The 140,211-nt window shown below is 37.6% G+C and overlaps 1 pseudogene across 1 annotated transcript; it reads left to right on the forward strand.

Annotated features, from left to right (window-relative positions):
* The first annotated feature begins 1,446 nt into the window (after window positions 1-1,446).
* On the forward strand, window positions 1,447-81,374 carry LOC309630899 (large ribosomal subunit protein eL8 pseudogene; annotated as a pseudogene). The gene is made up of 3 exons: window positions 1,447-1,543; window positions 79,920-79,956; window positions 80,619-81,374. The product of its transcript is annotated as a large ribosomal subunit protein eL8 pseudogene (transcript).
* Window positions 81,375-140,211: the final 58,837 nt, after the last annotated feature.

Consider the following 140,211-nt stretch of genomic DNA (forward strand, 5'->3'; position numbering starts at 1 on the left):
AAATGGAGTGTGTGTGGTGGTGGGGGGGATATATATCATGGTTCAACACTGGGAAAAACACTAAAGTGGTAGAAAAAACAAGGACTCTCGAGTCAGATAAATCTTGTGGACAAACTCCATTTTCTAGCTGTGACATTCTGCAAGCGTCAACTGAAAAAAATGCACAACCTAAAAGTTGAGAATTATGTTTTACTTGGCGGACAAAACTGAGGACTTAAGCCCAGGACACAGCATCTCAGATAGCTCTGGGGGACTGCTCTGAAGAGGCAAGGGGGAATCCAGGATATATACAGGAGTTTTTGCAACAAAGATCAGGTAGACAGAACATCAAAAGATTACTGTTAATTAAAGAAAACCAGACATCTCAAGTTAAGGAATTCAGAGCTTTTCTATGTATGGGAAGATGCAAGAGTCTGGGCTCACTGAAATCATGCCTTTGATATGCACCCTAGCCATCCGGGGCCAGTATCCTCTTCTTTCCCATCCTGAGTTTCCTCAGGGGTGGCTGCAATCTGCTGATTCTATGGTGGGCATTACGTTTCCATTCTGAGTTCTCTCAGGGGTCACTGTGCCAGGAGGGAGGGAGGTAGCTGTAATGGCTGATGGCTGCAACATCCCTTGTTTAGTAATATGACAGGTGGCCTTTTTAGTTCACACAAGTAACTTAAATGAACTGGGCTCAGTTATTTGTAAATTGAGACACAATTAAATTTTTCCTCCTCCTAAGGTTGATGTGAGAAGGGATTGAGATAATATCCATGCCATTATTAATGCAGCGACTGGCACCTAGTGTGGGCTGCTATTGAGAGGGGACCATCTCCATCCATTTGTTTATCTATTCATTTGTTTATCCATTCAGCTGATCATCGGTTCACTTGTTTACTCGTGAACTCATATCCGTAAATCTTTTAGCACCTATTCTGTACATAAATGCTTTGTCAGCGTAATGAGCACTAACACAATTCATTATCAGTGTCAATAGTGTCCAAGTCCACAGCTGGACGACACTAAAAGCATTTGGCGGTACAGGGGAAAAAAGTAAAAGTCTTAAATATGTCGCTGTTATTGGTATTAGTTATAGAAATTAATAGATAGGAGAGAATGAAAGATTTGAAGGTATTTTCAGAAATATCAATAAATATATAATGTTTTAGAAAATTATTTTTTGACAAATATTTTATGTAATAAAAATAATTTCATATTTTTTATTATATTCAAATGTAATTATTATTACATAGTTGCATTATACAAATATATAATTCTTTATTACATTTAACAATATACTACAATGTTTTAATATAGTAAAATTGATATATCATATTTTTTGGAACACAAGCCCTTTAGTTTTAGTCTGAATTCTTCACAGATTTCATACAAATTAGATTCTTCAAGTTCTAGAAGGATTATCATGAATTGGAAAAAGTATAAATTAACTGTCACGAAGGGATGCCGTCTATTGAACCTCGGCACACGGCACGGTCCCAGCGATTGAAGACAGCAGAAGCCAAGGAAGGTGGACCATCAATCCCAGAAGGCACTGGGGGTGGGTGGGGCAAGGTTTGAGCAACACAGCGTTGGGGGCACTGTAGCAATGAAAGCAGGTATGCCCTAAGCTCTCAGACGCACTCATTTAATGCCTTTGCAAAGATGCATTAAACAGAGTAATTAAATGAGTAGGACTCTGTGAACTGTAGATAGCTCAGGCAGGAGGGGTGGAAGAGGGATCCACTGGCGTTGGCAGGGATGACATATAGCTTCAGGAGATGAAGGCTGGCACGTGATGTTCCTTCCTTGTGTGTCTACCAGGCTGTTACAGATCCAGCTGAGGTTGCATCATTTTATTCTGAGTAAATTATTCAATAGTTTAATTCTTCCTTTCACGTCCTGCACTTAAAACACAGACTAGGGCATTATGTGGCCTTAGGAAAATTGCCTCGTCTAGTTTTAATGATCCAGACTTGAAGGGACTGATCAGGTTTGGTCTGACCTACCTTTCATGGTGCTAGCAACTAGATGAGGGTTGGGGAATCCTATTGAGATCCCGCTCCTGGGACTTCCCTGATGGCGCAGTGGTTAAGAATCCACCTGCCAATGCCGGGGTCACCGGTTTGTTCCCTGGTCTGGGAAGATCCCACATGCTGCGGAGCAACTAAACTCGTGAGCCACAACTACTGAGCCCACTTGCCACAACTACTGAAGCCTGCGCACCTAGAGCCCATGCTCCACAACAAGAGAAGCCACCGCAATGAGAAGCCACCGCACCGCAACGAAGAGTAGCCTCTGCTCGCTGCAACTAGAGAAAGACCGCGTGCAGCACCAGAGACCCAACACAGCCAAAAAAAGAAAAAAGAAAGAAAGGAAAACAAAAGATCCTGCTCTCTACAAGAACTTGGTTTCTGTGACCTCTTCTGGCATGTTTCATAGTCAGATGGTCCTTATTTAAGCGGGACCATGTGAGGCGATTGGCAAAAGGGAAACAGACTCTCAGATAATAAACACTGAGGGGAGGAACCGCATGGGCTCTCCAGGGACAAGCTCCTTGTTTTAGCAGCTCTGAGGATTCATGGACGGGCTCTGAGGACTGTGGTGGGCAGACTTCTGGAGCATTCTTCCAGCAAGTACAATGACTCAAGTTTTGTGTGATGACTGACTGAGATGAGAAAAATAGACTCGGAGGCTTTAGGGAGGAGTAGCTTTATGCTGGCCCAGAGTGATTACTAACAGTATCAGAAATAGGAGCAGGTGTGGTGGATTGTACTGAAGAGACGGGCTGTGCTGGAGTGACAAATGGTCTTGTCCCGATAGTGGCATTCGCTGTGCCCTTGCCCTGTACCTGCACGGGCCATGCCTCCTGTGCTTTAGCTCACTTAGATCTCACAACCACTCTTTGAGGTAGGTAGTAGTCGTACGGCATTTTCTTCAGAAAAGGAAAATGAGACATGGGTTCATGTAATGCAATGAATAAAAGGCAAAGTCAGAATTTCAACGCTGATCTAATGAATGCTGGAGAGCCCATCAAGCTATTTCTCTACGTTCCTGTGAATATTATAGGAATTTGTTTGTGGAACACGGGTGTAGAATAGCTGGAAAATTCTCACCCTTGTGCAATGAGGTAATGACTCCTGACTTTCTAGAAAGAGGTCAAAGTTTTGATAGCATTCAGGGAGGCAAACTTGTATAACAGAGAACAAGAAGGAATCACAGCTCTGAAAATGACTAGCTGTCTGAGATCGTGCAGTTGTAAAGGAGATAATAAAATAATTTTCTTCATATGTTAAAGATTAATTTATATATTAAATGCTTAGATTCGTGTGCACTGAAATTTTCATATCACAACAGAATAAAGAGTGAAAATGAGAGTGGTTTAGAGTAAAAGCTATTTCTCTGTAATTATTAGTATTAATTCCATATGTATTAGTTAATATTTACTTCTAATTTCAAGTGATAGAAGCTCAACTCAAACTCGCTTAAGTAAAATTCAAAATGACCATGGGCTTCAGGTAAGGCCAGAATCCAAAGGTCAAATAATGCCACTCATTTCTCTTTCTCCTACTCTTCTTTGGTTTTCTCTTGGTTGACTTTATTCTCAGGCAGACTTTTGACACACAGTCCCAGATTAAAATGAGCAGACCTTTCTCAGTTGATCTAATGAAAGTCATAAGAAAGACCTAACTGGGTCATGGACCTACCCTGTGATGAGAGCCTGACCATGGGACTTGGAGAGAAGGAAATTCCCCAAAGGAAAAGATTCCAGGCAAAGACTAATACACTAATACACTTGAGCCTTATATTTGGCATTTATGCAGGATAAGAGCCTTATACCACCTAGTCTTTGCTTTCTATAAATAAGTTTGGTATTGGATATGTGATAAATGGTGTAAATGAAGACGTTTCAGATATACCACCATTTGGGGAATGTTTGGGGCAAGATCATCTTCCTGCATGAGATACTTTATTTGCTTCATATCAGTCAATAGCCAACAAGTCTTTATCAAGCAATTCCCATAACCTAAGAATCCTGTCCATACACAGTACAAATCAAATCATGGCACAGTCAATACCACGATAATGGAAATCTCTCCAGACAAGTAAAGCCCAGGCCCCTGCTGCAAGCACACAGTTTCGAGTGATATTCAATAACACCATTTCAGAGCTGTCCCAGAGCATGGGTTGTCTTTGTAATCAGCGGATGGCAGGTAATCTGTGTGGGGCAGATCTTAAGATGCTTTGTTTTTGTTTCTTTTTCCTTAGTGTCCTTCATTTGGGTGATTTCACTATTTATTAACAGTCAATGAGATTTTCAGTTGAGAAAGAACATTCTGGCAATAAATGAGGAATACATTGGAGGAAAGCAAGAACTTTTACTCTATCCAGAGTACATGCCAGGGGTCTGAAAGTAGAAAATATAAAGTGGCAGTGAGCATCGTGATGGTAGATAAAGTTCAGAGTTCATCTGTGGACCAGGAGAGCTGGGGAAAGTGTGGATGGAGGTCTAGATTGGAGAAGGGCTGTCATGATGGCATGCAGGATTTCATTAACAGTGGGCAGACTTGTCCTGCCATCACCTCCCCCTCCTTCTCCTGTGACCACGGCCCCTGGGTTTTAGCAGATCTGCCCCAGAAGTTGGGCCACCACCCAGAGTTTCAGTTCTCTTGATGTCCGTGTTTGGAAGATGTGCTTGCATTCGTTTTTGCTCATGGGTGTGTCTGGTCTGAGGATTTGCAATAGACAAGGCCATGATGCCACGCTGAGGCGACTTTGAAGAGGAGGAAGGAGAAAGCCATGCATTCTGTGTTTTCATTGCAGGAGTCACCTGGCCATGCAGCACTAGTCCCGAACCTCCTTCTTTTTCTTTTTTTTTTTTAACATCTTTATTGGAGTATAATTGCTTTGCAATGTTGTGTTAGTTTCTGCTGTATAACAAAGTGAATCAGTTATACATATACATATATCCCCATATCTCTTCCCTCTTGCATCTCCCTCCCTCCCACCCTCCCTATCTTACCCCTCTAGGTGGTCACAAAGCACCGAGCTGATCTCTGTGCTATGCAGCTGCTTCCCACTAGCTATCTATTTTACATTTGGTAGTGCATATATGTCAGTGCTACTCTCTCACTTCGTCCCAGCTTACCCTTCCCCCTTTCCGTGTCCTCAAGTCCATTCTCTACGTCTGAGTCTTTATTCTTGTCCTGTCCCTAGGTTCATCAGAACCATTTTTTTTTTTTAGATACCATATATACATGTTAGCATATGGTATTTGTTTTCCTCTTTTAAAGCTCCCTATTTTAAAAACACTTTTTTATACCATTCCTTTACTCTCTTGAATTAAAATAATAGATTGTGTAACCTACCTACACACAAACATAATTTCAAACATTAATGCCCTAACTCTACTTTGAAGTAGGCATAATTGGAAATTGACTCACAGTATTATATATTTCAACATATAACTGCTTAAGAATGACTATACTTGATGATAAAAAGAAAAAAAAAAAGAACAAACTATCACAGCTTTATAAAATGCTCCCAAGGGGTCCGTACTGCTTCCCAGCTGAGAGCCACTGGGCCAGTCCCAATGCTTCCTTTTAGACATGAGACAACTGTATTGGGGGGGGGGGGTGGAGTCATTTCCCCAGGACACATCGGGAGGCAGAACCAGAGCTCAAGTCCCGCAGCTCAGGGCCGTGGCCCAGCATCAGCCCCCCCTTCCCCTGAAACTGACTCCCTGGAGTAGAAGCCCCAGAGACAAGCTTGGCCCATATTGAATAGTCTTCAGAGCAGGAAGAAATAGTATGGGCTTCAGAATTTCTGTTTATATCCATTGAGGTAGGAGAAGGGGCACAAAGAGGGAGGCAGAGAAGTCAGCAAGGCTGTAATCAGGCATATTCCAATGACCTTGAGAGTTCACTTCCTTATGTGTTCATTCATTCATTCACTCACTCATTCATTCATTCACCCTGGACTTTCAGGACCATCTCTGCTCCTGTGGAGTTTGTATCCCAGTTTAGTATATAATAAGTCAGGAGTTGATAAGTGCAATGAATAAAAGGGGTACTTGTGATAATTACAATTAGGATAATTAGGGAAGAGCTTTCTGTTCAGGGGACATTTAGCTGAATCTTAATAACGTGATGGAACCAGTTAAGCTAACATCTGCATTCCAGGCAGGGAGACCAACAAGTTATAAAGGCACTGAGCTAGGACAGAACTTGTCACTGATAAGGGCTAGAGTAAAGGCGGTGGATACCATTGTCTGTTGTTTTTCCTACCAGCATTCCAGAACTATCTCCTCTCCCTGCTCCTCCCCCAAGGTTGAGCATATAACCCAATTTTGGCCATTTACATCCTCTTCCTACAGACTTTGAAACTAAGACCTCTGGGCCACCCTGGGTAGCACCTGCTTTCCCAGAACTAGTTGTACAACTTTCTATTTAACTAAATGAGTACCTCGAGAGCCTTCCAATAACTTATTTTTGTGTGTAAGTTAGCTAGTGCTGACTTCTGTCTTTTTTACAACAGAATTGCTAAAAAAATAATCACCTGCTATACTTAGGTCACCTTTCATGGAGATGCCTGTAGATAACTGAGATTTAGCTTCGTCCATTAATAAATAGAAAAGAGTAGTTGCACACCATATTATTAGGCAAGATGGAAGGGGTTGGTTCAGCACAACAGATATTAGCAAAATCATTACAGTCATTACCAAATAACAATTTAAAGCTAACAATAACCAATTTTCTAGATTTGCTACCACTTTACCATAATGTGGGCACTTTGTAAGCATTGTTTCTGTCAGCTTACTCTATATTAAGTGGCAAGAATTTTTTTAGAACTGGGTCATCTCTGCACTAGACTTGTTTTCTGTGAAAATGCCAGCCAAATAATCAAAGGCAAATTGAATCAATTAAGTGTATAATAGGCCAAATTTATCCTAGGAGGCCTGTCGTGCTCAAGAGACGATTTGTTTGCATTTTACTTAGCAAAAAATAAATGTTAAGACCATACAATAAAATGTCAGCTGGCTCTCCTTTGGAAGATAACCAGAGGCCCAGTGCCCACTGGAGATGCATGTGGCAGCTAGGTGTGTGGGCAAAGTCTTCCACGGTCTCTGGACACGCTTGGAGTACTTTCAAAGAGAATCACCAGATAAGTACTAAGAGCTTTTTAAAAAGCAAATTTCTAAATCATTATTTAAAGTAATATTTTAACCTACCACATATGCTTTGGGAAGCAGTCATTTGCATACCCATAATTATCACTCCAATTTTGTCTTTTTTTATGGTTTCCTGACTTAACACCTTTCTCTTTTCTACTTCTGTATAGTCTTTTCAAAGCTAAGAACCTCTTTTTCTTTTATTTTCTTAATTTCCTTCTTCTTTGCTGGTTCCCTGGGTTTATGGTTGCTCTGGGGTATTTTACTGTAAGCGATAGAACAAAGCCTGTTAACTTGGTAACACTTGATTTCCAGTTTCCTTTAATTTTTGAATCTCCAGTAGCATGAATATTTCTCTTGCTAATTTTTAAAGTGGTTTAAATCTTTCTCTGAAAATAAATGTATATTTCCTGAAATGGGTTTTTACTTTATACTTAATTTTATGCCTCAATCAGCCGGTTGTCTTAAGGCTTCCTGCTTTTTCCCTTTCCCCTAAACTTTGCCCTGGTTTCTATCCATTTCTTATTCATCATCATTCTCTCTGTCTCTCTGTTTCTGTCTGTCTCTGTCTCTGTCTCTGTCTCTCTCTCTATATATATAAAATCCCCTTTTCTGACCAATAAGGCAAAAGGAGCCAGCTGTTCTCAAGTTTTTTCTCTTTACAACACAAAGTTGTTGTGGCAGCAGAGACAGATGTTTCATTAGAGAAGTATTTTGCTCTTGGCATCACCCAGGGCAATGAAGTTTATGTCAATGAGTTCAGTGAATGTAGTTTGGACAAGTGTAGTGCTAAAAACAATTCAAATCACTTTCTTATATTTTAACATATATAGTCTCCAGAAAAACCAATGAACTAGGTGCTTTTATATCTATTTCAGAGTGTTTAACTGTAACGCCTAAAAGGTCACTTTTGGTCAAGGTGTCTCAAGTGAGTGATCAAGATTCTGGCCTAGAACTCAGGCCTCTCAAATTGTATTTCTCAAATTGTATTTCAAGGCCTCCTGCTGGGGGCCTTGGACAACATTTGACAGCTTTGTGGTTACATCGTGGCTTGACCACTCATTTAGTTTTGTGTATTTGGGTAAGTTTAGCGACTTATTTTCTGCATCTTAATACTTTCCTGAGGAACTGTTGAATTAGACATGATGTCAATGGAATGCACATAGTATGTGCTTTAAAAATCATGGTTATTTTTATTGTTAGTACCAATGTTAGCTTTAGGATAATGTTTCCCATCACTTGGGGTTACCCAATGCTCTTGTTTAGCAATAGGAGTACAACCTAAGTTAATTGTTTCCTTGCTCCTGAGGAAGTTTAAATATCGTTAAAGATATTTTGAACCACAATTTCTGGTTAGAAAGTTAGAGACAGAAAAAAAAGAGTGGCCAGAATGGCTGGTACAAAGGGAGTGAAAAAATAGAAGAGGCCAGAGAAGGGGCAGGCAGCTGGACCATGTGTCCTGGTATGTTTTAGCAAAGATATGGCTTTTGCTCTGTATAAAATCAGAGTATCGTACATTTTTGAGAAGAGGCACACTATGATACGAGTCATGCTTTTGAAAGGATATCCTTGGTCTCCCATCGCCTTTCCTGTGAAAAGGTAAAATATGGTAAGGCTCAATGTTATTCAATATCAGCCTACTCAATATCTCTACTTGGATCTCTAAAGAGCATATGGAGCTCAACATGCCCTAAACTAAATTCCTTGTTTCTGCCCCCCTCACACCTGCTCCACCCATGTCCTTCCTCACAAGGTTGCTGGTACTTCCATCCTGCCAGTTGCCAAGGCGAAAAGCTTTGGAGTCATCCTTGAATTCTCTCTTTCTGTCATGCCTCATATAAAATCCATCAGCACATCCTATGGGTTCTACCTTCTCACCTGGATTATTTCATACCTCCCAACAGTTTTCTCTGCTTCTATCCTTGGCCTCCCAAATCCAAGGGAAAGGCCTCTGCTATACTATCCTCAGGAAAGACCGTGGGAGATCAAGGATATCCTTTCATAAGCATGACATTTTATGGCACGCCTCTTCTCAGAAATGTACAATGTTCCCATTTTATCCAGAGTAAAAGCCATATCTTTGCTAAAACATACCAGGCCACGTGGCCCAGCTCCCTGCGCCTTCTCTGGCCTCTTCTATTTTTTCACTCCCTTTGCACTAGCCATGCTGGCCACTCCTTGTTTTTCTGCCTCTAACTTAGATCTTTGCTCTAGCAGTCCAGTCTGCCTAAAATGCACTCTTGTCATCTCAAATATCCAACTAGTTGGTTCTTTTATGTGAGTGTGTGTGTGCACACATGTGTGCATATATATGTGTGTGCATAGATATATGTGCATATATGTATACACAAAGTAGCTTTATTGAGATATGTAATTCACATACCATACAATTCACTCATCTACAGTGTACATTTCAATGGCTTTATGTTCACAAAGTTGTGCAACCATCACAAAAAAAGACTTCTCATAATCATTAGTAGTCACTCCCTATTCCCTTCCACCTCCAACCCTAGGGAACTACCAATCTATATTTATGGATTTGCCTATTATGGGCATTTCATACAAGTAGAATCATGTAATATGTGGCTTTCTATGACTGGTTTCTTTCACTCAGCATAATGTTTATCAGTACTTTTCATTACTGAATAATATGCCACCATACTTTATTCATCCACTCATCAGTCGATGAACATTTGTGTTGTTTCCACTTATTGGCTATTATAGACAATGCGGCTATGAATTCTCATGTACAAGTTGTTCTGTGGACCTATGTTTTCATTTATCCTGGGTTTTCACTTCTCTAAGAGCAAAATTGATCAGGCATATGGTATCTATGTTTAACTTTTAAGTAACTGCCAAACTGTTTTCCAAAGCAGCTGCACCATTTTACATTTTCACCAGTAGTGAATGAAGGTTCCAATCTCTCCCCATCCTTGCCAACACTTGTTATTTTCTGTCTTTTCATTATAGCCATCCTAGTAGGTATGAAGGAGTATCTTACCTGGTTTCGATTTACATTTCCCTGATGACTACTGATGTTGACCATCTTTTCATGCGCACTTGCCGACTCTTTGGAATCTTTGTTCTAATTACACCTTCTCAAGGAGGTCTATCATGAACACCCTGTTAAAAACTTCTACTAGGCGCCAACCCCTACATTTTCAAATACCTTTTTTACATAGCCTTTGTCATCATCTTAAATACCACATGATTTATCTATTATATATGTTTATTGTATGACTTCCTCACTTTACTCTGATCCAACTGTGAATACTCAGCAAGAGCAGGAATCTTTGCTTTGATCATTGATTATATCCTAAGTGCCTAGAAAAGTGTCTGAGAAATAGAAGGCACTCAATAAATATTTATAAAACTAATGAGTGAATGGAGAGAAAAATCAGACCCAGAAGAGACAAGGCAATAATTATGGAGACTGGGTAGAATAACCATTGCTTTTGCCTCATTTTCATAGGTGATGTGCCAAGAGCTTTGCCACTCTTTGGGCTTGTCCACTTTTTAAATTGGTGTTTCTGGACTGCCTTATCAAAAGTATTTAAGGACATGTCTAGAACACATAAGCACCCTGATAATAATTTTAAAAAGATTTTCTGGAAGTTTCTCTTTCGTATCTTTGATTCTTTGTACCTGTGACTTGGCTACAAGATGGTTTGTAACTGACAAGAATTTTTCATTTCCATTGAAACCATACCAAGACTGACAACCTTGAACCACCATTTTTACCTTAGATGTGAGGCATTTTATTGATACAGCTAAAATATTCATTAGAGGCTATGTTTTAGTAAGGGCAAAAATGGAGATGGAGTTGGGGAGGACGGCACTTATAAACTGGCTATGAATACTAGAACTTAGAATAAAATGCTGTTCACTGACCAGTACCTCTATCTGTACGGACTTACAGACCTAGTAGCACATGTGCTCAGATGGTGTGGCCTTGATAGCAGCTATGGGTTTCAGTACATTCTTCTACTGCCTTTTGCTTTTTCAAATGAACCTACTCCAGTGAACATTGGTGTTTATATGGAAACGCATGCATCCTAAAAATAGTGATGAGTACCATCTGAATAACCGTCTTCTTAATAAAATTCTTAATGACTGTTTAATGCTATTAGGAGCAAAATATTTCTTTCCCTCATAACAGAGAAAAGATTATGTATAATTAGTTTATTAGTGAGGATACCTTTCATCTTCTATACACATTTATGAGGATAATAGCTTTTTGGGGAGTCCTGTATAGTTTTTTAAACAACTTCTTTGGCATAATCATGCTTAAGTGCTACTTGAACTGTGAACTCAGCTAATTTATCTATCTAGCATACTTTGCTAGGCTCTTTTGTAAGCATTTCAGTTTTGGCATCAGAATAAAACAAACAAACAAACAAAAAAACACAGTTGTAATCTCAGAGATGTAATGGAAAAAGAAACAGAGTATTATGGCAAGCAATGTCTTTGGAATTCTTGTTTTATAAATAAATATCCACAAAAACATACAATTTCAGATTCCTATGTTAAATCCTCATTCACCTGTGGTCTTGCTCTGATTATCACCATCAACTGTTCAGTATAAACAGTAGAGCGAGAGCTATACTGCAGGATAACCAGTGGAGAAATAGTTACTGATGGGAAGTACTGACCAAGTGGACATGAAAGTGAATGGTAGAGTTATTAAGCACAAAACTCAAGGAAGGAAAGACTCGTCAAGTTTCCTTCCTCAGATATAATGTGGGTCTAGATTTAGAGGAACCATCTCACCTCAGTGGTGTAATCCAGCTTTTATCCTTTGTGTCCAATGGAAACACCAAGTTGGAAAACTTTGAATAAACAATTGAATAATTAAGTAAGCACTACAGTTACAAAAGGCACATTGAGGCAAACTTCTCCTATCCTGGGAATATTTTGCTTTTTCCACTATACTCATTTGCCATCTGGATAGCTTCCTTAAAGCTTTTAAGAGCACCAACTAGGAAGACATTATAAGCAATGTTTAATCTAAATATCTATGTGTTCACATACTTTGTGATTTGAGTGTTGCTATGATTGACGATCAATTCCAGCACTTCCCCAATCCCGACCACTGAATAGTCTTGTCTTTATTCCATAGCGTCTTGATCAGACCCATGCCTGATCAACCAAATTTATTTTTCTTTCTTCCAAGGACTTCATCCTGGTCTTACTTGCTTCTTGAACTGTGACCTGCCTTTTGAATGGAGGATAAACCAGTCTCCTCTTATCATACCAACAGCAGGAGAGAAAACAGAGAGTTGCCTCACTCCAGTTCAATTTATATTTCCTTATCTCTTGCTGAAGGCAAAATACGTCTAGTCCTGTGGGGAGTAAGGTATCAAACATTATCCTGTAGTGGCCCTAGTATGTTATTTTACCTTTTTCTCTAAGGATGGAATTTCGTGGCAAGATATAGGGGCTGTGATTCTCCAAAAATTCTAAGCTTCTTTTTAGTTTCTGTTGTCACTTGTCTTCTCTTCATAAGCTTACGGCATTTCTTCTCTTCGTAAGAAAAGTAACTGTGGCTTCACAGTTACTTTTCTCATATTTTCCTCCTTATTCAGTAGTTTAATTCAATGGTCTATGACATATTTCCAAAGAAGGTCTAATAATAGCTCCATCTGACCTCCTCTTTGGTGATGTGAGCTTCCTGCTTTCACATTAATGAGTGGACTCTAAATCCTTTCCACTTGAAACTGGGCTGAACTCAGAGACTCACTTCGAATTCTATTTACAGAAAAAATATCAACAAAATATATGAGATCTAAGATTACAATGAGTAATAGGATATGGTGGAAGTAAGACTGTATGATTCTTAAGACTAGGTCAGAAAAGTCTTAGGGCTTCCATTTGGGTCTTTTGAAATGTTTCCTCTCTTAATGTTTCTTCTTGAAACCTAGATTTCTGTTTCAAGAAGGCCCAGATACATGGAGAGAACATGTATAGGTGTTCTGGTAAACAATCCCAACTGAGGCCAGGCTTCTGGTCACCCCTGCATAGTGTCAGACATCTAATCGAAGTAACCTTCAAATAATTCTTGTACCTGGCCGTTTGAGTCATGCCTAGTCAATTGAATATTCTCAGCTGTGGCCCAAACATCATGAGAGGTGAAGAGCCATCCCTTCTGCACCCTTCCTGAATTCATGACCACAGAATCTGTGAGCATATCAAATGGTTGTTGCTTTACACCACAATGTTTTATGAGTGCGTTTAATGCAGCAGTAGATAATTGTAACAGAATTCACCCAAGAACAGAGTGTTCCCATAACAAAAACTTAAAACTTGTCACTGTCTTTGAGATTAGGTTGCAAATGGAAAACGAAAGGGTTTTGAGGCTTCTGCTGAGAAAAATTGGAAGGACGTCAAAGAAGGTATTAATAAAAGCTAGAAGATCAGTAAAATTATTATGGGAAATTGGAAAAAAGTTTGACAACACAGTTGAGTATTCAAATTATCATGTGGTGATATAGAAAATAGAAAATAAGCCTAATAAATTTGTGGGTTTCCTAATGAAATTTCCAAGCAGAATATTCAAACTACCAACTTGCTTCTCTTAGTCATGCATCATAAGATGTAGAAAAAGAGAGAGATAAGGTAAAAAAGGAAATATTTAGTTTTCAAGCAAAATTTACTAGACAGATAAATAAAACCATGACTTTCTGGGTTGGAAAATTTAATTGATTTTAATTCCAAGCCTCTCCAGATGGCAAAAGATTTTCAAAGTAAGGAAATAACTCATGGCAAAGATCAAATTCAGAGCATTATCAGGAAAATAGTCTTGGAGTAAGGATGAAGCTAATGGTGTGACTGTAGAACCTTTTGTAAACTATAGAAAGGATTTAAGATAGTGCCTCAGGGGTCCTTTCTAATGGCAAAGGACTCCTAACCATCTAAAGGATATACCATGCAGACACTCTCTGTTAAACAATCTACGGGAATTATCCCACTGCAGCTTCACAAAGGGCCCTGGATGAAGAAAGTCTATCTCAAAGAGATTAGTGAATGTTAAGTTTTTTGAATGGCTTGAGCAACAAAAGATAATTCATAGAAACCCCACAATGTTTTAAAGAAATTATACTGGCAGAAACACCATTAATGCGGGCTAAAAGTGATATAGAGACAGTACAAAATGAGAAGTTCTTGACATCTGTACTTCCACAGGCAGGAAAGACTATAAAAATAAAAACTACTCCGTCAAATACAGGCTATTATTTAAGGCAAAGGCAGGATGATCTACAGCCTGGAACCAAGATCCTAGAGGACAGAGCCAAGAGACACAGGAATAGAGACAGAACAATGAGTGGTCTTGTTGAGGAAGTTTCCAGTTCATAGACCAGGCAGGCTCCCTTTTAAGTGGCTGTGAAGGACCTAGGACTGCAGAAGGAACATGTGTACTGGCTCAGAGGATTCACCATTTCAGAGTCTGGATCTTACTCCTTTCCGGAGGCTCACAAATTGGACTCTGTGGCCTTGCAGAGAATAGTTTCATTTTCCAGGGGCAGGCATAACATTAGCCAAACACGTTCTATTGATTCATAAAATCAGAATTCTGATTCATCCGTTTATAGTGAGAAATCACTGTCACTGGAATTTGAATATTTAAAGACTACAATGGTCAGAAAATTCCCTCTCTATTGGCAAAATCTTTCCCACAGTAATATAGGGCATCATTTGAAGTCTCCTCAGTATGCCGAAATCAGGGAAAAAAACTGTGTATGGCTGATTGGAATTAATTAGATGGGCTGAATACACAGTGACTTCAGGCTTCATCTCATCTTATAATCTCATAATAGAGGTGGTTTTACACTGTCCCCTGGGCTATAGCTCCTTGTCGTTGTCTCAATATTGGCAATGCCTGCCTAAAGGACTTGAACATGGAAACTACAGGGTTAAACATTCCTTCTCTCTATGCTGTGCTTGAGTGGAAGCTGCTACTTTCATTTACTCTGCTTCCAAGGCTCATCATATTCCCCTAATGATTAAAACATTCTTCTTTTAGACATGTCAATAAAATCAGTCAGGCTACACTGAAGATTTTCATATCTGGGGACTATTCTGTATTCTTAAAGTGTATTTGCACTTTTATTTTTCTTTCTGTTTTGTGTACTTCACTAATACCTCAGAAGCTTTCATTCTCTGCCTGTCCATAAAGTTATACCACACTAGGGAATGATTCATATATCTATGATCCATTGTGTCTATGAAGTATTCTGCACTTCTTAACTATTAATTCAGATGTGATGTCATAAAACTTTTTCCTAGTAGCCTGGCATTCTGTCATTTTTCTTACAAGCCTATACCCGCAAATTACTACTTATTTCTTCCTTAATCAAGTCAACCATTGGTACAGTTATGATACTGGCGTGTCTTACTCTTTGAAGTTGCCTCATTTCATTGTGATTTTGTAATATCTGTAGTGAAGTTTTATTTTCCAAATCCCTTCGTTTACAAGCATTGGAAATCCACTTTCCAGTAGATATTAAAAAGAGGAGTTTACTGTTTTTGTAACAGAAAGCTTGATCCTGGGCCTCAGATTCTGTCACTGCAATGCTGGATAGTTCTGTTCTTTTATTTCATTGATCTCATTTGCTGATACTATAGATGACTTCATTCATGTAGCTTTGGAAGATGATTCTAATGAGTCTCACATTACATCATCTTTATGGCCTCATATTTTAGAGGAGGAACAAAGTTATCTCTCCATGTATGCATACATAATCCAAGTTTTGTAACTTGCTCTTATCTTTGAGCTAATTTTTCTTTGACTAGCAGAATGGAATGCTTTAACTGGCCTGTGTAGGCTGCTCATGGATTATTGGAAGGCAAACTATGAAAGCCACACCAGAATCCATGTAATTTGAAGGAGTGGTTTCCCGAAGACAGATTGGACTTTTACTAGATAAATGGTGAATGACACTCTGAGAATGATATTAACAGACAGCCACATATTTATATACATATGCTCTGCCCTGTCATGATTACAAAGGCACTTATGATTTCAGCTTTTGCCCTATGTATATGTAATATGTATAAAGTAATTGTGAAATTATCTGAAAGCATAATATGTGACCAAAACAATGTTCTATTATAGGGATTGGCAAACTATAGCTCCTGGGCCAAATCTGACCTCTGCCTGCTTTCGTAAGCAAAGTCATATTGGAACACAGCTATGCCCTTTACTTTATTGTCTGTGGCTGCTTTCACTCTACAACAGATTGAGTAGTTGTGACAGAGACCACTTAGTCTGCAAAACTGAAAATATTTACTCTCTGGTCCTTTACAGAAAAAGTTTTCTGACTGCTCTTCTATTAGAAAGATTTCCTTGTTCAACTGAGTATAGTAAATCCCCTACATACGAACCTTCAAGTTGAGAACTTTCAAAAGGGCGAACGTGTGTTTGCATGTCCAATCACGTAAGTTAGTTCACGTGTCTAGTGTACATTTTCAAGTGCATGCATCCTCTAGTGGTTGTGCTTTTGTGTACTTTACTGTACAGTACTATTGCTGTGCAACATGAGGAGCTTACTAATGAAGACCTGATGGAATTGGAGGCCCAGAGAAAGGACGAAGAGAGACAAGAGAAAGCAGTAACTGAAGAACTGAAGAGATTCATGATACTGGAAATAGCAAGGGGATTTTCTTTATTTGAGGAGGAACTGTTAGTTTTTGAGGCACAGAACCCAAAAGTAGAATATTACAAGAAGTTTGCAGCAGCTGTTCAGAATGTGATCCAGTGCTGCCGTGTCATCTATGAGGAGAAAAAAAGAGCATCACTGGATCGTTTTTTTAAGGGAGGTAGATAGAATTGAATCCAGCCATCAGTGGAACCAGAACCTGTGCCATCAACATCAGGCATGAGTGAAATTACATCTTGCCCTCTGTCTCCTATTGCTGACGATCCTTCAGCTCTACCATCACCCACCTCCTCTCCCTCCTCCAGTCAGTAACTCTTCTTGCCTATTTGTTCGATGCCAGCTCCTGTATGCCAGCTGTTGTATTGTATTACTGTACTTTTCAAAGTACTGTACTGTAAGATTAAAAATGTTTACTTTTTGTATTTGTTTGCTTTTTATGTATTACCTGTGTGAAAAGTATTATAAAGCTATTACAGTACAGTACTATATAGCCGATTGTGTTAGTTGGGTACCTAGGCTAACTTTGTTGGACTTATGAACAAATTGGACTCACCAACGCACTCTGGGAATGGAACTTGTTCATATGCTGGGGACTTACTGTAATCTCTAGCTAGTAAATAAGACCAGGAAGAGGCAGTTGATTAGTTTAATCATCTGAGTCAACAGAGGTAATTGATACTGGAATGTATCTTACAGCGAATCTATCTTTAGATTCGTCTGGGTAAACTGAGATTAATTCGTTGAGGTGAATATTTGTTCTTCCTCTCTCATCTTAGAAACGAAGTCTGTTCTGAGACATTTCCAGAAGTAGGGACCAATGGATGGGGAGTAGACATTTCCTGAATATTGTCACGTGCAGAGGATGTAGAGATACTTCCATTGGGTTTCAGATGATATCTTCAATAAAATCATCTGGGGATGTATCAGAACGGAAATGGCATCTGGAATTTGTCAATTCATTAAATTCCACTTCACCAGTTAATTTCATATCTTAGTCAGCTTGGGCTGCCATAACAGAATACCATCGGATGGTTAGTTTAAACAACAAAAATTTATTGTTATGGTTCTGGAGGCCAGAAGTCCAAGATCAAGGTGCCAGAAAGATAGGTTTCACTTTGAGGCCTCTTCCTCTTTCCTGTAGGTAGCCATCATCATGTTCCTGTGCTCACATGACCTCTTCTTTATGTGTGGGCAGAAAGAGAGGGAACAAGCTCTCTGGTGTCTCTTATATAAGGACACTAATCCCATTATGAGGGCCCCATTCTCATGAGTTCATCTAACCCTTATTATCTCCTAAAATCCCCATCCCCAAATACCATCACATAGGGGCTTAAATCTCCAACATATGAATTGTCAGGTTGGGGGAACACAAGCATTCAGTCCATAACATTTCCAGTGTCAAAATTTTGTATGTGCATGTATGTAACTGGTGATGATCCATGGTCAGAAAAATGGAGAGAAAATTACTGTAATCATTCAATAAATATTTATCAAACTCATTAGATTTTTTAGTTTTTATCCTTCACTTATATACCTTTCTTGACCTCAAAGGTCCACAGTGAAACTCAGAATTTTTTCAACCCAATTTGGTGCACGTAGAGAATGATATATTCATTCCATAATAAAAACTAGAAACTTAGAAGTCAACCTTAATACCTCCTTCTCACATCTGCCAAGACTCGTCAATTTTACATCCAAAGTATATCTCAAATCCATCCATGTTTGACTATCTCCATCACCAGCACCCGAGTCAAGGAAACCAGGAAACCATCTCTTGTCTTTGCTATTTGAAATAGTCTCCAGACTACTCTCCCTTCTCTCATTCTTATGATTTCCATTTGTTTATCTGTTGGGCAGTCAGAGTGAGTTTTCAAAGCATGTCAAAAATATCTGATTACATTACCTAACTACTGCAAACACTACTTTGGTTGTTCATTGTTCTTCAGGGCTGAGCATGGCCTTCTAGGCCCTGCTTTGTCTGCCTCCACCTGCCCTTGAATCCTCTTCTCATCCTCACTCTCCAGGCACACTGACTAACTTCTTTTTTTTTTTTTTTCTAAATAAAGCCATTTCTTTAGTTTTAATTTATTTATTTATGGCTGTGTTGGGTCTTCGTTTCTGTGCGAGGGCTTTCTCTAGTTGTGGCAAGCGGTGGACACTCTTCATCGCGGTGCGCGGGCCTCTCACTATCATGGCCTCTCTTGTTGTGGAGCACAGGCTCCAGATGTGCAGGCTCAGTAGTTGTGGCTCACGGGCCTAGTTGCTCCGCGGCATGTGGGATCTTCCCAGACCAGGGCTCGAACCCGTGTCGCCTGCATTGGCAGGCAGATTCTCAACCACTGCACCACCAGGGAAGCCCCCTGGCTAACTTCTTATTCCTTATCTCCCTCCACTTTCTTCCTTTCCCTACTGTCTTAGTCCATTCAGGCTGCTATAACAAAATGCCACAAACTAGGTGTTTTAGAAGCTATGGAAATTTATTTCTCATAGTTCTAGAAGTTGGGAAATTGACAAGACCAAGTTGCTGGCAGGTTCAGTGCCTGGTGAGGCTGAGCTTCGTCACTGACAGTGTCTTTTCACTGTAACCTTACATGGTGGAAGATGCGAGAGAGCTCTCTGAAACCTCTTTTATAAGGACACAATCCCATTCATGACCTGTTTACCTCCCAAAGGCCCCACCTCAAAGTGTCATCACACTGGGGATTGTTTTCAACACATGAATTGTGGGAGGACACAAACATTCAATCTGTATCATGTAACCACTTCTACCTACATTGGAAATTATTTTCCAAGCTCATTCTCAACTCAAGGTCTTTGCCCTTGCAGTTCTTTCTGCCTGGAATACCCATATCTTCACATGGTGGACTTGTTCTTGACATTCCAATCTTGGATCAAATGTCATTATCTTAAAGGTGTCTTCCACAACTAAACAATCGCTCTTTATAATTCCGGTTCATTTTCCTGGTAGCATATATCTCTTCTTTGTTTTCTTGCTTATTTGTTTTTTTTATTTCTTGTCTGTCTCCCTCACTAGAGATAACATGATTGTGTATCCTCAGTGGCTGGCATAATGCAAAACTGAGTAAATGAATGAAAATATTAAAATGAAAACATGATATAGCATTGTCTCACTCACTTGGTTTTAAAGAAAAAAAAATCACACTTTATGGGAAGTCAATATAATTGAGTAATTTATATTCTGAAACAAGTAGCTTGAGTTGAAATCCCAGCTCTGCCATTTACTAGTTACACCATCTTAGATTCATCCTTGAACCTTTATTTCCTCATATTTTTAAAAAATGGATATAATATCTACCTTGTATTGTTGTTATGAGAATCACATGAGTTATCGTAAGTAACGAACTGAGAATACTGCCTGGTACATGGCCAGCTCTCAGTATTTATCATTAGTCAGAGAGTATATTAAATTAACATTCATTAATTAATAATATTTTATTACTGAATGTATATTAAAATGAATCTAACAAAAGTTTACTGGCAAAATGGCTGAGCGTTGTTTGTAATTTTATACTTAAGCAAACTGGAAAAAAACAGAAAGAATCTTTTAAAAATTATTTCAAAATAAGATACAGAGAAAGACCTAAATTGTAACTAAAATATTAAAGCCTAACATTTGTATGGTACTATACTATTTACAAATCATGTGCCCTATGGCAAGTCGCATCATACTCCCAACATCCTCATAAGTAAATATTATCACTTGTTTAGGGATTGGAAAATAGAGGTAACATGAAGTTCATTGCCTTGCCCGAGGTCCCTACCTCTTGACCCATAGAGTCAAACCTTGAACACAGGTCTCTGGACTGCATATTTAGAACTTTTTCAACACGCTGGGTCTCACACCATTTGTTGTAATATCCATCATGCAGCCTATGCGCATGTTTGGGGCAGCAGCAAAGCAGGAATCCCCCATAAATGAGAAAAATCTTTGGAAATAGATAATTTAAAAATGTTTCAGCTTTGTATTTTGTTAAATTTCCTGTACTTTCATGGTTTTATCTGTTTTCATTTCAATTGATATGTGTGTGCGTGACACCGTAAAATTTTTCCGTCCTTAGACTCTCAAAAGATCCAGAGATACAATCATCTGACCTTTCATGTACCAACACGCTGGCTTGGCAGAAGTAAGTTCTTGGGACTTACATATCAATGATAACTGTTGACACTAGTTTTCTTGGCCTTGAAGATATCTCTGAAATATAGGACCACACATGGAACAAAAATAATGATTTAGTCTTTATATCAACCCATTTCTTGGCTTTTGGTGCTGCTGAGGGCAGTGGGAGGTGGATGTGAGGGGATGAGTGATGAAGGGTTGAAACTAATGACATTTGACTCACATGGCCCTGCACCCCTACATGGAGACTGATCAATTCCCCTAATCTCTCTCATCCTAGCAGGCAGACGCCATCTGATAATAACTCAGAATTCTTTCTCATTGGAGCCAATTCTGAACTGGTGGTCTGGAGAGAAACTCTGTATTGAATTACCAAGTAGTTCCAATGGAATCATTTCCAACAGTAATTAGGGCTGATGGAATGCCCATTTTTAAAAAACAGTATCAAATTCCAGATTTTCCCAAAAAGAAAAATTAGAGCTCAGCTCGCTTGCTTGCATTCCTCTTTTTAAGAGTGTGGAAAGACCTTTTTGCAAGAAAGTAAAGAATGCCTTTATGTTCATCGAGGATGCGTCCATATTCTCTTCATTTCTGTTACCACAAACCTCCCACGGTATTCAGGTTGTAATGGGGAAAACCGAGACATTGAGAGGTTGACAGAGGGTCTCTCTAGCTTAATATATAAAATGGCATCTTGGCTGTGTAGTTCAATGGTGGCTGCATATATCAAAGTTTTGTGAATTTGAATCAAACTCTTTTTAATGGAGAATTACCTCAATTGATAGAGTGAAAAGACTAAGTTATCTGTTGGATAACTCATTCTCATCAAAGGAAGAGATGACATTCTGTTTAGGACGAGGATGAGGTAATGACAGTTGTTTGCAATGAGAAGACCCATTCTTAACTCTTAGTGTATGGCTGGGAAATGTTCTGAGGCATTGGCTTGGTTTGATAATGGTTTAATAATCCTTGATGGAAGCCTAGAAAGTTATATCAAAAGGAGAGGTAATGTGTCACTTAAAAAAAATGACCAGAATCCTTTCTTCTTGGGTTTATCATCTTTTTACTTTTTGTAACTCTAGGATGCTTAACAGTAGCAACTGGATATACTTTACCCAATAAAGACCAGCTGGGGCTGGTAACGCAAGCTGAAAACACATGTATTTGAGAAGCTGATACTAAGATTATAAGCCATTTCTGTTGGCTTGAAAAGAGAGGACCACAATTATCATGTTTTTGAGCCAATTCTCCCATTAAGAAATTTCTTGAAGAAACTGGATCCTTGCTATTTTACTAGGTAAGTTCCAAGTGAACATCCCGTCCCAGATCCTTAAATGCTGTTATCATATAGCTCATTTAAATAAGGCTCTCTAAGGTTCAAATTTTCTTATCCCAGGAGTAAAAGAACTACTTGAGTTAATATTTTCTGTCACTCAACACTGGCATTTTCCTTTCTTTTTTCATGCTCTATTGGTGCTGGGTAAGACAGAAGGGCTGAGGATTAATTGCAATTATCATATTCAAGGCAGAAATGCCACCTTACGAAGAACTAATGAGGGTTTATAAGCTGTATTGCAGATGCATGTGCAAGCATTATATCATGTGAGAGGGAATGAAAACTTGAAATCTTGCTAGATTATACAAATCAGAAGTTTATCCATAACTCTTCTGAGCCCACGGTCCATCTGTACACTGATTTGCACTTTGTGCAGCTCTGAAAGGTGATACATCCTGACTTGCATTGAAGGGGAAGGGGCTGCCAATGCACCCAAATCATGAAAGATTTTTTTTTTAACATCTTTATTGGAGTATAATTGCTTTACAGTGGTGTGTTAGTTTCTGCTTTATAACAAAGTGAATCAGCTATACATATATATATATCCCCATATCGCTTCCCTCTTCAAATCATGAAAGATTAATGAAGAGCACACAAGACTAGTCAGGAGGTGATTTGGCAACACAGGCTTTGGTGTTGCATACTTGGACTTGATTCCAGGCTCCATCTCTTCACAGCTGTGTGACTTCAACAACTTCCTTAACTTCTCTGGTCCTCACTTTACTTGCATTAGAGACAGAATAATAGAGGACTCATGATCGCTGGAGCTAGAACCCATACCCCGCCTTCAAAGCCTGGCTCTGCCATGTACTATGGCCAACTGTGGCACCGTGGGCAGATTGTTTCATTGAGACTCCCTGGCCCTAAGTTTCCTCATCTGTAATGTTCAGATAAAAATAATGCTTATCTTATAGGGTCTTTGTGAGGATTATGTTTATTAGTCAATACTCTTTATAAATGCTTAACACAGTGCCTTAGACTTAGTAAATGAGCCATGCTTGGAAGCTAATCCAGATATTCAACCTAATAGACTCTGTTTTAGCAAGAAAGATAATAAGGTGACAGTCTGTTCATGTTGGCAGAATCCTTCTTCTTTTAAATGACCATAATATACAAGGTTTTAGGCATCCTGGAGGGCAGATTTTATCAAACTGTCTTTCCAGTGAGCTGGTCTAGAAGGTCTGAGTAACAGTTTTGAATGGCAACTGACCTGAGGATTTCATACTCTATTTTCTTATGAAAACTGTAAGGTTCTGGGAGGGAAAGTAGCAACTCCCATAAATGCTTGAGTGGTGATCCCATTGTGCAACAGATTAACTGGGCCATTCATTAATAATATATTGGTAATTGACATGAATTGAGTAAAGATCTTTTTGATTCCAGGCTGAATCGCTTTCCCTCTGTCACTTAATCTTCAACATCCCTTGGAAATTGCATCCCTCTGTTTTTGGGGATGAAGGATAAATTCCATAACTCAGTCTACACAGCCTGTGTGGTTTGATTTCTGCAGGCTTCAGTGAAGTTACTGTCTCCTTTTCCACACACTCTTTTCTTTCTTTCATTCATTCATCCATTAGCCTTTCATTCATTCATTCTGCACATATGTACCAAGCACACAGGTGATGCTCCAGCAGTGAATATATTAAGTCCATGTTCCATTGGTCCTTATGTTCTAGTGGAGGAAACAGGCAACAAAAATAAATGTATAATGCTATAGAGAAAACTAATTCAGAATTCAGGAAACAGAAAGATTTGGGCATAAATTGAAGAAAATATGGGGGTGAAGCATGAGGCTCTCTAGGTGATGAACATTCTATGCTGTAGGGAATAAAAGCACAACAGCCCTGAGACAGGGGTGGTTGGCATGTTCAGGAGTGGGTGACAGCGGAGGAGGTCCCTGGTACCAGTGTCATCCCCGCTTTACAGTCTAGAAAACCAACTATTAGAGAGGCTGTCCAAGTCAGCCAAGGTCACACAGCTAGAAAATAGAGCCGCACACCTCTGGGGTCTGTGCTCCTAACTTCTGTGATGTTCTGCTGCTCAAAAGTGTTCCACTTCTTTGACATTTAGGGCTCTCCGTGCTGCAGGACAGGGCACTCCTTCCTTTCCCCCTCAATTCTTCAATCAGTTAACAAAGGCATCTAATTTATTTAAATGCTTCTCAACCTCTTCTTTTAGGTTGCTTTATGTGATTTCTCCTCTGTATTCTTCTTCATTTTTATGATTTTAAACAGGCTTTCCAAATCAACTTGTGGCTGAGGATGGAAGTTACGTGCAGATGCATTGTTGTGGCTTTTTTTCCTTTTTTGCCTATGCAAGAGTGATTTGTTCACTAAAAAAATAGTTCTGCCCTCCATGACCTCATTTGATGGCAACAGTAGTTCCTGTGATAATGCAGAGCTGCTTCTCATGTCTCTTCCATGGATAGATATGAAATATATGAATTTTTTGTGCTATGATACAGCAAACAAAAGACAGGTTTTTTTCCCCTTGTTGCTCCCCCTCCTACAGTTATATCGCTTGATCTATCCATGACTATTGTCAGGTTAAAAATGTCAGATGAAATCAGCCCAACCCACACATAGGGATACATACATATTTTCCAAAAAATTGCAGCCTTCACTTTGGCTAGGTAAGTCAAGCGGGGTGTTTCTCTTTTTGCAGTACCACTGATTGAGTGTGCATGCATCTTGAGCTTCTTCCTTAAGTTATGAGAAAATAAATCCAGTAGATAAAGGGGAACAGAGGATATTTTAAAAAGGGAGAGATTTATTAAGAGTATACTTACTTCATTTAAAAAGTTTAAAACAGATAAAACACTTGTGCAAATGATTAGAGCACAAAGTGGCATATTGATATTCTTTGATGTCTGGGACTGAGGTTTTTCTTACAGTTTTCTTATAAATGGCCCCCTAATGAGTCAGCTAAGCAGATCAATAAATATATCCACTAACTGTTCCTTCTGTAATCCCTGAAAGAGCAATTGAAGATACAAAAATATTACTCATTTTGACTGAAATATGGACATTACTAGTACTACAGGATAGACTATATCTACTGTGCTGAGGTACAGCAGTTCCACTGGTGTAAGATTTTAGTTGCAATAGTCTTTCTCTTGTCAACAATCTTGTTTTATTTATTCGGCACCACCTGGCATAAACCATGTGTCCAACTACTGTACTAGCATGAAAAGCTCTGCTATATTCTTATGCCATAAAATATCGCTGCTCCCAAATCCCAGCAGATCTGTGGTCTGTAACATTCTTTGCAAAGGCTGTGAATGGTTCATATTTTAAAATTGTTCTTTATGTGAGATTCTATTGAAAATCCAAAGATCCTTGCCAAAAAAGTAGTAGTAGGAGACGTAGCAGACACACATGTAATGAGCAAAGCATTTCAATCCTTTTCTAAGAGTATTTACACATTCCAGAGGTAATTAAAAGATACACGAGTATAAAGTCCTTAGCAATAGATATTGATTTTTCAGGAACAGATCCTTAAAGTAATGGAGAAGATCATGGTTTATTTTCTTGCAGACCAGTTAGAGTCATTTTGATGCAGGAAGGTGGAAATGATGTGTCTGCTATTTTGCTGATTTGACTAGATCTATTCAGGTATTGATTCTGAACTCTGTGTAGAGAGTAGACAGTGAGAGAAGCTGGAGGAAGATAATGGGTGAGGGTGTAAGCTTCCTTCAGCTTTCCCACAATGAGCTCTTGAGTTACAAAGAGAAAGTAGCCACTTCTTAAAGGAAAATGTCAATTAATACAATATAAGCTCACGAACTTATAGTCAGTTGAAATTCAAAAGACATTCCCAATTATTTGCTTCTAGATATAGCCACTAAGTCAAATACAGACTACCATAGTTCTAAAGCAGTATATTTTGAATAGATTGACTTATTAATAGAGCATCAATTATTTATATATGAAGCATTTGAAAGCAATGTGTTTTCCCACAGATTTTAAATGTAATTTCCACATATGGTTGCATCATAAAGTTATTTATTAAAATGATTCCTGATCCATAGGGAATGAGAAACACCAGGATAAGTACTGTCTATTCATCAAATTCTCTATTTATAGGCCAAATAAATGAGGTTTTACTATATTGAAAATGACATTAAGCCATTATTCTACTTTCTCTAAGACTATGTAATTGCTCCTCTTTGTAACTGAAGAAGGTATCATCCTCTTGGTAAAAATAGGAGAGAAAAAATATATCCATCACTCTAGATTCTGTCTGTGTGGCTACCGACAAAGTCATTTAAAACTACTTATGTAAAGATATGGTACAGAGTGGGATGAAAAGATGTGACAACATTTTCCTAGCCCTGTTATAAATCTGCATCTTATTTGAAGAAGGAATAAAACCCAAGGAGGGCTCAAATTTTGCTCCAAAAATATGCGGCCTCTTCACAAGTATATCTCTGAAGAATGTCTTGTTTCATGAAAAAAAAAACCAATATTGGAGAGATACTTCCCATACATTAAGCTATATTTTAAATGACACCCTGGATTCTTCATCAGGGAATAGGCCTCAGATACTGAGCTTCAGATTCTTCCTGAATAAAGTGGGAAAAGTAAAGTCTTTACAGTGCCTGCTTACAGAGAAATTCTGAAGGGAAATAAGATGGTCTGTAGATGTCTTTTTAATTTCCTGGAAGAAAAGCATGTTCATCTAAAATTGATTTTATGGATGCTTTTTAAAAGCTAGTGAATCCAGTAAATTCTATTTCACCTGCAAAATTGGCATTGGGCCTCCACACACTTACCTGGGCCATCCTTCTTTTTTGACTTTCAACAACACTCGGCTGAGCATGAACATCAGCTTACAGAAAACTCACCTAAATTCCAGGGAAACCAAACAAAACAGGAAGACTAGAATCAATGTCTTCACATTTTCCTCTAGATTTCCATTGAGTTTGTCTAATTTATTTCAAGACAATAGCATCACAGAGTGTTAATATTTGATCATCTAGAATTGTAGTAAGTTCTGCTAGCCACAGAAAAATTGGTGTGTAAAATATAAGTTGGGAGAAAGTTCTAGTTTCTGCCACATAGTGAATGGGTTAACAGGAACCTATCTCCCACTACATACATATAGAAAAGCTAGATAAATTATAACAAAAAATATATGCAAATATCATCTCAAGGGAAGAAATGGCCAGGCCGATATTCCACAGGTTAGGAGAGAAGGCAAAGCCAGAGTGATAGAGACGAAGTATGTCTGATGGTTAGGGACACAGACTCTGAGCCAGAAAACTTGGGTCCAAATCCTGATTGCCACTTACTGGTTCACTCTGATATTAACAGCAAGAACAAATCAAACTTTCAATGATTTATTGGTCAAAGTAGATATCATAATGGAAGTTGGAACATACTATACTTAGAAATGAATATAAGTGTAAACACCACATACCAAATAGAGCAGGATACAACTGAAGTGATATGCAGGCAGAAATTTCTAATCTGTGCATTAGAAACAAAGATTAACAGTTAATAATTTAAGGATTTAAGTCAAAAAATAACAGCAAAACTCTGGAGAAAAGAAAAAAGTAATAATAAAAATAAGAACAAAAATTAGTGAAATAGAAACAAAGAAACAAGAGAAGATCAACAAAGCTCAAAGTGAGTGCATTAAAATATGGATAAAATATACACATGTATGACAAGATTGAGCTATAAAGAAGAAAATAAGAATATTAGGAATAGAATGAACATTACAAGGGGTAATGGGGAAACGTTTTACTATTTTGAGTATATACTTAAACATTCTATGCCAACACATTTGGAATTTGGAAGAAATCAATATTTTTCTTAAAAATTATTGAAACATATATTACCACGAGTGATTCAGGATAACATAGAAAATCAAATGGTCTCATAATCCTTTAAAAAATCAAATTAATATTCAAAGCAGCACCTATTCCTCCTCCTGCAAAATGTATGCACAAAAATACACACATTAACTAATACAGCAAGCAAAAGAAACACCAGCCCCAGACAGTAAGCCAAGTTACAGCAGATGTTCAAGGAATAAGCAATTCAAATTTGATACAAACTCTTCAAAAAAATAAAGCAAGTGAGAGTGTTTTTTCCATCTCCTTTTATGGCGCTATTATGTCTTTGGAATATTGACAGTATAAAAAGAGAAATTATAGGGCAATCTTACTATGGAATAAGATTCAAATGTCTAAATAAATTTTGACCAACCTTAATTTTGGATGATATAAAGTAAATAAAACACATCAAGATCAGATAGGGTGTGTTCTGAGATGCAAGAATGGTTTAACATTAGGAAACCTACAAAAGTAAATCAACACATGTCGAGATGCCTTTGACTTCAAGTAAGAAAGAAGCCTACAAAAAAGTAGCAAGTATTATTCCACAAAACAAGAGGCCCAGAGGTTGGGCAGTTTCAGGATTAATTCTGGAGCACCATTGTGTTATCAAGAAACCAGGTTCCACTCATCTTTTCTCTCTGCAGTGTTCAATGTGTAGATGATTCTCTGCATAGTTGCAAGATGGTAGTGGAAATACTAAAAATATTCAAAAAAAGGATGAGCCCCTGCCATACCCTTTTGCCAGTTCTCCAAGCAGAATACATTTTATGTGTCATTGGCTACAGTCACGTCACTCCACCATGTTTAAACCAACCACCGGGAGAGATAATAGAAGTACTATAGCTTGTTTAGACTAATCAAAATTCACTGTAGGAGCTGGGGAGCCATCCAGACCATGAACTACATAAGCTCCCTATACCTGAACAAAATCAGTTTTCTTTTAGTAAGGTAGACCTGGAATAATAGCTTGGGCATAGCCTGCAGTGTTTACACATAAAGAGGAAAATATGAAATCAATTTAGTAGTTATAGCAAAAACAGTGAATGAAATTCAACACTAAGTCCTGAGTAAGAGGAACAACAGTGAAAACCACTTTTAAAAATGGAAAGGGGAAAGGAAATTAACATGATGAATTCAATCCTCCAAAACTCTTAGTATCTTACAATGTATTTCTTTACATCCAGGAACTAATCAAGAATGCCAATCAGTTCTTTTCACTTGTATTAAATATTTTAATGGATATTCTCATCATATATCTGAAATGAAATGGAAAGAACCTGAAATGAAATGTAAGGATTGGCTAGAAAGAGACATTTTTTTTTTTTTTTTTGTGATACATGATCATTTGCGTGAAAAATGTTAAGAGGATATATTGCCAAATTAATATAATGCATAAACTGGCTTAAAGAGTTTCTGGATATAAGATCAGTATACATATGTGGGACACATATATGCCTTTTGTTACATAGCTAAATTAAAAATGTAACTAATGTACAAAAAGATCTAAGTTACAATAGCAATAGTGAAGTATCTAGCAATTAATCCTTACAAATCTTCATGGAGAGAATTATAGAACTTTATTGTTGAAATTGAAGTTCTATTTTCTCAAATTCTTAGGTAGAAAGGAAATAAATATATTAATTTTATAGGATTGTTTTAAGGATTAAATGAAGTAATGTATAAAAATTATTTAACACTGTTTCTTGCCTAACAATTACTCAGAAATAGAAGGTTTTAAATAAATTTTATAGAAATATATTATTATTTTAAGAACCTATAAAATCTCTAAGAGCCCTGGAGTTCCTCGGAGCAATTTGAAAACCACAGGATGGCATTTATATTTTTCAGCTAATCTAAACCAAATCCCACATCCCTTTTCTGACCTAAGCAAAAACTGGACATTTCCCTTGGCTAGGAATTCTCTCAACCTTTATGTACACAGTGTGTCCCATTACCACTTGTCAGCTTGTGTTTTTCTTCTTTTATTTTTATACTTATAGGAATGCTTTGTCCCCTGCAAAAAGAGAAAAAATTCTCCAATTTTATGGATAGTCCTTTCTCCTTTTCTATCTCACAAAACATCTTGTCTTCATTCATTTATTACACAAACATTTTTAAGTGACTGTGTCAGGCACAATCCAGGTTCATGCGGTAAATCAATAAACAAAATCTACAAAATCTCTTGCCCTCATGGAGATTAAGGGGAACAAATATTGAACAATATACCTAAAAAATTAGCTAGCTGTGGCAGAAATTGCTAGCTGTCCACCAGAACTCTATTGCAATATTTTCTGTCTTTCCTGAGTACCAAGGTGCTCTTGCAATTAAGTGTGCTCACTTGGCTAAGTTTTGCCCACATGATACACATGATACGAAGTGATGTGTGCCATTTCCTGGCCAAAGCTGATATGGCCCTCCATATCCTCTTATATTTTGTTTTCTATTGATTGGATACATAAAAATTGCAGTTCCCTAGGGGATGATGGTGCCACAGAATAGAAAGAGCCAATCACTGAATCACAACCGAAAAAAAAACTTCCCTCTTATAAGGAATACTGCTTTGGTCTGTTTCATGTGTGACACAAAATGTATTGTGTTTAGCTCTTAGATACTTTTGGCATAGATACTTCTGGCTTTACACGCTGCAGTCCAGTATGTCCTGAGTAAAATAAATATACAGTATGTTTGAAATTATTAGTTACAAAGAGAAAAATAAATAAGCCAACTAACTGAAAAACAGAGCAAGCTCAATGGGCATGGGATGCCAAAGTGTAGGGTTGTTGCAGTTTTAATAGAGTGGTTAGAGTAGTCTTCATTGAGAAGGTGATATTTCAGTTTTGAAAGAGGTGAGGGAATTATTCAGGTAGACATCTTGAAGAAGAACATTCCACTAACTGCAGCATAATGGTTTTAAGTCGGAGTGTACTGGGAATGTTCAAGTCACACCTGATAGACCACTGTTGGTAGAGTTTTTATTCTAAGTAAAATCAAAGCCAATGTAGGGTTACGAGCAGAGGAGTGAGATTGATTTGAAAGGATCATTCTGGCTGTTTTGATGAGAACAGCTGTAAGGATAGACATAGGGAGACTAGTTGTGAGGCTATCACAATAAACTAGGTGAGAGTTGATAAGGATTCAGTCTGTTTTGTTTTTTTGGTCTTTTGTTTTTTTTGGCCATGTTGCGTGGCTTGAGGGTTCTTAGCTCCCCGGACCAGGGATTGAACCTGTGCCCTTGGCAGTAAAAGTGCAGAGTCCTAACCACTGGACCACCAGGGAATTCCCTATAAGGGCTCAGTCTGGACTAATGCTGGAGATAATGATAAATGACAAGATTTTGCATACATTTTGAGAGCAGGACCAACGGTATTTGCTTACAAATTAAAGTCAGGGTATAGACAAAGAGAAGAGGTGAGGAAACTTGGAGGGTTTTGGCCTGATTAACCAAAGTTGTGAATGCACCATCAAACTGAGGTGGGGATTCATTCAAAGATGATGGGGAGGAATTCTGTTGTGAAATTGTTAACATTGAGAGGCCTATTCGTTTTCTATTAGTGTTGAACCATATGTAATTGCTGACATTCAACCTGTATAACTGTAAAAATGACAATTTTGTATCATTTGACCTGATACAAGTCTGGAGTTCGGAAGAAAGGTCTGGAAATCATCTGTATAAAGGTAGTATTTCAAGCTATGTGACTAGATTAGAGCGCTGTATAGGCCAGGGCTCAATCGGGAACCAGAAACCACATCAAAGATCTTAACTATAGGATGTAACATAAAGAGGATGGTAGCCAGGTATTAGAAAACTGAAAAAGCAGGAAGAAGACACAACTTCAGGAAGCAGTCACCATTCCTTTGCTGGGGAAGCAAAGGGAAGAGGTTGGGATTAATGAAATGTAGTCTTAGAAGAGGGGTCCATGGGACTCAGACCTCTGAGGAGGTGGCATTATTTGCTTGGTGCTTCAGAGAGGACTGATTCCGGCAATATGTGGGGGGGGAACCCTACAAACTGGGATAAATCACTGCTACTGGAATCAGCTGTCTCTTCCAGGGTCTGTCTGTCTCTCTTCCACTACCATTTAAGTTTCTTCTCCCTCTTCTCATCTTCCAATTTATCTCTTGCCCTCATTGGCAGAACCTAAATGGGACCAGCTGGCAAAGGAGAATGTGGTGTGCAGAATCCCAAGCTCAGTATTACAAAGCCCAGTATAAAAGAATAGCCTGAAGGTGAGACTCAGGAACTAAATAATCAGCACCGTCACCAAAGAGTGAGTCTAGAGAGCACCCCATGCCCTGGACACTCCATGTGAGAGGTTAGGGAGAATGGGGGCAAAGGAATCATAGAAGGAACAATCAATGGGGTAGGAGGAAAACTAAACGTATGTGCATTCTTGATATCCCAGTAAATAAAGTGCTTTCAAGAAGAGCTGTTTATCAACTGTGTAAAATGTAAAAGATCAAGTAGGCTGTGAACTAAGAATTAGTTGAATTTGTGATATGTCATTGGTGACCTTGGCCAAAGGTGTTTTAATGAGTTATGAGGACAATAAAGAGGGAATGGGAATAGCAAAGTTAGATATTTAAGTATATACAACAGTTTGGGGCGACTGCAAAAGGGAGCAGAGAAATGGGGCGATATTTAGGAAGAGAAGTCCAGTGGAAGGATTTCTTTTTTAATAATGAAAAAAACCGGTAGCATGTTTGTATACTAATGGAATGATCCAGTAGAGAAGTAAACATAGATACCATAGAAAAGTAAGGGAATTACTTCTGAAACAACATGCTTGGGATGGAAAGAAGGGATGGAATCAAGTGCATGAATGGGGGGATTTGCTTTAAGTAGGCATATGGGTAGTTCATCTCTAACAACAGAAGGGATGGTGAGTTTATGAGGACAGATGCTAAAAAGCCTGCAGATGTAGTGGTGGAATCTGTCGACATTCTTTCCTAATTGCTTAAATGATTGCTTAAATTGTTGATGTTATCAACCAAGAGTGAAGATGGCAGAGAACACGTGTAATACTGAAGAGCAACAGAGTCCTTGGATGAGGACAGGGCTTTAGATGCTAATTCCTAGAGCCTCAGTTTCTTCATCTGAAAAATGCAGTTAAATAATAATGCCTGTGTAAAATAAGAGCTATTAAATCCCCTTGCAAAATTAAAACTACAATACAGATGTCAAACATTATTAATGAAGAAATCTATACAAAATATAATTGAAATACTTTCTTAGTAAAAAATAGCCATGGATATGTATAGCTTGGAATTTTCCAGAAAACACAATAACAAGAAAAATTATTTATCACTTTCCAATAACACACATTTTAAATCGATCTATTATACACACACTCTCTAGGAATATTTTCTAGCAATGTTTGGGTTAAAACTTAAATCATTAAATTGAAAAATCCTTGAAGTCAGAGCTATCTTGTTAAGTTTTCAGTATTAAATGACAGCACCTCACATATAGGAGGAGTGCAGTAAATATTTTGGAGTAATTACTATAATAATGCTGGTCTGTCAAATACTACTTATGAGAGAGAGGGAGGGAGAAAATTAGAGGAGGAGGAAGAGATAGATAGAGATAGAGATGGAGATAGAGATAGAGATGGAGATAGAGAGAGAGAAGGAGATGGAGAGAGATAGCGATAGAGGTAGAGAGAGAGAGAGATGGAGATAGAGATAGAGACAGAGATGGAGAGAGAGATATAGACAGAGATAGAGAGAGGGAGATGGAGATAGAGACAGAGATGGAGATAGAGATAGAGATAGACAGAGATAGAGATAGAGTGAGAGAGAGAGAATTTATGAGATAAAGCCACATCCTAGGTAGTATTAACACTTCTTTTCTGATGTGATGAAATGTATCCTTATGTCCCTGAAGTTATTTCTAACTCTAGTAACAAAATGCCTGACAACTAAATATATATGAACGTTCTCTCTTCTTTGAGCCATCACTGGATTTAAATTAGATTTAAATTATGGGAACCCAGGTGATCCTGAATAATTACTAATGGGATGAGTTAATACTTCAGGTTTAATTTTTCCATTTAAAATGTCCTCATGGAACGGACAGATTCTTTGTACAGGTGAGTCTTAAATGAGATGCTGAAGGAGATGGCAGCTGAGATGAATGAACAAATAATAGTCACTGTTCAAGAACTAACCTGGGAGGACAGCATGACCGTTTTTATGTTTGGACCATGTTAAGCTGTCTTTTCTGCTAATTGAGCTGTCTGTAAACTACATGCTCAATTTTGAGGCAAAGGGACTTTTCACATTTAGTTTGTAATTCTTGCTCTTTTTCTTGTTTGATGTTCCAGACCATGACTATATCAGATCATCCTTTGGAATAAAAAAGTTTTTCTTCTGGTGATTTTGAGGATTGGATGAAGGAATTGAAAAATTATTTGTAAGTCTTCTGACTTATTGCATGGCATTGAAGAAAAATAATGTCAAATATCTTTTATTTTTAACAACGTCATTAAAGTACAATTTATATACCATAAAACTCACTCACTTTAAGTGTAGAAGTCAAAGAATTTTAGTAACTTTATAGAGTTGTGCAACCATCATTACAATCAATTTTCACAAATACATGTTATCCCAGAAAGACCACAGCTCCATTTGCAGTCAATCCCCATTCCCAGCCCCAACCCCAGGTAACCACTAAATCTACTCTCTTTCTCTATAGATTTGCCTTTCTAGACATTTCATATAAATGAATGATATACTATGCAGGCTATTGTGTCAGGCTTCTTTCACTTAGCATAATGTTTTTGAGGTTAGTCCATTCTTTAGAGGACTTTCCACATATACTTGAGATTCTTTACAGGTCTCTTCATAAAGACTTCATAGCACTTAGTGACCAGTCCCTCCCATCAAGAAACTTGCACAAGCCTCTTAGATAGCCTCATCCACCAGAGGGCAGACAGCAGAAGCAAGAAGAACTACAATCCTGCAGCCTGTGGAACAAAAACCACATTCACAGAAAGAGAGACAAGATGAAACGGCAGAGGGCTTTGTATCAGATGAAAGAACAAGATAAAACCCCAGAAAAACAACTAAAAATGAAATGAAAATAAATATGAAATGAAATAAAAAAATGAAATGGAGATAGGCAATCTTCCAGAAAAAGGATTCAGAATAATGATAGTGAAGATGATCCAGGACCTCGGAAAAAGAATGGAGGCAAAGATCAAGAAGATGCAAGAAATGTTTAACAAAGATCTAGAAGAATTAAAGAACAAACAAACAGAGATGAACAATACAATAACTGAAATGAAAAATACACTAGAAGGAATCAATAGCAGAATAACCGAGGGAGAAGAATGGATAAGTGACCTGGAAGACAGAATGGTGGAATTCGCTGCTGTGGAACAGAATAAAGAAAAAGGAATGAAAAGAAATGAAGACAGCCTAAGAGACCTCTGGGACAACATTAAACACAACAACATTCGCATTATAGGGGTCCCAGAAGGAGAAGAGAGAGAGAAAGGACCTGAGAAAATATTTGAAGAGAGTATAGTCGAAAACTTCCCTAACATGGGAAGGGAAATAGCCACCCAAGTCCAGGAAGTGCAGAGAGTCCCATACAGGATAAACCCAAGGAGAAACACACCGAGACACATAGTAATCAAATTGGCAAAAATTAAAGACAAAGAAAAATTATTGAAAGCAGCAAGGGAAAAACGACAAATAACATACAAGGGAACTCCCATAAGGTTAACAGCTGATTTCTCAGCAGAAACTCTACAAGCCAGAAGGGAGTGGCATGATATACTTAAAGTGATGAAAGGGAAGAACCTACAACCAAGATTACTCTACCCGGCAAGGATCTCATTCAGATTCGATGGAGAAATCAAAAGGTTTACAGATAAGCAAAAGCTAAGAGAATTCAGCACCACCAAACCAGCTCTAAAACAAATGCTAAAGGAACTTCTCTAAGTGGGAAACACAAGAGAAGGAAAGGACCTACAAAAATAAACCCAAAACAATTAAGAAAATGGTCATAGGAACATACATATTGATAATTATCTTAAACGTGAATGGATTAAATGCTCCAACCAAAAGACACAGGCTTGATGAATGGATATAAAAACAAGACCCATATACATGCTGTCTACAAGAGACCCACTTCAGACCTAGGGACACATACAGACTGAAAGTGAGGGGATGGAAAAAGATATTCCATGCAAATGGAAATCAAAAGAAAGCTGGAGTAGTAATATTCATATCAGATAAAATAGACTTTAAAATAAAGAATGTTACAAGAGATAAGGAAGGACACTACATAATGATCAAGGGATCAAGCCAAGAAGAAGATATAACAATTATAAATATATATGCACCCAACATAGGAGCACCTCAATACATAAGGCAACTGCTAACAGCTATAAAGAGGAAATCCACAGTAACATGATAATAGTGGGGGATTTTAACACCTCACTTACACCACTGGACAGATCATCCAAACAGAAAATTAATAAGGAAACACAAGCTTTAAATGACACAATAGACCAGATAGATTTAATTGATATTTATAGGACATTCCATCCCAAAACAGCAGATTACACTTTCTTCTCAAGTGCACACAGAAGATTCTCCAGGATAGATCACATCTTGGGTCACAAATCAAGCCTCAGTAAATTTAAGAAAATTGAAATCATATCAAGCATCTTTTCTGACCACAATGCTATTGGATTAGAAATTAATTACAGGGAAAAAACGTAAAAAACACAAACACATGGAGGCTAAACAATACGTTCCTAAATAACCAAGAGATCACTGAAGAAATCAAAGAGGAAATCAAAAAATACCTAGAGACAAATGACAATGAAAACACGATGATCCAAAACCTATGGGATGCAGCAAAAGCAGTTCTAAGAAGGAAGTTTATAGCTATACAAGCCTACCTCAAGAAACAAGAAAAACTCAAATAATCTAACTTTACACCTAAAGGAACTAGAGAAAGAAGAACAAAAAAAACCCAAAGTTAGCAGAAGGAAAGAAATCATAAAGATCAGAGCAGAAATAAGCGAAATAGAAACAAAGAAAACAACAGCAAAGATCAATAAAACTAAAAGCTGGTTCTTTGAGAAGATAAACAAAATTGATAAACCATTAGCCAGACTCATCAAGGAAAAGAGGGAGAGGACTCAAATCAATAAAATTAGAAATGAAAAAGGAGAAGTTACAAGAGACACCACAGAAATACAAAGCATCCTAAGAGACTACTACAAGCAACTCTATGACAATAAAATGGACAACCTGGAAGAAATGGACAAATTCTTAGAAAGGTATACCCTTCCAAGACTGAACCAGGAAGAAACAGAAAATATGAACAGACCAATCACAAGTAATGAAATTGAAACTGTGATTAAAAATCTTCCAACAGAAAAAGTCCAGGACCAGACGGCTTCACAGGTGAATTCTATCAAATATTTACAGAAGACCTAACACCCATCCTTCTCAAACTCTTCCAAAAAACTGCCGAGGAAGGAACACTCCCAAACTCATTCTTTGAGGCCACCGTCACCCTGACACCAAAACCAGGCAAAGATACTACAAAAAAAGAAAATTACAGACCAATATCACTGATGAATATAGATGCAAAAATCCTCAACAAAATACTAGCAAACAGAATCCAACAACACATTAAAAGGATCATACACCATGATGAAGTGGGATTTATCCCAGGGATGCAAGGATTCTTCAATATACGCAAATCAATCAATGTGATACACCATTTCAACAAATTGAAGAAGAAAAACCATATGATCATCTCAGTAGATGCAGAAAAAGATTTTGACAAAATTCGACACCCATTTATGATAAAAACTCTCCAGAAAGTGGGCACAGAGGGAACCTACTTCAACATAATAAAGGCCATATACGACAAACCCACAGCAAACATCATTCTCAATGGTGAAAAACTGAAAGCATTTCCTCTACGATCAGGAACAAGACAAAGATGTCCACTCTCACCACTATAATTCAACATAGTTTTGGAAGTCCTAGCCACAGCAATCAGAGAAAAATAAATTAAAAGAATACAAATTGGAAAAGAAGAAGTAAAACTGTCAGTGTTTGCAGATGACATGATACTATGCATAGAGAATCCTAAAGAGGCCACCAGAAAACTACTAGAGGTAATCAATGAATTTGGTAAAGTTGCAGGATACAAGATTAATGCGTAGAAATCTCTTGCATTCCTATATACTAATGATGAAAAATCTGAAAGAGAAATTAAGGAAACACTCCCATTTACCATTGCAACAAAAAGAATAAAATACCTAGGAATAAGCCTACCTAGGGAGACAAAAGATCTGTATGCAGAAAACTATAAGACACTGATGAAACAAATTAAAGATGATACAAACAGATGGAGAGATATACCATGTTCTTGGATTGGAAGAATCAATATTGTGAAAATGACTATACTACCCAAAGCAATCTATAGATTCAATGAAATCCCTACCAAATTACCAATGGCATTTTTTACAGAACTAGAACAAAAAACCTTAAAATTTGAATAGAGACACAAAAGAGCCCGAATAGCCAAAGCAGTCTTGAGGGAAAAAAATGGAGCTGGAGGAATCAGACTCCCTGACTTCAGACTATACTACAAAGCTACAGTCATCAAGACAATATGGTACTGGCACAAAAACAGAAATATAGATCAATGGAACAGGATAGAAAGCCCAGAGATAAACCCACGCAACTATGGTCAACTAATCTATGACAAAGGAGGCAAGGATATACAATGGAGAAAAGACAGTCTCTTCAATAAGTGGTGCTGGGAAAGGTGGACAGCTACATGTAAAAGAACGAAATTAGAACATTCCCTAACACCATACACAAAAATAAACTCAAAATGGATTCGAGACCTAAATGTAAGACCGGACACTATAAAATTCTTAGAGGAAAACATAGGAAGAACACTCTTTGACATAAATCACAGCAAGATATTTTTTGATCCATCTCCTAGAGTAAAGGAAATAAAAACAAAAATAAACAAATGGGACCTAATGAAACTTCAAAGCTTTTGCACAGCAAAGGAAACCATAAACAAGACGAAAAGACAACCCTCAGAATGGGAGAAAATATTTGCAAATGAATCATTGGTCAAAGGATTAATCTCCAAAATATATAAACAGCTCATGCAGCTCAATATTAAAAAAAACAAACAACCCAATCCAAAAATGGGGAGAAGATCTAAATAGACATTTCTCCAAAGAAGACATACAGATGGCCAAGAAGCACATGAAAAGCTGCTCAACATCACTAATTATTAGAGAAATGCAAATCAAAACTACAATGAGGTATCACCTCACACCAGTTAGAATGGGCATCATCAGAAGCTCTACAAACAGCAAATGCTGGAGAGGGTGTGGAGAAAAGGGAACCCTCTTGCACTGTTTGGTGGGAATGTAGATTGATACAACCACTATGGTGAACAGTATGGAGGTTCCTTAAAGAACTAAAAATAGAATTACCATATGACCCAGCAATCCCACTCCTGGGCATATACCCAGAGAAAACCATAATTCCAAAAGACACATGCACCCCAATGTTCATTGCAGCACTATTTACAATAGCCAGGTCATGGAAGCAACCTAAATGCCCATCGACAGACGAATGGATAAAGAAGAAGTGGTACATATATACAATGTAATACTACTCAGCCATAAAAAGGAACAAAATTCGGTCATTTGTAGAGATGTGGATGCATCTAGAGACTGTCATACAGAGTGAAGTAAGTCAGGAAGTGAAAAACAAGTAGAGTGTAACGCATATATGTGGAACCTAGAAAATGGTACAGATGAACCAGTTTGCAGAGCAGAAATTGAGACACAGAAGTAGAGAAAAAAACGTATGGTCACCAAGGGGGGAAAGCAGTGGGGGGCGGGGGTGGTGGTGGGATGAATTGGGAGATTGGGATTGACATGTATACACTGAGGTGTATAAAATGGATGACTAATAAGAAAAATAAATAAATAAACATAAAAAAAAAGATTTCATAGCACTTATTTTATTGTGACTCACAGTTTTCATTGCAATTCAGTCATCCTCATTGGATTGTGAAGTCGTTGGGGCAGGGACTTTATTTCATTCTTTGCAAACAATCGCAATCTAATTTGCTATATAATTGGCACTCAATTAGTGCTTGTTGAGTTACTGAATGAATGATGGAAAAGTTGATTTTTCACTTCTGCCGTTTGCTCCTTGTTGCAGATCGTTTGCTTGGGAAGCACATTAGGAGACGGAATTTATTGTGCAGATGTTTATTAGGGAGTATCCTTGGAAGGGAGGAGGAGGAAGTGGGATTAGGCCCAGAGAGAGTTGAGCTGTAATATATACTCTGTGATAACTTTAGCCAAACCTGCAGGGAGCTCTGAACCTGAAATGGCCTGTCAGGGTTGTCCCATGTTAGGTTGAAATGGCCCAGCCTTTATAATTCCTTTCCATTAGTCGGTCACTGGACCTGGGCCAGCATGTGAAGGGTATGGCCTGGGCCCAGTGGCTTTCTGCAGAGGTGACAGGACATCCTTCATTGTAGGGGACCTGAGCTGTGCAACTCTGTGTTTATTGAGTTTCTACAATTTTTTCTTACCCAAATCTTAGTTAAGGCAATGTCATAATCATATTCTTCTAAGTGGTCCAGATTTTCTATTTTTGTTACAAAAGATCACTGTAATATATGTTAAATTCTGCTGTGCTGCTAAAATAGTATTTTTGTGTATAACAAATATTTTTTAAAGCTACATCAAGTCCTTGTCAGAAATGTTCAATAATTTTAGTTTAAAATTAAGAACAAACGAGGCTTTAAAGACAAACGGATTTTCTAATCATTTTAGAAATATCTTAAAATTTTTCTGTTTCATCTTTTTTGCTAGATAGTTCTTCCGCTGTCAACATATGTGGGAGAAGTTGTTTTGAGATTATTCAAACTCTTGGATGAATAATTTATCAAATTGTCAGCAGCTGTTTTTCTAACAACAGATTTTAATGCATCAGTCGTCTTTCATTTCTTAAACTTTAAAAATTTTTAAAAATTTGCCAAAAACATATTCATGGGCCTTTTCCACAACTTATCCTGCAATATCAAATTTGGCAGTGGTCTTTTTAGTCTCCCTAAGAACAGTATCAGCACTAAAAGAATTTTTGTCAATATTTAATATTTTATTTTCAAAAAATAAAATTTCCATTTCCTGGCAGCCTACTGACCCTTTGGCTCTCTTTTCAGCATTCACCACTATTAGCTGTAAAGTATTTGTAAGCCAAGAAGGGTTGGGCCCCTTTGTTTGGATTCACATTGTGTGTCATCTGGGGATTACTGGAGGATCTCTCGTTGCTGCTGCTGTTCTCATTCAAAGGACTAATAGTAACGATAGAGTGCTTTCCACATCCTGGTCCTTTACTAGGTATTTTCCAGGAGGTGTAGTTAACCAACAAAGAGAAATTTTCTTCTCGGTGCCATCTCAGTGGCGATGCTGGCCATTTCCTATTTATTCCAAAAGCTCCATAAATTCTACCAACTTGAGGGACTTGTATATATAGGAAGTTTCATGTGCATTATCTTATCTTAATTCTCAAGTCAGCTTTATAAAGACAAGTACTTCATTTACTCTTTCAATAAGAAAAACATGAGATTCACAGAAAGGTCAAGTAATTTATCGAGGGTCCTATAATAAAGAAATAGCAGCCTTCATACACTAAATCTGAGGCCAACTCTCTAGTTATCATGTTAACAAAATTTGAGTTGAGGCAGTCGAGTTCCATTTAAGAAAGGTATAAGTAGTGTACTTGTCACAAGCAGAGTGTACATGGAAGAACTAGCACTGGCTAATCCACTGACTGACTTTGAATTGTATTTTAGAGGGTTGTAACGATTATAAAAATAAAAATAAATAAGTGCATTTTATTACTTAACTCAGTCCTCAATTCCCATAAGATCAATTCTCTTGTAAAATGCTATGATAGGGAGTTATACTTAAATAGGACGGATTGAATGCATACCTTTTTTCCCCCCTGAAAAGTCCACTACAAAGAGAGTAAAGAAACCAAAGGTATTAACTGCACTGGCCAAAAAGACTGGGATGGCATCCAGATCTGCTGTATCCATTACAAGTTCTATTACATCTGCTGGGTCATACAGTGCAAATGGCTGGGCAGCTTGCACAATAGTGTGGATCTGTCATAAGACTTATCTTACTCTGGGCCCCACTGAAACATTCTAAACTAGCCACCTTACAGAGTACCTGGTAAATGATTTGCTTCTTATTCAATATATATGAGTGTATGTTGCTTCCAGAATTCAAACAGTCCTTTAGACATTGTGCCTCCTTCTTAGTGGAAGAAGATACTAGATGCAATAACTTGGCATCTAGTACCCAACTTTGGAGGATGTATCTCAACTTGCCTCAGACCTCTCAAGCCCCAGAAGTTTCACTGAGGTGGTGGGCTGCTTAAATGTTGCTGGATTTATTTCCTACTCTCTGGTTTGCATGTATTTTGCCAGGATATTTGTACTTCCTCCTCGGCACATTCAATCAGCATGCTATCATCAATATGATGAATTAGCATCATCTCTTGTGCAATGTAAGATGATAAAGTGTCTCTGGACTGGATTATAATATAGAGCTATAGATTTGACGTATCCCCGGAGTAGTACAGTGAAAGGGTATTACTGTCTTTGTCAGGTGAAGGCAAACTACTCGTTGTAGTATATATTAATATAGAGGAGAAAAGCACTCATTAAACCAATAGCTGCATACTTGGGAATAGAGACTGGGTTGATTTGCTCCAGCAAAGAAACTACATCCAGAACATCATATTCAGTTTAAGTTGGCCGTCTGATTAATTTTTTTTTTTTTTTTTTTTATTGGTTGGGCCTTTGACTACTCTTCGTTGTGGTGCACATGCTTCTCATTGCGGTGGCTTCTCTTGTTGCAGAGCATGGGCTAGGCACACACGCTTCAGTAGTTGTGGTGTGTGGGCTCAGTCGTTGTGGCTCACAGGCTCTAGAGCGCAGGCTCAGTAGTTGTAGTGCATGGGCTTAGTTGCTCCGCGGTATGTGGGATCTTCTGGGACCAGGGATTGAACCCGCGTGCCCTGCATTGGCAGGCGGATTCTTAACCACTGCGCCACCAGGGAAGTCCTGATTACATTTTCAATAATCCACTTCATTCCTCTTACACATAGGCTAACTAGGATAATTGAATGGGGATGTGGTTGGGATCTCTGCAATCTTCCAGAAAGGCAGTTTTGATTTTGATTTACTATTTTGACAGGCAGAGGCAGTTCTAGAGGTTTCCACTTGGCTTTTCCTACTACAATAGCCCTCACTTTGTATGTCAGGAAAACAATATGGGGAATCTGCCAGTTGCTGAGTATGTCTTTTGCAATAATGCTTTCCAGGACTAGAAAAATAACCATGCAGTGGGTTTAGCAACCCAAGAGACCCATTGTGAGCTGCATCAAAGGCAAACTCCATCATCACCTGGATTTCGTAGGCCCCTACTCTGGACTTTAATGGACCTTAATCTTATTTGGCCTTAATCTTATGTGAGTCCCTGGAATTAGCATCAGTTAAGCCTCATAATTAAGCATAGTCTAGTCAGTTAAGTCAGTGTCTAGTAATCTACCCCCCACTCCACAATTTCCTGAGTATTTTCGTTTATTCAATTTACTGCCCTGTTAAGTTTTTCTGGGTCCCATTGGAGAAGACTAAGAAGAAAATATATGCAAAGTTTTGGCATTGTATCAGGAGATTTCTTTAAGGGAAACCAGGCTTCCATTCAGTGGACTCTGAGTTAGTGAACTGGGTCATGTCTGGAAACTGGCTAAGGCATCTTGATTCTTTTGTGGTGATTCAAGTCAGATTTCTGTTCACAAGGCTGAGAGTTCATCACCTGTAGAAGTCAAGTTAAGACTTCCATAGACTGCCCATATATTTCTGTCCCAGGGACCCCACCAATAACTTTGCAAGTCAAACCATTCTGATTACAGCTTCAGTCCTGGTACCCATTACAGGAACCAGGCCCACTTTGTCTCTATAGGTTAAGCCCCATCCCTTGGCTCCTGCCATTCTGGAATCCCATCAATCCCATGGGATTCACAAACCTCATTTTTACAGCAACATCTCACTCTTGTTCCTAGCTTAAAGATATCATCCACTAGAAAGCTTTTCATGGATTCCGGTGCTCCCCTCACAAATGTATTTCTTAAAACTCTGTGAAGTGGGGTAACTTCTGGAATATCCTGGGACCATGGTCAAAATTTAAATAAGTAGGTGATGATAATAATATTACTCCAACATTCTTATTTCCCTAAGCTTTTAGATAGCTTCCTAAATCCTTAGATCCTTTCTTCTTGAGTATACCAAGGAATTTTTGGTATTGCAATTTCATTTAACATAGGCCACTATTGTCTTCAAGAGAACTATTAGAGCCACACCCTGCCAGACTATCTCATTGAATCTAGACTATCTGGATTGTGTACCAAATCAATACATTCAACCCAATCCAATATTTTCAATTTTCCATCATAGTCTATCTTTAGGATACATTCTCATATACCTTATTCAGGTTTCTTCCAACATAAATTGTGAAAAGTTTAAATTGTTTTCATGTTTATGCGACCTCCAGCTAGCTCATATATTTTTCCTGTTGTATTGGAGCTTGCTGGGATATGAGTCTGGTTTAAGTCTTGAAACGAGTGGTGGTAAGGTTAAGTCTTAAGGATCATTACTCTCCCTGCAGGTCAGCTACATTAGGACAGTTTAATATGAGTTTTTAAGACAAGAGGGGCTAATGTCCTCAGATAAGAAAGGAAGGGCTGCTCCTCCCATCAACGGTGGCCTGGTGGATTTGAGTGTTCAAGGTATGTCTTCATATAATCTCATTGTAATTTTCATGTATCTCATTTTAATTTTCAGAATCTCATCCCTTTCTGATCAAAGCCCTAACCTCACCACAAGAGGCTCCGCAAAATTCTGAATTTAATTTGTCCACCAGTAGGATCATATTTTGAATTTGTTTTTCAGAAATTGTGGGCCTATAGCTAGAGAAGATAAGGAATTTGTTCAGGCAAGTTATAGGATCACTCTGGCTCTTTATCTGAACCATGGCCTGGAAATTTTCAGTACTGAGCTCATCTTTTTTTCTTATGCTCCATTTACTGGCTCACTCAGAAGCAATCAACCAACCTCACAGTTTTATACTCTAATTACTACTATAATATTCTATTAAGTTAGCAATTTCATCTTTTAAGGATGAAAGCCTTCTAATTGGCTTTTCATTCCTGGTGACTAGAGGTGATAATTTAACAGTCATTTTGCCTCTGCAGATCATATGACTTCCCATTTGCTACAAGACATAGGTCATTGTTACTTTTATTTTAGATTCTAGTCCCATCAGAGAACCACATCCAGATTCTCATCCTTAAGGCTCTATTTCCCTGGAATCAACTCCATTACCAACAACTGTATCAGTCAGTGTTCAGGCAGGAAAACAGAAACCTCTCTCTGAATTCTGGACGTAGAATGTTTGTATAGAATCAGGAGGTTGTGGTACTGAAGGAAGAGCTGGAGGGGGTGGGAGAGAGCTATCATCAATAAATCTGCTACAAAAATTCAGGGGGCAGCTGCAGAAGGGTGGGGGTGTGGCAGTTAAGATATGTCTGAAGCAGTTGAGTGACACCTGACACTTTTTATACACATGGCAGGAACCAGTCTAAAGCTCATGTCTGCACACACATCTGACCATTCCACCTTCCCAGAATTATCAATTCTGGTACATTTCTTACTTTTATTTATTTATTTTTAAATCTAAGTATAGTTAATTTACAATGTTGTGTTCATTTCAGGTGTACAGCAAAGTGATTCAATTATACATATACATATATTCATTCTTTTTCAGATTCTTTTCCCTTATAGGTTATTACAATATATTGAGCATAGTTCCCTGTGCTATACAGTAGGTCCTTGTTGGTTATCTATTTTATATATAGTAGTGTGCATATGTTAATCTCAAACTCCTAATTTATCCCCCCGCCCCCCTTTCCCTTTTGGAAACCATAAGTTAGTTTTCTATGTCTGTGGGTCGTGTGATGGCAAGCTCTAACCTGGACCACACAGGATATGTGACTTTGGAGAACATAGCTCTTGACCTTAAATGAGAATGGTAGTGGTGGTGTGAGCTGACAGCAGAAAATCCTGTATAATGTCTAAAAACAAACAAACAAAAAATAGTTGGGATATGAAAATGTTATTTGAAAGAGACAGCAGGATGCTGTGTATGATTTCCTTAATAGAGTGCAAAATGGAGGTAGAATGGAATCTGATAAGATACTGCTGTTCCTTTTATAAGCCTATTAATACCATTTGGTTTTTTAAAGAATGTGCAAATATTACTTTAAAAAGAAATCTAGGGCAATAGTGTTAAAGGAATATCATTTTTCAGGTAAATTAGAAAATTTTACTGTGCAGATTAAAACATTCCTATATAGATTTAAAATAATTTTATAACTTTCAAAAGAAATGGAGCATTCTGGTTGGTTGCACTACTATATTTGGTCAAACTTGTCATCCTCAGACCTGGAAGAAACATAATGTGCTCTGATGGCCCACATACTAACTTGGTATATATTGCATATCAAGGATGTTAGTTTCTTTTGGTGAGGCCATGGCCGCAGTAGGCAGCTCTTTGTGGTAAAAGTCAGGTGTCAGTTTTGCCTCAAACATGATCTTGGCTGGCTGTTCATAGGGCTGGGTAGAGAAGGGTGATTTCTTCTGTCCATGGCAAATTCTGGATCTGGCAGGGCCAACATTATTTAGATGGAGATTAAGTGCTAAATGTAACTGTCAGCTTGATATTTTGTTGGAAATCACAGCAAGGAGAGCTTGGCTTTGTATGCAGAGGATATAGAAAGAACTGTATGTGAACATATTTAGATCCTTAAATGATAACTGTCAAAGATTGGAAAATCTTTTTCTTAAACATTCTTTTCGAAGAAGTGATGTTTGGAATGGAATTTATTGAGTTTTATTGTTGTTGAAGGTTTGTTCCTACATATTAACCAAAAGCAGTCCATCCCAGAAATTAGAAGTCTTCCAGAGAAGCAGAATTGCATAATGTATTAAACATGCACGCTTTAGAAGCAGATTCTTCTGGTTCAGGTCCTTGTTCTGCCTTTTGCTAGCTAAATTTCTCCTGAATCGTTCCATTTTAGTATTCGTTTCTCTTTTTTAAAATGAAGTTGATACTCCCTACCTCACCATTTAGGAGGATTCAAAGAACTGATAATGCATATAAATTGCTTAACAAAGTTTCCAGTACATAAAATATTAGCTATCATTTTCATGAATAGGTTTAGGTGATTTTTTCAAAATACACCACACAAAAGCATGTTTCTAGAATGTAAGGGAGTATGTATGTGTGTACAGTTGAGAACATAGGAAATATCAAATCATAGCATGACAATATTCAGACTTTTAACTCTTGGTGTTCTTTGAAGGGTAGATGATTAGAAACACTGTACAGCTGTTGAAAGGCATACATAAAATTATGTAAATAAAGTCTCTTTATTTCTGCAGAGACGCTAACAATGTAAACAGATGTTGTAGAGTTGCAGCCTAAGAGAGCTGTAAGGGGCAATGGTTTCAGCATCCTTGTGTCCCAAGGCACTGAGAGAAGAATGCTATGCTCATAGAATGCTTCAAACAAATGTTACTCTTATTATTATCATTATCATCATTATAGGACAAAACAAAACAAGAGCAAGAATAAATATCAGAGTTCTCTTAGCCCAAATTTTTAATTTTACTGATAAGCATATCAGACTTGCTCAAGGTCACAAAAGTGGCATTCCCTGAGTCTGTAATGGAAAGAAGGACTCTCTATTTCCAGTTTTTCCCTCTACTCCGTTGATGATAACCTACTTTATTAGTTTGTTAGGGATGCCATAATAGAATGCCATAGAGTGGGGGGCATAAACAACAGAAATTTATTTTCTCACGGTTCTGGAGGCTGAAAGTCCAAGATCAAGGTGGTGGTAGGGTTGGTTTCTCCTGCAACTTCTAGTTTTGGCTTGTAAATGGTCCCACTGTCTCCTCACATGGTCTTTCCTCAATGCATACACATCCATGATATCTCTTCCTCTTCCTATAAGACCACTGGTCATATTAGATTAGGGCCCCACCCAATGACCTAGTTTAACCTTAATTATCTCTTTAAAGACCCAAGTATAGTTACATTGGCATTAAGGCTTTGACATATGGATTTGGAAGAGGGGGACATAAATCAGTCCATAATGCCTACCCATGAAAATATTATTTTTCTAATATTGTTCTAATGTTCTTCTCCTAAGTTGAAACCTTGCTGGATATGTCTGTGTCCAGATCTATATTTATAGACATGTATGTTAAATGTTAAACCTAATCATCCTATCCTGGTACTCAGAATTCAGGGATCAGGTCAATCTGCCAAACAGAATAAACAAAACCCACATTTTCAGAACAATTCAACATTTTAATTTCAATTGTAAATTATCAGCAACTTTGTTATATTTAAGCGAGTAGGAAATGCATTTCAGGTTAAATGGGAAAAGTTGTTATTTATATTTCTCATCAAGGTTTTATCTTGAAACTAGTTTAACAGTAGTGACAAATGCTTCTCCATAAGTGTTTTTTGCACTCTTAAAGTTTAGTTTTCCAGGTTGAGTCTTTTTTTTCAATTTATTTATTTTGTTTATTTGGCTATGTTGGGTCTTAGTTGCGGCAGCTGGGCTTTTCGTTGGGCACGCAGGCTTCTCTCTAGTTGTGGAGCGTGGGCTCCAGAGTGCACAGGCTTGGTAGTTGTGGCATGTGGGTTTAGTTGCCCCGCGGCATGTGGGATCTTAGTTCCCCGACCAGTGATCAAACCCGTGTCCCCTGCATTGGAAGATGGCTTTTTAACCACTGGACCACCAGGGAAGTTCCCCCCAGGTAGAGTCTTTATCAGAAAAGAGAAAATCTGGATGGGAGCATGATCTGCATGCTTCAAGGAAGTATAGCTGTAGATGGAGACAGAGGTTACAGAGATAGAGATGGAGGTGGGGGTAAGGTTAGAGATAGGGATGGAGATGGACATGGATATTTCATAGATATTTCTGTGTAGGGTTACACATTTTGTTGTACGAGAAAACATTTTATTCCTATCCATGAACCTATATGAAGGCAAATCCATCTCTTTTCACAAACTTATGCCCCCAGTGTAAGACAACCTATTTACAGAGCCTACTGAGGGCACAGAAATTTCAGGCTCACTTAAAAGGAAATACATGTAAATGGTTTAACTGCTGGGAACCACTTTTTTGCATGAAAGAACACAGCAAGTATTTTCCATAAATGTAATAATTATTTTATATTATAGTTGAAAAGCATAGTGTTTTGATGACTTGATCAGAGCTGACGCTTGGGGACAGATGTGCCCAGGAACCAGACTGGGGCCCTGTCTCTACAGTTAGGCAGAGCTGCTTCTCCTACAATGCTTGGCTCCATTTTGTAGAACAGGAAACTGAAGCCCAGAGAGATGAGTGGTTTTTAAAAATTCAGCTGATGAGGAAGTGGTAGAGATGAAATGGAAGCCAGGGAGCTTGATTCTCACTGAATGAGACAGAATACAGACTGCTCAATGTTCAGCATTGCTATTTTTGTTAGCTACCAGGGAAAAAAAAACAACAAGATATATTGTGATAAATTAAACATTACTTGGATTTACGCACTCAACATCTCCACAGGCTTGCGGCCGTCCTTTGGAGAGTAAGAATGTCTAAGGGCACCCTAGAGGTTTGGAAACAGCTGGGAGAGTTTAGTGGACCAATGTGGCTCTGGTGAAGACCACACCAAAAGGTTTGATCTGGGGATCCATTGTCTTGGGAATAGAAACTGTAAAGGTAGCTAGTGTACATGGGGTAGCCAGCAAGCAAGTGGTCACCCAGTTACGAGAGAGACCATACTTGACCATGGCGCATAATGGGGATCTTCATATTGGCTCAGAGTCCCACCTAAGCTATAAATTACCACTTATCTCTCACATAATCTAAATTCATCCCATTGAAAATAAACTTCTGAGAAGGTAACTCTGAATCTGGAAATTCTTTGTTTGGCTATGTTGAAAACCTTGGACATTTTCTCGTACAGAGCTGTCAGGTGGTACAGAGGTTCGAGTCTCTCCTTGTTCATCACATGCCACTAAAATATAAAATCAAAACCAAATTCTTGGGAATTCCTCGGGAGCCCAATGGTTAGGACTCTGTTCTTCCACTGCAGGGGGCACGGGTTCGATCCTCGGTAGTGGAACTAAGATCTCACAAGCTACGTGGCATGGCCAAAAAAAACAAAAACAAAACAAGTTCTTAGTATCTTTTCCTGAAATATGATCCAATTAAGTGCCATTGATGCTGATTTTTTAAGTCATAGAAGACAGATCTTTATTGCCTAGGTGAACAATGAGAGGAAAAAAGAACAATGGAGAATCTGTGACCACCTAAAGATACATTTTAGCCCTTGGATTTAACCTTCTACAGTAAAACATTACTCAGAAAGGCAGTTTTTCACAAAGAACATTAACTGTTTTTTTTTGCCGTTGTTTGTTTTTCCTTTTATTTTCCCTCTGAGCCACTTACCCTCTGGTGGAGATGCTGGAGAATAATGAGATTGTCACAAGACAGTTTAACGATTGGAAGAAGAGTTCTAGATGAACTGTAGATGGGGAAAAACGAGCATCCATAGAGTAACTGGTCAGCTGAACTTGGATGTGATTTTACACACTCTGCTGTTTGCTCCTCTGCACAAGTCATGTAGTGTTTAAATGCTAATGGGATGTCAGCATTTTCTTTAGTATTTAGACAACAGAAATCCTAAAGAGATATTTCTAAGTCTGCACACGAGTTTCCATAGCAATCTTTGGCTTGGAATAAAATTAGGATAAAGAACTCAACATAACTTTAAAATCTCAACTAACCCACAGCAACAGGTTTTACCACAAGACAGACATTTCTATTGGGAATACTGATCTGATTAAGTGTCCACAACCGAGAACTTTATTTAGCGGTACCATCTGCAGCCATAATTAGTCTGAACTTGTGAAAATGAAGAGTTTGACAGGAGATAGGACATTCATTTCTGAGAAAGGAGAACTGCCTTATTTTGCATGGATGAAAGCACAGAAATGTAATGAAAATGTATTCACCGAGATGCTACAGGAACTCGTTAGGAGCTTTTAAACAGAGAGAGGGAGAAAACTGGAAAATTACTTGGGGCTGGAAGTTGAGTTAGTAGACAGCTGACTTAACACTTCTTACTACAAGCATAGCTTCTTTTCTGGTTGGAGCCACAGTGGATGACTTTCATGCAAACCCAGAAGCTAGAACTGCCCAAGGATGTAGAGATGCTAACCAATTGTTTAAGCCTCCATGGGCACCTGGACGCCCAAGATGCAGACACCTGGGCAGTGCTTCAGAGAAACAACTGATAGAGACCCCCTGGCTCCCCAGGTCTTCTTGATTTTTAACGTGCACCCCTATCGCCTGGGAATCTTGTGAAAATGCAGATTCTGATTGATCTGGGATGAGATGGGGTTGAAGTCTGTTTTTCTAACAAGGCGATGCTGGTCCCTACCTTGAGAAACAATCTAGACCATAGGAAATAGGAGAACACGGAGGCTCATCCACAGCCATTCTTTCCCAGCCCTCACCCCAATCACAAAGTAGGCAAAAGAACGCTTTTGTCTTTTATCAGCCTCTTACTCTCTTTCTGGCTTTCTTACCCTACCTCATTTGATATTTTTGCCATTTTGAGGTTTTCTGGAAACCCAGGGGATGGAAGTGACAAGAGAGTATGAACAGATTGTAAATGGTCATTTGCCCAAGACCTAAAAGAACCCTCTCTAGGGATACTCACAACCCATTTCTTATCCCTTACCTGTGTCTGGGGACATAAATTTTTGTCCTTGGCTTTAATCCCACATGACAGATTTCACCAGGATAACACTCTTGACCACTCCCGGTAGAAAGAAATTCTAGCTTTTCCTTCAATATGGAACACTAAATTTAATATATTGTATGCATTAAATCTAGTGTTTGTCTTTAAGATAAACCACTACTTTAAGAAAGACATTCTTTTTCCTTTTAAAATAATGGCTGAACCTGTTATCTAAGACCCTTATGTATTAAATAGATAATCTAATTGACCTTCTACTGGATTGGAATTCAGAAGATCTGACTTTTGTTCCTTGCTCCATCTATCAGTTATTCTGTGACCTGAGGGCAAAAGATTTAACTTTTCTGGGTCTCTGTTTCCCTATTTTATAAGGTGGAAGTTTGATGAGGTGATTACTGAAGTGTCCTCTGAAGCTATAATTCTAGAGTCCTAGTAAATAAAGTAATTGAGTTCATATACTGCAAGAGTAAATTTTACTTTTGTCACCATCGTATATTTTGGAAAATTGTTTAATTTTTGTCCCCTTTAGATTCCACATCCACGTTGAGGGCTTAATTAGCAGCATATGTAGCTCAGTGAGAGATCAGTTCATTCTGGTCTTATTACTTGACCATTTCTTTCTTAGTATGTTAGAAATCTTCCGTTTTGGGGGAGAAATATGCCAGGATAGGAATCATATAGTGCAATAATCTCTGTTAAGAACATTTACTTTAAAAAAATGGCAGCTTTATTGAGATATAATTTACATACCATATAATCCTATAATTTACCCTTATAAAGTGTACAATTGAGTGGTTTTAAGTATATTCACAGAGTTGTGTAACCATTACCACACTCAATTTTAGAACATATCATCATCCCACGAAGAAAGTGCATACCCATTAACAATCACTCTCATTTCTCCTCAAATCGCCCCATCCCCACCTTTAGGCAACCACTAATCTCCTTTTGTGTCCCTGGATTTGTGTATTTTAGACATTTCATATAAATGGCATCATACAATAGGTGGTCTTTGTGACTGGCTGATTTCATTTAGCATGATGTTTTCAAGGTTCATGCATATTATAGCATGAATCAGTACTTTATTTTTTTTTATTGCCAAATAAAATTCAATTATATGGATGTACCACATTTCCATTATCCATTTATCCATTGATGCTCATTAGGATTATTTTCATTTCTGGTTATTATGAATAATACTGTTATGAACATACACACCTGTGTTTTTATGTGGACATGTTTTTATTTCTCTTAGATGCCTAGGAGTGAAACTGATAAGTCATGTCATAACTCTATGTTTAACTTTTTTTTTTTTTGGCCATGCCACATGGCATGTGGGATCTTAGTTCCCCGACCAGGGATCGAACCCTGAACCGGTGTCCCCTGCATTGGAAGTGCAGAGTATTAACCACCAGACCACCAGGGAAGTCCCTTTTATGGTTAACATTTTTAGGAATGACTAGACTATTTCCAAAGAGGCTGCCCCTTTTTACATTCCCACCAGCAGTGTGCAGGGTTCCAAATTCTCCACTTCTTTGACAACACTTGTTATTGTCTGACTTTTTGACAATAGTCATCCTAGTGAGTGTAAAGTGACATCTCATTGTGGTTTTGATTTGTATTTCCCTAATGCAAATGCAAATAATATTGAGAATATTTTCATGTGGTTATTAGCCATTTGTATATCTACTTTAGAGAAATGTCTATTCAGATTCTTTATTCATTTTCAAATGGGGTTGTCTTTTTATTACTGAGTTGTAAGTGTTCTTTATATATTTGATGTACAAGCTCCTCATCAGATGCATAATTTGAAAATATTTTCTCTTAGACTGAAGGCTGTCTTTTCACTTTGGTAATGATGTACTTGGAATAACAAAAAATGTTTAATTTTGATGAAGTTTTTATTTATTTTTCCTTTTGTTGCTTGTCCTTTTGATGTCATATCTAAGAAACCATTGTTCAAAGTCTTCCACCTATTGAGAACTCCTACTCTTGGATAGAAACATTAAAAAATATATCTAAAATAATTCAGAGTTCCAAAAACTTATATACTAAACACACAAGTTGATAAACAATTTAAAGAAGTTTTGACAGAAGGACAGCTGGCCACTTGGGAAATTTTCATATCCATAGGCCATATGACACTTTGACCATTTCCTCGGTCACATCATTAGGTCAGATTGCAAAAACACATTAAAGATGCTTAATTATTTGGGGAACAACTTATCTCCTAAGGAATATAAGCCAGTTGGAAAACATGCTGAGCTCAAAATTCATAAAGCAGGCATCATGTGTCTTATTTGCCTGTGACTGGTTCATACTGAGACTCTTTATAACAGTATCTAACACTTATTGAATATTTTAAAGAACTCAATTAACTGATGAACAGCTGGATGCTCATTTAATCCTGTCCCTTCTCTCGAAATCTCTTAGACATCTGTAAAGTGATAACCTATTAATTCAAATTACCAGCATTATATCTCATGGTGCTTTATGTTACCTAGACCAAATGAAATACTTTGAATAAAAACCAAATTTGCTTTCTATTTTTCAAGTATTGAAAGCTTTTCTTCCTAGTTGCAAATGTATGCTTTGATACCCTAAAAGCCAAAAATGGGTTTTCTTTACTCTAAAAATGTTATTATAACATTCAAGAGACAACTAAGCATTTCCTTACAGTACCGTCTGAATGAAAGTTTCCTTTGGCACATGCTCTTCCACTCTTTGCTTCATACCTGTATACTTTACTCATTATAACCACAGTGAACATATTATTTTCAAACAGCATTTTAGGATATTGTCTTTCTAGTACACCGGAGCAAGGAGAGCCTGATATCTACATGGTTAAGAGGGTCACAGATTTGCTAAGTGACTTTGCTCAAGGCGGTGATGTCCTATTTTTAGAGATAGATTCAAAGTGAGAGCAGTGTCTGATGACCTCATTTGTCCTCTGCTTTGCATGATCTTTACACACCTTTAGGCTACACTTCCTATTCGTGCTGAATTTTCTGCCCTCCTACCCTTTCACAAACAGGAAAAGTTATGGCTGTATTCTTTCCTTGGGCTGTGCAATTCAGCCCCTGGCCACGTCTCAGATTTCTTCCCACACTGCTTCCCCCGTAGCTGGCTCTGCTCCAGACACCAAGGCCAAGAGCTTTCTTTCTTCAGAGCTTTTTCACTTGCTGTCCCTTCCACTGGGAACACTGTGTGCCTGGATCTTGAGCGTTTGGCTCCTTCTTAACCTTAGTCTCAGCTGAACATTACCTCAGGGAGAACTGGTCATCCTAATCGGAGGTTCCTCTCCCTCTCCTTTCCCCCCACTTCACATCACTCTGTCTTATTTTCTTCACGGTGCTTATTTTTGTCTATGAGAATCTATCATCTAAAATCTGACATGTATGTGGACTTATTTGTTTATCGTCCGTTCCCCCTCTGCTGACAAATGAATAGTTCACAAGGCGGGAATCCTGTCTGTCTTTTTCCCGGGTATAAACCGGTACTTATTACCACACTTGGCATAGTAAGTCCTCCATAAATATTTACTGCATGAATAAATGAGTAAAAGTGTATACTTAAGCAAAGCTTTTTTTTTTTTTTTTTCCATTCTAGTGTCCTTTCTTCTTACTTTCCCTTCTGAACTGAGTGAAAGCAGGTTACTTTGGTTTTCATATTTTGTAATAGGTGTGAAAAAACAACCAAGAAGGAAAGCATTCAAAAAGACATGGATGGTGGCATGTGAGGTTAACGAGTATCATAATGTCTTTGAGGAGAAGCTCTGGTGTTACTCGTGACCCAAAAGCATTCCCTTGAGACACATTTTTCAATACCTTTAGTCAGGCAAAACTACAGTGTAATAGCAACTTTCCTGATAGGTGGATGATTTGCTTCCATTCTGCTTGTGGTATAATATTCTGTTTTGACATCATTTGGTGCATCTTCTGCCTGTGTTTGAGCCTGGAAACATTGCCCGATGATAAAAAGAAAGAAGAAAGTGTTCTAGTACTTTGATTGTGGATTTGATGTCAAAAATAAAGACCAGTTGTGACTGGGTTAAAAAGGGATTGAAGCACTAAGAGAAAGTAGATTGCTCATGCCATTTTATTCTGAGGTTGGATCTCATGAACAATTGAATTGTCACTTCTGCACCAATCCGAACCTCAAACTATATCGTTGAATGTGTTGTCATCCTAGATCAACCGGATCTCTCAGAAAACAAGTTACATAAATAAAAAATGGAATAAAGTTGGCCTGGCCAAATAAAATGAAAAGAGACTCCAAAAGTAAAATCTTTTTTCTTCGAAGAACTAGTTTTCCTTGCTTTCCCTGGGGGCACGACTCACTGCCCTTTGAACAAAACAATCATCTTGGCATTCACCTCAGGAGCTCCTCCTAGCACTGAATATTATTTCCCTATCATCCTGTAAGCCTTTTCTGCTGTCCTATTCAGTCTCTTCACCAGGATGAGGGACCAGCTGTAAGAGAATTCTGCAGGGGTCTATTTCATTTCAAAGTGGGAAATGCTTGGCACCAGGGAGCACCATGCTGAGATTGAAAAATAAAATGGCAAGTTATAGGTCTACGTGCTAGGCTCTGGGGTTCTGTTTTTGTCAAGGTGGCAGCTGGAGATCAGGGAACAATTTACCTGTGGGCGGGAGGGGTGGAGGGAGAAAGGATGTTGTATCAAGAAGCAGCATGTAAGAGTTTCAGACTTAAGCCATTTATTATGTTCTTGACCACATAGATTTTTTTTTAACATCTTTATTGGAGTATAATTGCTTTACAATGTCATGTTAGTTTCTGCTTTATAACAAAGTGCATCAGCTATACGTATACATATATCACCATATCCCCTCCCTCTTGCATCTCCCTCCCACCCTCCCTATCCCGCCCCTCTAGGTGGTCACAAAGCACCGAGCTGATCTCCCTGTGCTATGTGGCTGCTTCCCACTAGCTATCTATTTTACATTTGGTAGTGTATATATGTCCATGCCACTCTCTCACTTCGTTCCAGCTTACCCTTCCCATTCCCCGTGTCCTCAAGTCCATTCTGTAGGTCGGCATCTTTATTCCTGTCCTGCCCCTAGGTTGTTCAGAACCTTTTTTTTTTTTTTTTTTTTTTAGATTCCATATATATGTGTTAATGTACGGTATTTGTTTTTCTCTTTCTGACTTACTTCACTCTGCATGACAGTCTCTAGGTCCATCCACCTCACTACAAATACCTCAATTTTGTTTCTTTTAATGGCTGAGTAATGTTCTACTGTATATATTTGCCACATCTTCCCTATCCATTCACCTGTCGATGGACACTTAGGTTGCTTCCATGTCCTGGCTATTGTAAATACAGCTGCAATGACCATTGTGATACATGACTCTTTTTGAATTATGGTTTTCTCAGGGTATATGCCCAGTAGTGGGATCGCTGGGTCATATGGTAGTTCTATTTTTGATTTTTAAGGAAGCTTCATACTGTTCTCCATAGTGGCTGTATCAATTTACATTCCCACCGACAGTGCAAGAGGGTTCCCTTTTCTCCACACCCTCTCCAGCATTTATTGTTTGTAGAAGTTCTGATGATGTTCATTCTGAGCGGGGTGAGGTGATACCTCATTGTAGTTTTGATTTGCATTTCTCTAATGATTAGTGATGTTGAGCATCCTTTCATGTGTTTGTTGGCAATCTGTATACCTTCTTTGGAGAAATGTCTATTTAGGTCTTCTGCCCATTTTTGGATTGGGTTGTTTGTTTTTTGGATATTAAACTACATGAGCTGCTTGTAAATTTTGGAGATTAATCCTTTGTCAGTTGCTCCATTTGCAAATATTTTATCCCATTCTGAGAGTTGGCTTTTCATCTTGTTTATGGTTTCCTTTGTTGTGCAAAAGCTTTTAAGTTTCATTAGGTCCCATTTGTTTTTGTTTTTATTTCCATTTCTCTAGGAGGTGGGTCAAAAAGGATCTTGCTGTGATTTATGTCATAGAGTGCTATGCCTATGTTTTCCTTTAAGAGTTTTCTACTCTCTGGCCTTACATTTAGGTCTTTAATCCATTTTGAGTTTATTTTTGTATATGGTGTTAGGGAGTGTTCTAATTTCATTCTTTTACATGTAGCTGTCCAGTTTTCCCAGCACCATTTATTGAAGAGGCTGTATTTTCTCCATTGTATGTTCTTGCCTCCTTTGTCATAAATTAGGTGACCATATGTGCATGGGTTTATCTCTGGGCTTTCTATCCTATTCCATTGATCTATATTTCTGTTTTTGTGCCAGTACCATATTGTCTTGATGACTGTAGCTTTGTAGTATAGTCTGAAGTCAGGGAGCCTGATTCCTCCAGCTCCATTTTTCTTTCTCAAGATTGCTTTGGCTATTCAGGATCTTTTGTGTTTCCATACAAACTGTGAAATTTTTTGTTCTAGTTCTGTGAAAAATGCCATTGGTAGTTTGATAGGGATTGCATTGAATCTGTAGATCGCTTTGGGTAGTAGAGTCATTCTCACAATGTTGATTCTTCCAATCCAAAAACATGGTATATCTCTCCATCTGTTTGTATCATCTTTAATTTCTTTCATCAGTGTCTTATAGTTTTCTGTGTACAGGTCTTTTGTCTCCTTAGGTAGGTTTATTCCTAGGTATTTTATTCTTTTTGTTGCAATGGTAAATGGCAATCCTACCTCAAGAAACAAGAAACATCTCAAATAAACAACCTAACCTTACACCTAAAGCAATTAGAAAAAGAAGAGCAAAAAACCCCAAAGTTAGCAGAAGAGAAGAAATCATAAAGATCAGATCAGAAATAAATGAAAAAGAAATGAAGGAAACGATAGCAAAGATCAATAAAACTAAAAGCTGATTCTTTGAGAAGATAAACAAAATTGATACACCATTAGCCAGACTCATCAAAAAAAAAAGGGAGAAGACTCAAATCAACAGAATTAGAAATGGAAAAGGAGAAGTAACAACTGACACTGCAGAAATACAAAGGATTATGAGAGATTACTACAAGCAACTATATGCCAATAAAATGGACAACCTGGAAGAAATGGAGAAATTCTTAGAAAAGCACAACCTTCTGAGACTGAACCAGGAAGAAACAGAAAATATAAACAGACCAATCACAAGCACTGAAATTGAGACTGGGATTAAAAATCTTCCAACAAACAAAAGCCCAGGACCAGATGGCTTCACAGACAAATTCTATCAAACATTTAGAGAAGAGCTAACACCTATTCTTCTCAAACTCTTTCAAAATATAGCAGAGGGAGGAACACTCCCAAACTCATTGTATGAGGCCACCATCACCCTGATACCAAAACCAAACAAAGATGTCACAAAGAAAGAAAACTACAGGCCAATATCACTGATGAACATAGATGCAGAAATCCTCAACAAAATACTAGCAAACAGAATTCAACAGCACATTAAAAGGATCATACACCATGATCAAGTGGGGTTTAACCCAGGAATGCAAGGATTCTTCAATATATGCATATCAATCATTGTGATAAACCATATTAACAAATTGAAGTAGAAAAACCATATGATCATCTCAATAGATGCAGAAAAAACTTTTAACAAAATTCAACACCAATTTATGATAAAAACCCTCCAGAAAGTAGGTACAGAGGGAACTTACCTCAACATAATAAAGACCATATATGACAAACTCACAGCCAACATCGTTCTCAATGGTGAAAAACTGAAACCATTTCCTCTAAGACCAAGAACAAGACAAGGTGGTCCACTCTCACCACTGTTATTTAACATAGTTTTGGAAGTTTTAGCACAGCAATCAGAGAAGAAAAAGAAATAAAAGGAATCCAAATCAGGAAAGAAGAAGTAAAGCTGTCACTGTCTGCAGATGACATGATACTATACATAGAGAATCCTAAAGATGCTACCAGAAAACTACTAGAGCTAATCAATAAATTTGGTAAAGTAGCAGGATACAAAATTAATGCACAGAAATCTCTTGCATTCCCATACACTAATGATCATCACATAGAATTTTAATTCTACACTAGCATGTGGGGTAGAAATGTAAGAAGAGAGAAAATGGAAGAAGTATAAGAGAAAGAAAGAGTACGCTATTAGGGGGCCATTGGTAGACTGAAATATTCACAAAAAGGAAGACCTCCTGTCCCACACCTCTTAATCCAGAGAATGCACTTTCTGATAAGTCATCCAAAACATATGAGGGAATGTAAGAAATACAATGTTTATTTTTAAAGTAAATTTCTTCAATTCTTGGAGGAATTTTCCAATGTTTACAAGAATCACTTATTTACACACCTTTAATTATGTAACTATAACCATAAAATCCCCTAAGTTAATGTAAAATATTTTAATATAATCATATTTAACTTTTATTAATTGTTCATTGTGCTGTTTTGAATGTCTTACTTTTATCACTAATTTCTTCCTCCGACCCTCCCTATGAAGACCTAATAGGCTCTTTTATTATGTCTATTTTATAGATGAGAACATTGAGCCATGGCATAGATGAGAAACTTACTCAAAATGGTAAAGAAGTCTCTAGGGATAGACTTGCAGATATAAATGTATTAGAAGATGGAGAACATTATTAGATCCAAGAAATTTGACACTGCTACAATAGTATTATATAATACACGGTCCGTCTAAATAAGTGGGTGAACTTTGGAGACTTAGTAGAGTTTGTCCTTGAACTTGGTTAGGCACTAGGTTTCTTTTTCTACTTTGATTGGGTTATTAGAAAGGGTTGTTTCTTAGAATACACCACTTTGTCACATTCAGTGAAAAAGGTGACCATCCAGTTTTTTCTTCTAATTTTTTTTTGTTGTTGTTGTTTTTGGGGAGGTATACTTGTTGGAAAAATAGACACTCAGAATACCCAGTGCTTGGTCACTCCCATTCAAGAGCAAATGGGATAGCTCTTCACTTTAGAAAGAAGGACGCCAGCAGAATTTTTCCAGGGGTTCTAATCCAGGTAGGCTGAGCAGTGAGTGGTTCATTCATACATTTATTCGTCAAATAATGTTTGGATACCTATTATATATCAGACACTCTTCTAAGTATTAGGAATAAAAATATGCATAACATTAAAACCTTTATAACTGCCATAGCCTGTTCCCTTAAAGAGCTCAGTTCACTGAGGAGATGGACTTGGAAACAGGAGGATGATCGGAGACTGAAGAATATGTAATCTTACCATGAGGGACTTCCCTGGCGGTCCAGGGTTTAAGACTTCACGCTCCCAATGCAGGGGGCATGGGTTTGATCCCTTGTCAGGGATCTAAGGTCCCGCAAGCTGCCCTGGCGTGACCAAAAAAAAAAAAAAAAGCCTTACCACGAGAGCTGGGGTGGCAATGAGAAGTGGAAAGCATTTCAGGTAGTCTGGACTGCATGGGAAAAGGCACTGATGAGGAACTATGTAAAACGACTAGAGATCAGTTAGAAAGGATTCAGGGTGATTTTGGAGATGACTTATCTATTACTGACACTAGACATGACATTCCAGGGCCACATCTGCTATTGTCCTGTTATATATATTCAACACAGCTTCCTTTCTCCAATACTCCCTACCACCCAAACAAACCTGGAACAGCTCCTTCCCTTTCCCACAGCCCCTTTGGTTATAATATGCTATATTCATTCCGGGCTTACTATGAATCAGGCAAAGAGCTAAACACTTTCATTCGTTACCTCATTTATCCTGAGAAAACTTCTACCAAGTGGTTTTCTTTATGATGGCTCTTTCACCAACAATGGAATCCTAAAGAAGAAAATTTCCAAAGACGTCTTAGTTAATAAACAGCTCAACTGGGACTCAAAACCACGTCGATTTAACACTAAAATCTATGTTCTTAAATTGTCACTCTTCTGCCCCCCCTTAGAAGAAGCTAAGCCTTCTGTGATATCTCCTCTTCCAGTCCTTGTAAAAATGCAAATTGTGACTATTACAGGTGAACGACTTCACAGAGTTGAGTGGACAGCCTTAGTGTTGATGCTTGGAGAAGGCAACAAATTCTCTTTTTAAAAATAAACATGTCGGGGGCTTCCCTGGTGGCGCAGTGGTTGAGAGTCTGCCTGCCAATGCAGGGCACAAGGGTTCGAGTCCTGGTCTGGGAAGATCCCACATGCCGCGGAGCGACTAAGCCCGTGAGCCACAACTACTGAGCCTGCGCGTCTGGAGCCTGTGCTCCGCAACAGGAGGGGCTGCGATAGTGAGAGGCCCGCGCGCCGCGATGAAGAGTGGCCCCCACTTGCCGCAATTAGAGAAAGCCCTCGCACAGAAACGAAGACCCAACACAGCCATAAATAAATAAATAAATAAAATTAAAAAAAAAAAATATAAAAAAAAAAGATGTCGGTTATTTCAAACCAATTTTATCTGGTTAAAATAAAAGGGGATGGTCCATAGTGTAAATATCTTTGTATGGCACGTCCCAATGAAGAGGAAGGACTCTGCTTCCCACGAGTCCTCTTCACCCACCAGAACACACATGACAGTCTTTATCTCATGCTCCATGTTCTTTATTATCTCTTAGATATCTTCTATTATTCTGTTGTAGAAACATACACATACATTACAGATATAAATACAAATATATAGTCTATTTTTATAGATATATATAGTCTATTTTTATATTATACCTTTTATTATCTGATAGACATATGCCAGAGACTGAAACAGCAATGATTCACTTTTGGGTTATCTTGCAATTCAAAGCCTCAAAAACTATTGAAGATTTGCGGTCAGCAAATCAGTATGGAAAGAAAAGGAGACCTGAGTTTTGGTTTCAGATCTTCAACTAACTAACTCTGTAGGTGGTTACTTTGAGCGTCAATTTCCTAATCTATGGGATGTGGAGAATACACAATTTCTAACGTCTTTTTCAATTTCCAGAGTGCAGTCATTCTAATGGTTTAGCGGTTTCCATGCCCTGGTTGTTAAAAAAGCAACTCAGAGGCCTTTCTGTTAGTATAGCTGATGAGCAGTGAATTCTTTTCTTTAACCTTGGCCAGAATGGAGTAAGTCGCTAATGTCTAGTAAATTTGAAAGAATGAGAAACAAGACTGGTAAATTTTAATGGGTGAGGAACAACCTAGATGATCCAAGTCTGAATGGGTCCCGGAATAAGCTTCCTGGTGGTTAGGAAGTAGAATGAGGGCAACAGGGAAAATTATAAAGCTCTGCATACGATGACTCGGTCTTGGTGAAACGACAGTGCTGCCTTGAGTAGCCAGACAGGCAGCAACCCGGAGGTCTCCATGTGCCTGCAGAGATACTAAGTAAACTCAGCCCTAGAAAATGAAAGGAAAATTCAATGTAATTGAATGACAACTCCCTTTCAATGAAGAGGGAGAAAAGCAGACATCCTTAGGTCTCTCAGTCATATCCTGAGGGGAGGGATATTTATAATCAGTCAAGGCAGGATTTTCTATCTTTAGGCTTTGGAAAAAGTGCAATGTAAATGAAAGATGAGCCTCCTTTCTGTCATGGAGATATATGCTACAATTAGCAGAAGTTGATGGAGCAATTTGAAAGAAGTTATAATTGACTTGAGCCAATAGCACATAAAGCACAGCTCCAGCTTCTACTGCTACCCTGTAATTATTTGATACATTTCAGGCTTGGTGCACAATCTTGTGGGCCATAAACAAGTAACTGAGTTCAGTCTCATTCACTGCAGAGCTCACAAACAGGGTTTATCTCCCTTACATAAAAAATGTTAGACGTGCTTTCTTACCGTGTACAAAGACGTAATTCAGCAGCCTGAGAATACATGAAACTCAGGTCGGCGGCAGATGCTTAAGCAATTCATAAATAGCACCACCACAAAGCCTTCGTTACATTTCAGCCTTTGCATTAAGGTAGGTTCTTGTTATTTTGTGGTGGTTTTAGAAAGTGACGATCATTTCCAAGTTAAGCTTTAAGGAGCACACTGGTCAATCATTTAGTTTAGAGTTCATGTTCAGGGAGATGAATTGATCTACTATTTCACAAACACTGGAAACAAACAAAATGCTTTGGTAAAAACAGCAAATTACAGACTGTTACAGGTGAGTGATTTCACTAAGTTAAATGGAAAGTCTGAGTGCCGATGCCTGGTGAGAGCAACAAATTCTCTTGTTCCATTTTATGGAAATGCTTTGGTAAGCAAACATTTAAAATTATGCTTTTGTATATGCTAACTATGAATAGTCTATCTGTCACTCCAAAATGATTTGAAGTTTACAACATAGGAAATAACAGTAAAATGAATATAGTAGACACAGAATGTGAGAACCAAGGGAAAAAGGAAAACCCAAATGAGCCAACTTAAGGGTTAAGGGAGTTAGTGTGACCAGCTTTAAGTTGGGCACTGAGCTTTCTGACACCTGGGTAGTGTTTATTCACTGTCTACTCTAGACCCAGCTCTGAACTGGCTTTGTGCTACTGGGGGAAAGCTAAAATGCTGTTAACAGCCGTTTAGCTCAAGCCTTCTCTCTTTGTCTATGTGTAAACATTGGGCCATTTCACTCTTTATAAGCACTTTCACTACAAAGAGTGTGATTGCAATAAACCGTGCAGTGCACTAAACACTAAATATGTGTTATTTTAGAAAAATATTTAATTTTTTTCAGTGGTTAATACATGACATGGCATGACTTTCAAAAACATAGAGCAGCATGCAGCAAAATGTCCCCCTTACTCCTGTGTACCCTTACCTACCCAGTTCTCTCTCCAAGTACCAGGTCTTTTTTTTTTTTTTTCAGTATACTTCCAGGAATAATTTATGCAGAAGTAAGTATATACATGTGTGTGTCTATAGTCCATTAATTATTTTACACTAATGGTGGAATCTATATACATATTCTGAACTTTGCCCTTTCCATTTAAATTTACATCCTGAGGAGGGTTCCAACTGCTAGCTGGGGAGCTGCCTCATTCTCATTATAAAACTAATTATTATATCATGGTGAGACAGCATAGTATGGTGGTCAAACTCTGAACTTGGAATACGATTCTCCTGGATTCAAATACCAGTCCTGTCACTCAATATATGTGTCATCTTGGACATGTTACTTAACTTCTTGTCTCATATGTAAAATGGGATAGTAGTAGTATTGTACAGTAGTAGTATTGTTGGGAAATGATGTGAGATAGTATATGTAATGTAGAGCACTTAGAATGGTATATGGTTCAACCAAAGACTATATATAATTATTTATTCACTTAGACATTTTAAAATTTTTGTATTGATTTGTATTAATGTTCTTTAAACGTTAAGGGCCATACCTTATTGCTTTAAAAAAATTTTTTTTTATTGAGGTATAATTGACATATAACATTATATGTGTTTCAGGTGTACAACATGATGATTCAATATTTGTATATATTGTGAAATGTTCGCAACAATAAGTCTAGTTAACATCCATCACCATATGTAGTTACAAAATTATTTTTTCTTGTGATGAGAAATTTAAAGATTTATTCTCTTAGCAAATTCCAAATATACAATACAGTAATATTAACTATAGTCACCCGGCTGTACATTACATCCCATGACTTATTTTATAACTGGAAGTTTGTACCTTTTGACTCCCTTCACCCATTTCACCCACCCCTCTGGCAACTACCAACCACCAATCTGTTCTCTGTATCTAGGAGGTAGGGGATTTTTGTTTGTTAGTGCTTTTTAGATTCCATATATAAGTGAAATCATATGGTATTTGTCTTTCTCTGTCTGACTTATTTCACTTAGCATAATGTGCTTTAAACATTAAAGACCATAGTTTATTACTTTTCTATATTTTATTTTTGTCTTTATCTTTATGATAATTTTTTACCATGTAGACATTTTCGGGTTTATATATTTCAAATAGTCAGCTTTTCCAATTATTTTTCCTGGATTTTGTATCTGATTTAGAAATGCCTTTTCTGCTAGTACACAAACTGTAATTTCATGGTTCTACTTTTCACACTTAAAATTTTGGTCCATCTGAATTTTATTGCAGAGTGATACAGTGATTCAGTGTTGGTTAGATGGCTAACCAATTCCCTCATCACCATTTACTAAATAATTTCTATTGTTTCTACTGATAGAAATACCCTAAAACAAAATTCTTCATGTATTTGGTTCTATTTATATATTCTTTCTTTGATCTATCTATCCATTCACAATAAGACACTATAGTAATCAATTAGGCTTTATAATGCAATTCATTAACCTCACTCAGATATTATGTGGATATTTTTCCTTGTTGATTTATCTATATCAAATTTAGAATTTGCTTGTCTATTTTTTTAAGGCCTAGTCATTTTCTTGGGAAAGTTATAAATTCACAGGTTAAATTAGAAAGAGTTGGTAGCTTAATGACATTGAGTTTTCTTATCTAAGATTATGATACATATTTTCTTTAAGTCTTTGGGTACCTAAATAGTGTTTTAAAGTTTTCTTAATATGGGTTTTCATATTTCTTATAACATTTGGTCTTTGATAATTTACTTTCTTTTTTGTAACTGTTGCTTTCATTATACCGACTGGTTCTTGTTTTAATATATGATATAGATATAGCTACCGATACATAGATTTTACTGATTCGATTACTTCTTATGATTTTTTGAGTTTCTTGAGCTTTCTGAGTAAATGATCATATCATCTGCAACTAATGATACTTGTATACATATCCTTTCCAATTTTTATACCGCAATTCTTTTTCCATTGATAGTGGTCGTCTCAGTTTTTAAGAGGAAATTTTCCACTGCTTCTCATTTTGTATAATTCAGGCCTTTAGTTTGATAAAGACATATTAAAGGCTTATCTTTCTCCTACCATGGTTTAAAGTTTTTTCTCATAAATAATGGGTGTTGAAATTTTTACTTTTGAACAAATTATTATAGTGAATTATGTTAATATATTCTTATCAGTGAGCCATACTTATACTACTAGAATAAAGACCACTAGATTATTTTGTATTATTGTACTCTTAATGTGCTGCTGAATTTCCTTCACTAATAGTCTGTTGAGAATTATTTTGAATACACTTTTAGGTGGGTACTTTTTTGATCACTGCACATATATGAATAAGCTAAATTCCTCCTAGAACTACAGTTTTCAGGAGCCTCATGGAAATAAGGGCAATAGCCTTGTTTTAGGCTAGCAGAAATTCTTTTATGACGTATAGTTTTATATGAGAGTGAACTTAGTGCTATTCTTCCCAATCACTCAGATCGGAAGCAACAGCATTGCTCATCATGCAGAGTATGTCTCCTCTCCCCCATTGGCAGACCGCTTCCTACAAATAGGGTGTATCTGCGTGACGTCTCTTACTGTCCACTTTTCTTTTTTTTTTTTTCCCCCTTTGGGTTTATTTATTTATTTATTGCTGTGTTGGGTCTTCGTTTCTGTGTGAGGGCTTTCTCTAGTTGCGGCAAGTGGGGGCCACTCTTCATCGCGGTGCGCGGGCCCCTCACTATCGCGGCCTCTCTTGTTGCGGAGCACAGACTCCAGACGCATAGGCTCAGCAATTGTGGCTCACGGGCCTAGTTGCTCCACGACATGTGGGATCCTCCCAGACCAGGGCTCGAACCCGTGTCCCCTGCGTTGGCAGGCAGATGCTCTGCCACTGCGCCACCAGGGAAGCCCCTCCACTCTTCTTTTATCCTCTTTGTATCAGCATGGATTCAGGTCAGCTTCCACCTCCACCACAAATCTGCTCTCTTCCTTCCATTCTTCAGTTGTTGGTCTTGCTTTGTGAGCTTTCTCAAGATCTGCATCTGGTCCTCTCTGCTTCTTCAGCAACCTTGTGTGACCTTCCCTTCCTCTGCCTGCCCTTTCCTCATAGTTTGTTCTCTGGTGTGAAAGACGTCTCTTGGTTTCTTTAGTTGTGAACGTATGCACTGCATTTGTTCTCCTGGATGTCGGGTTGACATCATCTTCACCACCATGGTCAAATCCCAAGAGCAATATTTTTGTTGTTATTAAATCCTAATTCTGACAACCAATTTTGGTGTGGGCACGTGACCCTGTGAAAGCAATATTTCCTTTTCCCTGTCGGTATGAGAAGCCAAGGTTCATCATTTCCCCTTTTTTCAGTCATATAATATTGTACGTTAAAGAAAAAGATTGCCGCATTCATCATTAAACAGCTCTATCTCCATCTTCTGTTCCTTTCCTGCCCTGGGACCTCTGTCAGGGGAGAAATCACCTCCCCTTGTCCTTCTTCGCCACTGATCTGGCTATTTCTAGCCTGCATGCAATATTTATAAGATAAAATGTCAGTGGAATTTGATCTAACTCACCCTGTAAAGAATGTCACCAGAAACTGGACAAATACCTTCTCAGGCCCTTTCATGTCTGGCAGCATCTACATTGTCTGAGATGCACGTCTACTCTCTTCCTTTTCCAGAGCTTCTTTATCTTTCAAAGCTCAGCAAACATCCTGTCTTTTTAAAAAAGACTTCTCTGACTGCCAAGCACACAGAGAAGCCTCTCTTCTCTGAGTTCTTTAATTCCTTCTTTCCTTTCTTCTATGGTGGTATGCTGAGGGAGCTAAAGACATGCATCTAGAGACAGACTGCATGCACTGGAGTCTCAGTTCTGCAACTCACCAGCTGGAGAACCTTGAGGGCTAGGCTCTCAGTGTCCTAACCTAAAATAGAGGACAATTGTACAGTATTTTTAAAAATTGTTTTTAATAATAAAGATGGCTTTATAGACTTGTTATTAGCTTAATTAAATTAACAAATGTTACTGATAGATAGGAAGCATTATGTAAATGCTAACAGTTATTTATAAATACCTATTTTTTGCATTTAGCATTTAGCACTACTATGTACCAAGCACTGCCTTGAGCATGACTATGTATTTAGCACCACTGTGTACCAAACACTGCTAGGTGCTTGAGCCAGTGCTTTTTCTTGGAGGAAGATGTGGTTCCAAAATTCTTTTTTGATAAATTGTATGGTATGTTTATTTTTAAAAATAACTTTATTGAGGTATAACTTTTGTACAAGAAAAAGTACGTATTTAAAGAGCACAGTTTGATGAACATTGGTAGGTGTATACTCCCATAAAACACCACCACAATGAAGATAACAAATACTTCCATCTCTCTTAAAAGGTTCCTTGAGTCCTTTTGCAGTCCTCACTTTCTTTCATCCATGTCTCTAGGCAATGATCTGCTTTCTGTTCCTATGGATTCATTTGCATTTTTTAGAATTTATATAAATGAAATTATACCATTCTCTTTGTATCTTTTTTTTCCATTTAGCATGACAATTTTGAGATCCACCTAAATTGTTGCATGCATCAATAGTTTGCCCTTTTTATTACTTATTATTATTCCATTGTGTGAATATACCACAGTTTGTTTACTCATTGAACTGTTGATGGACACTGGATTGTTTCCAGTGTTTGGATATTACTAATTTAGCTGTTCTGAACATCCATGTACAGGTCTTTCTGTGGTTGCTTTCATGTCTACTGGACTGAAATTCCTGGGTTATATGGTAAGTATATATTTAACTTTTCATGAAATAGGCAAACTGTCTTTCACTGCCCCTTGTGCCCTTATTCCTCTTCCTCATATAACTTACCAATATTTGGCAAATAGGTGTTGAAGGAATTCCAGGTATAAGGGGAAGCATGCTTCTGTGGCATACAAGAACAAAGAAAACTTTCCAGTTTTCCTTCATCTGTTAGGTCAAAGCCCAAGTAAATCATTATAAGCTCTGTAAGTGCAAGTTACTGGCCCTTCTCATGCACAATTAGAGCCTATGTCTTTCGGGCAGTGTCTGGTACATGAGAGGCTCACAGAATCTGCTTTTTGAATAACTGTTTGAATAAATTAAATTTGAATAAATATTTATTTTGTGGTCAACCTGTATGTTGATGTGTGAATTTGTTCCTGACAAATGAATAGAGTTGGAACTTGCTTTTAAAAAAATAGGTTTTAGAATGATGTATTTATTGATATATGTCCTGTCTCAAAAGATAGCAGTGATATAGAAGCAATTGTGATTCTTATTTTATGTGTTGTCCTTACACTGGGTTGTTTGTGTTATATACAGATGTGTCTAAAGCCCCAAAGTAGAATATAACTTCTTATAATTCTTTTGAAGGCAGTTATTCTGTATATTTGTCCACCATAACACTGAATACACAACTAAGGAATGCTCTAGGTTGTCATTTTATGTTTGCCAACAGATTGACTGGTAATATCTATGATTTCAAGGCTATCTGAAATTCATTCATTCAACACTTATTTATTGAGTAAGTACTGTATTGCCAGGTACTATTTTCGGGGATATGGATACATCAGTGAACAACAAAGGCAAAAATTCCTGCCCTTACAGAGTTTAAATTTTTGTGTGTGGAGGGTGGCAGGCAATAAGTAAAATAAGTAAATGAAACATCTGATACATCACATGGCAACAAGTGTGTTGAAGAGAAATGAAGTAGGATGGTATGGTGATGAGGAAGCAAGCCACATAGACATTGGCAGAGAAATGCTTCAGGCAGAGAAAGAAGCATGTACAAAAGACTCGAGGTGGGAGAGTCCCTGGCAAGGGGCATCTGGATAACATCAGGCAGGCCAGTGTGACTGAAGTCAGATGAAGGGCGAGAGGATATGAGCTCAGGTCAGCAAAATCCCAGTGGATGAGGTCAGGTCTTCTTGGTCAGTGTAAATATATCGGGGTTCTCTCTGAGTGAGCTGGAAAGATATGGGAAGATATGAACTGATGAGTGACATAATTTATCGTATTTTTTATCATGATCACTTTGGCTCTAGTGTCGAGAATAGACTGCAGGGCAGAAATAGATCATTAAGGAGACTGGTTGGGAGTCTATTGTAATTGTCCAAGGGAGAGATAGTCATAACTTGAACTTGGGTGGCATCAGTGGAGGAGGTGAGAAATGCGAGCAGTCAGGTGATGTTTAAAGCATGTTATTGCAAAGCCTGTAGACACTGGAGTGGCAGTGTGGAGTGGCCAATGGGATATACAAGTCTGGAGTTCAGGGGAGAAGTACAGGGTGAAGGTCTAAATTTTGGAGTCAGCATGGAAAGATGGGCCAGGGTGATAGTACCAAAGGAATGCAGTAGTTAGGGAAGATGTCCAAGGCCTGAACTCTGGAGGACTCTAATAATAAGAGGTCAGAGAGATGAAGACAAATCAGCAAAGGAGACTGAGAAGGAGCAGCCAGTCAAGTAGGAAGAACAGCAGAGTTTAGAGTCCTGGAAAGCAAAAAGTGTTTAAGGAGGACAGACAGGAGGTCAAAGCTGAGGTTTTAAGAGATATGGGGATATATGTATATGTATAGCTGATTCACTTTGTTATAAAGCAGAAACTAACACACCATTGTAAAGCAATTATACTCTAATAAAGATGTTAAAAAATCAAATCAAAAAAAAAAAAAAAAAGCTGAGGTTTTTAAGGATGACCAAGGGATAATGGTATGGAAGGGCCCATGATGAGCAAAGAGAGTGTCCACCCCGCCTCTGTGGTTGCTAGCAGAACCAGACCTAAGATAAAAAGTCTGGTAGCTCTTGAGACAGTGAGGACTTTATTTTTAGTTGCAGATAACTACGACTGGAGTTGGCTTAATTAAGTCAGGGATGAGTCTTATCGACTCCTACCTGCTATAGCGCTAGAGGAGCAAGCAGTGTCTCCTGGAGCTGTACATACATTTTGATTTACAAATATGCTATGCATAAAAACCAAGGTGGTGCTTCAACTTACGAATAATACACACAGGTTATGAGTTCCTGGACAACCTGTTGAAAGGGAGAAGTACTGCATTGCTCCCCAGGTTCAGGTCTTACTCTTGTGGTCATGGACTTCAGATGACCTCTTTTGTCTGGTCAGTTAATTTAAGTTACAGAACCTAAACCAGCAAGGAAAGAAGACACAAAATAAGTCTTCTGAGGATGTAAAAAAGATTTCCAAAACTTTTATTGAGTGTTCCTGGGATGTTTGGGAGTTTAAGGATCTCATGTCTGTTTTAAGAGATTATTTTTGGAATCATAATGAATTTAACTGTGGTCTTTAAAAAAAATATTTTTGTGCCCTAGAAGATGTATTCATCTGAAGAGTATAAGAAGGTCTTTATTTTTTGTTTTAATATTATTCATTTAAGAAAATAGCATTTGTGACAGAAATAAAAATATCATCTAATTCTATGTATTTTAATGTATATATCTCAAATAACAAAGGATCTGGACTTCACTGTGTAAGATACTCCCTTGCTCTGATATGGCACCTTTGTTCCATTTAATTAAGCTTTCAAAAAGTTTACACACATCAAATGTGACATGCTACCTATGTTTATAAGATACAGTTCCTGATTTTAATTCTCTCTTCAATTTTAAAATTTAATTGTGAAAACTCCAAATCTCCGTCAACATTCACAGTAAACAGAAGTAATTCAAGTGTATCTTCCAAAATTTACTACTTAAAATGAAAAAAAAAGTATGGAAAGAATTTATAGACTTCCCAGAAATTGCAACAGGGTTGCAATTCTATTCTATGCTAATGAATAGCTCCTTGAGGAAAATCAGCTCTCTTATTAATACAACATCTGGCTTGCATCTTGCATAAATAAAAACACAAGAACAGGATAGTAGTAATGGAGAAGGGAAGAGGGAGGAAAGAATGGGGGTTTTCTAGCATAATAATCTGTAACAGCCAAGAAATCTAATTAGAAGAAATGTTATCTCATGAGACTCTCCTCAAGAAAATTCCACAGGAGAAGGCAAAGCCTCATGGGACCACAGCAAAAACAGTGAATCAGGTAATTAAAAAAAAAAAAAGAAAAGACAACAACTAAAACAGAATGCATTGACTGAAGGACTCCATTCAGTCAAAACAGCGATTATCAATGGCTTCTCTGGGGACCATTTATGACTTTAACCACAGAAATTCCATCGCTTGTTTAATATGTTTTAAAAAGCACTCTTCTGTTCTCATCTGCATGATCAGATTGCTGTTTTTTCCTTTGTGCATTGTCAGTCTGGAAGAAGAGAACATGCCTAATTAAAGACATAAACAGAAGCTAATTCTCATTCTATTACATGGATGAGTGGAATGGTTCCTCCTCTATAGGAAACGCCATTTCTGACAATTTTGTTAGCAGTCAGCTTGATATTAAAGTTGAATGTCATTGATTCTCCAACTAAATCTCGTTTGAGTTTTCCAGATCTGGAAACTGAAGCAATGAATTGAAATTATGTAGTAACATTGACCAGTGTCAAGAAGTAAAAAATCAAATGGCAAAATAGTAAAAAAAAAAAAAAATAATAATAATAATAAAAATGCGACTGAGGGCTTTTGGTGGTACTTGTTCTTGTTGTTTAAGGAATCAGTTAACTACCTTGAATTTGACAAGGTATACCTCGTGTTACCTTTTGTGGTACTTTCTTCCCAGATACTATGGGAAAAAAGAGTGGCAAAGGGAAAACCAGTTTCTTGTTTCTTTTCTGCTTAGTGAAATTTCCATAATTCTGGAGACATAAATCGGCCACTTAGTAGAGTCACACAAATAAGTCTATGTAACAAAACAGATATATAAAAGAAAGTATTAGGAAAGTGGGAATCATTAAAAATGAAAAGTAGAATCAATGACACAAAATATTTATTTCTCTAGGTTTCCTAAAATCAGATACATCAGTGTTTGTGTTGATGAAATTTTTTCTCTGCCCTTCTCATATTAATCAATTTTCTTTTATTTATGACTTGATAAGAACGTTCATAAAATACAAAGTCAATTAGCATTTTCAGTGATATTTTGGCAATAAGTATTATTTTTTCCAATTATATGTACCAATTTAGCTAATAATATACCTTTGGAATCCATAAATTTCCACCCACTAATTCTGTTTCTAAGAATTTTTCCTAATTGAATAGCTATGCAGAAACATATGTAAGAAAAGTGTCTATTTTACCATTTTTATAATACTGAAGATTGGAAACAAACCAAATATTTGTTTTTAATTTTAATATTTTAATTTTATTGGAGTATAATTAATTTACAATGTTGTGTCAGTTTCAGGTCTACAGCAAAGTGATTCAGTTATACACATACATATATTCATTCTTTTTAGGTTCTTTTCTCATATAGGTTATCACAGAATATTAGGTAGAGTACTCTGTGCTATACATTAGGACCCCGTCGGTCATCTATCTTTCATAAAGTAGTGTGCGTGTGTTCACCCCAAGCTCCTGATTATCCCTCCCCTCCACATTGTCCCTTTGGTAACCATAAGTTTGTTTTTAATATCTATAAGTCTGCCTCTGTTTTGTAAAAAAGTTCATTTGTATCTCTTTTTTAAAAATTAGATTCCACATATGAGTGATATCATACGATATTTGTCTTTCTCTGTCTGACTTACTTCACTCAGTATGATAATCTCTAGGTCCATCCATGTTGCTACAAATGGCATTACTTCATTCTTTTTTATGGCTGAGTAATATTCCATTGTATATATACTACATCTTCTTTGTCTATTACTCTGGACTCTGGACGTTTAGCTTGCTTCCATGTCTTGGCTATTGTAAATAGTGCTGCAATGAACATTGGGGTGCGTGTATTCTTTCAAATTATGGTTTTCTCCAGATATATGCCCAGGAGTGGGATTGCTGGATCATATGATAGTTCTATTTTTAGTTTTTTAAAGAACCACCATACTGTTTTCCATAGTGGTTCTGCCAATTTACATTCCCACCAACAGTGTAGGGGGTCCCCTTTTCTCCACACCCTCTCCAGCATTTATTGTTTGTAGACTTTTTGATGATGGCCATTCTGACTGGTGTAACGTGATACTTCATTACAGTTTTGATTTGCATTTCTATAATAATTAGTGATGTTGAGCATCTTTTCATGTGCTCTTTGGCCATCTGTATGTCTTTTTTGGAAAACTGTCTATTTAGATCTTCCCCCCATTTTTTGATTGGGTGGTTTGCTTTTTGACATAGAGCTGCATGTGCTACTTGTATATTTTGGACATTAATCCCTTGTCAGTTGTATCATTTGCAAATATGTTCTTCCATTCTGTGGGTTGTCTTTTCATTTTGTTGATGGTTTCCTTTGCTGTGCAGAAACTTTTAAGCTCAATTGGGTCCCATTTGTTTATTTTTGTTTTTATTAGAAACAAACCCAATATTCTCTTAAGAAGGAATGAGTTACATTTATGGTAGCATAGCCATACCATGGAGTATAATTTAGCCACTATGAAGAGATTGCAGGGTCCGGTCAGCTCCAATCTTTAATTGGCTGCTTGTTCATGTAAATCAGTCCCTCTACAAAGTGTATTGTACTATAGTGTACAACATAAGACATGCACTAGAAAGGAATCTTGAAAGGATATTGTCAGGTATAAGTAGAAATTCTAATACTTTATTCCTACATCTCAATTGAATCATTCCCTGAGTTGATCACACCCCAGCTTAAAGATATCAATACCTACATAGATGATCCACCCAAACCTGGATTCCCATTTCCTTGATTTCTTTAGCCCCAGTACCTTTCCAATCACCATCCCCTGGCCCTGTACTAAAAGTGTTATATCCTAGATATTGTACCATCACCACTCAATCTCAATGTCAAATATTCCCTTTCTACTACTCTCTATTCAGCTAGCTCATTCTACTACACCTAATTCTGAAATTTTCAGACATCACTGAGAATGGTCCATACCCATCTCACTTGCCATCTTTCTCAAGACAGTTGAAAACAATTTTACTATGAATTTTCCTAACCTTGTTGTCCCTCTCACTTTAATCTGAGAAAAGATCACCAGTCCTGGTCATCCAGCTTGGGATCTGGACAGGCACATCTGTATCTTTTATCTAGTTTCAGACTTTTAATTTTTTTCATAGAAATGACAAAATTTCTATGCAATAACCTCTCTGTGAAATGCAGTTTCTGCTCCTTATCTGGAATCTCTGTAAAATTAGACTTCAGGAGGAATGTGTATATATATATATATATATATATATATATATATATATATACATACACACACACACATATATACATATATATATACATACTCATATGTCTTTGAGTTAGCTGGTTTGTCATATATCATTAAATATATTTAAACATGTAAATGTAAATGACTCTAAAATGACTCTAAACATGTAAATACAAATGACTCTAAAACATGTAAATATAAATGACTCTAAAAGAGAATCTGAAACACACACACACACACACACACATACACACACACACACACACACACACGATATAGCAAATAAGTAATTACGTTAATGCTGTTAGGAACCAAGATTTTCAGTATAAGGGAAAAAGATAAAAAGACATAAGATCAAAATGAAGTAAAAGCTAGTTAATCCTAAATCTGAATTGGAAATAATAGTATTCAGGATACATTTTCAGGATACATTTTTATGATTTTTTTGCTTATCTTTGTCCACTAAAAAAGCATGGAAACAATGGTCAATCTGTAGCAAGGATCACCTGTTGAATCCAGATTGTGATTTTTAAATGTCATTTGTCTCCACAAGAAACAGAAACACCATGGAGAATGACTGATTCCAGGTCTGGGACATAAAATGGACAAGATAAGCTGGGAATACCATGGCAAATGGCATTATTTTATTCTTTTTTATGGCTGAGTAGTATTCCATTTTGTGTGTGTGTGTGTGTGTGTGTGTGTGTCTGTGTGTGTCTGTGTGAGTACACAACACATCTTCTTTATCCATTCATCTGTCGATGGACATTTAGGTTGCTTCCATGTCCTGGCTATTGTAAATAGTGCTGCTATGAATATTGGGGTGCATGTATCTTTTCAAATTAGAGTTTTCTCTGGATATATGTCCAGTAGTGGGATTGCTGGGCCATATGGTAACTCTATTTTTAGTTTTTTAAGGAACCCCCATACTGTTCTCCATAGTGGCTGTATCAATCTACATTCCCACCCACAGTGCAAGAGGGTTCCCTTTTCTCCACACCCTCTCCAGCATTCATTAGATGGAAACCTTTATAATGGATGAATCAAGCTGACAACACCCGAATCCACTGATTAATCTTAACCTTTAAAAAGTCTTAAAGTCTTGGAGGGGTGTGTGGGGGGAGAGAACATTTAAAAAAAAACACTACATTGGTTCAAAAAATAACATCCAGAGTACGGAAATTCTACAAGACAAAAAACTTGGTTTCTTCAAATAATAAATTGCAACCAGGAAAACGAAAGAGGGAGAAACTGATAGAATTGAAAGAGACTTATGAGATATACCAACCAAATGCTATGTGTGGAATTTTTTTTATCCCAATTCAAAAGCATGAACTGTATAAACATTTATGTGACAATATTTATGAGATATTTGGGGGAAATATGAACACTGGGTATTTGAGGATATTACAAGTTTACTGGCGGTGACTTTGTGCAACAACGATATCGTGTTTATGCTTAAAAAAAAGAAGTGCTCTTATCTTTCTACAGGTGTTTTCTTAAATGTTTATAGATGAAATGATATGGTGTCTTGTGTTTGCTTCTAATTATTCTGGGGTATAGGGGAAGTGGGTGGGGGGAATAAATAAAACAGGATTGACAATGTGTTGAAAGTTATTGAAACTGGATGATTGAAATTAATGTTTGGGATTTTCCCCTTAAAGTCTGTTTATGACATCCTGGCAGATTTAAAAATTGTGACTCTGTTTGACTTATGCGCCTCGATACTATGAAACCTTTTAGGGATTATTTGGATCATGATTATGTTGCTGGGTGGCTCTATTTTCCCTCTGTTATTTAAGAGAGGCTTTAATGTCAGCTAAAAAAATATCGGGCCATTCTAATTACCTCCAGGAATCAGAATCTGTAATTAAAAGAAACCGCTAACATTAGCCACAGAAGTAGATGGATTTTTAGAAACAAAGTGTGAATTAGAGATTAACCCAAATTGCCTCATACCAGATACTTTTAAACTGTATCCATTTCTTTGTGCATCCAATGCTTGACATGTTAAATTAGGCTTTTAAAGTGTGTACTTTATTTTCATGGATCACTAATGAATAAATACTTGCAAGTTTATTTTAAGCAGTGATCCAAATTTTGTGGAATAACCATACTCATTTTTCTCTTCCCTTAATATCTGGTCTTTGCAAAGCAGAGCAAGTGAAAGGGACTCAGTTTCAATTCTCCTACAGGTTAACCCCTTCCTGTTGCTGCTGACCAGACCCAGAGTCTAAAACAGTTGCCCTTTATGGACCAGGGAGGATTGTTATCGTTCCAGTTATTTTCTGCATCACTGGAAATTATTGGACCTTCTTAAGACGACACCTCTTAAAACAATTACAATCCCCCCATCAACCAGCATATGCATATGCTTTCCCACCTTGGTAAATAACGTGTGATAAGCTTTTTAAAAATTAATTTGTATTTTGTCAAAGTAGCATGCCTATATACTTTCACATGTCCAAAAGTACTAAAAGAATTTTAACAAAACCCAGTGGTTTCCCTCGCCATACTTCCTATAAGTAAAGACCACCAGGAACACACCTGTGGTTGAAAGAGTTGGTTTATTATTCATTGTCATGAGGGAGACCCCACACCATCTGTGGGAAGTCCGAGTAAGAGGGTGTTAATTAAACTCACAGGATTTGAGCTTGTATTAGGTGATTTGAGGGAAGGTTTAAGGAAGTGGGTCTTTGCTCTGGATTGGATGCTATCTGCAAGCAGGGGCAATTCTATGGCTATCATCATAAATTGTATCTTGAAGAAGGGGAGACTAGACTGAGGCTAGAGCTGAACGGTAAAGAGGCAGTGATCACTCATATTAAGCAGGAAGGGGGAGTTTGGTCATTCTGTGGCTTGAACAATCCTCATGTTCTGTCTGTGTTCAGATGTGATTATGGAGTGGTCTTGTTTATGTTTTGATCCATCACAGGCACAGAATGGCGTTGTCTGATGTTGATGCTCTGTGAAGTTTATGTTCGAGGGGAGGACATCATGCCTGCTAGCTCCCAGGTCTCCACCTCTCTTTCTCTCTCCTCTCTTCCGCAAGTCCCGATTGGAACATACAGATATCCATCTAGATCATATATGCACATAATCTCATACTGATTTCCATTTATGTTAGCTCTTTTACACTGCCATCCCACCCCAACTTCTCTTTACCCCCTTCCTAATAGATTTATATTATAATTTTTAGTTAAATGAATATCCAGTGTTTCTTTGATGCCTTTGCAAATATTATTCACAGTCGAACATCCAGTGGATTATGATGTTTTCCTTCTTTACTTTCTGTCTTTCTTGAGATTGAAGTAGCTGCTTTGTTTTTGTCATTTATCAGGTTATCTTTGCACTTCTTGCTAGTTCTTCTGACCTCCTAATAGCTCCATAAGACAGTTCTCCGTAAGGTCAATGAAATCAGTTGATCTACCCAGACTTTTCTTCTCCTAGAGACTTCTTTGTTCTCTCTGGGCTGGTTTTGCTCCAGGTCTTCTGCACGCTATCATCAGGTTACATCTTATCTGAACTATTGTCCTTGGAATTTACTAATCTGGAGTTTGATGCTGTTTTCTGGATGTTATGCCTTGCTCTTTCTTGATTTACTATCTTGGTGTGGAGCACATCCTCCAGTAATTTGATCAGATTAAAGATGGCATCTCTACAGAGGGCATGGAGTGGACAGCCTTCCACATGTCTGTTCCCTGTGTCACACTGCTCCAGGAATGTCTATGTCTGGGGCACAGTTGTCTCCCTAAGATCTCCCTCCACCATTATCTTGAAGACTTTCATCACTTCCCTCCTGGGTTGTATCTTTTCTGTTATGAATCCCTCATCATCTTTTTTCTTGGTCTGCTCTTTTTTAAGGTGGAAATCATCTTCCAGTAGCCCCTTTAGCAAGAATGTAATGGAAGTAAATGTTTTGGGAACTTGCATTAAGAAAATATGATTTATGCTACCCTGGCAGATGATAGATAGTTGGAATATAGAATACACAGTTGGAATTAACTTTTCTTTGGCATTGTAGAGTCATGATTTCATTGTTTTGTTGTTCCTTTTGTTGCTATTGAGGAGTCTAAAGTCACTTGAGTTCCTGATTCTTTGTAGGAATTTTTTTTTTACTTTTCTTTCTAGAAAATCATAGGATATAATAATAATGAAAAAGGTTGAAATATGGCAAGAATTACCAAAATGTGACACAGAGATACAAAATGAGCAAATGCTATTGGATAAATGCCACTGATAGACTTTCTCCATGCAGGGTTGCCACGAATCTTCAATTTGTAAAAAACATGCAATCTGTGAAGTGCAATTAAGCAAAGCCCAATAAAATGAGGTCTGCCTGTACTTTGAGGAGCAGCTCTAAGTTGGCAAGTGTGTGTTGACATAGTTTTCAAAGATCCACCAGAATTTTTTCAATCTAAGAAATTTAAGAATAATTCAGAATTGTGATGGCATCTTAAACCACCTAGATCACTGATACACCTATACCCTTCTGAGTGGTCCTAAACACGAACTTGACAAGGAACTTGAGCATCACTCATAGTGTTGCCCTTTACGTATCAGGACAGGACATCAGCCCAAAAGGGACCTCACCCGCTTTGTCAAATGGCCTGACCACATCTGGCTGCAGCGGCAAAGAACTATCCTCTATAAGTGGCTGAAAGTGCCTCTCTTGATTAACCAGTTCACCCAGGCCTTGGACCACCAAAGAGTTACTCAACTGCTTAAGCTGGCCCACAAGTGCAGACCAGATATGAAGCCAGAGAAGAAGCAGAGGTTGTTGGCTCAGGCTAAGGAGAAAACTGCCAGCAAAGGGGATGTCCCCACAAAGGGGCCACCTATCCTTCCAGCAGGGGTTAATACTGTCACTACATTGGTGGAGAAGAAGCTTTAGCTGGTGGTGATTGCCAATGATGTGGATCCCATCAAGCTGGTTGTCTTCCTGCCTGCCCTGTGGCATAAGATGGGGGTTCCCTACCACATTAGCAAAGGGAAGGCCAGGCTGGAGATCCATTCCACAGGAAGAATTGTACCACTGTCACCTTCACACGAGTTAACTCTGCAGACAAAGGACCTCAGGCTAAGCTGGCGGAAGCTATTAGGACCAATTACAATGACAGATATGATGAAATCTGCCATCACTGAGGAGGCAACATCCTGGGTCCAAAGTTGGTGGCTTGCATTGCCAAGCTGGAAAAGGCAAAGGTCAAAGAACTGGCCATCAAACTGAGCTAAGTATACAGTATTGAGTTTTCTATACATAAAAGTAAAAAAAAAAAAAAAAAAAAAAAAATTCCTTCAAAAAAAAAAAAGAATAAATTAAGATCATTTGAAAAGGCTAAATAAACAGGTAATTGGCTGATCCCCAGGATGTGAGGAAATAGGAAGAAAATATATTTATTGAGCAAGAACTATGTGCTCACCACTATGTATAATGTCAAAATGACCTTGTAAATATTATTATCTCCATTTAAAAAGTGGAGAAACAGGCTCTGAGAACTTATATAACTTATTCAAGGTCTTTTCGCTGGTAAAATGAAAAGGGGTGATTTAAACACAGGCTTGTTGAGTTTCCAGTTCATTATTTCCACTATACCTTGAAATTGTCCTAGACTAAAGGAAATAAAAATTTACTATGTGGTATAAATTCCACAAAATGCCTGGTAATGGGATATGTTCCCTACCAGTGAAAATGAACTCTTTGATATGTAACTGAACCCATACCCTTTAAAACTGAAAAGAAAACAATAGAGCTAACCAATTAAAAGAAAAAGTATTAATTTAGTTGAATAAATTAATAAACATTTACAGAGCAGTTGATATGGGTAAAAGGTAATATAGTGGAGATTGTTTCTACTTTTTAATATGTCTTCAAAATGCAAGATACAAATATAAAAGATAGATGTATATCTAAAGTTTATATTGATAAAAACTACATATTGAACTACATAAGCTATATCAATGTAAACTAAAAATACCATACACAAAAAGGATATGCAAGCTCCAGTATGAAAGGAAATCCTTGATATATAAACCAAAATTAAATCTCAAAGTTCTATCTAGGTTACAAAAATTTAAATATGTATTTTTTTAATCCTTGGTTTACTTAAGATAAATGATACAATTTTTTTTTGGATGATGTTTTCCAGATACACTGTAATAGAATTAAGATATTTGAGTATTATGTCTTGCCTGAGTACTTAGAGAAGAATCTAGATACCCTTCTTCTCCTTCAGCCTTTGAAAATAGTTTCTAAAACAGATAAAATAAAAACTTTATAAAGAAGTCATGGTTGTAGCAGATATGAAGAAATAGGACTGATCATACATTAGATAATGTATAATTTTACTTGAACGAGTTAATTATACAACATAGGACAGTTCTGACTTGTCTGAACAAACACGTTTTGTCCTTAGTTTGTGCAAACAATGGTAGAAAGCGTAAAGCCACACTTTATCCCAGTTGGCTTGTAACTACTATTTTCATTTGCAAGAGGGCTATGTTTTTACATTCTTGGCTCTGAAGCCAGCACAAATTATGTTCCTTGTGATTAAAAGATGATATTGGCTATCCTTCCCTCAGCCTTGGGGCCACCTTGTCTGGGCTATGAGCATGAGACAAAGCTTATACTCACTCTCTTTTTCATTTCACCATAACCAACAGATTTTATGTTCTCAGGAGAAAAATGGTAATTAGTCTCCCCACTAAGTGAAAGGATAATTAGAGATTTCACTGTTTGTTTATTTAAATACCCTTGAAATTTTTATTAGAGAGTTACTATGGTTTTAGATTGAAATGAGTTGTGATGGTTTTTACTCTTTGTTGATGTATTAGTTATCTAGGTCTACCATTACAAATACCACAAGCTGGGTGGCATGAACCACAGAAATTTATTTTCTAACAGTTCTGGAGGTTGGAAGTCCATGATCAAGGTGTCAGCAGGTTTAGTTTCTTCTGAGGCTTCCCTCCTTGGCTAGTAGATGGCCACCTTCTCACTGCACCCTCACATGGTCATCCCTCTCTGTGTGTGCACTCTTGGTATCTCTCTCTAAATGTCCTCTTATAAAGACACCAGTCAGATTGATGAAGGCCCACTCTAAATACCTCATTTCACCTTATTCATCTCTTTAAAGACTATCTTCAAATATAGTCACATTCTGAGCTATCAGAGGTTGAGACATCAATATATGAATTCTGGAGAACACAGTTCAGCCCATAACAGTTGGAATGCTCATTTTTCAAGACACATAAGAGATACTGGAACAAACTAACTTTGGACTTTTTTGACAAAATATTGGCAACTCCACTAAAGGTTAGTTGGTGAAAATATTTCTGAATATTCTCTATGTTTCCCTATTAATTATCAGATACCTATTCTTTTACCTCTTCTTTTGTAGTGGATACAGTCTCCCAACAAGTTTGTCAGTTTTTATTTATGCTTCTGCTCAATTCTTTCCTAATACCATTCCACCATTTTGTTAACACTGATTATTTTTCATTACACTCATACAGACACTTCTTTAAGATTATATGCATATTCTCTATATATCCCCTCATAGTCAGCTCATTATTTTTGTTTTATAGCTACTTCACAGAAGTTATTTCCTTCAATGTACAGATATTATCTCTTTCAGTAATAAAAACAACACGGTGGATTCCACTTCCATTTAAGATAGAATGAACATCACTTCTGTTACAATAGCAAGAAAACAATGGATAAACTAAAAATTATACTTTTTTAAAAAGCCACCAAAGTACAGTGGATAAATAGAAGTCTAAATGAACTAAATTTCAGACAGGGCTAAGCCTTTCCTAAAAGAGTGAAGAAGTAGCCACGTTCATTCATGACACTTTTGCCTTAGTCCTGGTACTGGCAGAAGCTAGGGAGATACCTAAACAGAGACACTTTTCTGGGCAAAGAGAAATGAGTTAGAGTTTAATTAACAGAATGAGCTGGCATGATAGATAGAAGTCTGGAGAAGCAGAGTGCCAAAATAAATCCCTCATTCTGAAAATTCTCATGCTCTGGGAATCTTGCTGATTTCCCAGTGGGGAAATAGCAGGAGAGCAAAAGAAGATCTTGCATCACACACAAGACTGAAATTTAATCTAGCGGTGAACTGAAACTAACCTATTTCCTCCCAGCTCAAATTCTAATAAGATTAAAGAAATGATCCCTTCAGAAGGCAATAAGGGAAATTCAAGAGTTGGGCTGAAATGCAAAGGGAGATTTATGTACAGTCGGCCCCTCCTATTGCAGATGTGGAACCCACGGATATAGAGGGCCTACTGTGCTATGAAATTTTATATAAAGGGCTTGAGCATTCCTGGATTTTGGTAGATGCAGGGTTCGTGGAACCAATCCCCCCACAGATGCTGAGGGATGACTGTTACCTCATTTGAAACCAGATATGACTGAAACTAATTAAAGTTTCGGCCTGTGATGATACCTAAGTGGTCAGCCTTCACACTTGCTGGCTGTCAGAGAAAAGTGTGAATTTTGTCAGGGAAAAACAAAACAAAACAAAAACATACTTTAGTCTCTAGTGTTCCTTTATACAAAATATGTGATATATATTTAACAAATTATGAGATTTACAAATAAACAGAGAAATGTGACCCATAATCAAAAGGCAGACTCATGGATTTCCTTGATTTTGGAATAAACAGAAAAGGAATTTAAAAATAATTATTATGAAGTGGTTAAAACATTTAGAGGAAAGATGGATAACACAGATGAACAGATAGAGAATTTCAGCAGAGAAGCAAAAATCTAATATTAAACCAAGTGGAAATTCTAGAACTGAAAATTAAAGCATATGAAATGAAGAAGTCATTGGATAGAGTTAATACGATTTTGGACAGCAGAAGAAAGGACCAGGACGTCAGAGAGAGGTCAATAGAAAGTCAGAATAAATATAAAGGGACACATTAAAGCAAAACTGTTGACAACCAAAGAAAAAGAAAAAAATCATAAAATCATCCAGAATAAGAAGCGATACCATGTTCAGATGAACAACAATAAGTATGGCAGCTGGTTTCTCAACAGAAACAATAGAAGTCAAAAGACAGTACAAAATAAAAAATCATTAACCCATAATTCCACATCTAACAAAGGGATTCATCATGAAGATAAAATAGAAACATTTTCAGGCTAACAGAATCTAAGAAAATTTATTGTCAACATGTCTGTATTACAAGAAATACTAAAGGAAGATAATCAGAGTGAAGGTCAACGGTACCAGAGGAAAATATGGATCTCCAGGAAGAAACAAAGAGCACCAGAAATGGTGAATGTTGGTAAGTAGTTAACATTTAAAATGGACCACGGATTGTTTAAAGGTAAAATAATAAAATGCTGTGGACTTTTAAAAAATATAGAAGTAAAATATATGACAGTGACAGCAGAGTGTTCTGACTTCTTAAACTATAAACAGGTGTTATAATTTTATGGTAGAATGTGATAACCTGAGATGTATATTGCAATCTCTAAAAGAATCATTAGAATTATCACAAAATGGTAAATATAAAAAGCCAATAATGAAAAAAATACACAATTAATCTAAAAAAGGGAGGAAAGAAGAAAGGAACAGATAATAGATGTGAAAGATAATGAGCAAATTAGTAAGACAGTAGATTTAAACTCAGTTACACCTGTAAGCACATGAAATGTAAATAAACAAGTACTCCAATTAGAAGGCATAGATTTAAGGAATAGATTAGAAATTACCCAGATATATGCTCTTTATAACAGAAACATTTTAAATATAAAGACATTTACATTGAATGTAAAATTATGAAAAATGTCTATAGATCACGGAAACACTAATCATAAGAAAGCTGGTGAAGCTATTTTTAATATAAGCAAATAGACTTAAAGATAAGCAACACTATCATAAAAAAAGGTAACTCTTATAATGATAAAAGGGAACTTCAGCAAGAAAATACAAAAATTCTAAATGTGTTTGTATCAAATAACATATTTACAAAAAATGAATCAGTACTTGACAAAACTAAGGGAAAAATATGAAAATTCTACTTGAAACATTCATATCTCAGTAACTGGTAGGCAAATGTCTGTAAGAATTTGAACAACATTTTTAACCAAATTGATCTAACTGACATTAGAACACTTCACATCCAGAATACACAGTCTTTTTACTCGCTCACAGAATGTTCACCAAAGTAAACTTATGCCTCATAAAGCAGATTTCAAATTTCAAAGAATTGAAAACATGCTGATATATATTCTAAGACCAAGGAAATTAAGCTAGAAATCAGTATCCAAAAGATAACTAGAAAATTCCCAAGTATTTGGAAACTTAAAAACACACTTCTAAATAGTCAACGGGTTAAAGAAGAAATCCTAAGAGAAATTTAAAAACATGTTAAACGTATGATAATGAAAACACAGCTTGTTAAAGTTTGCTGGGTACAGTTAGATCTGTGTTTAGTGGGAAGTTTATAGTTTTTAGTGCATTTATTGGTAAAGTACACAAATCTAAAATCAGTGATCTGATTTTCTACATCATGGAGATACAAAAAGAGGAAATTAAACCCAATAAGTAGAAAGGGAATAATAATAAGAGCAAAAAGCAACTAAATTAAAATAAAGATGACACTGCAGAAAATTAAAAACAACTACAAGACCAAAAGCTGATTCTTTGAAAAGATTAATTATATTGGTAAACCTTTAGTGAGAGTGCTCAAGGAAGAGAGAAAGAGAGAGTGACAACAAAAGTAGTTATCTATAATGAAAGATGGACCTCACTACAGATTGCACAGATTTTAAAAAGAAAATAAGGAGCTGTTGTTAACAACTTCTTGTCAATAAACTCAACGATTAGATGAAATGAGCAAATTCGTTGGATCCACTTTATAAAACTAACACAAAAGGAAATGGAAAGATTGAATATTCTTATATGTTGTAAAGATATTACGTTTGCAAAAACAAAATCATTCATTGAAGAAAACTCCAGGCCCAGGTGACTTTGTTAAAGACAAAAATATATCACCAGTAAACATTTTCAGAGACAGAGTGGAAAAACTTTCCAGCCGTGAGGCTAGCATAACTCTGACGCTAAAACCCAAGTAGAATACTACAAGAAAAAAACATTACAGGCCAACAACTTTATGATTTTAGATGGAAAAAATCCCTTTAAAATATTGTTAAATTGAGTCCAGAAACACATAAAAAGTGTAATATCTTAATGACCAAGTGAAATTTGTTCCATCAATGAAATATTGTTTGTTGTTTTGGCTTTTCACAAGGTTTTTTTTTTTTTCTTAATATTCCAAAATCCATTGGTTCAAATCACAACACACACATACACCGGAATAAATGAGAATAATGTTCAGTTTAATAGATTAAAAACATCTATTTGACAAATTTCAATACCCATTTATGATGAAAAACTCTCAGTAAAATGTAAATACATAGGAATTCTCTTACTCTGATAATGCATATCTATGCAAAACCTATGATTATTATCATGCTTAATGAGGAAATACTGAACATGTTTTTCCTAAGATCTTGAGCAAGTTAAGGATATCTACTCCTACCGGTCACAACTAAAATTAAATTAAATTAAATTTGGGCTGGAGTTCTTAGTTCAATAAAGAAAGTAAAAAAAACTAAGTGTCCCTCTACAGATGAATGGGTAAAGAAGTTGTGGTATATATATATATATATATACATATATATATATATATATATATACACACATATATATATATATGTATGTATATATACACACACACACACACACACACACACACACACACACACAAAATGGAATATTACTCAGTCATAAAAAGTATGAAATAATGCGATTTGTAGCAACATGGATGAACCTAGGGATTATCATACAAAGTGAGGTAAGTCAGACAGAGAAAGACAAGTATCATATGAAATCACTTATATGTGGAATCTAAAAAAAATGATACAAATGAGCTTTTTCACAAAACAGAAACAGACTCACAGACAGAAAACAAACTTATGGTTACCAAAGGGAAAAGGATGGGGCATAAATTAGGAGTTTGGTATTAAGAGATACACACTACTGTATATAAAATAGATAAACAATGAGGTCGTACTGTATAGCACAGGGAACTATATTCAATACCTTGTAATAACCTATAACATATATATTATATATATATATATATATATCTGAATCCCTTTGCTGTACCCCAGAAACTAACACGACATTGTAAATCAACTATACTTCAATAAAAAAGAAAATGAAAGAAGTAATAGGCATAGAAATGAAAAAGGATGAAGTAAAACTGTATTTATTTGCAGACCACATAATTGTATATGTAAAAAATCCAAAATAATCCTCAAACAAGCTACTATCATAAGTGAATTTCATAAAGTCCTGTGCTACAAGGTCAATAGAAAGCATTTATTTCTATATACTATCAATAAGCAACGGGAGAAAGAACTTTTGAAAATCAAACCATTTACTGTAACATGAAAAAATATCAAATCCTAGGAAAAATATAGAGAGAAATGTTACATCTCTACCTTGAAACTACAAAATATTACTGACAGAAATTAATGAAGGCCTAAAGAAATGATTTGGAAGAATCAATATCATTACAGTGTCAATTTGATTCAACGTAATTCTAATAAAAAACCTCAGCACTCTCTGTAGAAATTGATATATTGATTTTAAGATACATGTAATTCCAAAGGATCTAGATAGATAAAATCTTGAGGACAAAGAACAAAGTTAGATTTATTCCACCTGCTTTACTGTGTGATTCATTTATACATGGAAAAAAGGAGAAGTCAGAAGAATGCTTAGTTAGAGGAGGGATTTTCTGAAAAGGAAAAAAGAAGGAACATTGTGGGATGAACCATATCAATTTTCAGTCTTGTCCAACTGAAATTAACCTTTTATTCCTGTCTTGGACTAATCCAATAATTTTAAATGAAGTAAGGAAATAATGAATAACAACCATAAGGCATTAATCAATAGACAAGTTTTGAGTGAAATCCTTATTCTCTTTGAAACATATTCCTGGATTACTTTCTCTCTGCACTGACTTGGCCCTTTTTAATTTTCTTTTGCTTCAATATGAGGGAGAAGAGGAGTTCCTCTAACTTTCTGAACCACTTTCTCAATTGACAGTTTCTAAAGCAAAATAGGTTTTGTGAATTTTCCTGATGAAAGCCCAAATGAAGATGAGTTTCATTTATAGCAGACTGCTGCTAGCGACCAGTTGGTGGCTGAATGCAGTATTTACAATAGTTATTATTCAGTTTCCTCAATGAGTAAATTAACTTACTACATGTGTTTTCTCAACAGATAGTCGGGCCAAATATGAAGGCTTCCTGAAAGAGAAGGCAGAGTTTTTTAAGGTTGAGAGGTTCTTGACACATGACAGGTTGAACTATTAGACTTAAGAGTGAGGGCAGAGAGGTAGTTAGTTATTTTGAGCAAAAAATATATTTGAAATTAACAACTAACTAAAACTTATGGAATGTACTGAGGGATTATTTTTTAATGTTTTGTTTTGTTTTTAGAAAAGAGTTTAGCAGAGTTAGAAGTTTATATTGGCCTGCAGCTGTGGAAAACTTCCTTGGAAACTTTTCATTTTTTAATGCATCTCATTGGTGGTGGTCAGATGTTATACATCACCACCAGCACTTTTATGCTTCGTCTGTGCCTATCTGTAGCAATATCCTTAAATCATAGTAATTGGGTCCTTTGTGTTTTCCATCACAAATCTTGTATAAGAGAGCACAATTCCCTTACTTCCACCCATATCTTCCTTTTGGCCATTCTTATCTTAGATTAGACTAGATAACTGCCTCAAGGACATTGTTTGAAAATTTTACTTTTTTTTTTTTGGCTAGGGAATATTTACACTTTCATCCCTTCCATGCTACTCTAATTTTTTTTTTTTAAGCTATCCAAGCCTATGTTTCAAATTAAGGATCACATTTAAACATCATGGTAAGTTTTGTGTTTCATTTTTTCATGTAGGATTAATGTTGCTGATATGAATTCTTGTGATCAAATTAAAGAAAATAACTAAATGAAAAGCCTCAAACACTCCTTATCTTGAATCCTGAATAATAGAATCATTTGACAAATCCCATCTAATAAATTCATGTGCTCAGTGAATTCCAAAAAGAGTAATCTATTATAATAGACGCCAAGTGAGTGTTAGGGATGGTATGTGTTGTAGTATGATTTCAATTTTGCATTTGCAATACTTGCTCATTTATTTTCCCTAGTGGTATATTGTTTTCTCTCTCTGCACTTTGTCTTCAATTAAGACTGTAGAAAAGCTCCTGTCAGACAACAGGCAAAGCTCACGCTTTCTCTTGGAGATCATGTAAGAGGAGGGACAGAAGTAGGGCAGAAAAGTCAAATAATAACTAAAAAAGTAATGCCTTTTGGAGAAGCCCACGCCCATCCCCATGGCCTTGTGCCATCTGGCATGGGAACATTACTGCAGGGTTGCTGGGACAAAGTGGTTGACTAGGAGCCTGAGATAGGGCTTCTGGGAAATCATGGAATTTAACATTTACTGACCGCCTGGTGAGAAGGTACAGAGAGCTACAGGGAGATGGCAGACCAATAAGAGTCTGGGTTCAGGACAAGGAAGTTTCCACTTGTGAGAATTTGCAAGTGGACCATCAATTGGCCAGGACCACAGAATCCAGCAGTGAGTGGCTCCCCTCACAATCTCAAAGACCAGGACTGACCAGTTCCCCCAGGACTCACCATTCCAGAGAGCAAACCAGACCTACTGCTGCACAGAACTCACCACAGAGGATCCAGAGAAGACCACTGGGAGCAGGATTTGTTTCTACCCTTCATTCCCTGTCGCATGGAACCTTAGCCCTACTTTCCACACACAGCCAGACATCATCTGGAGAGGTCAGGGGGAGAAGATAGAACCACAAAAGACTGCTTTAGACTGAAAAGACACAGAGAGACTGATTACACAAAAGACATTGAGATAGTACACACTGGCAGGTCTAACTTTTTTATGGTTCAGTGGAGTGGGGACTCGTGAAAAATATCAGGACAGTTAAATGAAATAAAGCTACATTTTCTTTGGACAGCTAAGCCTAGCATGAGTGAATTTATGACCTGCCTACATATAAAGAGAAAACAAAACAAAAAGAATTCCCAAATTGGAAAGCAAGTGTCCGTATTATTAGTACTATGAGTGTTTGTGCTGAAGGTCAGTAAGATTTTTCTTAACTTTTCTTCTAGTGAGAGGCAGTGCAGCATGGGCTCTGGGGTCAGTTTCCTTCTCTGCAGAGTGAGGCTAAAAATGGTATCTATTTTATAGGATTTTTGTGAGAATTAGAGAAGTTAATGCACATAGAATGTAAAATGCAGCACCTCATTAGTAAGTACTCAATAACTATTAACTATAGTTATTTAGAAATATAAATGAGCAAATGCTCTAGGAGTTTAGATGAGCATGAAGCCGCTGGAGAGTGAAATGACCCAGGAAGATTTTCTCAGGAATTGGAGCTTAAGCTGCACTTTAAAGAGGGGAAGACCCATGGGGTGGAGTTAGCAGGAGGCAAGATCCTTCCATTCAATTGAGAGCTAAGATGAAGGGGCTGGAGTAAACAAATGCTCTTTAAGAAAAAGACAAATACTGTAGATGTCTAGGTCTTCAACTACTTAGGTACAGACTAACTTCTGGAAGAATGTCCTGCATGTAATTTTTTCCCCACCCATTTGTCCTCAGAAAGCATGGCAATTCCTAAGATATTTCACCAGATCAGCAGGGGTCTCAGGAAGCTACACCTCTGAAATGGTAAGACTCAGGCTGGATTTGCCCTAGATCATCCTAGGCCTTGGGGTAACTGCAGAAGTTTCCCCATCCCTAGATTTTGTGGTTCTCACCGTACCCCACAATCTGGAATCTTACCTCTGTACGTAATCTAGGAGGACATGTCCACAGGCAACCACAAGATCATCTTTTCTGACAATTCAAGGCACACATAAAAAGGTTAGGAACAAAAATGGAATAAATACATTAAAAATAAGGTTAGGAAGAAAGAGATCTCTGTTGCCTCATGTTTCTTTTTCATCATTTTTAGTCTTTCAAATTATATGCTGGCACATCCTAATGAATATTTATTGAATGAGTGATTGAAGGAGTAGGAAAACAGAAAACAGAGTTTAGAAAACATAGTTCTCCTGAATCCACTATGTTAAGTAGTCCTCAGAGTCAGTTCAACTCACCTTCATGAATACATACTATAGATATGGTAAACAAAATACACAGAGTTCTGACCGTCAAAGATCTTTCAGTGTGCTCTGCTTTGGTCTTGGCGCTTTAAGTGGAGGTCATCCACACTTGCAATGAGGTCTTTTTTCTAGGATTCAGCCAGGTGACTCTCTCACTAACCCTCCTGTTCTGCTGCTTCTTGAGTTCATCATCTGCCCGTCCTATCATCTTTGGTCTACTCTGGTTCCTGATTCACATCTGCTTCGTAATCTTTTTGGACTTATATGTCTCAATTTTTGACTTTGTTTCCTCTGTACTCAGCTGCTGCCTTTAAATGAACATCTCCATTAAACTAGTGAGGAGGGAGTGGAGGAAGTCATGAAAAACAATTTTGCAGGACTTAGAGATTGATCAGATATGAAGTATGAGCATTAATGGCATTAGCACAGTGGTTTGGAGCCTTATCGACAAGAGGATTTTAGTAAAAATAAGGAAAGGTATTGGAGGTGGGAAGAGATCATGGCTGGGGAGAGACACAGAGAGAGAGAGAGGGAGGAATGAATAATAATCTGATGCAGGGAATGGATTATGTCTCACCTCATATCAATCATAATTTACTCAAACTTTTGATATGCATTAATTCATTTCACAATATTTGTGTGAATTAAGAACTGTCATAACTACTTTATAAAGGAAGACGCCGAGGTTCAGTGAGCTTAATGATTGTCTAAGATTCCAGAACTAGTAAGTAATAGATACAGGTTTTATTTCCCCTTGATTGAGTTGACCAGTTGACTCTAAGCTTCTATCCTTGTTCCAGCATTAAGTTACATATACCCTCGACCAATTCAAAGATGCACAAGGCTGTACTGGAAAGAATTAGGACACCTGGCTTCCTCTTTAGTCTCTGCCTCTAGAATATTTGGTCTTATCAGTTTACTTCTTGCTTTGAGTATGAGAATTCTGTGACATGGTTGTCCTGGACTCCCTTATCACCAAACCCTCTTCCTGTTCTACGAGTCCAAGATTCATTAAACATAATGTTCAAAAAAAATTATATGTGGAAGAGCCAACTTACAAGACAGGAGAAGGGCTCATCTCCAGGGCTATGAAAGTCTTCCTTGTAGTTCTAACATTGTCAAAATGCTAATAAACTTTAGAAATCCTTAAATAATAAGGAAACTCATGAGAGGTGAATGACTTGTCCCAGATGACACTCCAGGTCAAAGGAAGGACCTGGCACACAACTCAAATCAGAAATCAGAATTTAGAATCCTGCTGTAACCCCTGGAACTTACTACCACTGTTATATTGGCCATCGACATAAAAGCAGCTGGAATCTATTGATATTTGGACTCTGTTTGGAATTCCTTTGTTTCTAATGTATTCTAAAAGTATTTTTTGAAATCTTTCTTAATAATGCAGGACACTGAAAATGTTTTCTGTGGGCTGTTTGTAAATGTGGGTTGTGTGATACACATCTGCAAGCTACATGGTGAAGTAGTTTATATTCTATGCTCCATATTTATCATTTTCTCAATCTGATGTTTTGGAAAGAAAGGACTGCGTACTGGAGTCTCCATGTGTTTGCCGGTGGTGCTCAGCTTGTTTAAATTATCAGATGTTTTTACTAAATTATAATTATCCTTTATTAAGACCAAAACACTATTTGGCTTGCAGCAAGCCTCATCTGACTGGTGAATCATGAGGACATGTTTTTGTTTCAACAGATTACAGAGAAAGCATTCATTTATAGTCATCAGAACTAACTAACACTTTTGGTATTTCCTGATAGCACTGATAAGTTAAAATTTGCAGCAACTAACAAGGTGTTGATTTAACCAAACTTTGACTGCCTCTAACTTCAAATTTTACTTGTTTTAAAAATCTAATGGTTTTTAGAGGTCACAGCGGGGGAAATAAATCCATTCATATCCTCAACTGAGGAAGGGTTCTTTAATTGAGAAAAGGCTTTTGTTTTTTTATGAAGACCAGCTTTCTGAGTATATAAACATTGTAGTGGAAAAAAAAAGACAAAATCCTCTCTAGTCAGCTCAACTGGCCAAGTGAGTCCTGGCAGTGAACGGACCCCCAAGTCCCAGCCTTTGAACTAACTCTTGTACAAACATGTGTACTTGCAGAAGGCTTTCTATCCCTGTTATGTAGTCTTTATTGCACGCATTTAGTAGACATCTTGAGAACAAACTATAAATAAGCAATAAGTACAAGAGGTGAAAAAGGTGTAAAGTATCTCCCTATTCTTCGGAGGTGAGCTGACAATGACTCCAGTCGGAAGCAATATTGTAAAGGGCCAAAGGGGAAGGGAGAAAAAGTCACAGGACACAGCACCATCACAAGTCTGAAGTGCAGAGTGATAAACATTTTATTTTGCTAATAGATCTCAATTTCTTTAGAAGCACCTATTCTAGCTCAGCAATGACACACTTTTCGAACATAATCTAGGGTAACTTCCATCTCGAGTACCTATTTTTTCGAGTCTACTTCCATCCACTGTTCAATTCCCAGCTCTCTCAGATCTGTGCTTGTGTTGTCCAGATGCTTGTATCCACTGTAGTCCCTTTTGTGTGGCTCAGAAAACATCTGATTTTAAAAGATCTTCTGGCACTCAACCAGGCACCTATCAGCATCCTGGGTGTGTGCTACCACAGACAAAGAACTGGTTCTATTTCTCGTCCCCAGCAGAGTCCTTCCCATGGTTTCCTGAAGAGCTGTGGGCTGGTTCAGGATTTTAGCCGACTTCTGAGGCACCCCCTTCACCCATGGAAAGCTCTGAAATCCATGGGACGCTTGACAAACATAGCTTTATGGGAAGTGGAGCCTGACTTGGCGCTCTGCCACCTAGCTGTGCTACTCTTCCCCTGCTCTGCTATTTTCCGCTATAGCCAGGCAACACTGACTAGATCATCTCTGCATGTCCCACTACTCTGCAAACTTGAGATATGAAGCCACCTGAGTTTTGTGTTCAGCATCTCCCCAAAAGGTCAAGGGAGAGTCTCCCATTTTCCCTCCCAGACCCCCATCATCACTAAGTTGGGGAGGCCAGGCATGTGGTTTTCACTCTCCTTCACACACCCTCGTCTTCTTCTTACAGCAACATTTCCAGGGATGAGAGAGAAATCATTTTTGCTGATTTCACATTGCTGGATAGATCTCCATTAAATAGTATTCATTCTTAGGTTTAAGCAGTCTTCATAGAAATCTATGCACATACAGCTTGTCTACCAGAATTAGAGTGGAGGTGGGTGGGGAGATAGAATGAGTGGTGGAGAGAAAGGGCCAACCTAAAACACAGGGAGCCAGAAAAGGAATCCTCCATTGATATTTCACATGACTGTGCTACAATAGTAATTTCTTGGTGTTCAGTGGTTGGGTGACCTTACAGTTTGATTTGCCCGGGAGACATACAGTTTATGCCTTTCTTTCTTTTTCTTTCTTTCTTTCTTTCTTTCTTTCTTTCTTTCTTTCTTTCTTTCTTTCTTTCTTTCTTTCTTTCTTTCTTTCTTTCTTTCTCTTGCTTGCTTGTTTTATTTTGTCATGGTAAGAACACTTAACATAAGCTCTACCCTCCTAACCAAATTTCAAGTGTACTGTATAATACTGTTGACTTCAGGGCCAATGGTATAGAGTAGATCTCTAGTCTTACTAGTCTTTCACAATTGAGAATTTATACCCATTAATTAGTAACTACCACTTCCCCCTCCCCCCAGTCCCCCCTCATTGAGCACCCACAGTTAATAATTTACAAAGCTTTGATCCTTTGACAAACTGATTCAAAGGATATCACACTCAAATGGGGATTAATCCACAGGTACCCTAAGCTCAAATGCTAAAAATACACAGAGACAAAATTTTAGTCTTCTTTCCTACCACATCTAATTATGTATATCTGTCCTATTATACGTGTGTGCATGTATGTAAACATATCAATATTATATACATAATCAATATCTATTGATTGATCTATCATCTATCTATCTATCTACCTGTATATCATCTATCTGTCTATCATCTGCTGCTTTATATCTTCTGGTTAAGGGCAATAGAATTCACCCAGTTATGGAAGCCTAGAAATCTGTAGTTATTTTCCTCTGTGTCTTTTCTCTCATTCCCATGCCAAGATTATCACCATGGTCTGTGTATCTTTATTCACCCCTATATGTACCAAAACCTTATCCTCTGTTATACACCGCTCAAAACCAGATCAAGTTCAGATTCTAATCATCTCTCATTTAGACCATTGGCAAAAGCCTTCAAATTAACCTCTTTGCTTACTACCCTTACAGTATCCTTCACACAATCTGCCACTACAACAATCTTTCAAAAACAAAAGTTTTCTTGTCTTAGCCCCGTGTTTAAATTTTTTAGAACATTGCAAATATATAGGGCAGTGGTTCTTAAAATATGGTCCTGGACCAGCAGCCTCCGTATCTCTTTGGAATGCAACTTCTTGGGCCCTAACCTAGACCTGCTCTGAATCTGTATACAGGAATCCAACAATCTGTGGTTCAACAGGTTCTCCAGATGATTCTGATGTACACTGGTTTAGAAGCTAAAATAGCTCCCTAGACAACTTCACCGAATTGTTTTTTCAGTCTCCTTTGATGCCATGCCAACTTTCTTTTACTCCATTCATCTCCTCACCTTGAGTCACATCTAACTCTTTGCTATTTCTCCAGTGATACTTCTCTATGTTTTGCACATGCTATTTCCTTGTTAAGGATGACTTTTCCCTATTGGTCATCTGCTACTATCCTTTCAGATCAAATATAAGTAGCATCTTCTCTAATTGTGCTGGCCTGGAAGAGGGGCGATGAGGTCAGCAAAATCTTTCCTCTTGCCCTTCTAATGTGTTCCTTCTTGGTCCCTGTGGTCCAGTGGGGTGCTTCAGTTTCACCCCCAGGTTTGGGGATTTTCACATGGTGTCTTATCTATGGAGAGTTGCAAGTTGGTCTTCTTATGAAGGAGACTGAAGTTGGGAACGACCTCTGTTGCTATCTTGGTGACATCACCTTAATCTAGATTCATTCAGTATGAGTCTCTTGCCCAGGACTTTACATCAGAAGCCAGTGAAGTAAACCCATAAATCTGGGGAAGTAGCAGCTGTGGCAACATTTTTAGCTCAGGGTCATTGTGGCAATGGTGCTTGTGGGAGAAGCCATGCCAGGTGCCTGTAGCCCAGTGATGCTCAAAGTGGTGGCAATGGCGACCTCACAGGCTGGTTCTGTAGAGTGAATGAGGCTGTGCTTTGTCTGCCTGCTCTTCCTTTGTTCTTGCTCATTTTCTAAGCTTGCTCCTCCAGCCCACCCAGTGATTCTAAGTTTTCATACATCCTTTTATATCTTCGGTCGACCACTTATTTCCTGTTACTTGCAAATAAGAACACTGGCCAGTATGTTGTCTACTCAGTCTTTTAAGATATATACTGTTAGTTTGTTCCATTATTATTATGGTTTATTTACTTACTTTTTAAACTTTTATAGTTAGTTTGGAAATCAGAAATAAGGGAGGAAATCCAGCTTCTTTTTTTTTTTTTTAACTCTAAATAGCTAGATGTTGTCTCAGTTCCCCTTACTAAACATTCTATTTTTCCCCCATTAATTTTAAGTGCAAGTTTAAATGTATATAAAATCCCAGGTGTACTTTTACACTTAATTTGGTTTCATTCATTGCTCAGTGTATTCTTGTAAAAATGTCTAAATTCTCTCTCTCTCTCTCACACACACACATGCACAGACTTTTTAGAATTATTCAGGTTATTCTTATCAGCTTAATTTTCAAGATAGAACTCAACATCATGTTGCTAAATCCCTTACGAATTCACGTAGCTATTTGTATTAAATTGCATTCTCTTCATAGATTAAAATCACGAGGATTTGAAGAACTGGCATCTTTATAAATGTTGAGTCTTCCTATTTAAGAGCAAGATAAGCCTTACTATATTCTTCTATTTAAAAACAAGGTAAGTCTTTTCGTCTTCTTCTGTAAAGAACATTCTTCTCCATTTCCCTCTCTACCCTCCCTCTTTCTGATTATAACAATGCACTCATGGGCTTTTTAAAAATTATGTGTGTTGTAATCCATCATTGTCATTCTGTCTGATGCTCATATATTCCCCCGTTTGGCCAATGGGAACCCCTGCAAGCCGGTTCCTATGTCCTTTTGACATGGTTCCATTACTCTTTAAACATTGATCCCATTAATCCTTCAGGCTGCATTCCTACTATGGGTGGGAAGTTGAATTATGTATGATTAAATTACAGAATGGGATGCAATGAAATTGGCTTCTCATGTCACTTTACCATGTATAATACTGCATCTGATTCCCCGTGCATGTTCCCCAAGACTGTTTTATTCTCTTCTTCCCGAATGGTTTCAGCATATTGCAGGCCTGAGAATACTTCTGTTCTTACTATGATTCACTACATCTAAACATTCAACAATGACACTAACTGTTCATTGTAAAGACCATTGTGACTTTAAAGCCCCACTTGCCTGAGATTTCTCCTGATTTGGGGACAAACTGTATTATGTTCTTTGGATTCTCTGAGAGGTTTCAGTTTTGATAAATTGAAAGATGTAACTTATACTTGTATATAGTGTAGAGATCTCTTTTACAAAGACCGACACTTGGTTACATAGAATTTGATGTTAAATGTTGACCCCCAAAAAACTTTGAAGTGACTATTATTTTTAATTCATTTAAAAATTAGTTAAATTAATATATGCCATAGTTTAAAATGTATTCCTACAGAAAAACTTTTAATAAAAAGCAACTATTCCCTGTCCCATCCTTTCCCACCCCCATCCTGTCCCCAGAGGAAATTAATTGAGTCTGTTTCTAATAATTGAGAAAGTTACTCCAATCTCTCTAAACATGTGTTTAATGCCACTTTTTTATTCATCAATTTCAGATATTCTCTCTTGCCTTTTTGCCTTGATAGAAAAGGATGAAGTGAATGTAAAGCATTTTCTCCTTTCCTTCCTTTCCCCCATATAGGGATATAAATATTTCCAGGTTCTCTATTAGATAAATGTATAACTTTAACCTATACCGTTCTATTAATTTGCTATGGCTGCCATAAGGTACAACAAATTGGATGACTAAAGCAACATAATTTTATTTTCTCAGAGTTCTGGAGGCTAAAATCCAAAAGCAAGGTGTCAGCGGGGTTGGTTCCTTCAGGGGGCTGTGAGGGAAGAATCTGTCCCAGGCATGTTCCTTTGGCTTGTAAATGGCCCTATCCTCCCTGTGCCGTTTCTTATAATCTTCCCTCTATGCATATCTGTCTCTCTGTCCAAATTTCCCCTTTTTATAAAGGCACTGGTCATTTTGGATTAGGACCCACCCTAATGGCATCATTTAATTTGATTACCTCTGTAAAGACCTTATCTCCAAATAAGGTCACATTCACAGGTACTGGGGGTTAGGACTCCAACACATCTTTTTTCGGGGGACACAGTTCATCCCATAACAATGATTATATCTTTATTTCCCATTTCCATCAATATTAGAAATTCCCTCTAGACACTTCACTTTGTAAGATGACGCTGTTAACATCCTGGCCCTTAAGTTCTTCTAAACCCTCCATCTCTCACAATCTGTCTTCTACTTTTAAATCGACAGGGTGACCAAGTTTATATCCTGTTCTATAAACATACTTAAGCCTTTCATGTTATGTCTATAGCTTCACTCCAAAATTTGAAATTCCATAAACAGTATTTTTATTATTATGATCATATAAATGTTATCCACTGTAGAACCAGGTGATATAGTAGGTTTACATTTCCTTTTTGTGTTTCCTGGTTTTCATAATTGATTTTGTATTACCTGCCCTTACCACATTCTGGTGCGTTCTAGAGGTCTTCCAGTATAACATCCTAACGAGTATACTAGGATCAAGGTACCTGAGTTAAAATCCCAGCTTTAGCAAATAGTAGCCATGTGACCTTAGGTTATATTTAAATCTTTCATTTCTCAATTTATTCATTTGTAAAATGAGTATAATGATGATAGTACTAACTGACTTTATAAGATTAAATGTGTTACTACTTACATAGCTGTTAGAGCTGTACCTGAAACACACTACACTCTTAACATGCTTTAGCTGATATTATTATTGTTAACTTTTCAAAGAAAGTATCAAATTTCTAAAATTGCCCTATTCTGGACTGAGTTGTGTCCTCCAAAATTTATACATTGAAGCTCTAACCCCAAGGTGACTGTGTTTGGAGATAGGGTCTATAAAGAGGAAATAGAGATTAAATTATGTCATAAGGGTGGGGCTGTAATCTTATACAACTTTTTCTTCTTCTTATAAGAGGAAGAGATACCAGAGGTCTCTCTCTCTCTCTACACACACACACACACACACACACACACACACACACATACACAAACACACACACAGAAAAGGCCATGTGACGACTCAATAAGAAGGCGGCTGTCTTCAAGCCAGAAGGCACATTCTCACCAGAAACCGAATTTGCTGACACCTAGCCTCCAAAAGCCTGGGAAAATGAATTTCTGTTGTTTAAGCAACCAAGACTGTGGTATTTTGTTATGGCAGCCCTAGCTGAACAAGACACTGTCTTTCCCTAGATTTCCGCCCACGGGAAGCCTCCAACGCCCAGCTCCTCGCTGAGCACCGCGCCCTCCCTGCCTGTGGCGCAAAGGACAAGGTGAGATTTCCTGTCTCTGCTCTCCTGCATTGCAGCTATCACTACCCAGACCCCACCTTCCTTATTTTTGGTTTCCTCTCTAATTTTGCAGACATGCATCCTGATAGAGCTTCCTGAAAAAGGGTGTTCTCAGGATAAATTTTCTGAGTCATTGCATGCTGGATATATCTCTACTTTTCCTTCACCATTTATTCATACTTTGGATAAATAAAGAACTCAAGATTGAAATTCTTTTTCCTTTAGAAAATTTTCTCATATATTATTGATAAAATATCTGTTTCCCTTTACTTGATGGGAAATCTTTTTGTTCATTTATTTGCTTGTTTGTTTTATAATCTGGAAACTTTTGGACTCTTTTGTTGTTCCTGTCTCCCAATAATGTATCTAACATTTCTGTATTTTTCATTTTTTTAGCCATTTAATATGTTCTATTAATCTAAAAGTACATAATTCATAGGAGTCAACTTACAGGGGCTCCTAGAGTCAAATTAGTGACAACTTGAATATCTAAAGTAAAAATGATAATAATGTATAACAATGCATTGACTAAAAATTAATAAAGATCCATGAGTCCTTAGTGATATTCTTCTTAGTGAAGAGAGAGAGAGGCAGAACCAGACAATAAATGTAAAAGGAATGATAATATTTGAAAATATCATTTTGCTATTTTCAATATAATAATTGATTCAGACAAGGATTGTTAATGGAGGCTAAAACCATTGCTTGGATGTAAAGTGGTTGTGAAAGGATATTTATAGTCTTAAAGTACCACTGCATGGATTATTTCTTAATTACATTACATCAGGGAAGATACATCTTCCCAATAGATATATCCGGTATTCACCACCTTAATTAAATAATCAAACTTAGCATCACCAATATTGCAGACAATATTTTGTATTTCCAAAACCTCTTTATTATTGTCTGATTTTTCTTTTTCCTTGACACTGTTTTGTTTTATTCTTTATTTTTATAAATGTAATGTCTTCTCAAATCTCTCTGAGAATACTAATTCGTATAATTTTAAGATTTCTTTTCTTCATGAATCATCTTTCTTTCCTCCAAGGATATGCTTTATCCATGATAATGGTCTTTTTCTTGCCTCTCTCACAGGTTTTACTCAAATGACTAGTATCTCTTGGTATCCAAGAATGGGGCAATAGCTAAACATGAGCACTGTCGCCCACTTGGGGCTTCTTAACCCAGTGAGCTCAGGCTGTGTAAGTACTGGAAGGTGAGGTTAGTGGCTCATAGACTTTGAGTTCCCTAGTATCTCTGGGTCCAAGCTTTTCCCAGGTTCTGCAAGGCAGGTTCCTCTCCAACCTGGCTGCAGTGCTGTAAATTGTGGTTTCACCTAAACTGTTCCAGTCAACACTCTTCCAGCAACCGCCCACCTTGCAGACATTTTTGAGTCTTTTTATCCTCAGATGGCCTCTCTCTAGAGCTTTTTATTGTTGTGTTTTATAGCTTTTTTCCTCTTCTACTGTTATTTTTCAGTCAGCTTTTGCTGCTATAACCACCAACCACATTAACTCAGTGGCTTGCAACGTAGATTTATTTCCCACTTGTGTTGTATGAGGGTTCTGGGTCAGCCACTGTTTCTTTTTGATGATGCTGGCTTGGCTGGGTTCCCCATGTCTTCTCATTGTGGCACCCGGGGTGAAGGAACAGCTCATATCTGGAGCACGTTGTTCTTATAAGCAGAGAACAGGAATACAAGAGGGAGATTGTCAAACCACGCAGACGCACTTAAAGTCTCTGCTTGGAATGTGGCGTTAAAACTTCCACCCCTGTTCCATTGGCCAAAGAAAATCACATGGGCAAGCCCAAAGTCAACAGGACAGTTAAATATATGTCGCCTAGAGCGAAGCATGGCCACAATGGGGCAGGGATAAATAATTGTGAATAATCAGCCTTTTACTACCAATTTAGTGGATCATGGGAGTGAAGTAGGTAAAAAGAGTACTCAGTCCATGATTCATATGAAATTGGTCATGATCAAGAGGGTCCTTTGAGGAGCTTTTAAATTCTCTTTGAAAGAGATATTTCTTCAAAAGAACATGGAGAAATTTCAATAGTGGGAAACTATACCACTTGAAATATATATAAAGCATGTATGCATGCCCACATTTATAAAACCACTCCACTTTTCATCACCATTGGAATTACAGTGGGAAACACTCAAAAGATCTGGGGACTATGGAGACGTATGTCTATTTTCAGAATACACAGTGATCAGTTAAAAATGATTCAAAATCAGAACCTACCCCACTAGCAATAATTTTGCATCTTTTGTTTATGTTGTATGAAGCTTAAATATTAAACAAAGTTGACAGTTTGGCAGGGAAGCAAAGCTTCATTCTGCATCTGGTTTCTCTGAACAAAAGTATGTAAAGGAAAAGGAATGTGATTATTTTTGCTCCATTATTCTTGGAAAGATAATATCAAATAAATGTTTGAGAGTTTAAAATGATTTTTCCCAGCTTGAGGATATATTTGTTCCTTTTAATTTCTTGCCTGCTTTTATTAAGTGAAATTTATTTATTGTATTTTAATGAGTTTACCATTTTTGGAATGCTTTTATATTATGTACACAGATTATCTGACTTTGTGATAAGTCTCTGAGAAAAAGTATGTTCTTACCAATGCCAACTGCAAAATTCAAAGAAATCATGAAGTTCACAAACCAAAACTTTACACCTTCTCTAATTCCTGCTCTGAAAGAAAATGTGTATTTTTAAACTCTTTATTAATGTATATTTGGGATGCAAAAAAATACTTTTATGTAATAACAGTAAGAAATTTAAATGTAGAGCTACCCCAGGTTTGCTTAGTCCTGATACTATTTTCTCTTGGGAAAGAATGGTAAATTAGTTGTAAATATCCTAAGATAATACTGAAAGCAAATATTATTAGCCCTTTAGCTTTGGAAGTCTTTGTTGATAGGGCTAAAATTGACATTCCTAGTATTTAAAACCCAGTAGATTTTTCAGTAGGTTTGGAGAAAAGAGGGCTGAATAAACATATGAACTTCTAGCATGAGAGACAGAGAACATGAAATTTGAAAAAAACCAAAACCCAAGTTCCAATTTAGAAATTTCTAAAGTCCAGAGATCACTTCATTCACTAAATCCTCTGGGGAAGTAGATATGGGATATTTGATAACAGCAGAAACAGCTCACAGTTTGCAAATCATTGGGTCAAATCGCAAGTTCTGTAAACTTTGAGTTTTCCCTGGAAATGATTGAGGGACTGGAAACTCAGTAGAAATGAGCACCAGAACTTTCTGTTCATAAACACGAAAGTGGGGAGAAGAGTCCAGGATTGTGTTTGTGCAGGGGCACCGGGTCCTGGTCTTCATCCTGATCTGTCTGGCCAAGTGACTTTCACACTTCTCTTTCAACTCTTCTGTTAAATATAACCATTATTGATCTTTTAAATGATCATAATAGTATTTTCAAATGTCCTACATGCTATGTAACTTAATTTTTCATTGCAAATTTGAGTTTTATTTTATAGGAAAATCACAAAGATATGTGGACTCTAGTTTTACCTAGTTCATGGGAGCACCTAGTGTATGTCATTCCACACCACCCATTGATATCCCTAGTATGTATTTCTTGATGTAGAATGTGCACATGGTTGCAAGCTTAGTCCGTCACAGGTATTTAAGCCAAGCTGGGTTACAACAGGGCTATCATCACATTTTCTCATACACACATCCACTATTCCCCTCAAATGAGAAGATACATAAATATTTGAAGTAACCACCATCAAGGAGATAACACTTTCTCTCTCAATTTTTACATTTTCCATCAGCTTATAGGGACAGGGAAACACATTTGAGCTGGCTGTCGACATCTGGTAATTTGTATGGTCTTGAAACAATCACGTTAGCCTCGCAGTAGAGTAATTGAATGCAGACAGCGGCCTCTCACTGCACAACTATGCATCCCCCAGTAAAGTCTGGTTTGCAGAAGGGGATTCTGGCAGCTTCTGTCCAGGATGAAGTGCTTCAGCCGGACTTGTCTGGGTGCTTTGGTGAGTGTGACCTCAAAAACAGGACGGCTGCTTTGGAGGCTAAGGATGTGGGCAAGAGGGCAGAGCTACTGTACTTAAGAAGCATGGACATATATACACTACCAAAGGTAAAATAGCTAGTGGGAAGCAGCCGCATAGCATAGGGAGATCAGATTGGTGCTTTGTGTCCACCTAGAGAGGTGGGATAGGGAGGGTGGGAGGGAGGGAGGTGCAAGAGGGAGGAGATATGGGGATATATGTATATGTGTAGCTGATGCACTTTGTTATAAAGCAGAAACTAACACACCATTGTAAAGCAGTTATACTCCAATAAAGGTGTTTAAAAAAAAAAAAACAGGGCTTCCCTGGTGGCGCAGTGGTTGAGAATCTGCCTGCCAATGCAGGGGACACGGGTTCGAGCCCTGGTCTGGGAAGATCCCACATGCCGCGGAGCAACTGGGCCCGTGAGCCACAATTACTGAGCCTGCGCATCTGGAGCCTGTGCTCCGCAACAAGAGAGGCCGTGATAGTGAGAGGCCCGCGCACCGCGATGAAGAGTGGCCCCCGCTTGCCACAACTAGAGAAAGCCCTCGCACAGAAACGAAGACCCAACACAGCCATAAATAAATAAATAAATAAATTAAAAAACAAAAACAAAAACAAAAAAACGAAGCATGGAACATGAAGTTCTTCTTGGAATGGAAGAAAATAGAAGAAGCTTCTGGGTGTGTTTTGTACCCTGCTGAGTCTACCTGAGATCTAGCTTGCTCGTCTATTTCATGGATCACATAGGATAAGGAAAGAGGCAGCAGGCCTATGCTTGTAACACATGTCCACATCCAAATGTCCAAACCTTAGGCTAGAGCTTCTTCAGGTAACAAGTATTTGCTGAAGGCACACTATGTCCTAAAACAGTGCTAGCCTCAAAAGGGCACGATAAAACATAAATAAAATCTGACAATATAGAGTATGTGGCAAACAGAACTCTCATACCCTGGTGGTAGAAATATAAAAAATGGTGCATACAGTTTGGAATGATTACATCTAGAAAGACAGAAAAGTGCACATGTGCAAAGGACCAGATATTCCATTTTTAAGAGTTTAATCTAGAGCAATTATTGTACAAATAGCTGAGGAAACATGAACAAGGATACTCAATTTTAGCGTCATTTATGCTATATATGATCATTTAAGAAGTTTTAATGTCTACCACTAGGAAATGAAAAAAATAAGATGGCATTACGAGGTTTGTAAGTAGCAATGTGGATAGATCTCAAAAACAAGATTCTGAGCTAAAAAGAAGTAAGATACATAAAACAGTATTTACATAAGGAAAACTCAAACAGGTCAATACTGAATATTATATACAGATATATTTGTGTAAAAGGGTAAGAACTTATTGTAAAAATGACTACCTCATTAATTATTCTGGTTGTCTCTGGGGGTAAGAAGTTGAATAAGAGTTAAAAGTTTAGATTATTTTTAATGGTATATTTATTTTAAAAATAATGGAACTTTAGTACCTGGTAATCCTGTGTCATAGTTCTGTGATTGTATTTATAGCAGGATTTGCACTTTTCTGTATTTTGTAAGCGTTCGTTATCCCTGCCTTCATAGTATTTACAATTTAGGTTGGGAACCATGTCTAATATACATAAAACACTTGGAGAATAATCAAGTAGTAAACTCTGCATAGGGTTCCTTAATACAAAAGCATTTCACAGAAGAAAGAGAGGGACCACCAAGAATCCTCAAGATCCCTTCACAAGTTCAAAACAATTTCCATAATCACACTAAGATGGCATTTTCCATTTTTACTTTCATACCCTCACAAGTATACAGTGAAAATCTTCAGAAGATATATGATGTGGGATATTGCAACAAATTGAATGCAGAATCAGATAAGAGAATACAGCTGTCTTCTATAAATCCAGACATTAAAGAGATTTGTGAAAATGTAAAACACTGCCATTCTCAGTAAAGATGTTTTGATTTGGAAAATACAGGGTTTTTTTTCATAAAAATATGTTGTTTACATTCACATGTAATGGGTTTATTATTGTTATTTTAAGGAAATACATAAATATGTATTTTTAAATCTTCTCAGTTTTAATTTCTTAAACAATAAATGTAAATAACTATCTTCCGTGTAAACAAAAGCTCTTTGGATTCTCAATAGTTTTTAAGAGTGTTAAGTGATCCTGAGACCACAAGGTTTGAGAACTGCTTGAGGTGGATTACAGTTGGAGGTGTTTCTGAAGGAGGTGGAATTAAATTCATCAGAGGGAAGTAAGGAGCGCATTTCAGATGGGGAGAATATTATAGACAAAACATTCTACTGACTAACCCAAGAATCAGGTCAAATTAACTTAGAAAGCTAAGGTAAGGATAATATCAACAGATGGAAATTTGCACTTGAAGGAGAAGCCTAGAGCAAGCTTTTTTAGTAGTAATTATTCAGTAAGCGTTTGTCGTTCTGAAAGTTCTGTGGTAGGCACTGGGATACCCGTGAAGAAGTATGTCTCACTCTCTGTCCTACAAAAACTCATAGTTTAGTGCCTATTTAATTACAAAGAGCTATAATAGAGATAGCTTTCATTTCACATTGTGAAATGAAAGAACCAAGCACATTATCAATTGGTCTTTGATTTCTCCACTAGTATTTTGCTTCCTTTATAAAGGTTTCTAGAAAAATAAAAACCTGTGCAATAGCTTTAGAGAAAGAAATGAATACAAAGTTTCTCTTTGTTGCAGTCTGTTTGTTGTAACCCTTTTAATTACAGATACATGGGCATTGTATCTGTCAGGATAGACCAGCCTAGCTGTGAACAAACAAACCCCAGATTTCAGTGGCTTGAAACACAATTGTTAATTTCTCCCTCATGCTTTGTGTCTGTCGGTTGCAGGCCTGTGGGAGGCTCTGCTCCGTTTGTTTATTCCACATCATTTTATGGTACCGCGGACTCACATGCATCATCAAGGTGCCCTGTGACAGGGGGAGAGAGGTTGGAAAGTCAAGCTCTAGCAATTATTACAAAGTTTTCCTGGAAAAAAGACATATAGCTTTCACTATTTCATTGCCCAAAGCTAGTTTCACAGTCTTGCCTAACTACTGAAAGCGGGGATAGTGGTGGGTAAGAGATATTTCATTTAACTGGAAGTAGAAGTACATCAGATATCAGAGAAATCTAGAATTGCCCACTGCAAGCACTGCTTAAGAAAAATAAATTACAGTAAATGTCTAACTCTATACCAGCTGAATCAAATTCAAGAAGGATATTTCTCAAGCTGAGTTAAATTTCTTCAAGCTGAATCAAACTTCCTATGGTGTCAGTTTTCCCTCTTCCTCAACCCTTATAATGCCATTTTTTGGTAGAGATCTCAAACTTTATGGCAAATATTGGTTAGTACCCATTTGCTGAGTTAAGATGACAGGCTGAGAAATTGTACTTCCACTGCTGAATCAGTCTTGCATGGCAGTGCACAAATACATCTGGAAAGTTGTGTGGAATAGGGCTCTGAAGTCAGATAGACCTAGATTTGGCACTTGGATCTTCTTTTCAGAAGTAAAAGAGCCACATAAAACTGTCAATCCTGATGAATATATTCAGGTTGGCAGGAGACCAAAGTCACATTCTTTTGGATGATCTGTATTTACTGGCTGAGCATATCAGGAGGGTCAGCTCATGGCCTTTTCTAGTGCATTTGGGCAGATAGTACAAATTGCTGTTGTTTTTTGGTTTTATTTATTCTAGGATAAAATGAAATAAAGACTTCATCCAGGGGAAGGGTATGAAACATGAGCAGACCAATATAAGAGAGTTAGAGAAGGGGATCTTGAAAGTCACTTAGTCAAAACACCCATCTGATGCTTGGATCTCTCCTGCAGCCTTCCGTCCAATGGATCATAAGATTAAAACTTCCCAGTTGCAGCAATCATGACTGTCCAGTGCCATTCTGTCTTGGAAACCTCTGACTGCTAGAGTTATATTTTATTTTGTGCCAATGTCTATGATTTAGTAATGGAGATATGCTTGCAGAGTTGAAAAGAACTATGCTATTTGATTCCTGAAAAGATGCATTTTATTATCCCATTTGCTTCTCATATCAACTCCAGGAAGTAAGTATTATTATTAGACAGATGAGAAAACTGAGGCTTGGTGAGGCTAAGTAACTTGGTGAAGGTGACAATATTGAGTTATAAACTGGGAATGGATGAATGATTGTGCTTTCAAATATCATTGTGACAGTGGGAAAAAAACCCATCAATCAACTCTGCTTGAATACAAACACACTTATATGTGACAGTGATTTTGTTGGCAGTATAATATTTTATCAAGAATGTGTGATAATGATCTCAAGTAGACCACCATTGTTTTATCTCCCATGCTACCTTTAGATTTTCTGGGGATAATTACTGTTTCCAATTTTTTGGTAAAGCTCAGTCCTGGCCATGTAAGTGTGCAAAACAGAATTGAAGAATGAGTACATGCATAAAATATTCTTCCTGTAAACCTTAACAAATGGGCTGTGATTTGTGCAGAAGAATTATTTTACTTTAATAAAATGAGAGCCTGCACTTTATTTGGGGACCATGTGTCCAGGAGAGCAACCATTTTCAACTAAGTATGTATGAAATCATCAAGAGATAGAGTCCGCCCAACTCTTAGGGGTCATTTCTCTAACAAAACATGTCCAAAGAACCAAGCAACCGATAATCAATCAACCAAGCAAACCAAAACAAACCAAACCAAACCAAAACAGAACAAAAAACCACCTAGCTCTGAGCCACAGTGATGCTTTAGTAATTCCATCTATTAACATATTAACAAACTTTCCTGTGCTGCGTGCATATGGTAGGGGCCCTTTTGCTTTCCCTGAGCCATATTCATATATCAAAGATATTTTTTGATATTCCTATATCAAAGATATTTTTTAAAAAGAAGAATGGTGGAAAACGTGAACCTTGGCTTCCCCTTCCTGGGACAGAATCATTTCTCCCCACTAGGGCTTAGAAATAAGATCACTTTGGCTAATTCCCCAGGAAAGCAACAACAGGTGTGGAAGGGACCCACAAAAGGAAAGAATATAACACACGTCTACTTTATTCTGGCATGTGAGGAAGGCTATGAGATTCTCACTTCATTTCTTCCTGTTTTTATTACTTCTAATATTCCCCTTTTCCAAATTCAAGTTTCTGCCATGAATTACATACTCCTAGCTGCTTATATTCAGAAAGGTTTAGGTTTACATTCAATTGTGACTCAAAGTTCTAATTTCATCCAACACAATATGAGCCTGGTGAATGCCTAGATTGTCTGGAGCCTTCTGAGCCTGTGAACTTTTAAGCAGAAACAGTCAGTTTCTTCCTTTGTTCTGGAACAGAAGCACTGTATCCTGTAAGTAAGTAGATAAGGCCACAACTAACCTCTAAAAACATGTCCTTTTGCCCCCTGAATGATGCAAATTATATATCCTCAAAGGCATAGGGCTGTGGGAGTCAATTTAAAAAGTACACAGAATTTTAGTTCTTATCATACTAGCACTCCTTTTAAAGGGAAGATGGGTTGAGTTACAGAAAGCTATAATCAAAAATAGAGAAATTTCATTTAAACACTCATTCAAGCAGAATTAGAAAACAAAATGCATTCTGGCACGCATTTGATCTACCTGTAAATTAGTGTTTTTCTTTTTTTCCATCATTTTAAAGATGGTTTTAAATTTTTAAAAGTGATATAACCAGTTTTTTTTTCTTAAGATGACCATCTTTAAACAGCAACTATACATTTACTACATTTACATTCTTCCATTTCTCTAATTCTTATTTCAGATAGCTTTAGAATAAAATCCTTGGTTCCTTCTTTGAATACGTATACAATTCTTTTGCCTGTATTTTTATTCTTTGGAAAATTTTCTCATTTTCCTCCCTTTCTCTATCATTGTATGCTAAAAAAAAAATACTCTAAGACCTCCAGGATTCATTGATAGGCTCCTTAAAGAAAAGAAAGCTGTTGAAATGAAGAGATTTGTTTTTGCATAAGCAAATTACTTATCTTCTTTATGTCTTTGATTCCTAGTCTGTAATTAGACTAATAGTAGTATCTATCTCTAAGGTTGTGAGGCTTAAATGATTCGTATCAAGTGCTTGGTACAATGCTGGGCTCACAATGAACTCAATAAATATCAGGCTTATTACTAACATTATTTTTGTCTTTGTTATTCAATAAATGCTGTATAAGGTATTGAGCTAAGTGTCATTAAGGATACAAAAGATTAGTAAGACTTGGTTCTTGCCTTTGAAGCAAATACCATCTAGAGGTAAAGATGAGACCTATGCACAAATAGCAAAGACGAATAGTAGAAAATGCCACAAGAGTGTTATCAGTGAAGGGCATGGGGGAGGTGGGGGAGGGGAAACAAGGGCTAGGATTCCTTCCCTTTAGAGGAATCATTGAAAGCTTTAATAAAGTGATGGCATTATTTAGCTGAATCTTGACAGAGTATTAAAAAAAACCTGAGTAGCAGTATTCTATATTATCTATAATTTTTCTAGGTTAAAAATAGTACTAACTGGAGCTGGGCAAGATGGCTGAAGAGTAAGACGCGGAGATCACCTTCCTTCCCACAGATACATTAGAAATACATCTACACGTGGAACTGCTCCTACAGAACACCCACTGAACGCCGGCAGAAGACCTCAGACCTCCCAAAAGGAGAGGGGATTCAGAGCGCCGCCTAAACGAGCTCCAGAGACAGGCGCGAGCCGCGGCGATAAGCGCGGACCCCAGAGACGGGCGTGAGACGCTGGGGCTGCTGCTGCCACCAAGAAGCCTGTGTGCGAGCACAGGTCACTCTCCACACCGCGCCTCCCGGGAGCCGGTGCAGCCCGCCACTGCCAGGGTCCCGTGAGCCAGGGACAACTTCCCCGGGAGAACGCACTGCGCACCTCAGGCTGCTGCAACGTCACGCCGGCCTCTGACGCCGCAGGCTCGCCCCGCCTCCTCCGTACCGCTCCCTCCCCGCGGCCTGGGTGAGCCAGAGCCCCCGAAGCAGCTGCTCCTTTAACCCCGTCCTGTCTGGGCGGGGAACAGACGCCCTCAGGCGACCTACACGCAGAGGCGGGTCCAAATCCAAAGCTGAGCCCCGGGAGCTGTGCAAACAGAGAAGAGAAGGGGAAATCTCTCCCAGCAGCCTCAGGAGCAGCGGATTAAATCTCCACAATCAACTTGATGTACCTGCATCTGTTGAATACCTGAATAGACAACGAATCATCCCAAATTCACGAGGTGGACTTTGGGAGCAGGATATATTAATTTTCCCCCTTTTCCTTTTTTTGTGAGTGTATATGTGTATGTTTCTGGGTGAGATTTTGTCTGTATAGCTTTGCTTTCACCATTTGTCCTAGGGTTTGGTCCGTCCTTTTTTTTTTAATTAAAAATTTTTTTCTTAATAAATGTTTTTCTTAATAATTTTTTCCTTATTTTCTATTTTTAAAAATTTAAAAAATTTTTTCTTAATAAGGTTTTTCATATTTCTTATTTTAAAAATTAAAAACTTTTTTCTTAATAAATTTTTTCTTAATAATTTTTTCTTATTTTTTATTATAAAAAATTAATAAATTTATTTTAAAAAATTAAAAAAATTTTTCTTAATTTTTTCTTAATATTTTTTTCTTATTTTTTATTATAATAGATTTATTTTATTTTATTTTATATTATTTTATCATCTTTCTTTCTTTCTATTTTTTCTTCCTTTTATTCTGAGCCGTGTGGATGAAAGGCTCTTGGTGCTCCAGCCAGGCATCAGGGCTGTGCCTCTGAGGTGGGAGAGCCAACTTCAGGACACTGGTCCACAAGAGACCTTCCAGCTCCACGTAATACCAAACGGCAAAAATCTCTCAGAGATCTCCATCTCAACATCAAGACCCAGCTTCACTCAACGACCAGCAAGCTACAGTGCTGGACACTCTATGCCAAACAACTAGCAAGACAGGAACACAGCCCCATCCATTAGCAGAGAGGCTGCCTAAAATCATAATAAGGCCACAGACACCCCAAAACACACCACCAGACGTGGACCTGCCCACCAGAAAGACAAGATCCAGCCTCATCCAACAGAACACAGGCACTAGTCCCCTCCACCAGGAGGCCTACACAACCCACTGAACCAACCTTAGCCACTGGGGACAGATACCAAAAACAACGGGAACTATGAACCTGCAGCCTGTGAAAAGGAGACCCCAAACACAGTAAGATAAGCAAAATGAGACGACAGAAAAACACACAGCAGATGAAGGAGCAGGGTCAAAACACACCAGACCTAATAAATGAAGAGGAAATAGGCAGTCTACCTGAAAAAGAATTCAGAATAATGAAGTAAAGATGATCCAAAATCTTGGAAATAGAATAGACAAAATGCAAGAAACATTTAACAAGGACGTAGAAGAACTAAAGAGGAACCAAGCAACAATGAAAAACACAATAAATGAAATTAAAAATACTCTAGACGGGATCAATAGCAGAATAACTGAGGCAGAAGAACGGGTAAGTGACCTGGAAGATAAAATAGTGGAAATAACTACGGCAGAGCAGAATAAAGAAAAAAGAATGAAAAGAACTGAGGACAGTCTCAGAGACCTCTGGGACAACATTAAACGCACCAACATTCGAATTATAGAGGTCCCAGAAGAAGAAGAGATAAAGAAAGGGACTGAGAAAATATTTGAAGAGATTATGGTTGAAAACTTCCCTAATATGGGAAAGGAAATAGTTAATCAAGTCCTGGAAACACAGGGAGTCCCATACAGGATAAATCCAAGGAGAAACATGCCAAGACACATATTAATCAAACTGTCAAAAATTAAATATAAAGAAAACATATTAAAAGCAGCAAGGGAAAAACAACAAATAACACACAAGGGAATCCCCATAAGGTTAACAGCTGATCTTTCAGCAGAAACTCTGCAAGCCAGAAGGGAGTGGCAGGATATACTTAAAGTGATGAAGGAGAAAAACCTACAACCAAGATTACTCTACCTAGCAAAGATCTCATTCAGATTTGATGGAGAAATTAAAACCTTTACAGGCAAGCAAAAGCTGAGAGAGTTCAGCACCACCAAACCAGCTTTACAACAAATGCTAAAGGAACTTCTCTAGGCAAGAAACACAAGAGAAGGAAAACACCTACAATAACAAACCCAAAACATTTAAAAAAATGGGAATAGAAACATACATATCGATAATTACCTTAAATGTAAATGGATTAAATGCTCCCACCAAAAGACACATACTGGCTGAATGGATACAAAAACAAGACCCGTATATATGCTGTCTACAAGAGACCCACTTCAGACCTAGAGACACATACAGACTGAAAGTGAGGGGATGGAAAAAGATATTCCATGCAAATGGAAATCAAAAGAAAGCTGGAGTAGAAATTCTCATATCAGACAAAATAGACTTTAAAATAAAGACTATTACAAGAGATAAAGAAGGACACTTTATAATGATCAGGGGATCAATCCAAGAGGAAGGTATAACAATTGTAAATATTTATGCACCCAACACAGGAGCAACTCAATACGTAAGGCAAATACTAACAGCCATAAAAGGGGAAATCGACAGTAACACAATCATAGTAGGGGACTTTAACACCCCACTTTCACCAATGGACAGATCATGCAAAAAGAAAATAAATAAAGAAACACAAGCTTTAAATGATACATTAAACAAGATGGACTTAATTGATATTTATAGGACATTCCACCCAAAAACCACAGAATACACATTTATCTCAAGTGCTCATGGAACATTCTCCAGGATAGATCATATCTTGGGTCACAAATCAAGCCTTGGTAAATTCAAGAAAATTGAAATCGTATCAAGTATCTTTTCTGACCACAATGCTATGAAACTAGGTATCAATTACAGGAAAAGATGTGTAAAAAATACAAACACATGGAGGCTACACAATACACTGCTTAATAACGAAGTGATCATTGAAGAAATCAAAGGGGAAATCAAAAAATACCTAGAAACAAATGACAATGGAGACACGACGACCCAAAACCTATGGGATGCAGCAAAAGCAGTTCTAAGAGGGAAGTTTATAGCAATACAAGCCTACATCAAGAAACAGGAAACATCTCGAATAAACAACCTAACCTTGCACCTAAAGCAATTAGAGAAAGAAGAACAAAGAAACCCCAAAGCCAGCAGAAGGAAAGAAATTATAAAGATCGGGTCAGAAATAAATGAAAAAGAAATAAAGGAGACAATAGCAAAGATCAATAAAACTAAAAGCTGGTTCTTTGAGAAGATAAACAAAATTGATAAACCATTAGCCAGACTCATCAAGAGAAAAAGGGAGAAGACTCAAATCAATAGAATTAGAAATGAAAAAGGAGAAGTAACCACTGACACTGCAGAAATACAAAAGATCATGAGAGATTACTACAAGCAACTCTATGCCAATAAAATGGACAACCTGGAAGAAATGGACAGATTCTTAGAAATGCACAACCTGCCGAGACTGAACCAGGAAGAAATAGAAAATATGAACAGACCAATCACAAGCACTGAAATTGAAACTGTGATTAAAAATCTTCCAACAAAGAAAAGCCCAGGACCAGATGGTTTCACAGGCGAATTCTATCAAACATTTAGAGAAGAGCTAACACCTATCCTTCTCAAACTCTTCCAAAATATAGCAGAGGGAGGAACACTCCCAAACTCATTGTACGAGGCCACCATCACCCTGATACCAAAACCAGACAAAGATGTCACAAAGAAAGAAAACTACAGGCCAATATCACTGATGAACATAGATGCAAAAATACTCAAGAAAATACTAGCAAACAGAATCCAACAGCACATTAAAAGGATCATACACCATGATCAAGTGGGGTTTATTCCAGGAATGCAAGGATTCTTCAATATATGTAAATCAATCAACGTGATACATCATATTAACAAATTGAAGGAGAAAAACCATATGATCATCTCAATAGATGCAGAGAAAGCTTTCGACAAAATTCAACACCCATTTATGAAAAAAGCCCTGAAGAAATTAGGCATAGAGGGAAATTTCCTCAACATAATAAAGGCCATATATGACAAACCCACAGCCAACATTGTCCTCAATGGTGAAAAACTGAAACCATTTCCACTAAGATCAGGAACAAGACAAGGTTGCCCACTCTCACCACTATTATTCAACATAGTTTTGGAAGTGTTAGCCACAGCAATCAGAGAAGAAAAAGAAATAAAAGGAATCCAAATCGGAAAAGAAGTAAAGCTGTCACTGTTTGCAGATGACATGATACTATACATAGAGAATCCTAAAGATGCTACCAGAAAACTGCTAGAGCTAATCAATGAATTTGGTAAAGTAGCAGGATACAAAATTAATGCACAGAAATCTCTTGCATTCCTATACACTAATGATGAAAAATCTGAAAGTGAAATTAAGAAAACACTCCCGTTTACCATTGCAACAAAAAGAATAAAGTATCTAGGAATAAACCTACCTAAGGAGACAAAAGACCTGTATGCAGAAAATTCTAAGACACTGATGAAAGAAATTAAAGATGATACAAACAGATGGAGATGGAGAGATGATACAAACAGATGGAGAGAACCATGTTCTTGGATTGGAAGAATCAACATTGTGAAAATAACTCTACTACCCAAAGCGATCTACAGATTCAATGCAATCCCTATCAAACTATCACTGGCATTTTTCACAGAACTAGAACAAAAAATTTCACAATTTGTATGGAAACAAAAAAGACCCCGAATAGCCAAAGCAATCTTGAGAAAAATGGAGCTGGAGGAATCAGGCTCCCTGACTTCAGACTATATTACAAAGCTACATTAATCAAGACAGTTTGGTACTTGCACAAAAACAGAAACATAGATCAATGGAAGAGGATAGAGAGCCCAGAGATAAACCCACGCACATATGGTCACCTTATCTTTGATAAAAGAGGCAAGCATATATAGTGGAGAAAAGACAGCCTCTTCAATAAGTGATGCTGGGAAAACTGGACAGGTACATGTAAAAGTATGAAATTAGAACACTCCTTGACACCATACACAAAAATAAACTCAAAATGGATTAAAGACCTAAGTGTAAGGGCAGACACTATCAAACTCTTAGAGGAAAACATAAGCAGAACACTCTATGACATAAATCACAGCAAGATCCTTTTTGACCCAGCTCCTAGAGAAATGGAAATAAAAACACAAATAAACAAATGGGACCTAATGAAACTTCAAAGCTGTTGCACAGCAAAGGAAACCATAAACAAGACGAAAAGACAACCCTCAGAATGGGAGAAAATATTTGCAAAAGAAGCAACTGACAAAGGATTAATCTCCAAGATTTACAAGCAGCTCATGCAGCTCAATAACAAAAAAAGAAACAACCCAATCCAAAAATGGGCAGAAGACCTTAATAGACATTTCTCCAAGGAAGATATACAGATTGCCAACAGACACATGAAGGATGCTCAACATCATTAATCATTAGAGAAATGCAAATCAAAACTACAATGAGATATCATCTCACACCAGTCAGAATGGCCATCATCAAAAAATCTAGAAACAATAAATGCTGGAGAGGGTGTGGAGGAAAGGGAACACTCTTGCACTGTTGGTGGGAATGTAAATTGATACAGCCACTATGGAGAACAGTATGGAGGTTCCTTAAAAAACTACAGATAGAACTACCATACGACCCAGCAATCCCACTGCTGGGCATATACCCTGAGAAAACCATAGTTCAAAAAGAGTCATGTACCAAAGTGTTCATTGCAGCTCTATTTACAATAGCCAGGACATGGAAGCAACCTAAATGTCCATCGACAGATGAATGGATAAAGAAGATGTGGCACATATATACAATGGAATATTACTCAGCCATAAAAGAAATGAAATGGAGGTATTTGTAGTGAGGTGGATGGAGTTAGAGTCTGTCATACAGAGTGAAGTAAGTCAGAAAGAGAAAAACAAATACAGTATGCTAACACATATATATGGAATCTAAGGAAAAAAAAAAAAAGTCATGAAGAACCTAGTGGCAAGACGGGAATAAAGACACAGACCTACTAGAGAATGGACTTGAGGATATAGGGAGGGGGAGGAGTAAGATGTGACAGGGTGAGAGAGTGGCATGGACATATTTACACTACCAAATGTAAAATAGATATCGAGTGGGAAGCAGCCGCATAGCACAGGGAGATCAACTCGGTGCTTTGTGACCACCTAGAGGGGTGGGATAGGGAGGGTGGGAGAGAGGGAGACGCAAGAGGGAAGAGATATGGGAACATATGTATATGTATAACTGATTCACTTTGTTATAAAGCAGAAACTAACACACCATTGTAAAGCAATTATACTCCAATAAAGATGTTTAAAAAAATAAAAAATAAAAAATAAATGAAATTCCAAGCGTAAAAAAAAAAAAAAGTACTTACTTTAATTTGCATAATCTTTGTTTATTGAGTGAGGTTGTACATTTATCCATTGATTATTTGTATTTGTGTGCCTATGTCACTTACCACTTTATGTCCGTAGCCTGTTTCCCATGAGATTCTATGCTTTTTCTATCGTTTTGTAAAAGCACTCAGTATTTTATGGGTGACAAATATATTGATAGATTTCTAAATATTGACCCATCCTTGCATTTCTAAAATTAACTCCATTAAATTTGACTGTATTCCTTTTATGTGCTGCCAGATTCTACTTTCTAATTAATGAGATGTTTATATGAGACTCTGTTTCCATTTCAGCAGTGTCTCTAAAGAGCAAGGGTAGAAGAAATATGCATCCTCCTCAAGTTTCCAAACTCAGGTGCCAGACCACTTATATGGGATTTGCAAATGATGTGAAGACCTGTTTGCCTCCTTAGCCCAACATCCACCTTGAAACTTAAAAAGGTCTAGGTTGGAAGCTGAAAAGAGAATTTCTTTGGAGCGTGTTGTTGATATTCGTGACATTTTTTCCCTCTTTCTACTCCCCACATGGAGGAGAGGATAAAGGTGATTTTCCTGACCTCAGGCTAAGTGAGAAAGGGCTTGGGAATGTGGTATCTGTCTATAACAGTTTGGAAAGTAAGGACTTTTTAGCATATTGTCTTTTCCTAAAAAGCCCAGAGTAATATGTTCTTCCACAACCTGACCAGTTGCCAGGAAAGGGAGGAGTCTCTTTGACCTCCCACTAAATCCGGGTGGAAAGTGCCTGCTCTATTAGAGAACAGAATGATGCTGTGTGACTTCTCTTTTATGATCCAGCCTCCATCTGAATCCTTCTTGTAGGGATACTTGTTCTGGGGGAATACAGCCCTAAGGCTGTGAGGAAGCCTTATTTAGCCCACATAGATAGGTTACTTGGAGAGGAACTGAGACCCCAGCCAAAAGCCCATATTAGTCACCCGACATACCAGTGAACTGCCTTTAGATCCTAACCCCTAACCTTTGAGTCTTGCTGCTGATTCCCAGACATGGAATAGTCTCCTTATGCTGTTTGAACTCTTTGACTCATAGAATCCTTGAGCAACATAAATGGTCATTTTGCACATGTAAGTTTTAGGTCCCGTATTATGCAGTCTTAGTAAGCGAAAGAGAAACACACTTGATTCCTGCCTCCTGAAGACTGAAGATGAAAACCTGAAGCTGGAGTTACATGCTTGCAGCAGAGAAAAGTTATAAAGGGCAATAGGGGAGCCAACTACACAGGCACTGGCAGCCGGCCAAGGGTGTGGGCTCTTTACAATGGGAAGAGGCAAAGAATCCAGCCTGAAAGAGATTCCACCTACAAGGGACACATAGAGAGGCAAAGTCACCCGGTAGAGGGGTGATTGACATTGCACAGAGGTTGAGGGAAACAGCCAGAGTAAGGAGAGACATTAGATCACCCGAGGCAGAATATTTAAGGAGCTGTGATAAGCACTGTGAGAAAGTGGTCTTTCTTTCTCTTTCTCTTCAAAGTCTTGAGGCATCGGTACCAGACTCCAAGTACCTCCATCCAGTTTTACTGTATTCTTCACCACCTCATCTATAAGACTAAGCCGAAATTGTAGCTAGAGAGGAGGGGAAAGAAAGTACGAGATCAAGAGACGCAGAGAGGGATAGTTGATCTTACGCCCCTAGCTCATAACAGCTTTTCCAACAAGAGGCGTTATCCAAATGAAGAAAGATAAAACTTCAAGAACAGTTCAGAATTATGATTATTACCATGAAATAGCCATTTTGATTATTTAAATGAGGCTATTCTTGTGACGAGAAGTAGCAGGAAAGCTAGGAGCCATAGCTACATCTACAGTAGGGTTTGAACAGAGAGTGGAGAGGAAGATGTTGTCATTTACTTTCACCCTGTCAAGTCTGTCTCATTTATCTTTTGTGGTTCTCATTTTGTTCCATTCAGAGAGATTCCAGGCATGTATATTCTGGGGCCACCAAATGTAAGTAAGTTTGGTGTGGTATGTGAAGGGGTCTCTCTCTGGTCACTAAATGAAGGTTGACAAGTTAGTTAAGCATCTAAACTAATCCTGTAAAATGTTGTGAAGGAGATTAGAAATGACGGTGCAAATACTACTTTCCTTCTTGGCACTCCTTCCCCTGAATTATCTGGCACAGGGGTCCCCAACCCCCAGCCCGCGGACCGGTACTGGTTGGCAGCCTGTCAGGAAACGGGCCGCACAGCAGGAGGTTAGTGGCAGGCGAGCAAGTGAGGGTTCATCTGCCGCTGCCCCATTGCTCCTCATTGCTTCCCATCTCTCACATTATCACCTGAACCACCCTCCGACCCCCGTCCGTGGAAAACTTGTCTTCCGTGAAACTGGTCTCTGGTGCTAAAATGGTTGGGGACCACTGATCTAGCAGCATTTATGCTTGTCAGAGTCACTCTCTTCAATATCACCTCCCAACCTCCCTTTCCTGGTGTAATGGATGCTGGGTTTGAAGTAAGTTGAAGTTGGACCCTAACTCTTCACTGACAATCTTCTAGCTATTTTAAACAGGAAAAAATGTAGTACCAAGCAATAGGTATTTGCAGCACTATTTGGAAGGATTGGGAAAGTAAAGGTCAAGGAAAACTATTGCTAACGTTTAGGAAATCAGGAATTATAGGAATCACAGGATGTTGCCTCCAATGATGTCTGCTGCCTGCTGCCGCGAGTAAATCACAGAACGCCGGGAAGCCATTGGGCTCCTTGGGGCTGCAGTCTGCGCACAAGTCTGTCAGCTGCTGCCCGAAGAGAATAATAGCGTCTGCTTCTCTTCTGCCTTCCACTTTTCACAGAACTGTTTCACTTTGGAAGAATTTGTACCAGTATCCAATGAATGAGGGCTTCTGGGAGATGCAGTTAAGGGATTTTAGCCATTGAAATATAAGGGAGAGTTGGAGGGATAGGGATGGTGCTGAGTTGACAACAGTTGTTTTTGTTTTTTTTTTTGGGTTGAGGCATGCGGGATCTTTCCTCGCAGCGCGTGGGCTCTTTGTTGCGGCACCTGGGCTTCTCTCTAGTAGTGGTGGCGGGGTTTTCTCTCTCTAGTTGTGGCGCACGGGCTCCAGGGCACGTGGGCTCTGTAGTTTGCAGCACGCGGGCTCTAGTTGAGCCATGTGAGCTCAGTAGTTGTGGCAGGCGGGCTTAGATGCCCCGCGGCGTGTGGGATCTTAGTTCCCTGACCAGGGATCCAACCCGCGTCCCCTGCATTGCAAGGTGGATTCTTTACCACTGGGCCACCAGGGAAGTCCCCGACAACAGATTTTAAGTGCAGTTGTCTACCTGTCATCCTTTCCCATTTCCTTTTTTAAAACAGAGTCCTACTTATGTTCAAGCATCCGCTTCATTCCTAGCCTCAGAAAGCGGTCTTATTTAGTTGACATGACATACCCCAATGATAGTGCGTGGTTTAGGGGTGGGCACACAATTTAGAACTTTATCGTTTATGTTTAGGGGCATGTTTTCATGTCTCAGTCTTCTCCTGAACATGACCAGGAAGCACATAACTTTTCATAGGCAGCATTTTGAAGCCATGAAGAGACCAGGGTGAGGCTGCTATTAAGGGAAACAGAGAGAGGAGACAGAAAAAAAATGTTTTAAATGAAAGAGTTTTACAGCTCTTCATGTTATGCCTGATCACCCTGTTACTCCTTAGTATTGTATGTTTAATAATACGTTTCTCTATTGTTCAGGCTACTTCCTGCCCTGGTTTCTGTTACTTGTTGTTTAGAGCATCATAATGAATAAACTTGACTAGGTGTGGTGGTTGCAGAGGCCCGTGGGTACTCTGCAGACTACGCTTCACAGGCAGCGGCAGCTCCGAGTGGACACAAAGTTACATCCCTCCTTCCTTTCCCTCTGAAGGAGTCTCTGCCATGAAATCTCCTATGTTCCTGCTGCGTGGACTGAGCTGGAAGAGGTGGATGAGCCCTCAGGGCAAGATCTGATCATCAGTGTCACCAACAGTGAGTGGACGGGGACCCAGCCATTTATGGAGCGCTTCTGCAGAGGCTGTATGTCACCAGAGCGGTGTGACACTAGAAGCATATTTTTATGGTACATAGAAGTGGTTCAAGGAGATGGAAATGAGCTGACCTAGTCTTTAGGTATTCAGTGCATCCCGGTTTGCCTGGAACTTTCTTGGCTCTAGCACTGAAAATCCCATGTCCTGGGAAATCCTTCCATCCCTGGAAAACTGAGATGATTGGTCATCCCACCTGGGCTACAGTCCTATCTATCACTTGTCAGTCATGAATCCTTGCAGACATGGACTTGCCTCTCTGGGTCTCCATTGCTCATCTGTTAATTGAGCAACCTTGAAAAGTCGGTCCCCAGACCCATCCCAATTCTGAGATCCTGTACTACCTTCAAGGTTTGCTTCATCTGTTAGATGAGAGAATTAGACTCATTGCAATCACTTAGTTCTATCATATTTTACAGACAAGTAAACCGAGGCATGGGAAGTTAAGTGAATTTTTCAAAGTCATTCAGCCGATGTAGGCCTTTGAGGGTGGGAATACCGAGGCTCAGTTGACTCCAAGCAGCTCTATCCCCACATCATGGGAAAGTTAAGAGTTGAATGGTTATTCCTATGACAAATACTAATGGATCTGAAGCGTTATTCAGCTGAGCTAACACCTCTACATCAGACACACCTCCTCTCCAGGCTCTTCCTTTCACGGTCACTGATCATATCTACCTTCCATATGACACTATCTTGACTCTGTATGTGGGCACAGACCAACTAAAGCCAATTCCGTGTCTGTGCAAAGAACTATTTCCCTCTCTCTCCAGGCTTCTCGTAGCTGTCATTTTGGAAAAATAGCAGCACAAACATCCTGCATAATATTATACTTGTTACCTTCTCTGAATCCCTGGGCAACACATTCTGAAAGTTTGATGCACTATTGCTTATTACACTTCACAGTTTCCAATTTTCTTTGATAAACATCACAAATACGATGCAATCTATTAGTGCATTTCACTTAAAAAAACTTTATTAGTCATGATTTACTTTGGGAATGGAAAAAGAAATCTCTCAGTCTGAGATTTTCCCATATTAACTTCAGAGGGGAAAAAAATGCTTTTATTTGCTCTTAAGTTTTCTTACTATGAAACTGGCACTTAATTAGACCAGATTTTAATCTATATCACATGTCCTACTGTTTCTCTGCGTTTTGTTCTTCAACATATGTCCCACAGCTAGCTGTTTCCAGTACATTCTGGTGATGCAAAAAGTCTTATTTTGTCTCTTATGTGAATATCTCAGCCATGCTGTCTCACTTCATAAAAGAGTTCTTTTATACTGAATCTGAACTCCACAAGCCACATGAAACTTTAATTTCCAAGTATTCTATACCTTATGATAAAAATCTATCAAATTTTAATGTATTTTCTCCTCTTACTTGTCACGTAGAGTTTTGGTAATGGCTTGTGAATATTATTCGGTAGAGTATTAATGAAACACATTTGGCTGTGAAGAGCAGAGTACCTCACTCTCGTGGCTTAAGTAATAGGTGTTTCTTAATCTCACATAACAGCTTGCTGCGGGTGGTGCATTCCAGGGCTGGGGAGCGAGCATCCATGAACCAGGCTCCTTCTGTCATCCTGTTCTTCCACCTTTGATGATTTATCACCTTTATGGCTGCAGGATGGCAAGTATCTACATTCTCTTGGGCAGTGTCCCAAGCAGAAAAGAAGGTGGCAGTGACAAGAGGGGCTTTCTCTTCTTGTTTTCTTTTGTATCAGGAGGAAAACATTTCCCAGAAACTTCAAGCAGACTTCCCCTTACATCTTTGCCATAACTTGGTCCCTTGTCCAAACCTACATCAAAAGGAAACTGACTCACCATGATTGAGCTTGGGCTACATGTAATTATGGTGATTATTGCTACCCAGACAGAACTGGGGGTCTGTAGGCAAGGGAGAATAGCAACTGGCATGTATGCCCCTTTGGTTTTCAATTATTCAACCAGGGATTGGCTTTATGATTTTAAGCCTTCTGATCTAACCTAAGCAGATGAGAGGTGGTTAGTTTTTTAAAACGTCTGTAAACTTTTAATTTCATGACTAAATCAATGCCAGTATTTTATGTGCAAAATGTGTTTCGGTTCAGGAGTGAAGATGGCAAGTAAAGAATTAAGGTTCCCCAAATCAACGCTGTTGGCCACTGTGATGGCTTCAGAAATACATCATGTATTTGAACTGTCAGTGCTTTAGATTCTTACCAGGAAAACAGAATTGCAATTCTTTTTGATTGTCACACTGAACAGGGGTAAGTAAAGCCTAATAGCTCTGAAGTGCTATGTAAATTCTAGCAGGATGAGGAGAAGGAAAGTAGCTTAAGCATCTGGACATTGGCAAACTTGAATTAAGAAAACACAGGTGATAGACCAAATGCTTTAGATGGTCTGTGACATGGAGTTGGTGGCTTCACGTGATAGCTTTCTCCTCTGCTCTCCCTCTTCAAGTGTGACACTCATCTGACTCATTTGCATTTTGAGCCCAATGGCCAGATGGACTGCCAAACCTGTGTTCAGAATAATCCCTAGTTTTTTGCTGTGACTCATAAATGATCAATAACAACAATAATGAAACACATAGCAGGATGCTCTTTTTGGCAGTCATTCCTTACAATTTCAGGATGAGTGCTCAACTGTTTATGATACAAAGCTGTTCAATTTTGGGAAAAAGCAACACAGGTAAAGTGTGATCTCCTTCTCGGCCTCTTTAGACTCACAAGTGCCAATTCCTTATCAGCTTTATTTTAGAAACTAGCAAATCCAGATATGTTTGTAAATGCATCAAGAATTATACTGTATTAAGAACATTTCACTCTCATAGCCCTGCCTCTGGCAGGACATTGCCTCCCTAGATGTTTTGGTAATTACCAAATCTTAACACTGACCTGCAAAGTGTTCCTCTTCCTCAGCTATTTATTAATTCCCAAATTCCCCAAATAAAGGTAAGTCAGTCTCCCACCCCTTTATTCCCTTGGAGACTGCATAGTTTCCTGACAGCCTGCTGTAATCCAGCAAAAAACACATCAGCTTTGTACCTCTAAGTCGTCTTTGCTTCCCAAATTTTGGTGTGTTTCACCTGGAGAGCTTGTTTCTTGGTTCTGTTCCTGGAGATTCTGCTTAAGTAGGACTAGACTGGGGCCTGAGACTCTGAATTTCCAACACTTTCCTCAGTGATGCTGAAACTAACTGTCCGTGAACCACAGCCATGGAGGACAGCAAACTGGCCTTCCACCTCAACTTGAAGTGACGTGAAACTAATGAACCCTCATCCTAGGGGCAGAGAAAACCAGTTCCATGTATATGATAGTATACGCATATATAGTTTTATATATATATGATTGGTCAAGGGACCGACACTGTCACACTATTTTTCTTCTGTATCATACTGTATTGCAGGAGGTAGGCACCAGCAGTATTAACATACTAATATATGTTAATATATTAACATACATAATATATATATAACATACATAATATATGTATAACATACATAATGTGTTATGTATGTGTATATATACATATATATAACATACATAATATATCTAATTCCCCACCACGTTGATCTTAGTCAGATAAGTCCCAAAGTCCATGGTGAATCATCGGGGCTTCCTGGGCTTATACTGGGAATCAAGGTTACATTTTTACTTCATTGGTTGATAAGTCAAGGAAGAAACCAAGTTCAGGAATAATGTGGTAGACTGCTGCTGAGTGCTTTAAAAACTAAAAATGTATAATATACACACACACATGCACAGATATAAGTATGTAAACATATATAAAAATACATATGCACATATATAATCATATATATGTGCTATAATATGTGTATATATATGCATATTCAATCATACATAAAACATATACAATATATATAAAAAATATATACAATCATATACATAAAACTATATATGCATATACTATCATATATATATACTTATACAATTATATGTGTATGTACACATGTAAAATCATATATCAGTGTGCGTATAAACTGTACCAATGGGCTGACAGTGTGTTTGTGGTGTGTATGTATATACACACATACAACTGTATATACACACTGCACACACAATATATAATTATGTGTGTGTATACATATAGACACTTCACATACACAATCAACCCATTAGTACACTTTCATTCACATACATCTTTAAGTAGATGGAACTTTTCTCTTTACCTTCTTGCATTTCTCAACATACTTATTGCCATTGCTTCTTAATTTCCTCTTTAAAGTTGCCTTGATATTCATCCTTTAAAAACATTTTTCAAGTATAAAGATGCCGTAGAGTTGGGGACCAGCGTTGTCCTATAAGTGATGTTGCTAGCTAAGCTGTCTCTATGGGGACCCCTAACACTATCAGGGGGTGGCTGCCATAATCCCTATCCAATGTGACTCTGTTCTCTAAATTCTGAATGTTGCTCCTTGTTCAGACCTACAGGAAACATCTCCATTAAAGACATAATTCTGATAGGAAAGGGATGCCCTTCTCTCTAGAATCTCATCAAAGGCAGAACTAGGAGCTCCTTAATTATCTGTTGTTCAGAACACGTGCAAAGAAACATTTTTCCTTAGGGTCTTATGTCAGAGATATGACTGTTATCAACAATGATGTTTTCAACAATTTTCTTAGAGTGGACAGAGAGGTATTTTCATTGGTTTTCAATGTACACCAGTGCCATAAGGCCAAAGTGCAATTTAGTGAAAATAGTTCTATAGAGGAAAGAATTAAATAGAGAATTTCTGAGATTAGTACTATTTTTCTGTTTCCCTCTTCTTTGTGAGAAGTACCTTTCAGCAACAAAAGTGAAACCACGGGTGGGATAGCCCTTAATTTTTCCTTGGCATTTGTAATCCTGATAAACCCATGTAAGTTGAAAATATCATAAGTCAAAAATGCATCCAAATTAACATTATAGCTTAGCCTTGTCTACCTGAAATGTGCTCAGATCACTTACACTAGCCAACAGTTGGGTAAAATCATCTAACACAAAGCCTATATTATGACAAAATATTGACTATCTCATGGAATTTATGGAATACTGTAGTGAAGGTGAAATAGAGAAAGGTTGTCTGGGTCCAGAATGGTTGTAAGTCATTCACCCTTGTGATGGTTTGGGTGACTGGAAGCTACAGCTCACTCGAGAGAATAGCTGTGGTGCTGCAGATCACTAAGAGGGCAAAATGCAAAATTCAATGGAAGGTTTCCACTGAATGCGTATGGCTTTCACACCATCATAAAGCCTGTATATTCTTGTCCAGCTTCTCAGATTTCATAAGAGGCTGTCAATCTACCACTTAGCTCTGCTTTCTTCCAAGGGGTTGTCAGGACCTAAGACCCTAAATTGATTGCTTCCCAGTGCCCAGTTCAGGGAAGTTTATTAGAGGAGAACCTTCTGGAGAATATGCTTTTGTCTTTTTCTCTAGACTTTCGAAATTCTATATTTGACGCAATAACACCAGCCAAGAGCTACTATTAGATCAAGATGCTGGTAAAACTATTTTAACCTAATAACACTTTTTATTTGCTAGATATTATTTTGTTGTCTAATTTGGAATATATCAATAAGAGCAGAGAGGTCTATTTATTCCACCCGTTGAAGCAGCATTGAGAAGAATAAAGCTGTGAATGGCATCCTTGCAACACTTTAATCAATATGTTCTCAGGATTCTCTCTTTCAAGTGAATATTTGACTTAAGACTTAATTTGTGACTTGCATTACTAAGTCCATCAAGCGAACTTCTATTAAGGCAAATAAACTGATGGTAATGAATTAGGAATTTACTAATAATATTTTTATTATGTAACTCCTATGAAACCCAGGGTTCTACATGGCCATTTTTTGTTATGGAATCATATTCATTGAAACTGTAATGTGGTATAATACCTTTAATTGTAGAAATGCAAATCTTTACGTCTTTGAAAAAAAATTCTAAAATGGAAGTTTATTCTTTATGCGTAGTAAGCTTTTTCCCAATCTTCCTTTCTGTCTCAACTTTCCCATATTCTTTTTTTTTTAAAACTTTCTTGCAAATGTTTTCTTTTTTTTTTTTATAAGTTTGTTTTATTTATTTATTCATTTATTTTGGCTGCATTGGGTCTTTGTTGCTGCGCATGGGCTTTCTCTAGTTGCTGCAAGCAGGGGCTACTCTTCGTTGCGGTGCGTGAGCTTCTCATGGTGGTGGCTTCTCTTGTTGTGGAGCACGGGCCCTAGGCGCTCAGGCTTCGGTAGTTATGGCATGCGAGCTCAGTAGTTGTGGCTCACGGGCTCTAGAGCACAGGCTCAGTAGTTGTGGTGTATGGGCTTAGTTTCTCCGCGGCATGTGGGATCTTCCCGGACCAGGGCTCGAACCCGTGTCCCCTGAATTAGCAGGCCGATTCTTAACCACTGTACCATCAAGGAAGTCCCAACTTTCTCATATTCTTAAAGGAAACAACAATGACAACAACAACCTCTCTCCACTCTCATCCTCTCTCTGGTTCCCCACACACCCCCCTCTCAGCTGTGATGTGAGACTCTCCTTTTCTCTTTTCCCATATAGACACCTCCCCATCGCACTACTCCCCACTCTTCTTATTGAGGGGCTCCTGGCTAAAGGAAGTCCTAACACCTGACATTTCCCATTGGGCAGAGCAGCCTGGAAACAATAGTTCTTCCCTACTTCCAACTACTTATCCAAAAAGAAAGCCACTCTGGAATTCTGAAATAATATTTTCCCTGTTGAGCACTTTGCATGTCCAGTCTGCAGGGACGTGTGACTTCAGGGGCATGTGGCTATACAGCGGCACAGGGTCAGACCCTCAGAAGAGACTGGTACTTGATTTAAGGCTCCATTTTTGCCATCTTGAAATTCTCAATAATTGTGCACAAAGGGTCCTGCATTTTCGTTTTTCACTGCGACTGGCAGTTCTATAGCTGGCCTTGCGGACATAGCATCGCTGAATCCTGATGTGTTTGAGTAGTGAGTTAGCAACCAGGTGTTTACGAGAGAGGAAATGGAGCTGGGCTGAAAATGTCAGGAATTTTGGGTTCAAGGGACGGGAGAGAGGGAGGAAGGGAGGGATTTCTCTGCGTCTCTTCATAGCCCCTTCCCACCTGTGCTTGCTTTTTGGTGCTAAAATCCTAGAAGACAGAGTTTCTTTCTCTTCATTCTGCATCTGAGGCTGAACATTCAGACTTTTAGCAAGAATATTAGGATGTGATTGTGTCTTGGGGGACTTTGAAGCTCTGATGAAAGACCCGAAGAAATGTTGGTTTGAATTTATACTGAAAAGGACACAGAAATCTAGCCTCCTTCAGTACTTATCCTTCTAACTCACATTTTAAAGCACTTAAACATCATAATAAATTCTCCTTAAGCTTCCTCCGCTAGGAAACTCACATTTCAAAGCACTTAAACATCATAATAAATTCTCTGTAAGCTTCCTCTGCTAGCTTCTTCACCCCCAAATTGACTTATAATTTATTTGTGAGTTGAAATTTTTGTTCTTATTTCTTTTTTTTAAAGAAGATACACACACACACATCAAAATCAGAAACATCTTTTGTCTTTGATTTTACCGAAATGATTGGAAACCTTGTGCAGAACTGCAGGGCTTATGTAGGTTTTGTGAGTTATTATTTCCAGATTGTTGCGTTGGATCAATGTGGATGGAGAGTTTGTTACCTGAACAGAACTCCCATGAGATTGATATTTCTTGGGAACAGGATCTTGTTGATTTCCTCCTCATGTCCCCACTGTAACACAAGACAGCACAAAAAAACCCACTTCATAATAATTTATTGAAAGCATGATATTTTTAAAAATGTGAATTCCATAAAAAAAATTAAAATTTTTATTATTTTGTTTTATAGTAATATGTACTATTTATTGGTATATATGATACCAATTATTTATGTAAATTACCTATACTATTATATATATAAAATAGTACATATATAATATACTATAATAAATTATTATTAGTAGTTCTATTTCATAGATGGGGACACTGAGGCCAATAAAATTCAAGAGTCTTTTCTAGGTTCACCTAAAATATTTTAAAAATTTCTTAATAGACTTGTTTACTAAATATATAACCTAATTATGAATGTGTGCTTTTAAATCTGAATCAGGCTGTGGGTTAATAAAACATTTTGTGCTCAACTGTAGAAAATGAAAAGCCAGTAAACAGAAAGAAAACTACACAAATCCACTGAAAAGAACTTATGACTAATTTTATTTGTGTCCTTGAATGAATTAAAACCTTCTGAAAATGTTAAAAAAAAAAAAAAGAAGACTATAACTTCCAAAGAAAAACTTTTCACTGACTTATCATCAAAGGAAGGGAAAATGGAAAGGAATAAAATAGAGAGAACACATCCTCTGAGGTGTTCAATGAGCTCAAAGTCGATCCACACCCATGGGGACCTGCTGTGGCCTCAGTCTTCCAGGAATGTAGGAAATTAAGTAACTGGGTAGAAAATGACAGTAAATGGCAGTTCAAGATGTGCAATGACTCCAGTTTGAAGTCATGACCAACTTGCATTTTAAATATTAATTGAGAGATGCAGATTAAAGCTAGTGAACCTCATCACCTTTATCCATTCATCTGTTGATATGGACACAGGTTGCTTCCATATCTTGGCAGTTGTAAATAATGCTGCTATGAACATTGGGGTGCATGTATCTTTTTGAATTAATATTTTGGGTTTTTTTTTTAATTTTTTTATATACCCAGGAGTAGAATTGCTGGGTCATATGGTAGTTCTATTTTTAGTTTTTTGAGAGACCGCCATACTGTTTTCCACAGTGGATGCACCAATTTGCATTCTCACCAACAGTGTAAGAGGGTTCCCTTTTCCCCCATCCTTGCCAGCATTTGTTATTTGTGTTCTTTCTGATGATAGCCATTCTGACAGGTATAAGATGATATCTCATTGTGGTTTTGATTTGCATACTTCCCTGATAATTAATGACTTTGAGCATGTTTTCATGTGCCTGTTGGCTCTCTAGATTTCCTCTTTGGAAAAATGTCTATTCAGTTCTTCTGCCCATTTTTTAATTTTTTTTTTGATGTTAAGTGATATGAGCTGTTTATATATGTTGGATATTAATCCCTTATTGATCATATCATTTGCAAATATTTTCTCCCATTCAGTAGGTTGTCTATTTGTTTTGTTGGTGGTTTCCTTTGCTGTGCAAAAACTTTTAATTAGGTCCCATTTGCTTATTTTTGCTTTCATTTCTTTTACTTTAGGAGACAAATCCAAAAAAATATTGCTGTGATTTATGTCAGAGAGGTTTCTGCCTATGCTTTTCTCTAGGAGTTTTATAGTATTTGGTCTTACATTTATGTCTTGAATCCATTTTGAGTTTGTTTTTGTATATGGTATTAGAGAACTTCATTCTTTTACATGTAACTGTCCAGTTTTCCCAGCACCACTTACTGAAGAGACTGTCTTTTCTTTGTATATTCTTGCCTTTTTTGTTGTAGATTAACTGACAACATTGTGTGGGGTTATTTCTGGGCTTTCTATCCTTTTCCATTGATCTATGTGTCTGTTTTTGTGCCAGTACCATACTGTTTGATTACTGTGTCTTTGTAGTATAATCTGAAGTCAGGAAGTGTCTTCTTCTGAAGTCAGTCTGTTCTTCTTTCTCAGTATTGTTTCGGCTATTCGGTATCTTTTGTGCTTCCATACAAGTTTAAAAATGATTTGTTCTAGTTCTGTGAAAAATGGAATACTACTCAGCCATAAAAAACAACAAAATATTGCCATTTGCAGCAACATGGATGAACTTGGAAGGTATTATGCTAAGTGAAATATGTCCGGGAGAGAAAAAAAAATACTGTATATCATTTATATGTGTAATCTAAAAAATACAACAAACTAGTGAATATAACTAAAAAGAAGCAGACTCACAGATATAGAGAACAAACTAGTGGTTACCAGTGGGGGGGGCAAAATAGTGGTGAAGGAGTGGGAGGTACAAACTATTAGGTATAAGATTGACTACAAGGATGTTTGCACAACATGGGGAAAATAGTCAATACTTTATAATAACTGTAAACAGAGTATAACCTTTAAAAATTGTATTAAAAAAAAAGAAAAACAACCAAACCAAAAAAAGAAAAAAAGTGAATCTCTTTGGGAGAGGAATCCCAAATAATTTATGTAGATATCTTGTCTTTGGGAAGTTGAAGCTGAACTCCCCACTGAAGTGTGGGCTGTGTGTGTATAGTGACTTCCTTCCAAAGAGGACAGTATGGAAGGGGTGGGAAAAAAGAGTAGCTTCACAGTGAAGACACCTGAGAGACATGACCTCAGCCAGGTAATCAAGGCCAATGTCAGCTGTGATAAATCATGTTGATAGTATGTACCCTTGATATGCCATGATGAGAACATCAGACAAACCCCACCTGTGGGACAGTCTGCAAAACACCTGACCAGTATTCCTCAAAACTGTCAAAACAAGAAAACTTATCAAAAACAAGAACTTTGAGATGCTGTCACAGTCAACAGGAACCTAAGGACACATGACAACTAAATGTAACATGATATCCTGGACAGGACCGTGAGAGAGAAGAAGGACATGAGGTAAAAACTAAGGAAATCTGAAGAAGTTAATAATACTGTATCACTACTGTTTCATTAACTGTGACAAATGTAGGTGAAAGTGTATATGTGCTGCCAGGAATTCTCTCCACAACTTTTCTGTATATCTAAAACTATTCTAAAATAAAAATATTATTAAAAAAAAATAAACGTAAGTTTTACCATATACTTAGTCGTATTAAATTTCGGGAAAGCTCTTGCAATTGAGTCGTTTGTGCTCAGAAACAGAAAGGCATGCTTGGTGAATGTTTCATAACCAGTTCCATGATGATAACCACCTATCAAATGAGAAAAACCATGCTGTCCCATAATGAACCTGCTGCCTCCGGCCTGTGCCTACCCCGGACTGGAGGCTGGGAGCCACAGGTAGTTGGATCAAGTAGATGGTATCTGACGACTAGACTGTGACTTCGGGTCCCTGGAGCACCCAGCTCCCTCCTAAGTGCCTGCCCTTCCTGAAGCAAGCGCTGAACGAGCCCATGGAGTTTAATTCAGTGTGTTCCGAATGAGTTAACGGGTGACAGATATCAGTGAGTATATTCCATCACATTAATTTTAATGTATTCTACATGTCTGATATGAAAGGCTCAAAATGACCTCTCAATGTTCCTAATTAGTGCTCTCAGTACAACTTCTTTATCATTTCTTGGAAGTGGCTTACATTTCCAATTTTAGCAAATATTACAATTTATAATTTTTGATTATATAATTGGGGAATCAAAGGAGGAGATAGCTATATGAAATAATCATAAGTAAAATAGTTCATTGGGCTAATACACTATTTAAACTAAACATTTCACGTGACTTTCCTGAAGACGTGTGAATCACAAATCTTCTGTGACAGATGCACATATATATATCTTACTGTTCAAACAGCTCTATGCAACATCCAGGATAAGAATGCTGTCCATGTTGGCTTCCCTGGTGGCGCAGTGGTTGAGAGTCTGCCTGCCAATGCAGGGGACACGGGTTCGAACCCTGGTCTGGGAAGATCCCACATGCCGCGGAGCAACTAGACCCATGAGCCACAACTACTGAGCCTGCGAGTCTGGAGCTAGTGTTCCAGCAGCAAGAGAGGCCGCGATAGTGAGAGGCCCGCCCACGCACCGTGATGAAGAGTGGCCCCCCGCTTGCCGCAACTAGAGAAAGCCCTTGCACAGAAACGAAGACCCAACACAGCCAAAAATAAATAAATAAATAAATAAATAAATAAATAATAATTAAAAAAAAAAAAAAGAATGCTGTCCATGTTAACATCAAAGTGTAAAATTAGCTGTGGGTATAAATCAATAATCTCAATTCTGAAAACAATTCAAAGTTTGTATTTTCATTTGATATTTAAACATATTTTAAGAATTTGCCAGTGCTACCTTGACTCCCATATTGTCATGCCTTGGTTTTCTTTCCAAATTGTGGGAAATTTGTTTTAACCATATTTCTTGTGGCTAAAAGAACACATGTTCTAGGAACCTGAATTTGGTCATCAATATCAACAAAAAAGCATGTTCTCATAACAATTCAACTCTTAGAAGACTGCCCTCACATTTTCCATTTCTTCCTGTTCTTAATAACTGTAAAGCATACACATGGAGAAAATTCGCAAAGGTTGTATATCTCACATCTTAATGGTGATTACATGTGGGTTATATGGGTAAGGATTATTTTAACTTTTAAAACATCTCTTTTCTTAATATTATCTTAATATGTTTTACCCTGAACATATATTACTTTAATAATTGGAAAAATGGCACTATTTTCATAAATCATAAAACATATCACAACTAAAATTTGTTCTGCTAAATATTTACTATTCAGTATATTTTGAATGAGGTATGCTGTGAAGTTGTTAGTTTAATCATAATAAGGTACATTATATGACTGATATAATATGATTATTACTATGATATAGGACAACCTTATTAATTCTGAGTCCGATAATTTCCATATCCACAAGAAGATTATCTTTGCCTTATTTTTAATAAAAGCAGGATTTTCTAAGCAATCTGATAGTATCTCCATGCTTATCAGAGAATGTTAGTATACTCAAGAGAATATTGAGCTTGTTGAAATCCTTAATAATCCTCATTTGCATATGGTTATTTTATACACATTTATTTTGTGTACTGAAGAGTTGCCAAAACACTTCAAGATCTCATTATTCTCATAAAGTACTTATGACTAAGGAAATGTGACAGGTTGCTTGCAAGTTTTGCCTATATTGTAACTGAAGAACAAAAGGTCAGACTGCTCTTAGGTATAGGCCAGTAGTTGATTTTCAGAGTTCCAGAAAATTCCCCTTGCCTCCAAAATTATCCTTCACCTCTGCCTGATACCTAGGATTTCTTTTCTACACAGCAATTGCCTTTCATCTAGAACTATATAAATACATAGTTCAAATATAAATATAAACATCTCAGGGACAGGGTCACACTGAATTAATCATATTAAAGTAGAACTTACCGATGGAAGATTTTCTGAGAATCATATTCCTTTACTAGTTTCTTGCTTTTATTTGGGTCAGTAGTGTATTGAGGGGTGGGTAGAGGTGGGGTCCCTGAAGTAGAGGAGTAGGAAGCACAACAGGAAATACACAATTAAGAAGAAATCCAAAGGAAAATTGGCAATTAGCATAAAGAACAAACAGGCTTCTGCACACACTTAGTTGGTCCTCATTGGTCAATTTGCTCTAAGAATTCAAAGCAACTTCGTTTTTTTTTTTAACAGTTTTTTAAAAGGTGGTTATAATAATAGTATTTCGTAATTAATCAGTTTATTTTTGGCTGCGTTGGGTCTTTGTTGCTGCTCGCGGGCTTTCTCTAGTTGCGGCGAGCGGGTGTTAGTTACTCTTTGTTGCAGTGCACGGGCTTCTTATTGTGGTGGCTTCTCTTGTTGCAGAGCACGGGCTCTAGGCACGCGGGCTTCAGTAGTTGTGGCGCACGGGCTTTGCTGCTCCACCGCATGTGGGATCTTCTCGGACCAGGGCTTGAACACGTGTCCCCTGCATTGGCAGACGGATTCTTAACCACTGCGCCACCAGGGAAGTCCCTCAAACAACTTCTAAATAAAGATCGTGGAGTAATTGCGTGTTTATTCACTCCTCCTTAAGTTCACTACAAATAACAAATAATAGAAAGTAACAGAAAAATAATATCCTCAGTGAAATAAAGACACGGCCATAACCAAAAGTCATACCCTGTTTGATGCCTACCTTCCAAATAATGTGAATTCTATGCTAAAACAGGTGAAGAAACTCGGAAACAGAATTAAATTCAGCAGTCATGATTGCCTTGTCACAGATCCTTTGATTAGACCTGGGAGCTCTAGAGCCACTGTCACCCTTTGGAAGAATTAGGAAGTGTCCTTCTAGAAACCAAAATTGCAGGGGAAACACAACTGAAGTATCCACACCAGCAACATCATTTTCACTTGATTATGACCCAACCAACTAGCCTAGGGAGGTGACAGGTGAGGCAGGATAGCAGGGAGCAGATAGAACCTGTTTCCTCAAAGATGTTACTGGCTCTTGGATACTCAAAATTGAGGGAACATGTCCTCATGGATCAAAGGAGGGAAAGTGAAGAAAGATGTACCAACAGTGTCTGACTTGATGAGACATTTGGGACAACCAGACCCAGTAAGAGCTGCAGACTCTTCCAGATAACTCCCCTTTCCATGACATAGAAGGAGTCAGCACAGATACTGGGAAGAAAAATACAAGGAAAAATACATGAAGCAAAAAATAATGCACAAAGCCAAACATAATATATAAAATACATAAGCAATAGTTGAATGAAAAATGAAGTATGAATACAAAGGAGACTTATTTATTAAAAAAGGAAGGAAATTAAGAAAAATGGCATTTTAGAGTCTCAAAGTAATAACAGACAACATGATTTATTATTCTCTTTTTTAAAGGAAAGCTCAAAGAAGAGACTCAAGGATTCGACGAAGAGATAGTAAGACAAAACCAGGAGACAAGAAGCAAGCTAGCTGTGCACAAAAAAGTCAAAGAAGCATAAAGCAAAAAATATTAGAGATGAAAAAGCACACTAGAAGCAACAAAAAAATAGAACAAGTATAACTAAAAACTTTCTTCTTGGCCTCTCAAATCAACCTTAAAATAAATAAAGAGCAAAGACATAAAAATCATTATGGAGAATATGTGAATATATGACACAGGGATCCAATATACAAACTGAATAATGAATCTGAAAAAAAATATGCTGAAAGATATGACAGGAGAAAATTTTCCTGAAGTAAATTTTTTAAAATTCACTTTGAAAGTGCACAGTGTCTGGGAGAAAAGTAATTGAAATGGAATGATCAACAATGAGACATACTGAAATTCAAGAATAAAAGAGATAATTATATAGGCATGCAGACTGAAAAGTAAGTCACCTACACACACACACACACACACACACACACACACATACACACACACACGGGAAAATAGCAGATTGATTTCAGAATTCTTCACAACTCCATTCACTGCTGGAAAACGATGAGTTAATATTTAAAAAAACAAATTCTGATAGTGATGGGTGTGGAAGGGAGGGAGGGACAGTATAACCAAGAACTTTATACCTAGTTAAGCTTGCATTCGAGTATAAGGGCTAAGGACAAATTCTCAAGCATGGAAGAATTCAGAGTTCAGAGATAAGTATTCATCATTTTTAAATATAGTATTATTGGTAGGTTTAATCACTTTTGCAATTATAATTATAAAACAGAATTTAAATGCTATTAATAATAATAATAATTAAAGCATAAAAATCAGGGTGGGCAGTGGGAGAAGCAAAGTATATTTATTCTTTCTTCATTCATAACAGGGAGTCAACTGATATACACTAAAATAATAAACACATGCGAATCCTGATATTGTCATGAACTCCTTTTTTTCTTAAATTTTGGGGACACTTTGAGAAACAATTCTCTCTGATGATGAAGAAAGATGTATCTGCATTTTAACAATTCCTTCACTTTCACTGCAATTTATTTTGCTTCTCTTAAATTCAAGTATAATTAAATGTAAAACCCTGTAAAGTAAAGATAGCAGGAAAAGTTTGATCAGAATTTCTGACCAATCTTTCCATCCTTATTCAGGGGCTGTGGACCATAGTGGTCAATGGCATAGACACTGGAAACAGGTTTCAAACCATGAATCTACCAACCATTTTTTATCTTCTTAAACAAGCTGCTTCACTTTGCTCTGTTTCAGTTTCCTCATGAGAAAAGCGAGGATAATACTTAATTCATAGAATTTTTCAACAGATGAAAATGTCCAAGTGCTATCATAATACTGATACTGATATCGTAATACTGCCTGGCATATTGTTAAGTGCTAAATATGTCACTTTTATATGCTGTTTTATCTTTGTTTCTTTTAGTTTCGCTAATATGTATTTGGAAAATAACATCATTATTTAAAAAATAATAAATATTTTTAATCCAGTGAGAGGCAAAACTAGGACACAACCAAATTTCCTGGCACTCAGTCTCCTGCTCTGTTTATTGAACTATGTCACCATGACCCTTCAAGAAAATGTTCTCCAAAATTTATTGGTATATAGCAGTTCAGCATGACTGAGAAGTTAAAAATCCATCACTTCTATAAATATTTTCTTTGATCAATTATGTTTTCTCCATCCATCTGTATGGCTGAGAATTTAACAGAAAATCTGTGCTGAGTTTGGAGTAATTTACCCTTGGATTTGGTACTTTATTTTACATTCTCTTTGCTATGTCACCCACTGAACTGTGATCTCCAGTGTATTTCAAATATGAGAGGTAAACTTTTAGGCAGCAAATTTAATGGGAACTTTGACTACCTTTACCTTCATGGTGTGTGTTTTAAAAGAAAATAATTCAAAAATAACTTAGCCTAGTTCAAGTATTGATTTTTATTAAACGACACTTTGAGATCAACACTAATGTCGAGAAACTTCCATCTGTTTCTCTAAATAGCACGATATCAAATTACTAAATCTTTTTGACTACTGGCATTTCCAGAGCAGTTTTTGAAATTAATTTGGTGCCATCATTCTATTGTTAATTAGATTTGAAACAACCCAAAAGTGCTTGGCATCTGCAGATACCTGCCCATCTTATAGGAAATTCTGAAACTAATAATTGGTTCAGTTGGAACCATATATTCTTATGGGCTAATGGTGTAAATAAGTGATGTCATGGATGTAAGCTTGCTAGACCAACAATGAAACTAATAAGTTTCGAATTACACTGAAATTTGAACGAACATGCCAAACCATTCCCTTCAATGCTGAACACTCTGAAATAGAAGGGTCTTGACTCCATTGATAAAGTTCAGTTGTACTAATGGACAAAATCTGAAGAGGCGCAGTTAATGAAAGAAGAGATTGTGACAGAAGGAAAGAAGATGAAAAAAAAAATAACTGTACTAAAACTGCTTCATATCAGTTCCACTTTCTCCACTTTGATAAAAATTTGGGTGGGAAAATTATAACCCAAGGTACATGAGGACCTCTCTGCTTTAGAGGGAAATAGAAAAATAATGGAGAATGGTGACCTTGAGAGAAAAAGTAGAAGACCCATATAAGAAAACAAAACCTGCGGCATTTGAGCCTTTCACAGGTGGGATTTACATTCTGAGTTGGCTTATTATTATTTATTATTTTTTAAACATTTGAAATGGATGAGCTTATTTTTATTTTCTGGAACTCTTCAAACTTGAGTACCCCTATCCAGTGGACATCAAGACTAATATTTTCGGTATCATTTCTAAGAAGGCTGCAAGTATTCAGAAAATAGCCAAAGTTCATTTAACTTGGCATAGTTCATCAAGGAATTGAACCAACTTCTGCCTAGGTCTGGAGGTTGTAACTTCTCTAAGACTGTCTGAAAATGTCTATATATAGTTTTCCATCAGGTAGCTTCCTCGAATATCTTTCATGCCCATGTGGTATATTAACAACAAAATAAACCATCCACCATCTCCATGGAAACAAGCACAGATGTTTTGAAATATGCCTACAAAAAGTACCCACCAATGAACAACACTGTATTTCTCTAATTAATTCAAATATTTCGCTGTCAGCTCTTTCTCTTTGA

This window comes from Balaenoptera borealis (genome assembly GCF_965194805.1).
Source record: "Balaenoptera borealis genome assembly, chromosome: 6".
NCBI lineage: Eukaryota > Metazoa > Chordata > Mammalia > Artiodactyla > Balaenopteridae > Balaenoptera > Balaenoptera borealis.